The 121,896-nt window shown below is 34.7% G+C and overlaps 3 protein-coding genes and 1 long non-coding RNA gene across 12 annotated transcripts; all 4 read left to right on the top strand.

The window, feature by feature from the left end:
* The first annotated feature begins 1,151 nt into the window (after positions 1–1,151).
* Positions 1,152–81,762, top strand: LOC123549584 (uncharacterized). 8 transcript variants are annotated; one of them, XM_053545193.1, is made up of 15 exons: positions 1,152–1,182; positions 63,503–64,520; positions 65,198–65,380; positions 69,143–69,212; positions 71,485–71,572; positions 72,007–72,214; positions 72,625–72,741; positions 73,324–73,372; positions 74,288–74,417; positions 76,457–76,585; positions 77,089–77,157; positions 77,345–77,426; positions 77,739–77,833; positions 78,254–78,382; positions 78,667–81,762. In XM_053545193.1, the coding sequence occupies exons 2-15, from the start codon at positions 63,503–63,505 to the stop codon at positions 81,154–81,156; spliced, it is 4,857 nt and encodes a 1,618-aa protein (XP_053401168.1). In that variant the 5' UTR covers positions 1,152–1,182; the 3' UTR covers positions 81,157–81,762. The 8 variants fall into 8 exon arrangements, with proteins under 8 accessions (XP_053401168.1, XP_053401164.1, XP_053401162.1 ...); XM_053545189.1 differs by lacking the exon at positions 1,152–1,182 and adding an exon at positions 32,958–33,092; XM_053545187.1 differs by lacking the exon at positions 1,152–1,182 and adding an exon at positions 40,543–40,873.
* Positions 81,763–86,909: 5,147 nt separating this feature from the next.
* On the top strand, positions 86,910–87,560 carry LOC128557966 (uncharacterized). The gene is made up of 2 exons (XR_008371520.1): positions 86,910–87,198; positions 87,472–87,560. It is a non-coding gene; the product is annotated as an uncharacterized LOC128557966 (long non-coding RNA).
* A 1,606-nt stretch (positions 87,561–89,166) lies between these two features.
* On the top strand, positions 89,167–93,911 carry LOC123550655 (uncharacterized). Its single transcript, XM_045339082.2, has 2 exons — positions 89,167–89,582; positions 92,244–93,911. Exons 1-2 carry the CDS (start codon positions 89,167–89,169, stop codon positions 93,184–93,186), a joined length of 1,359 nt encoding a protein of 452 aa, XP_045195017.2. The 3' UTR covers positions 93,187–93,911.
* Positions 93,912–106,882: 12,971 nt separating this feature from the next.
* On the top strand, positions 106,883–118,421 carry LOC123550291 (uncharacterized). Of its 2 annotated transcripts, XM_045338720.2 has the most exons (3): positions 106,883–107,497; positions 109,361–109,667; positions 114,737–118,421. In XM_045338720.2, exons 2-3 carry the CDS (start codon positions 109,366–109,368, stop codon positions 115,419–115,421), a joined length of 987 nt encoding a protein of 328 aa, XP_045194655.2. In that variant the 5' UTR covers positions 106,883–107,497; positions 109,361–109,365; the 3' UTR covers positions 115,422–118,421. The 2 variants fall into 2 exon arrangements, with proteins under 2 accessions (XP_045194655.2, XP_045194656.2); XM_045338721.2 differs by lacking the exon at positions 109,361–109,667 and having other exon boundaries at positions 106,885–107,497.
* Positions 118,422–121,896: the final 3,475 nt, after the last annotated feature.

Genomic DNA, 121,896 nt, shown 5'->3' with positions numbered 1-121,896 from the left:
AGTGACTGATGATAACTCTTATTAAGTTCTCCCGTTACAGATATGGCAAATTGGCCGAGTCTCGTATGTATTTCATTGATGATACTTAAAAATATGATATATCTATAACATGGAAAAATCATCGAAGTAAAGATCTTTTTAAAATGAAAATTAACAAAAACGAAGACCGTTTGAATTTAACATATTTATTCTGAATTAATTAAGCTGTTTTAAAGTTTAAATACACGTGAACTGCTTATGTCCGTTTTGTAATCTGTGACTTTCACCAATAAATAAAAAAAAATGTTCGTTCATCATGTTTCATTCTCCTTCTTGTTGTTCTTCTTCCTGAGTAGTTGCCACACCCTGTCAAGAGTATATTCGCAAGTTAAAATAGTGTACGCACGTGCAGAACAAAGGTCTTACCTACTCCCGGTAGTTCCTTTGTACACCAGCATGTTCTAAACTATCTCTAGTAGTAGTCTGGTTTCATGGACGCTTAAAGTCTGATCTAGTCCTGTTTGAATTAGGAGGAGCGAAAACAGTATTGCCCAGTCCAGACTGCTATAAGACCCATATAGTTATTGATATTTTGATATACACAATTAAAATTTAAGATGTCGCATATCTTCACGGCATCAAAATTTTGTGTCGAATTTATAATCATATACTGTCAAAAGATTACATAGGTTGTCGGCGGATTAATACAAAATTGCCGACATACTTTGATACTCGAGACAAGGCAGATAAATACACAATGGCATATCCTTAACAAAATCTACCTATCTTAATTATTATGTGTTAAGTATAATCCTCTTATCATGAAATAGAGCTATAAGTCTCAAAGCTAATCATTTTCAATCATTTCCAATTCAATGATTACGATGATTTCGTAGATCAAATGCCTCTCTATTTTGTTGTCAGATCAAAACGTGTGTAAATAACGTTATGCTACATCAGACTTATATATTTTAACCTTTCAAAGAGTGCTCGTACCATTGTGTTACAATGTAGCTAATGAAGGTATATTGTTAGTCATCAGGTGTACATATTTTCTAAATTGTTTCATAAAAACCTGTATGAAAATTTCAAGCATTTTTTGTTGATGTTTACTGGAGCGATTAAATGTAAACGATGTGTTATAATTTTTTCCCCATTCAGATATTGCAGATACAGTACAGCGGATAAGATATACCACGATGGGTAAGTGAACAATTCTGTTATTGCATGACATAATGGAGAGCAGTTTCCTCTTTTAGTTTCTAAAATAAGAATGAATATAGCAGTGTCATCTTTAGTTATAGATTTGCTGTTATGTTAGAAAATGCATATAACTTAAGGCAGTTCTGCACGTTTGAATCAGATTTTTTTTCTATAATGCAGAATTTGATTAAACTCTAATTTTTCTAAACTTGTCTAAACTTCCGAATATACATAAAAAAAAAAGATGGGTCGTGCGCTTTTTTTTTGGCTATTTCTATAACGGAAGTCTATGTGAAAATCATAACTTTGTAGTATTTTCGCGAATAGAAATTTTTCAACAATGTAGATTTTGACGAAACTTCTATTAGGCTGTAAATAAACATATGGCCTATAATGCGGTGAAGTAAATGTATATTATTATTATTATTATTTATCTAATATTTGACCATGATTAAAGCGAACCGCACATTTCATGCTAATTTAAGACATTATATCATATTTTAACTTTAGAAAGACAGTATCAGTGCCATTGTAATAGATTTACTCATAGGTTACCATCAATTTATAAAGTGATTTTCATTTCCGTACACCGAAGCCAGGCTTTATTCTACGTTTTCCAGATAAATGACGTTATGAGATCACTTCCGGTTTGTCAAACGTGCAATACCTTATAACAACAAACAACAAATTTAGCATCTTTTACACAAGAAAATGTTATGATATAACAACAAATATCTAGTATATTTGACAGCAGAGAATGTTATTATATTATAACAAATATAGCATATTTGACACCAGAATGTGTTACGATATAACAAGAAATATTGCATATTATGTAGATACCAAAGGATGTTATATTACATCAAATACAAAATTTGTTCTCCTTCCATCGATTTTTGTCATGTACTAATTCTTAAACAATAATTGTTGAAATAAGAATCAGAGATATTGACCGTTCGTCGCCCAAATGTCAGAGTGACGTACGTCCATTTGGCAAAATTGAGGTTTCGGTGTGGTTAGGTATGTCTCTATGACCTCTGTATGAAAGTGAATTTGTGCTCTTGTAGAACTACCCTAAAAAGGCTAAGTTTATTTCAAAAAGGCTGTAAGTAGGGTAAAATCATTGACACTCAAATCTTTAAACGTCGTTTCTCAAAACTTCCTTTTACACTAGAATGTCGATTCCGTTGATTTCACCCAAGCCGGCAAAATCCGTCTGGCAACATCATGTAACATGATTCTCGTGCCGTAAAAGACGATCTAGCGAACTATATTCATGAAGTAGATTCGTGCATATTTTATCTTAAACTTGATACAGACAAGTATCTTCATAGTTTCTCTTTATTCCTTATAGTATACTTTTAAAAAAGTTATTTATGGAAAAAAAATATTAAGGTAGTGGGCCCGTTATGCCTTTTTGCAAATAAGATATGCTTCCTGTGCAATTTAGACAGTTTCCGTTTTCCCACGGAAAGTTTATGCACAAGCTACTTTTAGTCCGAAAATTGCCGAATTCGCTAACGAGAACATGCAATCACCCGGATATTGCCCAGATTTATGTTGTTGCTGAGATCTTTCATAATCTTGTACACGTTCCAAAAGTTTTCGCAGACTTACCAAGTCTGTTGAGTGCTTTACATTTAATGACTCTAACGACTGATGCCAGTCTAAGGTTTTCGTTGTGGTCAAAATCAATATATTATCGAATCCGTAGTCATTTGCTGTTCTCATAAGTGATCGTGATAGTTCATATTTCCATTGGACAGCCAATAAACGATCTATATCATGGCCGCAGGGAATTGTTTTGATATAAAATTTATTAGTATCTTGCTTTAGGAAATCTTTAAATCCAAATGACGTTAGTCACGAAAAATGTACCTTAACTATGTCACCCCATTACCGACCGGCCTAAGTCACAGCTGTCACTGGAGCTTTGTTTGTTACGTTGGTAACTTGGTAGTCCTGGTAACTTCTGCTTTATGTAAAAATGAAGCTATGTTGGTTAAAAATTGTATCTTCTGTCACATGTGTAAATATTAGGCGGTAACTACTGTCACATGTGTGAATATCAGGCACATTTGTAAATATAAGGCGGTAACTTGTCACATGTGCAAATATAAGGCATATGTGTAGCTATTAGGTAACAACTCCTTTCTCGTGTGTAAATATAAGGCGTTAACTTTTGTCACATTTGCAAGTATAGGGTATATGTAAAAGTATCAGGCGGCAACTTCTGTCACGTGTGTAAATATAACACACATATATCAATGTGAGGCACACGTGTAAATTTAAGGCATATAAGTAAAAATTAGGCTGTAACTTCTGTCTCATGTGTAAATATAAGGCGTTAATTTCTTTCACATGTGTCGATAAAAGGCACATATGTAAATATAAGACACATGTGTAAATATTAGGAGGTAACTTCTGTCACAGGTGCAAATATAAGGCACACGTGTAAATATAGTATCCGGAAACTTCTGTCACATGTCACGGTAGGCCTGTAGGTATAAGGCATGCGTGTAAATACATGTATTAGGCGGTAATTTCTGTCACATGTGTTATATAAGGCACATGTGTAAATATAAGACGGTAACTTCTGTCACATGCCAAATTTTAGGCGGTAAGTTTACAGTTTACAAATGTAGAAGTGTTTGTTACATATTTACTTGTGTTGTTTATGTGGTAACTTCTCTATTTGCATATTCGGCTTGTAGAAATTATTCAACGCCTATACTTGCAATACAATAGTATATCTCCCGAAACTGCTGAGCTGTTCGTGTCAATGTCTGAAGTAACTTGTCATGTAAGAGTTCTTTGTAATACATTCATTTACGACCTGTCAAATACAACACTTTTAACAAAGAATGAAGTTTAAACCATGCCTAATTGTCTAGAAATTATTATAATTAGATAAAAAGGTAGAAGTCAAAAAGCATGACTTTTAAAAGTTTTCATTGTTAGACTTCCGTCTGTATTTCAAGGTAATTACGTATTTACACGGGCAATTTGTATTTGATTTCTTCTAATTTAGTTTCAATCGGAAATAAATGTATTAAAACGTTGAATGTTAAAGTACTCGACCAAGGTTTAAATTTTATTTCTCACGATATAAGTACAATCAGTGCACATTAATAAGAGATTTAAGGACCTGTAAGGTAAGAAAAGTAACGAAAACACGCCTTTTAAGCATCATGAATTTCAAAGACGGCAAACAGTTTGATTTTGCAACTAAAGTCCCTTTTGTTAGCACGTATTATTGTTTCAAGCGTACTTACTCAGTTGAGAAATTTCTCTCACTTTATCTTTTTGCGGATACAATCTATTTTAATATAAAGCTATATGCAAAGAAATGTTAAAACATATTGGAATTTGGAGCTGTATGTCCATGCATTGAAATTTGTTAGGTATGTTTCTCTTCCCGTGCATTTCAAATGCAGCAGTGCTTAAATGACTTATGTGCACGCCATGACCATTTGCCCTCGCAGTATTATAGTCTTTGCAGAACTTGCACGAGCAGAAATGTGCGCTGAGAATGTAAAACTGAGCCGTGCATGGAATACTGGGGTTGCACAGTGATCAACACCTGCGCATCCGCAGTTGTCAGGGCTTGTCGCTTAAGCTCTGCATTAGAACTTAGGACGCTGATCTGACAGATGCGCGATGGCAGGTGTTGGATGCTGGTCGAAACCTACTTGTTGTTTTCCAGGGATGGCTCATTCAATTAGTATTCTCAGGTCGGTCACATGGCTTTCTATCTCATTAACTTTTAATTTAAACCATTTGAACCCTAAATCAAAGACTGAATGTAATTTTTGGTTAATATATCCGTTGATAATGAGAGTTTTAACCAAGGTTGTTAATTTTACTGACGCCCGCTAAGTAAAAGACTGGGATAATCGTTCAATTGTGGCTTTAATTGACAGTTTAATTTTGAGAAAGTTTAGAATAAGGGTGACTAAACGGTTCGTTTTGTAAAGTATGATATACAGTGACAATAATCATTCATGGATTGGGACGTCAGATTGTACTATAAACGTAGACTTTGTGAGTATTTGTATGCATTCTAAATATTTTCGGGCAGTCCACTGTTATATTACGTAATGTTGTATAACTATTAGCTTCAAATCATAAATTGTTCTTGGACACAAAAAGAAAAATATACAAAAAAAAAAAATGCCATATCTGACTGAAATGACCGAAAAAAGCTCTCACTTCTCTAACAGTGTATATTTTATTTTACAAAATTCAATCATCTAAATGAAAGCTTTACAAATCACAAATATGTTACAGTATTGTGGGGTATAGTTTTTAAAAGCGATAATGCATGTTTGTACAATACCTTGTATACATTCTATAACACAGTGCATCTGGCAATTACACTGCATTTAAATACATTGATTACAGAACTAGAACATTGTTGTTTGAAACAACTGCTTTCATATGCACATCACAAAACAACAACAAAAACAACAACCACAGTAATAAACAACCCAAATACATACCAACGTCTACCAAGTGTGAAAACAATCGGTATTGTTGATACTGATCTGTTAAATAATTTAAAAAAAGCACCATGATTTCTTCTATTTTACATCATATTCATTGCATGAGTGATGCAGCTTTGTTCAACAATACAGGAGTGTTTTTTTACCAGATGCACAATGATTTGTTTAAATGAACGCGCTTTGGTATTTGTGTTAACATCACCCCTACTATCATTATCATCAATCATATCGATCTTATCACCATCATCTTCATAATCCCCATTGCTGTTTTTATGGGGCTTTTTTGTTTGTTTCCTGATGGCCGAAAATGGCTCATTTTTAAAAAAAAAAATATATAGAAAAATATTACAAGCAGTTACCTTCAGCAATGCTAGTAGATTTTGGAGAAAATAGACATAAGTAAAACCCAAGAAAAGAACTTTTTCTAACCTGACATGATGCATTCAAGCACAATATATATCTTGCGATTTTATTTTAAGGTTAGAAAACTGAGTAAATATAGTGCGTTAGATATAAATTTCGTCGTGGCTTCTGACTCATGCATCATGACCTATTCAACTATTCAGACGTCTGTGGCTTGAATAGAATATACGTGTAATTAAAATTTATGATGTGACAAGATGCACTTTATTTGGATAATATTTTCACTGCGCGACAAAGGTCACGAATGTTGCAACAGATGCAAATTTAATGACGGAAATTGTAGACGTTATACTGATATTAATATAGCTACCACTTTAACAGGTGCATTTCATGATATTGTAATTATGTATCGAGAAATATGCACGAGTTCTGCAGCGGCAATATCGTGCTACTTTTGAAGTTATTCCGCTAGTGAACGAGTGCATATATGCACAATTAATAATCTTTGTATGACCTACTCATATGAACATATTAATATTATATAACTACATTTGTATCAAAACGGTTATGAATTTGTTTAATAGACAAAGAAACTGATAATGCAACTATACACACTAGAATGAGGCAACGTACACGATATGAAAATATTAACGTTTCTGGTTCCATTGTAACTTTACGGAAAGTAATAAAAACGAGTATGTGATTATTTCATTTATTTAATTCTGGTTACTCTAATATCAAGATGGGGAAACACATGTTTACACATAAAATGTAAACTAAATCGCAACGAAACATAACTACATACAAACACATATATACTAGGCATGTACATCGAAATTAAGGGTACGAATTATTGTACATAATTATGTATTTGAAATTAATTCCTATCTTTTCCTTATTACCTATAATCTGTTAGGGTCTTTGTTCACTAGTAAATCAAATTTTAATTAATTTTGTCGGTTATTTTGGTTTGGTATATCGTGCAGTTTATATATACAGTACTTCTTTGATATAAAGCAGATTTCTTTAAGCTATTCCAAAGTTCTGTTGTTTTTTTCTCGCACCGTCTACTTTGCAGGGCTAAACTTAGTGATCCTCTTCGTATGTTTTGTGTCAACATGCAATTTCTTTAGTTTCTGTCTGCAATACTGCTTCTCCAACCTGGTAATGCCGCTTACATCTCCGGAGGGTGTGTTCCAAGCCAGATCCCTTTACGTCGATGATGGTATCAGGCAGATATGAGTTCAGTCTAGTGTGCGATAATCACAGTATCTCTATGATAATTTGTTTTTGTCTAGTAAGCTGATATGCATCTGTCCCTAGCTTGAGCCTTATCATTTTCTTGATACGTGTCTTTTATTCTCCCAGTGACTGAAACTGGTTACGGACTGTTCCGATTCATCTCTCTGTTTTACCGGTCTGTCTGTCATTTGGTTGCAGGGAACTCCACATTAAGGCAGGTATCTTCTAAAGGGCAACTCTGCAAGCTGCAATTTCTTGACTAAATGTGATAATTTGTTGTTGGCCAGGGTTTCCATGTCATTTCTTGTGAACTATTCTGCCTTCTTTAGAAATTATGTGGATTAAAAATCTCTTTTTGCCTTATTTCCTCGTTTGGGCTCTTTTCTTGCCAGATGAAACTAGGCTAGCTTCCAGTTTTGACGGCGAGGTAAGATTAAACCTGCTTTTTAGGTCACACGTATTAAGCAGTCGGTCAGATACTTTCCAAATTGACTTTTTGTTCTCATTTCTACTTGTCTTAAACAGTAGCCAGATTGTGTTGCTCTCTGGCTGGCTGCTTAAGACAAGTATTTAATGGATGATTTGTCCAACACCAGTCTTCCTCTCTGCGGTATTTATGTAATTAAATAAGTATTATTATTGTACATATGTTTTCTCTCATAAGAGCAGATTAAAAGTGCGTTATGTATTTCTTGTTACATACAATCTATTACTGGCTTTTTAATAACATATCAGATGATTATTGTTATACACTAATTGAGTTATTTTGGTTTGATATATCATGCAATTCCACCAAAGAACTTTTTTCTCGGCAGTTTGATATCGTACTTTTCTTAGTAATCCATAGATTCTAGATTTCAGCATACATTTTGACGCATGATGATGATTTATGTCATTGAAGGCTGTGTGTAACAACTGCACGTAACACTTGCAGTGGAACAGGAATAAATCTTCCTTTCGAAAATACCCATTGATCTTTGTTTATGCTTTTGCAATCGAAAATGCATATCGAGGGGCATTTATGGAACAGGGTCTTTAGAAAAGCTTTAATAAAGAAACTATTGAATTTGGATCATAGTACCATATGCTATAGAATTAATATTTTCATAACGCTTGTCTTTTCATTCCGTTTAGAAAGAACTAATATTGAGACAAAGTTCAATTTTGTAAAGGTTTTGTTATGAATATTTACAGAACTAAGCATTTTCTTGTACCAAAACGAATGCATAGACACTGGCTTTTGTTTGTATTTATTTTGTATGAAATACCACTTCATCATGCTTGAATTGGATTCTTGACAAATTGCGTGTCCTACTACATAAATGAGTCAGAAATGAAATTTTAATATCTCGTAAGTTCCAAAGTTAGTTAGAGTTCTCGTGTGAAATGTTTTTTTCCTACCAAATATCACATGTTGAAGTTTCGTAAAACTATTTAGCCACACTTGCTGCAGCTTATAAACGTTTTATGAATGGCAACTGTTGTTGAATGTCTATTCCGAACGTTTAAATGAATGCTGTGAAAATAGTACCTATTTCAGTGTGATTAATAATTCCATGTCAAGAACTGTAATTTAAGCTACAATTGAAAGTTAATTATTGATTTTTTCCTTATCCTCAGTTTGTTGTACGTTTATAGCTTAATATGTTTAAGAAATGAACCCTTGCAGTGCATTACTAGTGTTACCAAACAAGGGCGCAAATACATGTTATGAAGAAATAAAATCACACACACACGAAAAATCTTTGGATTGCGTCAGACAGAATGTCACTAGATTGATTCTATGTTAGATTACCAAGTATCTGATCCTTTCTGGTTCTTCTTTCACTTCTTAGAATCTCATACAAGAATTATGTCACTGGAGACAAACTCTGAAGCAAACTGTGTACCATCTGTGCAGCATGAATACAGTGCTTCTTTTGAAATAAATAAAATGCGATTTTCTATTATCATTCATTATCGACGCTTCGATTTTCCGACATTATTATAACTCAAGACAAATTGCGTTGCCCTGGTAAATGCGATAAGTTTTATTAAATACAATAGGGTTATTATAACAGTAGCTTGATCTGGGATGCAGTATTCGGCTCGAGTGGATTTTGCCAGATCGGATCTCACGAGGCGCGCAAGCGCCGAGTGTGATCCGACCTTGCAAAATCCACGAGAGCCGAATACAAAGTCCCAGATCTAGCTACTGCTATAATGACCATTTTATTATATACCTTACCATTTTGATTCTTGTTTTGTTCTTGAACGAAATCTTCAATGTTTATTGATATTAAATGAAACTTAGTGAAGTTTTTAAGTGCGCTATTTATAGAAATGTGTCGGGTCATGCATATTAATGAAAATAGTCCGACAGCATACAATACGGAAGGTACAATACGGAATTTAAAAGGTACAATACGGAATTTTTGTCTGTCTGTTCATATTTAATTGAGAAATACAAGCCGATTTTTTACAAAATTTATATAGGTATATAATAAAAAGGCATCTTGGCTGTCAGTACACAAAAATATTTACATGTAGTTAAGTCATTGTTGCGTTAAGATATGTTTTCATGTTTTTAAAATGAAATCGACATTAATTTATCGTTAACATGTTTTACCTTTATTTTATGAAATTTATTAATTTATCATAATTGTTAAAACAGTTTTGTTCATTTGAACTCTCCTGGACTACGCTGTAGGCTGTAGATCGAACACTAGGCTTTATATGAGCATATTCTGTGACAACCAGGATACCAGTTGTCGTGATATTTAAGTTCCTTTTCAGAAAATGAAATCCGTAATAAAAATGTCTCAGTCTACAAATTAAGGTAATAATTTAACACAATCATAGGATAATTTGATAGTTTTACAACCGTATTTATGATATAACTTAATTGCGACGCAGTCTACGAATATCTGTAATATTTTAAAGGTTAGGCTAAAGGACGATTCCCGAGCTGTGTTACACGAGTGGTAGACAATGTAAAAAGGTTTTTGTTTAACAGTATACATGTTATTCTTTAAGAAAGTGTTCCTGTTCTTTCGTTAAATTTGAAATGGATAATCTTGTCAAGTGTTTCGAATAGTTTATTAATATTTTATCGATATTTGCCGCCTTCTATATTGTTCAAGTCATAATGGGTTACGTTTCATGCGCGCCATTAAACAGTTTAAACTCCCTAATGGAGTTTGTACCGCGAGCTGTTCCAGGGTTGTGCCTTGCAGTGCTCTACTATTTGTTTGTTTCGTCGCTTCAGCATTGTATACGCACTTTTGTGTAAATACCAATCGTTTGCACAACTGTACATACACTGTCATAAAAATTCGCATCGAGGTGGAGTAGCTTCGTCTTGGAACATGGCACTGTCCTTACTTTTTGTCAGAAATAAATAAAAAGCGTAAGCACAATGAATTTTGTGCATTTACCAAGTAAAAACTACTTTTCAAATTCACGCTTACAGACGTCCTTTTTCTTCTTTCGACAAATGATATTGCAAGCAGCTGAATCCGAGCAAAAAATAAATGCAATCTTTTTGGAAATTAAGGTATTTAGAACAAATTTATTCAGAGATTTTAAATTGAAGTTTTTTACATATCTGTATTTTCGTCTAGTTTACTAGATCGTCCTCTAGTTCAGTACTCATTAATGCTAACGTCCTCTAGTTTAGTACTCTTTCATGTCATCGTTCTCTAGTTCAGTACTTTTTCATGTCATCGTCCTCTAGTTTAGTACTCTTTCATGTCATCGTCCTCTAGTTCAGTACTCTTTCACGTCATCGTCCTCTAGTTCAGTACTCTTTCATGTCATCGTCCTCTAGTTCAGTACTATTTAACGTTATCGTCCTCTAGTTCAGTACTTCTTCATGTCATGTCCCCTAGTTCAGTACTCTTTCATGTCATCGTCCTCTAGTTCATTACTATTTCACGTCATCGTCCTCTAGTTCAGTACTTTTTCATGTCATCGTCCTTTAGTTCAGTACTGTTTCATGTCATCGTCCTCTAGTTCAGTACTGTTTCATGTCATCGTCCTCTAGTTCAGTACTCTTTCATGTCATCGTCCTCTAGCTCAGTACTCTTTCATGTCATCGTCTTCTAGTTCAGTACTATCTCATGCCATCGTTACTCATATGCAAAAAGATGAATTAATGTGTGTCTCTACTCTTTCTGCCAATCAGGTTATAATCATTCCACATAAGCCGGTACAAGGGAGCGTGATTGGTGTTGCACAGTTTATTACCTCTCATCAACAGACTCAAACAAACTGAGACTTTTTACGGACTTTATTGATTTATATCGAGTTTCAGCACTGAGTAATATGTGATATGATCAGTAATCGAATGCTCATTCCCCTTTCCCCTCCACAGACACTACCACTTGCGTTACCACCTCTCTCCATTTTTTTTACTATTCAATAATTGAAACATACCAGTAATATGATGATCTTTTTGAAGACTGGTTAAATAAATGGACCAACGGCACAGTTTAGTACCTGTAGCCTGTGGGGAATCACAATTTAACGAAATGTTCGTAAATAGAAATTCTAGTATGGTAAAATAAAATGTACATATTGCATAGTTTAGAGACGTTGGCCAATACTTAAGAAACTCATTAATTTTTTCTCTAACCCGTTATAATGAGATAATATTGTAATTGTTAAACTTAACATCGACTAACATTTCTACTAGTAACTGTCGGCGTGTTTTCCTGAATCCTACGTCAGCAAATCTAACTCGTACCTGTTACTTTAATATTTATAATACATTAAAATGAAATTCTTAAAGTTCTAAGTTGCACATTATTCATATGATATGACATGATAGATGTCAAATTAGTGTGCATTTTTACTACGTGCAGGACTTCTAAAAGAAACTCATACAGATGGTGAAATAGATGGACATTTAATGACGGAAATGGTAGACAGTACGCTGATATCTATTAAGATATAATTTTAGCATACTGCAGAGATTGCTTTTATCTTAAAATCGAAATATTTCGTGTCATCAGAGTTCATGATAATGAAAACAGAACTTAAGCTTTCTATATCCAGTCATTTTTAAAGACAGGATGGGATATCACACGCATAAGCTTAAAATCACATACATAGAAATTACGGGGAATAGTTTTAATGTATAAAACCAAAAATACGACTGTTTTTTTTACAGTTATTAAATACATAATGCATGCCTTTACATATATAATACACTACTGTCCACCATATTTATTAAAAATCATACATGTCCTTATTTTAATATTACATCATTCAATCAACAACAAAAGCCACCTTTCGTGGAACTAAAAATATATAAGATCTGGAATATATTTGTATATTCTTAGGCATGCTATTTGTTTATCTAAACTAACAATGGACGGCTATATATCAGGAAATAAATTTCTCTCTTTTGGACTAACACAAAAGGACTGCCATTGACTTTTGTTTAATGCTCTTGCAAACAATTAGAACACCGAGGAACATTTGCGAAACTATGTCTTTAGAATATCTACGATAAAGAAACTATTGACTTTAGTTCAAAGTACCATACGTTATAAATTTAATATTTGCATAACACTTGCCTTTTCCTTTCTGTTAAAGAAATAATACTGAGACAAAATTCTTTACAGAAATGTGTCCTCTCTTGTTCGACAATAAATTTAGTGTATTTATTTTGTGTGAAATACCATTTAATCATGTCTGGAAAAAATACGTGTTTTTATTACAAAAGTTAGATTGTTTAGGATTACAGTATGAAATATCACGTTAATGTTTAGGTTTTGTGAAATATTTTAACGTCATTGCTGCAACTTTGAAATCTTACGAATAAGACGAATTTTGTGACAAAGTTATCTATTTTAGTATGTTTAGTGCGATTGGTGGTGGCATATGCTAAAATTGAAGCGTAAGTTACGTTTTATAGTTCTTTTTTCTTACCGTCAGTTTATAGCATGAAGATTCTAAATTCACGGTTGTTTGGGAAAAATGGCCTCAAATAAACGTTGTGTCATTATATTTGCAGTGGCATAAGGTTATATATCCCCTTAACAAGAATTCTTTGACAAGGTTTTCTAAAGCAAGCAGTGAATTAAATGCAGTAAAACTTTAAGATATTGGGATTATCCCTTGTATGCCTCCTTCAAAAACTGATGATTAGTTAGAGATTTTTTCCCGTTCATTTTTACTTCTATCGTTTCTAGATAAGTTTGACATTTAAAAAACTTTTCCACAAATAAACAGGTTTACATAAAAAGAGGAAAATAGAATTTCATAAAGTGGTATACGTGACCTTAAAGTCAGTTTGCATAAGACATGTCGCATGATTTTCTGTTGTTACCAGATCGACTCGGCATTAGATTACCAATTACTCGACCTTTAATCTGATACAAGAATTATGTCATTTGAGACCATTCCTGGAGCGATGAGTAACATCTGTAGTACATGTATACTACATCATGTTTTTCCCCCCAAGAAACATAGCGCTTACATATAGTAGCTTTAGATGAAATGCGAAAGCGCTCCAAATTATTTTGAATTAAACCGATCCTTTATTCGTTCAAGGAATATACTAGAATAGTAACGAAACCGACATAAAAATTTGGAAGTTGTTGTTGCTCTGTGCGGACAAAAAAAAATATCTTCGTTTATTCAGACTCATTAAGGGCAAGATTGCACCTTTATAAATAGAAATTGACGTAATTGCATAGCTAACGTGACTTTTACCATTGTATGTATATTGCAGTTTTTTTTCTTGGGAAAACAGGTTCTGTTGGATTCTGTCATTGAATATATGTCACGTGTAGCGTCACAACTGCCGTGATATTTCAGTTCAGTTTTCAGCAAATGCACACTAATAAAAATGTTTTCAGTTACAAAAACTACAGCTTTTATAATATAATTTGATTGCGACATAATCGATACATAAGTGTAATACAATGTACTTCAGAGTTATATAGACTGACTCTAATTGTGGTATGCAAAAGACCGTCAACTTTTAACAATTTTACTGACCTTAAAGAAGTTGGAAAGAAAATACAAAATTATGAGTTCACATTTTCTTGCCAAGTGTTCCAATTTATATAAGTGGTAAGTTATTTACATGTTCTATCTTCCTCACAGGCTTACATTGTTTCATGAAATGCGGATCATCGCTGTGTTCTTTATAATGTTTGTTTTGTCTTTGTTGTTAGAATTTCTTGTCTTGTGTGTATGTCGGTCGTTTGCATAGGTTGCTGGGGGTTGCTTTTGTATGCAGCGTTCATGGAACGCGGCCCTTCCCCTTAAATCTTTGTAACTGTTTGAATTAAACAAATAACAATGTATACGGTACATTCCTAGTAATTACCAGTTAATACCTAATTTTCTTTATCCGAACTTTACTAAATACTTAACTCTAGACACTGGTCTTCGTTACCTCTATCGCCTTACAAAATATATTGATTGTTGTTGAAACCGAGAAGCATGTTAAATACAGCTTCGTGTGTGTTGTGTAAACTTAAGTTCCCAGGGAAAGTGAATTTTCCAATTTTCTGCAGATTTCTATCTGTAACATGTTTGTTTGTATACCGAATAATCATATACTAGTGAAACCTTACGAATTCTAGTAAGATATACATTATGATAGACTCTTTGCTCATACGATTTTATATCATTAGTTTTTTAGTAAATATAAAAGGTAAGAGTAGATTCATCGGAAGCACTGGACACAGCAAACACACCCGTCCATATCGATATCGTAAGGTAGACCAACTATAATTGGAAACAATGAGTGAAACTTATATGATAAATTGGGATGCGGTAAAAAGTGTGCGTGTAGGGAAGGGAAGGGGTATTAAAATGTTGGAGGATTGGCATATAGAAGGGGTGCGGGGCTGATTTCGCGTGTCACTGCCACCACATCCATATGCTGATATATAATTTGATACGTATCCATTAATTATCTGTCCAATACGCAACTAAAAGAGCCCGGCATTGTGCAATTAACTTTATTTAACGGTGCAGAAAATACAGATTATTCTAAGAAATGATAAAGTTTGATGTATGCATTATGTAACTTGATGCCAACTAATTAATGTGACAAGACGTTTCGTCTTCTTTGATTATTCATGCTTTTATTTAAGTAAACGCTTCATTAATAGATAGCGTTACGTAAATTACATTTTGGGATTTATTGCATTAAGATCAACGGATTAAAGTAATGAGTTCTATCAGAGAGCTTATTTCTACGATATAACGAAACAGCTTCATAACCTTAACCCTTACCCTGCTATGTTTCTTAAATGGACTTGTCCATAATTCAATATGGGCAGTACCATTTATTATTCAAAGGGGTGTTCACTGAAAACTTACTGACTGAATAGCGAACAGTGCAGACCATGATTAGCCTGCACGGATGTGCAGGCTAATCTTGGTCTGCACTGGTCGCAAAGGCAGAATAACCTGCCGCCAGCAGGCTAAGGGTTAAATAGATTTTAAAATATGGTATGGTTTATAGACAGTGAAATCGCTCACGACATATTTGGTCGGGAAAGCGAAAAGTAACAGTAAAGCTGTATACTATCATAGAAATGTTTTGCGAATCAAATGTTTTAGCTCACAAATTAAAGTGATAACTCCTCACAATAACATGTACAACCTTTCGTTTTACATTTTTTTTTCTGATAATGTATGTTTCATTGAATAGTTTAGTGTATCTTATTTTAAAGGCTTATAAAAAAGTGAAATAGTACAATAGATGCATGTTATTGCGTATTTGGTATGTCAGAGTTAGTCCAAATCGGTATCTTATTTAATACTAACGTCTGCAGGAAAATGATCTCCCTTTGGAAAATATTTGTCTTCTCGTTTTTTTTAAAGAAAGAAATAATATTGAAATAAGGTTCACCATTTTTAAGTATTTTATGTGAGTATACATTTCAGCATGTCTCATTTAGTTTCTTGATAAATTACGTGTTCTTTTATATTAACGAGTCAGAATTTCCTCTCATAATGTTTAAGGGTGTGTTGGGAATGCGTATTCACTCCGTGAGAACTACGTTCCAACGCAAGTCATGTCTAAACGATATCACGTGACATATCTCAACGACTTCTGGTTACGGTATCGCTCAATATGACACGGCTTACATAATTTTCATATATATTAATTACTTTGATTATATTTATTTGTGTCTTGACATGAACATGAATTCAGATTCCAAAAGTAATTGCACAGTTTGAACTTTTAGATTTTTAAAACAGGCGTCTGTTATTAAGAAAATAAAAGCATTTTGCTATTTTCAAGAATAAAACAATATACACTTTTTTTAAAAGCAATACTTACAGACAGTCAATGATCGATTAAAGGCAATGCCAGTTTTAATCTTAGAAATATATTTCTGCAACTGCTTTATCATTAACACACAATATTTATTTAATATCATGTTTCTCACTCTAACCGATGATGTTACTAACTCTAAACGCGACACAGGCAAGCGTTACTGACACTCATCGAAGTCTTGTGACTTAACGCATTACTTATATTTGAGTAAAACATACCAGCAAGTCTGTGACTGAAAATTAGATTTGTTCCAAGTGTGTAGGCCTAGTTTTTTCTTATCATTTAATGGTATCTCCGATATCTTTGTCCAGATGAAAGCAATATGTACGGGGTGGCACGAAGTTGAGTTATACTATTATATGCGCACACTTTAATTGTTATAAAGTCTGTAAAAAAATCTTTTGAAGCAGATGACGCAACTAAGCAACATAGCGCGACTTTAGGAAGAATGAATGCATAGTTCTCGATGCAATTCTAAAAATCTTTATTATTGTGTATTATTCATTATAGCAACGATATAAATTTTGTTCTTAGCGAGAGTGGAACTGACAATGTCCCAGTTAAAGAACTTAAAAACGTGATGACATCCATGAAACTGACGTCACAATTGACGACACGAAACTGGAACGTATATATGTATAGGTTATGAACTTTGTATGTGGATATATGCACTTGTTCTGAAGCGGTAATATTGCGCGACTTTAGGAAACTAAATGGAGAATAATTTTAGGTATGTAATAATGAAAAATATTGCACGATCGCGCGGTCCATTGAAACAAAAAGGAAAAAAAATAGGTGTGTAATAAGGAAAACATATTTCTTGCACACCGGACTGGCGTTTCCGTTGGTTTTACCTATGCCTGCAATACCCCTATTGCATTCTCGTGCTGGTTATGACAATTAGCGCTTCATGCAGTTATTATATATGGTATTCTATATATGAAGTAAGACAGTATCAGGTACCTTGAGACCTTCTCTTCGTCCTTTTTACATGTAATATATTTCTCGGTCTAAAATACGTTATTTTACGGAAAGAACATACCGTTACGCTACAAAGGATAAAACTAAAGTGAAACTTTGTTATTGTGCTTCACTGAAATGTTATAAGTTCGGTTTACGGACGTTAATTTCCTGCGCTGGGCGCACATACTGAGAGTACTGCAAATAAAGAATTTCTATTTGCTTTGAATTTATATTATTATATGTAAAATACCATATGCAACAAAGAAAAGATCTGCTAGAAACGCATAATTGTATACAATATGCAAGAAAAATTGCAGTCATGTGTTAAAGAATTGGATAGATATGTCCGTTCTGAGGGCACTTGTGTGCGAGTTAGTACTCAGGCTCCTAATTACATTCGCAGGTAATAACGATTATCCTGTGCGGACGAAATGAGCAATAGGCCTGCACATGACGACGAAAATATTTGTCACGAAATAGCCAATTTATTCGCAAAGTTCTGGAAGTAATGCTTCACGATCCTGATTATAGATACAATATTGATTACCGGCGTACGAATGTACGTACTATTTAATAAGTGTGAATGTAAAAGCTATTTTGAGACCATTTAGTAACAAAGAAGCGTTCTACGTCTCTATCAGATAATTAAAGATATTAAGGTTCGTCCTTGGTGCTTCTCGGACCATTATTCATACAAATCATATTATAAATCTGGCTGAATAGAAATTAACTCTAAAACAAGATCATTTAAAGGAATCTATTGCAACACATATCTTTTCACAAGAAATAAGTGAAAAATGTCAAACTACGCGGATTTTAATATAATCAAAAGATCAAATTAATTGTGAATTTTAAAAAAAGCAAAGGATTAAACAGAAAAGTAGCGAAATGATCACGAATGAATACTTGAATCGCTGCGAACATAATTGAAGGGAAGAAAAGAAAAGTTAATGAGACAGTTATATTCTGCTTTTAGAGGAAGGGCCGCAGTAAAATACAAATCTGTCTGAGATTAAAATAATGCTTATCTCTGCATGGCTTTTAAAGAAAGGAAAAGGGAGATTCAGTAAAACGACAAAGTAAAAGAGATTCGAGTTTCTGCACGACTTTTATTAACTAAGTTTGAAAAAGAAAAGTAAAAAGGTGATGCAATAGCTGCATAAGTTTGGCGTATCTTAGTAAATGCACAAGTTTCGTGAATTTAAAAAGAAAATCGGGGGATGAAAACAACGCGAAATAATGAAATTTTCAGGAAATGCGCCTGTTTAAAAAAACGAGGAAGAAAGACGTGCAGTAAAGTATAAAACAATAAAATTGTAATGTTATTCCAAGTATTAAAACCTTTCAGGTTCTCTGACCGCTTTTAATAAATATAAAATATAAAATGAAAAGCATAACATGTATACACTTTTTCAAAACTGAATGCATGAGTAGTGGTTCAGCAGAACACCACTATTGTGTAGGAACCACCAACAATGCTTACAACATTGCCATGGAATTTGAAATAAATGAAAGTAATTCTATAGCGAACACCTGAAGATACTTGTTTCTATTATAGTGCATAAACTTTACCTTTAAAGTTTCATGCTGAAGTTGTATGTGATTTTATGCATCCATTTCAAAGAATTTTACTCCAGCCTTCGTAAGACTATAACGTGTAAAATGATGACAACAAACACCTTTGTCATACTGATTAAATTTTTGTACCTTTCTCAGACGTACGCGTCATCCAGTCATTTATGAAAGTGTCACAAAAATGTTCTCGACGTAAAGATGAAATGAACATAAGAATTTTCTACAAGTTCAAATGGTAATTATGATATTGAGACTTTGTAACACTGTATGTGAGACGTCGTCACATATTGTCTGTAATCGTTGCGGACTTGCAGCATTTATGTAGCTTACATAAGTTTATTTGTAACTAGTTCGTTGTATCTTCCAAAATGCTGCAAATAGCTAATATATCTTCCACACATCAAACTCGTCTTTTGAATTAGGAAAAAAACGTGAAATCAATTGTTTATTGCACATAATAAATGAATTAACAGGGTCAGTTGGAGCGACACCGTAACTTCATCGTTGAGATATGTCACATTAAATCGATGAGACTTGACTTACGTTGGAACGTAGTTCTCCTGGAGTGGTATTAAGGAATATGATCACGTGATCGTTTTAGTTTTGACGCAATTTGCCATAGATTATAGTTATTAAATTGTTGCTCTTAAAATTGGATCGGGAACAAGAAATTGCAAAAAGTTCCGATTGATTTGATAATCAATTTTATCCTCTTATTCTTTTTAGATTTCTGATACGATATTATGTCATTGGAGTCAAACTCGAACAAATTGTACTGCATGCAAAAAAAGCATTTTTATCAGGAAATAAAATGATCTATATAGCCAGTTTTAATGAAATACGGACGTGTCATGTTATTTGCATTTTCCATCATTACAATAATTAAACCTACTTAAATTGCATATGTAATTTAACTTGGGAGTAATGCATGTTTATAATTAGAAACTGACATAAATAAACTGCTATTCTAGTACTTTTGAAACCCGGGAGGGTACTTATGGTTTGCCCCCCCCCCCCCCCGACTGTCCGTCCGTCCGCGAGTCAGTCACACAAAGTTGGAGTTAGCAATAACTTTGAAAGTACAAGTTATTTTTTTCATGAAACTTAGCTGTTGGATAGATGCTTGCTTGGCCACGTCAAATTTTGATCCTCATGACCAGAAATATAGGTCTAAGATTGAGTTGTTTAACGATGTTAAATTTAAGGATAACATGGTGTAATATGCCTCAATTTCACCAAAAGATAATTTTGGTTTTTCATGAGTTATCTCCCCTGAAAACTAGAAAAAAGAATGATTTTCTCCTTTTCCCTACGGGTAATTTTAGATTTCTTTTTTATATTTGTATCAGAATCATATAATGCAGCTTTCTACCGCAAAATTTTCTCGAAACTCAGGTTCAGATTCTCATAATCAAAGACATTATATATTTCCCATAGGCATCAATGTTAACTTAAATACCGATTATCTCTCTCTCTCTCTCTCTCTCCCCCCCCCCCCCCCACCCCCAATGATAAAATTTGAAAAATCTCTCGGTGAAAAGTTTTTAATTTTGAATGTCTCTAAAGTGACCAAATTTCATTTAAATATTACCATCCAAATACAAGATATGAAATATGGCTATTACAGCATGTTATCCTTAATTTCATTGCACTTTTAAATTGATCACTACATTCAAATACTCATACAGTACTCAAGTTGCCTGCCACACATATTTATACAACTGTCCAAGTTATATATCTTAACCAACTTCCTGTTGTCTGTATGCCTTCCCGTTGTCTGTTATCAACTTATCATGTACACATGTATACACTGCAATGAGGTTACGCCCTGAACAGGTTGCTTTATTACAACTTGGCTTTTATCCCGTCTGTTTCATGACACGTCTGCTATGATGATATAGTTATAAGCATTACAATTTACCGTGACATTTTAGTTCCGTTTCATAAAATGCATTCTGTAATAAAAAAAGTCTCAGTCTACAAATTAAAGTAATAATGCTGCCTAATTCAGACATAATTGTTTACCTTTATATTAGCTTGAATGACATATCTTAATTGCGTCGCAGTCTGTGAATATATCTAATATATGAGCCGTGCCATGTGAAAACCAACATAGTGGGTTTGCGACCAGCATGGATCCAGACCAGCCTGCGCATCCGCGCAGTCTGGTCAGGCTCCATGCTGTTCGCTTTTAAAGCCTATTGGAATTGGAGAAACTATTAGCGAACAGCATGGATCCTGACCAGACTGCGCGGATGCGCAGGCTGGTCTGGATCCATGCTGGTCGCAAAGCCACTATGTTGGTTTTCCCATGGCACGGCTCATCTAATATTTTAGTGTTATAAAACTGTCTTTATCTCTGGAACGTCTTGAACAGGCTGGCGCGTTCCTGTTCTTAGTAAGCACTGGAGTTACAAAATGTCAAGTCATATATTGTCAACATTTGCGGTCGCCTGCTTATGACTTGTTTGTAAATAATAAAAGTACTAAATTTTTAACATTTCTGTCGTCTTTGCTTGCTGCTAAAACCGAGCAGAATGATTAACTAAAATTTCAGCAGTTAGAATTAATTTCTGCTTGTAAAAGTTTCGACTCCTACCTAAAATTAAGTTACTACCTCATATAAGTGAGAGGAAACTGATTCTGTTTTGATATGCTTGGGTAGTGTAATAGTCATTGTTACAACACACTTTATGCTAGATTCTAGATTGTATGTCGTCGGTGTGTCATAATTGAATATTTAATACTTCATTGCAGATTAAAGCCAATGTTTCTCCTTTGTTGAACTGGTTTCGCATGTTCACATTTTTTTTATTTCATCGCACGAGTGATCTCAGGGGAGATTAGCGTCATACTCACCATGCTGATGAATAAATACATGTATTTGCTTCTTCTCTGTCTGCCCATTAGGCAACTAGAGGAATCTGACATTGTCAAACAAACAATTTCCAACGAGTCACTTATTGTCATGTTTATTATTACGACATGCGTTAAGTAATGCGATACCAATCAATGCAGACGACAGTTCAAATCAGTAAAGATGTTTCATCCTTTCTTTGCTTTCTCATGGGAAGCAATCTTAGGTTAACGCTTCATTAACAGAAAACGTTACGTAAATTACATTTTAAGATTTAATGCATTTGGTCAAATGATTAAGAAATTAGATGTTATGCAACAGAGACATTTGGTAATTATGGCCTGGCAACATCACTAATCAAGTAAAGGCGATATTAATGATATTAGAGAAAGAGGCGTTTTTTTCCAAAGAAACGTTAATACAGATTATGTTTTTATCGAATAATAAATAAATACAAAAGCTCTTTACATGTCATGGTAACAAGTAGTTAAAGTTTGCTGTTTTTGTTTTCACTCTATACATTGCGTTTCCATACTGCTGTGTTATTTGGCCAGGAACCAAACATGTTTTTGACTTGAAAAACATCGTGACTACGTTCAAATACCGTCACTATCTATTTTGTCATAGTTATTGAACAAGTACGGAGGAGAGAATGACCTTTCTGCAGAATAATTGGATACGTTATCAGAGATATAACAATTCCAGAAAAAGTTCATAACCAATCATTAATCATTTAAGGTTTCGAGCGAAAGTAAATCGACTGAAACTTGATAGAATATAAACCACAAAGTTATTACTTGACAAGCATGAGTCGCAAAGAACTGGCATTATAAGGAATAACTAACAAACTGCAGAAAAGATTTCATCTAATATGTTCCTTAGAGACTCCAGTAATTAGAAACAATGCAACATATCGCCAACAAGATTACTTTCTCTGAATTGTTAAATATTTATTTTCCACTTTGCTGAGTCATTCTTAAATGAAACGGTTTCAGTTACTTCTATGCATTTCATTTGGGTGAACTGTTTTTGCAAATGATTCTTGACAAAGTCAAAGGGGTTGGATTATGCCATTCGGTTTCTCGGGTTAGGAAAAGAACGCCGCATTATCACGGTAAAGGACTGATTCGATGCTTTCGCCGTTATTATTTAAAATATTAACTTAATTATACTATTTTATAAGATACCTTATCTTATCAGAAAATTTCTCTTTTTTGAATTCTGCCTCTATTACCCACTTGAAACACAAGCTGTAGACAATTTGGGAAAAATCTATTATATAGATAAGTTGCGGAAAAAGATGTCTGTACAACGTGACACAGAGAAATGCATAGTACCTGATATTGATTCTATTCGGCGTCATTTTTTTCACCTATGAGACGAGTATTCCAAACAAAATTCCACTGCGGGATAATTTTATCTACCATCGCTTGTATCACACTGGTCGCGGACTTCTTACTGCGTTGTTATGAAGCTAGTTGTTATGTCAACAGATAGAAATGCAGCTGCAGCAAACCTGCTTGCTCTAGCTCTAAAATTAAAGAACCAAAAGCACATACTCATAATAAAAGAACATTTTATTACGCTGTTGGTTAGTACTGTCAAACCCCATCTAGTGGTTTGCTACATTACGGGAAACAATGCATACTGTCTTCTTGTCATCAATGCTTTTAATATTTGGCAAAGGATACTAGTTAAACAGACTTGAAAATGCATGATATAACAGAATTTAATGTTAGGTAAAACTTGATTTTTGAATGTAAAATAGTTACATCGCGCAAAGGGATTTAAATCGTGTCAGATGTAAGGGTTCTATTTTAGCCTGGTTGGGGTTACAACTTTAGAATAATGCGATCTGAGTAAATGTTAAAAATTCGCAGTTTATAATAAACTATTCTTGGCATTTTAATAGCCAAACCTTTTTGCATAATCAATATTCTCTCTGTATGTATAAACTTATTACAGAACTAATGTATAATATTTCGGGAGACAGACACGTGTCTATTCGTAAGTTCTGTGTTTATAATGTACTTTCTACACCATTAATTTCATTATTGTCTACTAATAGATACATTGAGAGTAACTATGTATATAAGCTAGTTGCTGTATTAAAATCCCGTTGATTAATTATGCTTGCAATTAAACTTTCGTTCACCAGGGCACAAAGTGTCGTCCATCGTCCGTTTGTTTGTACGTTCACTATTTTCTTCGAATGGTAACTGCTCTGAAACTAATTGATGAAAGTTAATGAAACTTAGCATGGATATTCTTTGAGCAGTCCTCTTCCAGAACTGCTCAGACGGTTCAACTAAGTTGCATATAGGGGCCATCAAACTTTAAAACAGAAAATTTTTCAAATGAAGTTTTCTCATAAACTGCTGGTTCTAATTTTGAAATTATTTTATAGAAATGTTCTACTTGTGTGATTCCCAACCAGATGATTTGTCCAAAAAAAAAAAAACAGGAAAAAAAACATGCAAATGACCTTGGGAGATTCTGTGGTTGCATTATATGCTTCCGAATATTTTATGACTCGTAAAATCTTGATTACGCCCACGGAGAGATCTTATTGCCAGAAACTGATGGCCTGAATTTAAAATAACTTTATACAGATGTTGACTCGGAGACTCTTTTCGAACAGTGTTCAAATTATTTCGATTTGTCAGGAACACGACCATTTGAGCTAAAAATGGAAATATCTTCAAACATCACCTCCTCCTAAACTGCCCGTCCGATTTTAAAATAATTTGATAGAAAAGATGCTAAGTTGAGGCAGTACCAAAACTTTTTCAAATTATTCGAATTGTCTACATGTATATGGTAAAAACTTCGAAAATCTTGTTAGAAACAGCAGGCTCGATTTTGAAATAACTTCACAAAAATGACTCTATTGCATTCTATACTTCGGAAAGGATCTTCTTATAGATTTTAATTTCTACCAAGATTGTTCAAATGATTGTGATTCGTCATAACACTCACTTTTCCCTATATATGTGTATAGTGGAAACTGCCTGCCAAATTTGGAAATAATTTGACACATAATGTGTCTTGGGTGCCCATTTACAAGGAGTGCTGACATTATAACGATTCGTTGAAATATGACCACCAGAGCAAACTATAGAAAAAATCTTCTATCTACATCTGCTTCTAAACTACCTGTAAGATTTTAAAATAAGTTCACACGAATGTTTATTTGATTTCCGTCTATCTGAAATTTCCATATTATTTTTCTAAAAAAAAAAAGACCTGCAGGGGGGTCACTTTTCATATGTGTATATAGTAAAAACTTTGGAAATCTTCATGCCAGAAACTGCTGCCCTGATTAAAAAAGGCAAACAAATTCCTCAGGTGATTCTTTGCTAAAACAGTTCAAATTATATTCAAATTCGCCAAACAACACGGTCTTGTGAGCTGAAACTTGAACAATCTTAAAAAAAACATCTCTCAAACTGATGGTCCGAAATACGGAAATGTTTCTTGGGTCATTCCGACTGGTCAGAAAAATGGCCGCTAAAAGGGCGAGATCAATTTTCTTACATCTATATAGTGGAAGCTTTAAAACTATTCATGTTAAAATATGCTGACAACTCTTTAAAAAAATTACACAGAGAAAAAACTAGACAGGACTAACGGAAACAGTCAATGATATCCTAAAGAAGAAACAATTGTAACTAAGTGATTTTTTTGTTCATGCGAGTAAAGAAACGACAACATCCCGCACGCCCCAAAACGGAACTCTATTATACTGATACACAGCAGAAATACTGACCATCAATTCAGAGGACTAGCTTAAAGTATTGTTTTACATGATAAGGAATTAATAAATGAAAGGCGATATCTTTTAATTACTTTTCTAATTTTCTTGACCTACTCTTACCATCACATTAAAAAAAACTAGAATCTGAAATGCTCAATCGGCTACTAATTTGTTCATTATGGTTTTTGTTACATTCAAGAAGTATTATCTTGACACATGCCTCAATTGAAACATTATTTATGGATTATTAAATCATATGACATCTGTCGTTCCCCATACAGAAGAACATTGTTTATGACGTTCGTCGAAATCAGTCAGTTCTTTCTTTCAGTTTACAAGTTTTGAATCGGGTTAAGGTACATGTCATAAATTCTTTACGTGTTTTTTTTACTTTCCATTGCAAACAGGTATATTTTTTCATATTTAAAATATTTTGCATTTTAATTAACAAACTATCAAAAACAATGGTCTGTTATTACATTTTTCCGGTAGAAACAGAAAACAAATCTGTCGGCCAAGAATATTGCTTGAAGCTAAACCTGAGCAAAATGATAAATGCATTCTGTTGCGGAAATTAACCATACACATTGATTTCTGTTGGGAAAACAAAAAAGCTAATATTTCACATTACACAGTTTTGGCGAAAAGAGAATATCCCTTCCAGTACCTTTCTGATATGATCTTGAACTCAACACAAGGTAAACATTTAACTGTCCGTGTTCTTTTGTTTGTCAATATATCGGCCCACGTTTTGAACTCATGACTATTGTACACCAGAGGTAGACATCTGATGCAAACAACACCATATGCTATTGACATTAATATTTGCACTCATCACAAACATTAGGATATTTGAAATGTTATTGAATATGCATATTGTACCATTATCAAATAAACAATATTTAAGGTTATGTTGCATAACTTAATATAGATTTCTAATGGATGTTTTGAATCCATAAAGACAACATGCGTTGTCGGTTATTTTACATGGCAATGAAGATGTTTGGAAAGTTTAGTGTGTCATTTTTTTTTTCAAAAAAAAAAAAAAAAAAAAAAAAAAAAACGAAGAAAAAAAATAAAAACAAAAAACAACATAAACATGAAATAATACTTCTTTGATAAATATCGTGTGGTGATTTTCATTTTCACATACACAGTTAGCTGCTAAAATGATTTTATTACCGTAATTTCTTTTAAGTAAAAGTGAAGTTCTTCATCTATCATATCAAATATTGCAAGATATGACTTTCATAGACAAAATAATATATAAATCAATACAGTCAAAAACATATGTTAACAAGCACAGATGTACCTGTCATAAAGAAATAAAATATTTATAAGGAGTGAATAATAATTAACTTCAGGAAAAAATTCATCTAACATGTTTCCTTAGAGACTAAAATAATTATCCTTAGATAGAGAGCCAATTGACTGGCTGCAGGATACAGCTTAAGAGAGCTTATTGACAAGCCCGCCAATCAGGAATACAGCCAACAATAAGTAGTTTATAACTTGCGGAATTATTTAATATTAATTTTTCTGCAGGGCGTTTTCTGTAACAAAACCTATTCGTTTAAGTGTAGGTAATGCTACGGTAAAGGTCACATATTTGTGCATGTGAGCTATAAGCAGTGTGTTCACCAATGATTCTTGACAAAGTCTTCGAGTTGGATTATGCATTTCGGTTTCTTCGGTTAGGAAAGGGACACTGGATTATCACGGTAAGATAATTGTATCAGTAAGCTGGTCGTTAACTTTAACATCTATCCTATCGCACGCAATATTCTCGGTAAGCTCGCCGTTTACTTCTAATTTGTCAAATCTCATGGAAATGTCTAGTTAAGTTATCTTTAACATTTGTCAAATCTCATGCAAAAGTCTCAGCGAGACATAATTGTAAAATCTATAAATTTAAAGATATATTTGTTATTATACTTGTTACAATAAAACCGAATTGAAATAATATCCATAATAATAACTGTCAAACTGATAAGCCAGGTACCAAGACGTACATACATAACACAATGTAGATAAATACATTTACGTAATACCAGATTTGGCAATTACATTGACATTGTTGACACTTTCATCAAAGAAATATATAAATTGGTAATATGAGTACCATACTTTCAAATTATTATACAATTATATAATTTTATAAATAATTACAGAAAGATTCATCGTTTTATCCTGAAGATGAAAATGATATGGAGCATATTATCATCAAATTGAATAAGTAACACTGAATGAGATTCAATGCCATCAGGTTACCAAGTTCAATGAGATCATAATTATAATCGTATCTGTGTTTTAATCAAATAGATTTTAGACGGAATACATTTTATTCAAAATGAAAGGAATGTCATAGCGTACAAGTTATAGATAAGTTACAGTCACTTATCTTCCAGGTATAGTAATATATTCCTACAAGATGAAAGAAAATTAGGAAAATAAGACTAATCAGGTGCCTTGATCTTCAGGTTCTAAACAGAATATTGTGATATTTAAATTTTGATAATTATTAGTTGTTTTTTCTTTACAAGAACGATTTACTTTGGATGATGTAGAGAATTCCTTACTAAATTTACCTGCAAACTTTCGTTTCGTACAATATCTTCCAACTTTATCTGACTACAAGATTTTATATGTAGGTCATGCTTTAACACAAAGTTCTAAAGATCTTGAACTCTACGGTAGGGGTTTTTTTTTCAACTGACCATTCCAAGGCGGTGCCGCACTGTTTCTTTGTTGGTATTCTTTGTATTTTTTAATGTATTTTCTGTATATTTCCATAATGCACACGTACATACACTGCTACAGGGGTTCTGTATGAGCGTTCTGCGTTCGTTCAGCGTGACTGTTGAGTCTTTATCATTGGTATTTTTACATATGATGCCTTTTGTTAGCAATATGTGTAAGGGACTAGACTGGCGGCGGTGGATTTTGTAAACACTGTTCATGACGGAGATGTCAAACTTGGGTTTATGAACCAGTTAAAAATCTTCAGTGTTGTAATTGCCCCTTTATGTGGTTATTTTGTAGTTCTTGATGTCTATGTGTTTTGCTTTGTCTAATTACATTTGGGTAATTTTATACATGCCTAAAAGCTGTTGACAGTATATGGTTTTGATTTGGTGAGGTTGTGTTCTTGGAGCATGGTTGTTCCTATTTGAGCTTTGTTTAAAAAATAGGAACCGACCTGGGATGTGGGCGCCAAAACGATATAAGAAATAGATAACTTACTTAAGATATAATTTCATATGTAGAAAGATACACTTTTGTGTGTACTGACGATGGTAAGACTATTTTTGAAATTCGAAGGAGTCTGCTTTTAATGTAATTGTGAATTGTCAATATCTGAGACGTAATTATTACTCCAGAATGTTTAAAAAAAGTTTTAATGGAGGCAAAGATATGTAAAGGAGGTAAATATCTGTTAAAGAATGCATTCATTCACAGATGTTTTCAGCTCTTTTTTTGAAAAAGAATTTAGCGATAAGGATTGTTGACAGTTATTGTTTTGGATTAATAGTATTTATCATTTGACAAGTACCGTTTGACAGTCAATATTTGACATTTAACATTTGACAAACAGTTTTTGCATCTAGTATTTATCAATTAGCAGGGCGCACAGGACTTCTTTAGAAAACAGTTCTTTTTTGAAATACTGAAATGTAATAAAAAGGCAATACCTTCTATATCTAGTTCTTAAAATGTGTGTCTCCTGAAGTGAGACATTTCAACGGATTTCACTTGGCTTCAGAATTACTTGAGGAACAATAACACAAAAAAAACCAACATGTCATTCACCACGGTGTATGTTATTCAGTATATTTGTCTAATTAAAAAATGCTTGAATACAAACGTAGTTGGAAAAATCCATATATCCACAGGAAAAACAAAATTATAACACAAGCTGACACCCCATTATGCACAGTTACATACTGCTAGTTACGATCAAATACACATCATTTGGTATTGTTGCTTCCATTTGGAATGCTAACTTGTTAATGCAGACTTCAATTAGACCAGATCTGAAATAATTTTAGCAGTAGCGCAAATGGAAACTGTTCCAGAAATTTAGAACTGATTTCGGGCTGCTTGGGAATTGGAAAGCGCGATATGATTTGAAACACAAAGCCAACATTACCAGGTTCAATGAAATGATTACAATTACTGTTTGATGTTTTAATCCCCCAAAGTGTTCCACAGAGTGTTAGCTTTAAAACTGTATCCGTACTTTAAAATATGACGAATGTGTATGGAAGAGGATAAGTGTCAGGTGTGTGCTGTTTCTTAATTCGAAATTGAGAAAAACTTACTCGAAATCACGACTTAATATCTCGGAATTTTCAGATATGCAACTCGAAATATTGACTTGTTACCTCGGAATTTCGGCTTGCATATCTCAAACTTTATTACGTAACTCGAAATGCCGACATAGTGTCTTGCTTACTTAATTTGAACGGCCGTCCAAATATCAAAGGAAAATTGTTAATGAATAAAACTCTGAAATAATGTGTCAAGTGGAAACATCAACTATATTTCATATATGGTACTTTTATTAGGGACACAGCCTGTTGGGACTTAAGCAAGGGTGAAAACGCAACATAGAATTTACGCATATTTAAAATTACCCTAGCTATCCTACATCCATGTATGACTGCTCTGGAGTTACTCCAGATTGTAAACTGAAGCAAAGTAATATATGTCCATATGTAGTATGGGTATACATGTATATTCCGGCCATAGGGGCTCGACCCAGGTCAAAACTCTGCCAGATATGGTCAGAATAGTTTGAATACTACTCATTAACCTTGTATGACCTCCACTCTCTGCTTAGGTAACCGTTCTTGGTCTCTTACGGTAGCTAACGTTCGTGTATTGTTTGGATACATTTCCTTGTCCTTGCAAAAGAGGCACAAAACAGGTCGAAAATATGGTTAAAATAGTTATAATTTTAAGTGGGAACACTACCTGGTAATCTTCTATAATACTCGAGTTACCCAAGGTACAGAATTTTGGCGAGGACCTATACGTCAACGTCCATATATGACAATTAGTAAACTGAAAATAACATGCACCTCGCATTAAGACTCTACCTTACTATATATTGTATATCAACAGAACATTTGCTACATTTTCCAAAATGAAAAACAACGAAAAGAAGGCGGATCCGTGTTGACTCTTTGAAAATATTGATGCTTTTTATCGCGTGTTTACGTACTATTTTTATTATTTTTTACATCTTAGTATTTAGATATTAAACAGGTATAATTATTAACTTTATTTGCATAATCTTAGTGCAAGCTGACACCGTTACCGGTGGAAAGTAAAGTAAATTGATCAATAGAAGGATTGGATCTCACAATCGGTCTAACTTGTCAAGATACATATGTTCATCTACATTGCCATTTTTATAGCTTTTTATATATTTTGCCTAATCCAGTTATTATGTGTATACATTGAATCAAATACACTTTTTTGATTAAGTTTATATTACTGCTGAGTGTTTATCGACATTAGATTATACCATAGCTAATACATATTCATATTATCCGCCAGCACTCATAAAGTATAAATCGCATGTTAATACAGTAAAATATCTAAATGTGGATTTATTATGACCTGCCTAAGTTAAAAAACATGCCATATGACACATGTCTTATTCTATTCAATTATATATTGTTTGTGACTTTTATTGAAATGAACTGAAATATTAACAATGTTTCCAGTTGCAGTTTAGTTAAACTAAAATCAGGTAGGTTCATAAACTTTTCCCAAGGGAACAATATCCTATGGGATTCCCACAGGAATTCTTTCCCATGGGAAAACTAAACTATCTTTTTTTAAACAAATAAACTAGCCAGTGCCATAAAAGTTTTTTTATGAAACAGCTATGATGTTTTTCAAATAGTTTATATAAAAGTAAAAAAAGTAAGGTTTCCTATTCCCATGGAGTTTAATTTTCCATAGGAAAACGTTCCCAAAAAGTTTCCCATGGGAAATGACCGTTTCCCATAGGAAATCGGCCATTTCCCATGGGAAACAGAATATTATAATTGCAAAATCTATTAAAATAATAAGACTAGAATGATGAAAGTTGTTGGTTGCTATATGGAAGATATGGGCTATCATTCAGTACCATTTTAAAGTTCAAAGCCTTTGTAGAAGTACTTGACGATTTTGCCAATTATTGTCCGTGGCAAATTAAAATTGGCGGCCATTAAAAACTGTCTTACGTTTTGTCTTGTACTTCAGAACGGAACAATGTTGTTCACCTTAAATGTAAAATTTAGAATACCTTATTGTAAATAAAGTCAGATGAATAAAGTTTACTGAATTGCTTTGGTTAAGATAGCAATACCTGTGCATCTATGTAAGCCATGTACCAATGTCAGTTGACAATGTCATGCATGCATTGGACGTTTCAACATTATGACGGTCTTGGATGTCTTTTACCATTCACTGTCCTGTAAGGATAATGTCAAGGCAGTGGATATGTAGAAAACGCAGTTTGTCGTCATTTCCTTATATTTGCAGATGCAATTTCTGCAGTGCTCACCATAATTTCAATAATTTGCATTAAAAAATACTCGCAGGTAGCGGAATGGTAGGTGTGCACGGTGCAGACATTATTTATATCAACTTTATTGTCTAAAGCGCTATTTCTGTTTGCATAAATGACATTTCGCATAAATTTGTTAAAGCTTAAAACACATTTTATTGCAAAACCACGAATTTATTAATATTTTAAAACAATAGACAGGACATGTCTGGTTTTAATTCAAATGCAAAAAAAAAAAATGCATTTTTCAACATTAAAATTATTACATCTGTAGAGTGTGTAATCGATCAATTAGCAATTTTAGTCAGACACGCAATTATATCTGAGATTTCATTAATTTACAGTGTGCTCTTCAGATGACATCTGAAAAGCATTCGTTGGAGCAAAACTTATAGAATTATAGAATAAATTTGTACAAAATCTGGACAATACTTGATAAACAAAAGTAACATTAAGAATTTTGCAGTTAAACGCAAAAGCTAAGGTCTAAATGTTACCAAAATGGTTTTAACCTAATAAGGAAAATTGAACTAATGATATAATACGGTAAAAAGTCATCTATTAGATGTTAAATAGCGCACCGTTGCATTACGAAAGCGTGTTTACCAGTGAGTTGTAATGGATCAATACAGAATAAGAGCAGGTATACATGTTTCTGATGAATGAATTGGAGATTAGTTTGATAAGAATGGTGTGTTAGAATACTACAAGTTGTATAATCCTCAGGAAGTGGTAGGGAAAGGTAACATCTGTGACACTGGAATAAATAAAACTATAGATCCAAGGTAGGTCGTTCTTGTAATTTTTGATGGCTGTATAATTATTATGTCAATGGTGTTTTTCTTTTTTTTTTAATGAAATGCCAAAGCAAAAAGGTATATTAACGATTCCAGTTTGATCAATAGATATGCATACCGTCATTTCTGTCGGAACATGTGTATGCGCCATTGTATAATTAAATTGTTAAAGTTTTCTAAATAGGTTGAAGTCACTGAAAAGGTAGTTCATTAGTTTTAGACATACTGTTAAATGTACAAAGTGTATATAACTTTAATTGTAACTTAAAGAAAATAAAAGGTGCCTCCGTTGCCGAGTGGTTACGGTCGCTGACTTCAAATCACTTGCCTCTCATCGATGTGGGTTCGAGCCTCGCTTGTGGCGTTGAATTCTTCATGTGAGGAAGCTATCCAGCTGGCTTACGAAAGGCTGGTGGTTCTGGAAAGTCGCCATATGACCTAAAATTGTGTCGATGTGACATTTAACCCAACAAAACAAACATAGAAAATAGAACATCACAGATATTTATTCTTCACTAATGACTTGCAAATAAAAGATATAAAGGACATACACATCGATCTTGTACTGTATTAACCTTATACTAAACCTTAGGTGTTACAAGTGCGTTTATATCACAAAATATTGTTTATGAAATATGGAATGTTTTGAGGCTTTGTTGCCAGTGATAAAATGACTTAAAATTGATTACTGCTTCAATATAATGAAAGTTTACTATAAAATACAGTGTAATTATTAATTATCAAATTATCAAAATTGAAGATAAACTAAATTATTATTTCTAATTTTGGAATATTCTCAGTTAAAAATACAACATGTATGTAAAAATGTAAAAAAAAAATAAATACGCACACAAAAGAATATTCAGAAAGTACATTCCGGAGCGTTAAGGATAATTTATCAGTCTTAGAGTGAAGCAGACCGGCCGGATCATTCTTTTCATTTTTGAAATTGGGAATTTTATTTAAGCTATTGGTGATGAAATACTAGTTAATCTTATTTTGTCTTGAACAAATAAGATATACAAATAATAAAAATTATTGGCATAAAGTCTACATTCACGCCCACATTCAAGGTATTAAACGAAAATTTTCCCTTCTTTTGAAAGAATGTCCGTAATTGCAGAAATACGGTATGCTAGAAAAGTGTATGTCCTTTTTGCATTGACTTGAACCTACTTTAAGAGGGCCATTTATCAAAATTAATTAAGCATTTGTTTTCTGAACTTTTATGGAATTATCTACAGAACTTTTTTTTTATATTTATTCAGCATGTAGAGTTATAAAGTGTATGGATACGTATTCACGTACCAAAACAGTTGCAATCAAATCTCAGGTCATAAACAGTACAGATATATTGCAAAATTGTTGCTTAAACGCGGTTGACCAGATGTTGTTAAGTAAATGGAAGCAAATGTTTGTTAAAAGGTAAAAGTCTACGGAAGTGGCAAATTTATTATTCAATTTGACGGATGCTAATGCATTTACTTGCTTGCCTTAAAGTTAAAATGATGTGAACTACACTGTTACCATTACAGGTGTACGTTTTGTGTTTTTGATACTTCGTTAGGTCTCTACCTTTATTTCAACAGAGGGACGTATAATTCTCCACGTCCGTCAGTTCGTTAGTCCGTCACAAAATTAAGAAGAACGTACAAGACATTTTTTTCATGAGACTTTATACAAAGATAAATGGCAATTTAGACAATAGTCTGCGTATGTGCCAGAATATGTAGAGAAACATTTCACGTGGTTCAATAGTGTGCCTGTTGATTTGCCCGTCTCTTTGTCTGCCTGTCTGTTTGATAGCTATGTAAGATGTATTTTGATAACATCAAATTAAATCTGCTGTAACAACAAAAATTGTACATGTATAATATTACAATTGCAAGTTCTGGTATTGGACGTATCATGCTGATTCCTATGGAAAGTGTTTCTCTAAATACTTACTCAAATGTATACTCTTCTTTGAAGAGTGAGTGAGTTGGGTTTTACGGCGAATCGACACAAAATGGTCATATATCGCCGATTTTTGAAGAAGGTAGCAGAAGGTAGCAATTATTCAGCAGTTAGAATTAAGCAACATTTTGTAACTAAAAATACACCTGCACGTTTATTTCACGTAAGAGTCGTAGAGTTCTCCAGGAGGCTCTGATTTTCAAATTAAAATTTGACAAGCTAGATGATAAAGATGTTTCTGTACACTGCTCCGTTGATTGTTAATAGTACTTTCATTATTTCATTGAAAGTGTATTGTGTTTATTAGTTTTTCATACGTTAGAGATAGAAAAATTCTGCCTATCACGGATATCGCTTGCAGCTAAATGTGAGCAAAAATGATAAATGCATTCTGTTGCGATAATTAAGCATACAAAATTGATTTCTAATGGGAAAACATATGGCTTTTAATTCACCTAACACATACCTTTTTTGCGAAGAGAGAATATCTCTTCCAGTAATTTTGCCCAAACGTTAACCTAAATCCTGACAAAATTTGACTTTTCATGGGTTTCCTATGTTAGTATATCGATCTTTTTAATTTAATGAAATCTGTGAGTAGATGCTTTGGAAGAAGCGTAGAACGCAACCAAGAAAAATTATTGCAGAGTCGGTTTGACTGATTCTGTTCTTGAAAGGTAATGAAATGTGCAACGTGTCCAAAGCAGAATTCTATTAAAGCCAATTTGAACATTCTCCATGGTCCCAAAGAACCATAAAAAATAACAACACTGAATTTACTAAGCCACGCTTTCAATATTTAACTGGTTTTCTTGGTTTTTGGCTATTCTGTACAAATCGATTTATTTATTTATTTGGGTTTTACGGCGCACCAACACATTATAGGTTATATGGCGCCAAACAGGACTACAAATTTTGGTTCCACATCTCATTTACATCGAAATAAAAACATGAGGTATGGAATCAAAATTTGTACAAATCGAATATATTGAAATGAATACATCGCCATATGCTAACAAAATAATATTTGTATTCAAACATTCTTCATATTTGGTCAAACAAATGTTAGATTAATTGAAATAATATTGAAAATTCTTATTGAGACATTACAACGTAAACAATATTATAGACATAACATACTATAGATTATATTGTACACGTTTTATACTCATTAAAACAATTTGCGTTATGTTACACGATGTCGTTTTTTTTTCATGACGATTATTAAGCTGGGGAATGTTTGTGCCCAGGCTAAATCAAAGTTAATGCTTTACTGACGATTCTAACGCGGCTCGATTTTTATGTCAGTTAAGCAAGGAAGCAGGACATGCATTGTATATTTAAGAAATAATATATAGAAAAACCGTGTTTTAATGTTATTAATACACGAAAAGAGGTTATACGTCCGCGGAATAATTTCACGAGGGCGTAGCCAGAGTGAGTTATTCAGGCGAAGTATAATCGATTTTGAGTGTATCAATTTAAGTTTTAATGTTTAATGATCAGATTAACAATGCCTTCATCTGATTAACCATAGTTTTTAATGTAACTGGACATGAAACATAAACAGTACCAGGAGATGCTGCTTGATTACCTATAAACAGTACCTCTAAACACAGCACATGTTGAATAACAAGTTTTTATATTTTAGGTTTAATGTCTATTTTCTCTAGATCCTTTAGCTTAAAGAATAAGGTTTTATTTTGTGGAATTTATTACTTAGGACCAAATACTGTACAGGCAATCTTGTAATCTTATCAGTTCCGTATTTAGAAATCATAGATAAACGAAACCGATTTCAACTAAACCATTCCATACAGATCAATGAAATAAAGTTGTGAATACCGATATCTATACTTACTTTTAAAAAGATTGAACGGATCATTCTTTCAATAGACCTGACATCAGTAAACAAACTTGCTACATGTTTGTTTGTTTTTTATAAAATGAACAAGTTCCTGACATCTGTCACACATAGCCAGATTTCAAGGTTTTATGGCATTTTCAGAAAGGGCGTCACTGCGGCAATTTCATCTGAAATAGCTTTTAACCAGTTCTCCTAGTTAGAGCTAGAGCTTATTTTTGTCCTGTACTATCATTTTGTGGTCAAATCTGAAAGCAAATAACATATTGACACTGTTAAATGTACGTAGCTATAAATGGGCAAAATTTAGGCTATAAAGATGAATTAAAAATACTTCCGAAACAATGGAAATGCGATTGTTTTAAACATTTCTTTTGCAGCAAAATTGCAACGAAATACTCATTTTCTATCAAAATATGCTCAAAATGGCCCATTTAGACCAATATGCACAAATCTCAAATTTTACTAATGTTGTTATAAGAAAAACTGCTTTTCTTTAATAGTGTCACTTCATTTATATAGTAATGGTCAGTACATAGACTTACCAAGTCTGTTGAGATCAAATAATCTGTAATAATGTTAATTTCTTTCTTCATACTGACACTGATATTTTCTCAAAAAAAATATTTTCTTTCTAAGCTCATCTCAACACGATAGAGTCAGAGGTAAGAGATATTGTAAAATTTTCAAGAAAGTGCTATTAAAGAGGATTTTATAGTAAAGATATTTGTTTTGAAGGACTCTAACGACTGATGCCAATCTAGTCAGTACCTTAACTGCATGAAACCAGGTTTCAGCTTGATAAAATGAGTTTTCAAGGTTTCATGGCATGTCACTGCGACAGATTCTATCATTTTATACTCGAACTTATAAGCAAATAACACATATAAACTGATAAATGTACATGGTCTCAATTCTGACAGCTATAAATGGGCAAAATTCATGTTTTGAAAAACAAATACATTCAAAACAGTGAAAATATGATTTGTTTTGTTTTTGCTTTTTATTTTATTTTTTTTTGCTGCAATCTGGCAGTGAAAAAAAAAAAAAAAAAAAAAAAAAAAAAAAAAATATATATATATATATATATATATAAATCCCAGTTTTTGCCAATAAATACAGTAGAAAATAAATTTGAAAAATAAAATCATTAAAAGAATGAACTGGCCCTATGTTTATAAATGTCCTTTGAACCACAAAAAATCACCAAGAAATGTAGGGGTCATGTATCTTTTAAGAGAGTTTTTTGTATGACAGGTCAACGCTGTGGAACATTTTTCAGACTGACAACTAAAATGTGGGTATGAACATAAGTTTAATAAGGTTTGTTTACATTTCTAAAAATGCAAAAGTCTCTTTAAAATGCTACCAGAATGGCAAGTATAGGCCCAATATGAAATTAAGACATAAGACATGAAAATGCCATTTAAACTGATTTTTTCCTTTCGCCATTATCTAATAACCCGGAGGTGCTGCTTGATTACCTATTTGATAGTTGTATACCTTAATTAGAAAAAGTCAAGAATATTAAGGATTTATTGGTCAGAAATCCTGCATCCAGTATAAATAATTTCATATTGGGCCTTTAATGTCTTCAAATTGCATAAATATGAACTTGCACTCTTCAGGTTCATTTTTAGGCTTTACAATATTCATTGATTGCACATAGCAAAACAAATGTATTAAGTTTGATACTTTATAAATAATTGTGCCGTGCCATGGGAAAACCAACATAGTAGGTGTGCGACCAGCATGGATCTAGACCAGCCTGCGCATCCGCGCAGTCTGGTCAGGCTCCATGCTGTTCGCTTTTAAAGCCTATTGGAATTGGAGAAACTGCTAGCGGACAGCATGGATCCTGACCAGACTGCGCGGATGCGCAGGCTGGTCTGGATCCATGCTGGTCGCACACCCACTATGTTGGTTTTCCCATGGCACGGCTCAACTGTGCTTTATAACATTTGTCTCGTTCAGTACAATTACTATATTGTTTATGACTTTTATTGAAATACACCGCTTCGAGCTTAACAATGTCAGGAGACACATAAAGTATGTCCTCCTTTTTGTCATATACGGTACATTTTTTTGTAAAAATAAAAATTAACGTTTTAATTTTGTACTTAAATCAAACTACATTTCGTATTTGTAACAGGTGCATTTTGCATCCTAAATAGATGGATAGGGTAAAAATGTGCCTGAGCATTCATGTCAACTTCTATCAAAGGCAGTTAATACATCACAGGCCGCCATGAAAAACTGATTGTTTCACTAATAGTTTTCAAATGAAATATATTTCTTGTTTTATCGGAGTTTAAATCTATGCGTATATACTCTAATTTTCGATGCATTATATATTAGAGTAAAAAGAAATATAACGCACGTGAAAGTATGAACATATAATTTTTAATCTCTTGCTTTACGAAATTCTTTTTTTTTCTCTTATTCATTTGGTTTAAATATTACACATAAATTACGAATATGAACTGAACATTTTATTACTGAACTTTGTTAAGGAAGGGCCGTCATTAATGTTGGTAAAACTTGTTGTCCGACCCATTTGCTTTAAACAAATTACATGTTCCTGATCCCATATTTATTCTACCGTGTCCTTATTATGTTTTCAAAAGCAATAACATATGATTAAATCAAAGTATGAAACTTGGTAAATCAATTAATTTAAGTGTCTGCGAGGTCTCTTTTCGAATCAGTTATTTTGTGTCAATTGCTTCCAGCTATTTGTCCACATCATCTGTTCACGTAGAATCGATTTCTGTTAATATCTCAGTAGTGGTGAATGGTCCTGCAATTCCTTTGCATGACTACATACAATATTATATAACAATTTTATTGGAAATTCTATTGGACGGTAGTAAACAAAATAAAAGGCTATTGTACAGTAAGTATTTTCTGCATTGTGGTAAGGAACAGACACTAGGAATTTAAATAAAAATGATTACACATGTTAAAATACGAAAGAAAGTAAATAATTTATAACGTTTTGGCGTATGGAATTGTCTAGGTAAGACTTGATCTCTAGCATATCTTACCAGTCACCGCTTATTGAACTGACTTGTCTGCGAGATATAGCGAGGAAGTGGTACGCAAAGATACTGTAGAAAATGCAGTTCCTGGTCATGTCCTAACATGAGCAAATTAAATGCGGTCCTCGCCACATTTGCAATTTGTTCCAAAGAATGTTAAGGTTGCAGTGTGCAGACAATATTTATATCAATTTAATGGTCTTAACCACACTTTCCGTTTGCATAAAGGCTTTTCACATACATTTGTTCAGTCTTAAAGCACATTATATTGAAAAACCACGAATTTATTCATTTCAGTATTTTTAAAACAATCACCAAGACGTGTCCAAGTTTATTTCGGATGTGAATAATGCATTTTTTCAGATTCAAAACTATTACATCTTAAACCATTAAATAACAATGAGTAATCGATCAATTAGCAATTTACTTTAAGTCAGACGCGCAATTATATCTGAAGATTTCATTAATTTACAGTGCGCTCCACAGATCATATCGCAAAGAGCATTCTATGAAGAAATGCCCGATAGAGATCCAAAATAAATTTGCACACAACGAGACACTACTAGACAAACAAACTAACGTTAACAATTTTGCGGTTAAAAGCAAAAACTAAGGGAATGAGTGTTATCTACGGGGTTTTAACCTAAGAAGGAAAATTGAATTTAATGGTATGACATGGTGAATAGTCGTCTATAAGACGTTGTTTGTGTTGGTGAACAACACTGCATTGCATTACGAAAGCATGTTTACGACTGAGTTGTAATGGATCAATACAGATACATGTTTTTGATGAATGAATTGGAGATTAGTTTGATAAGAATGGTGTGTTAGAAAAGTACAAGTTGTAATATCCCCAGGAAGGGCAAGGTAACATCTGTGACACTGGAGTTAAAAAACATAAATCCAAGGTAGGTTGCTCTAGTAGTTGTTATGACTTTGTACATATAATGATAATATATTTGCTGTGATAAAATCCATGATTCCGGTTTTACATAGTGTTATTTATTTCGTCACACGTACGGACGCTAGCACGCACGCACTGTTCTAAATTGTTCATACTCATTTTAAGAAGGTAAAAGTCACAGACTGATTGCTTGGCTATGTTCAGGTATTTTATGTATGCTTACTGCATACAATATAAAGAATTGGAGGAACGATTCTGATAGAATATGTAAATGCTTCTTTCAAATAGAACACTTGGAGATAATACATAACCATACACATTGGCCGTGTATTGAATGACATGCTTTACTTGTCTTTAGTGTGTTTCTTTTAAAATCTTGATCGAACAACATGCGCTCAGCCAGCACAAGGACCGAAAGCGTAGTTATTGCAAAGAAAACAATTAATGACCATTGTGGAAAGTTTCGAAACCTCACTATAGTAAGAGGAATGAAAACTGATCTTAATATCTTACAAAGTTATTGATTTTACAAAACAAAAGTATGACATAATACATACGAATTATCTAATTCATAAATATTTTCAATAGAGTAGACATGCAAAAATGTAACAAAATACATATAAAAATTCCTACATTCCGGAGTATTGACGGATAACTTGTCATTCTTTAAGTTAAACAAACATGATCAATGTTTTTTTCAATGCGCAGTTTTATTGAAGCTACTGGTGATAAAGTACTAGTTAATCAAACAAATACTGCATATTTTTTGCGAAGAACAAATAAGATATGCAAGCAATAAAGTTTATTGGTATAAAGTCTACATTCTCTCCCACGTTCCAGATAAAGAGTAGAAACATGCTAAATTTTTTGAAGTTCACACTTTTAAATAAATGAGTTTATTTGTTGACTATAGATTAATTAAAATAATATTTTCAGATATCTAAGAACATTTTTTTGATCATTTGTCCCATTTTCCGTAAAAGTTACATTGTTCTCAGAATTTATTGCGCGTTAGGTTATGTCCATTTTGCATAAGACTAGTACCAAAATATTGAACTGCTAATAACCAAGTGTTTTGGGAAGAAACTTTTTCATACAATCAAAAGATCTCATGAGATTCTTAAGACAGTTTATGATGTATTTAGGTGATTTTAATATGATCTATATGAAACATACTTGTCTGGTAGGAACCAGTCGGCTTTTGTAGATGAATAAGTATCAAGTAAAATCTTTGCAACAATGCTGTTTAAATGCGATTGACCTTATTTTACGGTGAAAATGGAAAGGTAAGTGTTATACCTGTCACCTGGAAGTAAGGTGAACGGAAGTGAAGGTCATTGATAAGCTCCGCATGACAAATTTATCATTCTATTTGACGGATGCTAATGCCCTAGCTTGATTTCCTGTTTACATACAAGTGGTTACAACGTTCATTGATACCGTTATACACAGGTGTGACTTTAAATGAATTATATACTAGTAATTGATATTATTAACATTAAACTGGTAAAATGCCTGTACTAAATAATTGTACGATGCGACATGCAAATACAAGAATATTATAAAACAAAGCTGTTAGAATTAATGTCATAATAAAGGGCCAGCCATATTTCTTGAAATAATGTCGGAACCTGAATCTAATTCCAAAATTAAGTTTGTTATATAATATTACAGGCAACTTCCTTTAGATTTTAGACCAACAAAGTTTCACTGCCTTATTTAAATGAAATAACTAAAATGAATCTTTATTCACATGCATGTATGACAATATTGATATAAAACTGTTAGAATGAAGTTTATAAAATAGTTCCATTAGTATTAAAAATATTTAATGCAAATATTGGCATTATCGAATACGTCGCTTATTTGCAGTAACATTTAGAATACAAGTCCCGATAGTTCTTATTTCTGAATTTGAGACAGACATGTTTTGTATTAAGACCTTTGCTCTTTCCGCCTTTACTGCGCTAACGGGACAGGTGGTGGATGTTTGAAATGATATGCAGTTCTTAGTTAGGTTTTCTGTTTTGTTGGGCCCTAACGATAATACTCTTTTAGCTCTCTTTCTGCAGAGGCATTGAGTACTCACTTGCATCCTGTCTTTTATATTTCGAACAAGCATGCATGCGTTAGAAATTCCCCTTGCATTTACACTGCCCTGTGAGTTCGGAACGCGGTCATGATTAAGAAGTAGGACTCCTGTGCAAGGAAGAAGAAAGAAGATTAGTTTAAATTCCGATGTGTTTTTTTTTTTTGTCTACTTTAAACTTAAAGAGTTTTCTTGTGTGCATATTTCACAAAAATACAGAATCTCGATTTATATTCAAAATTATTTCTCGAAATGTTATTTCTGGAATTTGCTTATATTATGTTGACATATTCTTTGCGGACTTTTTTCGTGCAGACTACCAATTCACACTTTTGAAGTTAAAATGAAAACCTCAACTTCTAATAAGAATATATAAAACTTTTTTTGTATCTCCACAACTCCTTAATCTGGGTAGATTTTCAGGGAGACACAGTAAAGTCTTGTCTACAGTCGATATTAAACGACAAAAACAAAACAAACAGAAATAACATAAACAAGTGTTTTGATTTCGTTTGGCGAAATTGAAAGTAGACATCGTCTTGTTCAAAGAATATAATCTCCGCGTTTTACTCATAAAAGGAGTAGGTAAAAGTGATGTATTATGAAATTAATGATTCAGTCGGCCTGAAATGGTATAACATTAGACTTGAAGGTACATTTTACAGGTATTTCATATCATCCGTCCAGTATGTACACAGGAACCTGAAATTCTATCCATAAGCCAACACATGTCTATATAGTTTCGTGATAGTATTGTTCAAAGAATATAATCTCCACATTTGACTCATAAAAAAAGAGTCGGAAAAAGTGATGTGTATATGTGTCATATAATTTTGCTGGTGCTTTGAGGCTTCTGTGTTTTGATTTACTTGCCAGCTGTATTCAGTCAAGTTAATAATTAAATGCATTTTGCTCATTCTGTCATATTGAACCTATTTTCACCAGCGGCAGGTGCTCCATTTTTGTGTAATAATACGTATGTCATTTTCAGAACATTAGCGGCTTGGTTCAAGTCCTATGTACAGTGTCATACAGACATGTTCAATCTTTTGCAAAGTTTATCTAATATATTTCCAAAATATTTTGAGGCAAAAATGAAAAAAAAAAGAAGATATTTGCACATACCAATGATATTAGTCTTGCATTTCCATATAATAATTTGCTAATATTACTTTTAAGCGCTAATAAAACACAATGAGTCATGCATAAAAAGATACGTGCACGGAGTTAAATTATTCATCTTCATACGAAACTAAAGTGAAAACTGATGTATCTCAGGAAATGAGATATTATCAAAGAAGTACAAAACTGACAAAAAATCCTGAAAACCTACATTTTGTCATACCCTTGAGTGATTAAAAGGGAACAAGATAAACTCGTACTTTTTTTCGATCATAAAATAATGAATGAAATACCATTAAAATACCGTTACGCTTGTGACTATTGACATCTTCAAATATTTACATCCTTACCGATTAAACAGTGTTACACCGATAAAACACATAATATCATACATGAAAACCTACTAAATAGTACCCAGGATCTATTTTCTACTGAAGTGAATTTATGTTTTACTTTATGTTACTATACACGCGTGAAAAATGATTTTGGGATATAAAATATAAGCATGAAATGTTTTTGTGACAGGATTATGACAAAAATATGTTCTCATTAATCATTGACTTTACACAGACCTCAAATGAATGTGTTTAATTTTTATTTTCCTGGTATAACAATCACCATAGTATGTGTATGGTTTCTATACGTGGATTTCTTTGAGTATTACAATTTGGGATTATTGTAGTGCTGGTGTGCCTGTCGGCGATATATACTTCTATTCAGCTCTGAAGACTGCAGCGTGGTATTAAGGTAATTGGTTTGTTAACAGAATTTGCGAGTATCATAATAAATGTTTCTTTTCATACGATGCGATAAAACGACAGTACAAGGTCTCCCCAGTATTCTGATAAGGTCTTGCACTTACAAGTGATGAAGTGAAGAGCTCTTGAGTTGTTCATTATCGTAAAATATTCATTATTTAGGTCTTCTTTTAAAGCAAATTTATGTAAAAAAATGCAGATACAATTCATTTCGTGTGTCATATACATTTTCAACGGTAAATAAATACCTTCTCAACTGATATCTTTACTATGTTTCCAACATACATGACTTGTCTGTTACCTGAAAACTTCTTACCAACAGTTAATTCATGGATCAATCACATGTGAGTGTAGCCACATCTGAAGTAAAAATTGAGCCGCATCATGAGAAAACCAACATAGTGCATTTGCGACTAGCATGGATCCTGACCAGACTGCGCGCATCCGCGCAGTCTGGTCAGGATCCATGCTGTTCGCTTTCAAAGCCTATTGCAATTAAAGAAACCGTTAGCGAACAGCATGGATCCAGACCAGACTGCGCGGATGCGCAGACTTGTCTTGATCCATGCTGGTCGCAAATGCACTATGTCGGTTTTCCCATTGTGCGGCTCATATGTTAATGAGAGACGAATAAAGACGAAGTACGAGTCTCCAGCCCACGACTTTCGACAAACGTGGCATGTAATTGCGAACAAGTACATTATGTAATGTGTGGGTTAGATTGAACTTTGTGAATAACACGCGGGCATGTCAGCAGATAACATTCCAGACTTATCTTTTTTCATTCCTTTAAAGTAGTTTATTTCCATGTTTACCATGACCTACTGTCATCTTACTATCAAATGTTTCGCATAACATTTTCTTTTAAGTGGACATGCATTTTATTACATAAGACGTTTAACTTTGTACGAGCTATGGTGAACAGTGGTGAGACGTGTTCACATTTCGACAGTCGAGGTAATCTGTGCTTTTTAAAGAAGTATTTCTTAACATTTAACATATTTTAAAGATCTTGACAGAAAACAGGGACACATGTGTATAATCCATTTTGATTTACTCATAAGTTAATACTGAAATTTTGCTGGTAACTGACCACGGCTTTAGCATGCAGTCATTGTGAAAACACTGAAAGGAGCTCTTTTTACGAGTTATCACAAGAAAGTAACCATTTACATCGACATGTACATTTTGAAATTTCTCGAATTTCTAGATTTTTTGCTCGAAGCTTCTTTCTTCGTCGTTATGTGATACATTTCCAATCCATATCACTTTCGTTCCTGTACTTTTGTCGTAAGTTATTTTATATCGCAGCTGCCATTAATTCAGTATACCGAGGAGATATCAAGTTCATTCTTATGAATGTTATCATAATGTCATGCATCTAACCAATGGGTGCATTCTACGTTACAACCCTTTCATTATCCTTTATGCATCTTATATCATCAGCTTATACTGAAGAGAGTTTTAAGGCGGGATAATAATATAGACCATCTTGTTTTCATTTTTTTTTTGAGAACGTAACAAATGATTTGCAGGCTAACGTTAGTTCTCCTGCAGCTGTGATGTGTGTTGATGCAATCGTTATGTAGCATGCAATATCACATGCATAATCTATCTCTCAAAATTGTTCAATTTTATTTGGTATCTCTCGACCAACTTTGTATATTTTCTACTACAGTTGTCTGCAAGCAATTCCCCTGCATACCTAATGAATAATAAACGTCTCCAAAGAGTTTACTTGTCAATGTACTGGCATGTAGGACCAATTAGTATTGTTTCGCTGCTATAAGGTGCAAACATCAAACATTAAATGCATCAATAATTGATGACTGTTTCATTGACGGCCATCGTCGTGTGGTACGTTTCATTCATCGTTAATAATCTAAAGTAAATATTTGGAACCTTTGGGTAATCATGACGATATTCCTTATGACTGAATTATGTCGTTCTTTTATGACTGGTCTATAAAACTATTAGTTCAGGGTCACCCAAGAAACATTGTTGAGCATTTTCTTTTTTTGAAATCAGGCTAGCGATTTTAGAATAATTTCGGAGCAACGTTTCTCTGCCAAAATTGTTCCGTTAAGTCGAAAACTTAGACGAGCGATATAAGGCTCGTTTCGTTGTTGATAAGGATAAGTTTTATAATATGAAACTGGTTAAATTCGGCATTGAAACGGTCAAACACTAATTAAAAAGAAATCCATGTCAAATCACGGTCCAGTAATTGTCGTAGAATTCTGCAGGTGCTTTGATTTTTCAGGCCGATAGCCTTTTGTCGTGTCGGTCTTTCAATTACCTTTCGTGCTATATTCAATTCAGTCAATATTGAAACATACCTTTGTAACAGAGGAAGGTGCTCCATTTTTTTCCGATATTTATACAAAGATTATTTTCAAAAAAACATTTTAGCACAGGCGTTATAGAAATATTCAATCATTTTGAAATGTTGATTTAATATATTGACGACACTTCCTGAAACAAAAAAGAGATTTCTTATTTGCACATACCAGTGACATCAGACTTTGGAATTTCCTTATATTTGCTAAGTGATGACCTGATATTCGTTTCTATCACTGAAATAACAAAAAACTTACAGTGAGCCATGCACGTACTTCGGAAAGAATACCTGCACGAAGTTGAATTATTCATCTTCACGAAAATTAACAAAGCAAAAATGTATATCAGACAATGTTATAATGTCAGTAAAGTAAAAATCTAAAATGAAATCTTACAAACTTACATTTTGTCATACCCTTGAGTTGTTGAAAGAAACAAGATAAATTTATTCGTTTGTCAATCATGAAATGGTGAATGAAATGCTACAAAGAGATCGTGTCGGTGGTGACTAGTGTCATCTTCAAGTATTTATATCCCTTCTGATTAAACAGTGTAACTTCGATAATATAAAGGAATGAATATTTCTAAAAAAACTCAGTAAAATCTTTTAACCCTTATCATGCCCGGCATGATTGATTCTGCCCTTGCGACCAGTGTCAGATCAAGATCTGCATTGTTGACCATTCAGTCAGTACATTTTTGGTAAGCTCCCCTGTTAACTTTCAAGTAGATGGACAATTTCATAGTATAAGATTAGCAGCGTAAGGGTTAAGTACCCACGATCTAGTTTCTTTTGAAGTGAATTTGTATTCTATTTTATTTTGTTTTAATATACGCGCTTGAAAAATGAAATCAATGTATTTGAATATGAAAAATAAGCATAAATGTGCCAGATTTATAAGAGGCCTCCGAGGCCGAGTGGTTAAGGTCGCTGGTTTCGAATTACTTACCCCTCGCTGCTGTGACTTGAGGTGTACAATTCTCTCATGTAAGGAAGCCATTCATCTGGTTTGTGGAAGGTCGCTTGTTCTATCCAGGTATCCGCCCATTCTTGAAATAATTTTCGGAAGCATCTGGGCACTTCCTCAATCACTAAAAGCCAATAAAAAGGCTGGATTGTGACAAAAGAAAATGTGTAATGTTAAAACACTGATTTTCACGAAACTCAAATGTTTAGTTCCCTGGCAGAAAATTTCAATTCATATAGTTTCTATACGTTTTTAAACCGCAAGGATTTAGATAAAAATTGAGATTTCATTTCATCTTTAGTGGTAGTTCTAATGCTCGTGCAACTGTCTAAACAGAATTTTCTGCCATGCAGACTGTAATTAGCCCGTTACCATTGTAATTAATTACCAACGTATACTATTGTAACGTTTGTTCATGTCTAACATTTTGAACATTAGACACGGCGTATTGAAACGTGAATGTCACTATTATATTGATAAATCTTATAGCGAGTTTTTTTTTTTAAAATTACACTCAGTTATGGCGAATCATTATCCAAAATCATGCAAGTTCAATGTACATGGCGAGTTTCATTTAACTCGTACATCCGTGACATGTTACAAACAAATACATTATGTAATGCGGTGGTTAAAATGAATTTTCACAACAACATACGAGCATGTCACCAGATAACATTCCAGACTTATCTAGTTTGCTTTCATGTCAAACATACCTTCAGAGTTTATTTCCATGTTTACTCTCCAATGTCGTCTTCACATCACATATTTACATAACATTTTCTTTGATGTGGACATGTTTTTTATTACATAAGACGTTAAACTTTGTTTCTACGAGCTGTCACAAAACGTGTTCTTATTTCTCGGCCGCATGCTTGACATAGACAAGATGAGGTCATCTGAGAGGCGGCTGCAAAAGTTGAATCCAGTGTTATTACATTTATAACAGACGTTGCCAGGGGCGTTTGTGGTGATGCAATTTTCAGTACATCTCATGCTACAAGTTTGGTTTATTTTGTATATTCATAATGTTGTCTGTATTCATAATGTTGTCTGTATCATGAAGGTTCAGCAATTTTCGTTACATTTGGTGAACATAATTATTCAATTAAACCAATTCTGCCATTATTTTATTTGGTTACCATCGTTGTTCACAAAGCATCTTCTTTTAGTTCTGTCCATTGTTTTCTCGTTTAGGGCAAACCCATTATTTTAACTGGGGACCATGCACCGCTTTTCATGGAATTACACAATAATGTATCATTGAAGGTTTCATGTGCACCGCCGTATGAACATGATGTCTCTGAATTGTTTTTGGTACTTGTTACATGTGTAAATGCTGAGTTCTACTCAACCCGGGGCTAGAGGGCGTAGACGGTAGCATGCATTTCCACTGGCTCAATCAAACCGAGCCTGCAGCATTTTCATTTTTATCGTGTTGAGCGACCTGTGAAGTTTCCCCTTTTTCTATTTTCTTATACAAATATACATCAGCCTATTAGCTATATCTATACGAGGGTGTTGATTATGATATTGTATACTGGTAATGTTATTACATGTGTCCTCTTTTACTCTTTTCATGATAATTTAAAATATGTGGTCAGCTTTGACAATGCATGCTCGTCGTTATATGCTAAAACAAGGAGGATTCGTAGTTGACCTAATTGTATGCGAGAACGAGGCAGTCACCAATGTTGTGCGACCAGTTACTGTATGGTAGTATCGCCGTACTTGATTAGGAATGCGACAGACTTTTAAACATGATTTCATTCTGTATAAGTAGTTCGTATGTGGCCGAGATTCTGTAAATAGTATAAGGAATCCAGTGTCAGGTTCACAATCATATTGTCTATGACATACTGTTACGTATAATCTGTTGTGCTTGTTTGTGACCTATATATACAGACTTTGCTTTTCCTGACAGTTTCTGCTTACTTCACATTTCATTTATTCCAAATAGGTAACAATTTGCATTGACACAAACAGCCTCGCCCATATCTTGCAAATACATGTACTTCTTAACAAATTTTCTACATCGCTATTGGATACACTGTATTCCGTATCACTTTCGTCTGTGTCAATGCCATTTGAGCCACACCACGAGAAAACCAACATAGTGCATTTGTGACCAGCATGGATCCAGACCAGCCTGCGCATCCGCGTAGTCTGGTCAGGATCCATGCTGTTCGCTTTCAAAGCCTATTGCAATTAGAGTAACCGTTAGCAAACAGCATGAATCTAGACCAGACTGAGCGGATGCGCAGGCTGGTCTGGATCCATGCTGGTCGCAAATGCATTATGTTGGTTTTCTCGTGTTGCGACTCATTTCATCCTGCATTTACTCCGTCAGGTGCATTGAAATCTCAGCTGCCATTAGTTCAATATATCGGAGAGATATTAGGTTCTCCAATATCAATGTTATCTTTGGATCTTGCACCTAGTCAATGGGTGCATGTTGCAAACCTTTCATTATCATTTATGCCACCGTGTATCTTCAATTTGTAACGTAGAGCATGTTAGGAGAAATGGTAATATGGTACAACTTGTTTACGTTTTGAAGAGATTTGCCATATGACATATAATTGTGTCGAAGCGACGTTATACCCAACAAAAGAAAAAAAAGAAGATTTACAGCCAGTAAGTTCTGAAACAGATGTGATGTCTGCAGCGTTTTGATTCAAATGTAATATAGCATGCAATATCACATGCATTCCCATACTTAACTGACAGTTCCATTGACACAGATACCCTCGTCATATTATTTTCTGTTCCCCTGCATTATTATGTATGGCATTCTACTCGATCTTTTATCCGTTTTGCAATATCATCCGGCCATGGTTGCATTACTTGTTTCGAGCGCACATTCCTTTCGGGACGGGAGTGTTTACGTAAATATTTCTTGAAGCATGTGACTGCATACTGTCTTAAGTAGGTTGTGAGAAAAACATTTTAAAGCTACATTTCAGCATTATTTTATTAAAAAAGTTCTATGTACATGTTCCCATGTTAAATTTAAGGTAGACTACCCGTAATAGGCCTCAATTTCACCAAAAGCGTACATACAACTTGATAATGTAAGCTTTGAAAATGTCAAACGATAGAAATAAGGTGCATATTGACAAGTTATATAGTGACAGAAGTTCTCAAAAATTTCCTTTAGATTACCTCCCCTGATAATTTTGGTTTTTCATGAGTTATCTCGCCTGAAAACTAGAAAAAAAATAATTTTCTCCTTTTCCCTACGGGGAATTTTAGATTTCTTATGATATTTGTATCAGAATCATATAATGCAGCTTTCTACCTCGATATTTTCTCGAAACTCAAGTTCAGATTCTTATAATCAAAGAAATTATATATTTCCCATAGGCATCAATGTTAACTTCAATACCGATTATCTCCCCAAAAAATGATAAAATTTTGAATGTCTTTAAAGTGACCAAATTTCATTTAAATATTACCCGATCTAGTTACAAGATATGAATTATGGCTATTACACCATGTTATCCTTATCTGAAACAATATGTGTTCTTATGGTCCTCAGAGATACGAACATTCAAGTCATCTCTTCCCTTTGGTCAGTTCTGTTGCATTTGCATTTTTCTATTAAACATGGCTTTATTGTGACAGAAGTGTCTCAAGAGTTATCTGCTTGCAGTTATGTCTCGGGAACGCCTTTTTGTGTCAAGTGACTTGAGTAATAATATTTTATCTATATGATAATGATTACATACACAGTACTTCAACAGTCTGTACTAAGTTTATCTCTCAGAGAGTATATATCAAGTTGTTGACATGTTTTGACTTGATTTTTAAAATTTTATTCAGTTCTAATGAATAATAAAAGTCTCCAAAGAATTCCATCGTCAGTTAACTGGCATATCGATGAAATTAGAATCTCTTTGTTGCTGTAAGGTGCCAACATCAAACATATATTGTATCCATAATTAATGACTATTCCATTGTCGGCTGTCGTTGGGTAATATGTTTCATTTATCGTTGATGATCTAAAGTAAATACTTGGAACCTCTGGGTAATAAAGTAGCATTGAAATATCCCAGAAGACTGTGTAATACCGTTAAGTTATGAATTGCTCCAGGGCCTCCGTGGCCGAGTGGTAAAAGAAGAACAGGTTTGTACTGGTACAGAATCCAGGAACACTGGTTAGGTTGACTGCCCGCCGTTACATGACTGAAATACTGTTGAAAAACGGCGTTAAACCCAAAACAAACAAACCGAAGTGTTTTGCTACTGACCTTACCATGGATATGTTTGTTTCATCCTCGTTGGTTTTATTTTGTCTATGTAATGTGTGTATGTATCCGTTATGTGCACAAACATATACATCGATGTAGGGTTTTATTTTAAGATCCCAGCATCCTGGGAGGACGCCTATTCCTGTCAGATCTGTGTCGTTGTTTTTGTCAGTTTTGTTTTTAAGTTAATACATTTGGTTTAAATGCATTCTCACTACGTTGAGGCTCAGTCAGACCGAGCCTGCATCATTTTCATTTTTGTCGTGTTTGTCGACCTGCCGAGCTCCTGCTTTTCTATTTCAGTTTGTCGAAGAAAGGTATTGCTTGGTCCAATTAAAGAAAAACATCTCGATTTTATGTGTTAAAACTTTAGAAGCAAGTCATCTTTTTTTGTTTTGTTTTAATAGCAACAGTATCCTGATGCCTCTTTGCAGCATGTCTGTCTCTCTAGGAACAAGAGAACTTTAATCTTCACACTTAGATTGTTCTGTTTGGTTTATCACATTTTTTGACATTTCCCTGTCCTAAAGTTACCTTAATAGTAGATAAATGAAATGTTTAAACATAATGCCAATTTTGTCTAACATTGCAAAAATTTATTTCCGGACAGGTGTGCTAAATTTTATAAACTTTGATAACACAATTTCCTTCTACAAAAATACTTACATGGAGAACTATATCTCCCCTCTACCTGAGTATGTGTGCGTGTATGTACATCTGTCTGTCTGAGTTTTTGTTTACGTCTGTACCTCTCAGTGTAGTTTATAAAGCGGGTATAACATTTGTTTAAATTTCTTTTAATACTCAACTATGTCTATAATTTTAAAAATCGGTTACGTGAAGGACAAAAAAAACATGATTCTATGGACCATTTAAAGAGAATTCCTATAGTTTTTTTCCTTTCATAGAATTTTTTTAAATTCACATATATGATAGGAAAATTTGTGCTGAAAACAATGAACAAATAAAAACAATAGGTCACCAGGCTTGTTTTTGTGAAAAATTGTTTTGAACACACCCACTGTTGCTGAAACTGCCAGCGATTTTTCAACATTTTCATAATTTTCTGCTTTTTTATAAATACCAACCAAAATATACATCCAGGCAGCACAATACGGTTTTTTCTTTTTACAGATTTTATTATATACTTATTTTATATCATAGTCATATTTGTAATATTCTATCCTTACAATAATGGGTACAAATGAAAAAAAATATTGTTTCATATTTACTTTTGTGAACTTTTTTCAATGAAAAATACCCATAGTAAAGAATATTTTTTTTACATTTTGAAAAAACTCTTTCATAGAATTTTTTCTTTTTCTTTTTGTGTATAGATAATTGTATTGTGAGCATAAAAATGGCTAAAAATGTATGGGTCACCAGGCTAAATTTTTTGTTAAGACCGATAGAATACAACACCTGTTCGGACGGAAATGGCGCGAACCTGGCCAAATTGATTACATGTATGTCTGCTAAATGTTAAAAAAAAGTTTTAAAAATTCTTAATTCTTTTTATAATTGAATACTAAATAATCTGAAAGGTGATATTGTCTTATCAGTACTAAGTCAATTATCTGACATTATATGAACAACACTGTCTTTGTACTAAAATGCGATGTGAAAACACAACCACAAAAATAGCAAGACACCTGTCAGGCATGATACTTGTCAATACAACATAAATCAGTATCAACATTTGATTACTGATATAACTTATCAAAAATGTTATTACATTCAAAATTCCTCATATTTAAGATTGTCTGTAACATGTTTCAACAAATGTTGACTTCAGTTCAGTTTTCCATAGAAAGTGTCGGCTGCGCAGAAAGATGCGCATAAAAAACTATAGGAATTCCCTTTAAATAAAATAAATTTAATGGCGTCTGAAAAAACATCATTTTTCATAATTTTTACAGTATCTAGTTACCTAAATATATTTATATGACATGAGAACACGGACCTGTCTGTCTTTTTCAACTGAAGAATCTTGTGAAAAAGCGAAGGATCAAATTTTTGTGTTTTGTCTAAAGTTGATAAAGATCTGGTTGAGACTATTAATGTTTTGGAAGTTTTGTCATCAGAGAATAATGATATGTTTGTTAAGATATGACATAAGACCTTAACCGGGATCATGTGTCCTTTTAAAACCATTAAAACTGCGATAATACGAGTTAATCTGTACATTTAGATAACAATTTATGTTAGTGATAATAAGTAAATAAAGGTTTGTTATATACACAAACATCTTTTAATTTATATCAAAATTGTTGTCATCTTTTCTCAATGTCAAAAATGGATGTTGATTTGCTCTTGGTAAGTCTATATAATTCTTTGCTTATAACAATTTGAGCCGCACCATGAGAAAACCAACATAGCGCATCCGCGCAGTCTGGTCAGGATTCATGCTGTTCGCTAATGGTTTCTCTCATTGCAGTAGGCTTTGAAAGCGAATAGCATGGATCCTGACCAGACTGCGCGGATGCGCAGGCTGGTCTGGATCCATGCTGGTCGCAAATGCACTATGTTGGTTTTCTCGTGGTGCGGCTGTTTTATATTATGATTTAGCTATATTCTTAGCCTGTTACAAATCATGATTTGCTTTTCGTGGTAAGTTGGTTCAGTTTTTATATACTTAACGATGTCTGTTATTATTAATAGGTTCAGCAATACGCCTGATTTTTTTATCTAATAGATAATAACACCTGTTTAAACTTGATATTTCGCTCCTTTCTTAACTTGGTACGCTTGATCGTTGTATATAATAGGTGTTCACTCCTCTTACTCTTCATTAAACTTTCAACACTTGATCGCTGTATGTAACAGATGTTTGCTCCTCTTTTAACTTGGTTCGCTTGGTCGCTATAGTCTAAAAGATGTTGGCTCCTCTTTTGACTTGGTTCGCTTGATCCCTGTATGTAATAGATGTTCGCTCCTCTTTTAACTCGGAACGCTTGATCCCTGTATGTAATAGATGTTCGCTCCTCTTTTAACTCGGTACGCTTGATCCCTGTATGTAATAGATGTTCGCTCCTCTTTTAACTCGGTACGCTTGATCCCTGTATGTAATAGATGTTCGCTCCTCTTTTAACTCGGTTCGTTTGATCCCGGTATGTAATAGATGTTCGCTTCTCTTTTAACTCGGTTCGCTTGATCCCTGAATGTAATAGATGTCCGCTCCTCTTTTAACTGGGTTCGCTTGATCCCTGTATTTAATAGATGTTCGCTCCTCTTTTAACTTGGTTCGCTTGATCCCTGTATGTAATAAACGTTCGCTTCTTTTTTAACTCGGTACACTTGGTCGTTATATCTTATAGATGTTCTCGGTACGCTTGGTCGTTATATCTAATAGATGTCCGCTCCTCTTTTAACTCGGTACGCTTATTCGCCATGTCTAAAAGATGTTCGCTTCTCTTTTAACTTCGTACGCTTGGACGTCGCTATATCTAATAAATGTTAACTCCTGATGAAACTTGGTACGCTTGGTGTTTATGTTACAGTTGCCATTTAAAAAGCTATTCTTTGATATGGCTGTATATTGATCGGCTGCTTGGTTTATTTTTATCTTGATCTTTTTTCAGTCTGGTTAAACTTGTATTTATATCTAGCAGAGGTTTAATATTGTTTGAAATGCTCTTATCTTCGAACAGAAGTGAAATTACAGTTACATAGTTCACATTTGTATTCAATAAGTATTTAGTCTATTTTGACAACACATCTATCACAAGTTAATCTGGAATCAATCCTGTAAGTTATTTTACTTTGTTTTACTAGAATCGCTCATTTGTTCTGCATTATGCTTATATTTCATTCATATCTTATTTAGCTGGTAGAAGCACCGATGTAAATCACTTGCCTCTCACCGTTGTAGGTTCGATCCTCGCTTAAGGAGTTGAATTAAGCCATCTAGCTGGCTTGCGAAAGGTTAGTGGTTCTACCCAGGTGCCCGCTCGTGAAGAAATAAAGCTAGGAGGGGCACCCTGGGTCTTCCTCCTCCATAGAAAGCTAGAAAATCGCCATATGACCTATAACTGTGTCGGTGTGACGTTAATCCAACAAAAACAAAAAAGAATACTGTAGTTTAAACGGTGTAAGGTTATTAGTACTTTACCAATATATTATATCGTCATCAACTGTCCCGATTAATGTATATTTTTCCATAATCAGACAACCCCCAAACATACTAGTGATACTTTACCTACTTTACAATAAGGCCTTTCTTCTTATTTATCAAGTATGGGGTTTAGAAACAGCAATAAAAAGTTGAAAATTAAAACTCGTTAATAAGGAAATCTTCATTTCGTTGATCAGAGAAAAAATACCGTTTGAAACCACTCAAATCTATATCACACCAAGACGTCTAATTCAATTTAACTTCTTCCTTTTATTTTTATCGCTTATATCATTTTATTTTTAGACATGAGATAAGCATTGCATAGGTAAACATATCGACCACATAACCTGTCATATCGCTTTAATATAATTACGATAGAATGATTTATGATTTACTGTTCCAGTTTACGTGACTTATCCAGCGGTCATGACAGATGTCAAAATGTTCGATGTTAAACCAGTCAATCGCTTTTCAGTCATTAAGATATTAAATACATTCAAGCTATAATATTATTAAATACCCGAGTTGATCCAATAAATACCGTGATATCTTAATTTTTAAGGAAAAATACGCGCAGCATATGCTGAAGTTCCAATACAGTTTTAACCAGTTCACATATGATCAAAAGCTTTTGCAAGATCGACGAACACGACAAAAACCGTCTCAGTAATACACAGTGTTGTAATAATATTTATACTTTTAATCCTGTTATCGGAACGTCATAAAGACATTTGTCCAGCGTTTCAAAACAATTTCCTGTAGCACGAGATCTAAGATTTGGTTCCTCCATCAGAAAATCATTATGCGCAGGAAGTAACGGGACAATTTCATCCCTGACAACTGCATGTTTATTATATTTTGATTGTATTTGATGGGCATTTTAATGTCAGTTAAAGCGAATAGAAATGGGCTGACCTTAATAATTTTAGGAAGCGCTGTAAAAGGCAACTTTAATTGATTTTCGTATTTAGCACTCATTCTCTTTGTAACCGGTTATTGCAGTAATGGGTCTAAAATGCTTGAAAACGCCTTTATCTTTTTATCTTTTTCTGTGAAAGCATAAAAGTTTAAGTATATCAATAACGGCAAAATGTTTCAAAACCTTTCAAATACAAAAATACTCCAAATTAATTATTGAAATAAACATATCGATTGAAATAGGATCCCTCCATGTCAACCAAACTCGCTACAAAATACCCAGTCTCCAAATCGGTTAGATGTTTTATTACAAATTCAATAACTTTGCACCAGCTGTAATAAGAAACCCAGGTCGTTCGTGGTTTTGTATAAAAAGAGATTATTATTTGAACATCGGAATGTTACACGGTTTATAGCTTCAAGGGGGCACTCGACCGAAGTTGTACGGTGTTCGCATTTTCTATTGTAAATCGTCCTGTATTTGTGGCGATGTGGTGTAAATATTTTTATATGACACTTTTTATATCGCGGTAGGGTGACTAATACCCTATTATGCCTATGTTTGCATACTAAAAATGTTGTTTTGAAGTGTGCCTGTTGCGCGGATTTGTGTGTTAAGGACAGATTTTAATCGTTTTCGTACTTAAAAATTTCTGGATTTACAAAGTGCAGTTGTCATTGATCAAAACATAATAAAAACACGAAGAAAAAGCTATGCAAATAAAGATGTTAACACCTAAGGCGCATTCCGAACGAAGTCGGTAAAATATGATTAATAATTAATCTTCCGTGTTCGTTTAATATATAGATCAATATAGTAAAAAAAATGCATACCTGTGATAAGTACCTGGGACACGTGCTTAATCATCTATGTCTCTTCTATACATATAATATAAAATATCACATAATACAAGACTCCACGGTAACTTAAAGACATACCGACCATTGATTTTTTTTGATACCGTCTTCCTTAAAATGTTTAAATTGGATTTTACCTTAAACGCGTTTAACAATAACTGACAGTGTCCTGACACGGGGAATGTAGTTGTATGTATTTAATGTGGATAAATTAGCGAGCGATGTTTTATAAATTGACTTGTGTTTGTATTTGATATTTCGCATACTTGTGTGGTGACATTTTGCATGCTACTGTTAGATGGTAGCAATGGTACGTAAAGTCGTCAGAGGGATAACTTCGTAAAACTTTCTCCGGCGGAGGAATTAACTCGCGTTTTAATTAAAGGGAATTTTGGAATACTATAGGCTTAAATGCGCAAGTATTTGCCTTAGTTTAATCCTTATCAGCACATTGACAGTAATTTTTTGAAGCAGCAACAAGAAAAAGTGTACCCCTGTTAGCAAATCGGCTTGACATTATGTTGCCGTGACTGTCGGAATTATAAAAAAGAAACTATTTTCGGAGAATAAGTTTGACAAAGACGTCATCTCTTGGATTATGTGGAAAATGGGTAAGACGGTTTTACGTCAGTAGACGCTTGTTGAACATAGAAATGCTCAAATAGTAATACCTTTGTTTTTATTACACGATTTTGTCGTCCTAAATAGGCAGATTATGGATAAATTATGCAAATAATACAACTTTATGGTAGCAGAAGATGGTGATGATTTATGTATTCTAGTTGAGGATCATTTAACATGACATGAGACGAGATATGAGAAAATTATTAATAACGTGGACACAACTAACGATTGATTAACAATAAAATCTCATTTTTCACTATTTTCAGGGTTTCTGTATTGTTTTCTAAACAGTTTATGAATATATTACCATAAAAATACAGACAAAAAATGACTACGTATACGTATATTGTAATTGTTAGTGTGAATAGTGTCTCCCTAATGAATAATAATAATAATTTTAGCCGAATATTTCTCTGTATGTGCAGCATAATGATGTCGTCTGAATATTACACTGTTTTAAATAGAATATAATCAATTTAGCCTGCATAAGAGACTAGACAACAAAATGTTCTGTCTGCGCCTATATTATTCGTTGAGAAAGTAGAAACTTGCACCATAAATCAATTAAGATTCACCTTATTGATAAGCATATTTCATGAAGCATATTAAATCAATAGTAGAAAAGGCATTGCAAAATTAAAGTACTTATAAACTGACTCGTTTTATATAAGACTCATCCTTCATAACAATATGAAAAAGTATGTTTCGGGAAAAATTATTTCATTCAAACATGTTAACTCTTTACGTTATTTGTTCAAAATCACAAGACAATATTCATACGTATATATTTATATTGTATGACAAAACAAAAGTCTGTACAGTTTACGTCTTTGTAACGAAACGTATATTATCTAACGGCACATATTCTGCAAACTTTTATGTAACTACGTGTTTTGGCCAGACGTGCATTCGTAAAATACCCACAAGGCGCATGTTACTTGTAACATTTTACATGTACATAATTGTTTCAAGTTATTATTCCCATACTTATGTCATTAAAAAGTAACCTGTTCTTTATCTGAAACTATTTTCCCACATTATTATTTCAGTTCTTTTCTTACATTGAAACTGAAATTTTATAGATCGGAATTAAACGATAAAGACCATTATCCCATATAGTTTTACGGGCAATTTAATATTTATAACAAAGTCGCGGAGTCAGCTCTCAAAGCCCTATGGATTTTTTTCTTTGTTAGTTGAAGCATTGAAACTTGACATCAGTCTTTTTAGATAACCAGTCTCTCAGCGGATGTCATTTCACTTCTTTCATTTCATTTCAGCACAAAGGTCACATTGAACCAAACGGCCGTATTCCGTTGGGCACCATATCAGATTCGTATTTTTATTAGATGATATTTATTGTATTTCGTTCATGTCCTTTTTTTGACTTTCAAAGTAATTTTACACTCAAAGTAAAAAGGTCTGTTACCATCTTTTTAGTCACTGTTTTTATTTTAAAACGGTCAAGAGTATTTGAAATGCGAATTATCACTATAGCATTTTGTTATTTGTGTTCAGTATTAAAATTTAAATGTGATATTATGCAAGTTTAAAGATAAATTAATAAAAAATGTTGCACTCGCATTTTAGCTGTCTATAATTGCATTAGGTATAAAATTTAATGTTGCATAATAGTTTAAATATTTTTATTGTCGATTTCTTTGTTAATTTTCAGGCTTTGAGAAAGTCAATCCCTTTGCAATTTTTTTGAAAAGAAAAATTTCTTATTCTGATTGACATTTCTTTCCGATAACTATCAGCTTCTATAATTTCACTGAAAAATTATAATTCACAATTGAATATTCAAATATTTTAATGGCATTTTAAACGATGATTTATGCGATAAATGTCAATAATAGCTTTTAAATGTGAACAGTTTATTGACATAAATTGATAATAATTGTATGCAAAAAAGGTATTAAAATGGTAAAAGTTAACATTGAATTTGAAATGGGTAATCAATAAACATTTGATAACGTGCTTGTTCACGCAATTTTATTATCTTTCGGCCCTATATCTATGCTCTCCAGATTCTTTACTTATGTATTATCGTCTATTCAAGTGCTCTTCTTTTAAATTTAATTTATAGGAGTTCAAATTTAGATAGCAACGACTTCTAAATACAAAGGACCCATGCAAAGTCGTTTTTTTATTATGTATGACAGCAAAAATAGAGGCCTGGAATGTTATAAGCATGCAGTTCTAAAAAGTGATTCAATACTTGAAGGCTTTTAAAAGGAATAGGCGTTTGGTTACGTAACTCTTTTTTATACTTCTCTTTTCAGTTTAAATGTATTTAATTCTTTTTAGATGTTTGCAAGCTTTAAAGTGTTTATTTTACATTTCCTGTCGGATTAAGTAAGCATTATAATGTTTTGTTATTGAAGTGAGAAAAAAAACCTATGTTGTTAAAAGTCGGTCAGAAAAGAACGAATATGAAATACCAGTATGACTTTTTTGTTTTGACTACCACGTACATGTCTACCTTTTTAGAATAACTTTCTCATGACCCGTTTTAGAATCTAGACTGAGAAGTTAATGTTTTCGAAAGTAAAAAATGTATTCAAATGTATATTGCAGAAGCGTATCTTAATTACTGTTTGTTACCAAATTACTTAGTCAACTATCTTTATCAGTTCTAGGGCATAACTTTCAGTTTGCATCTGTGTGTAAATACGTGATATATTATGCTACGTACAAGGTGGCAAACACCGGGTTCTAACGGAGCCCAAATATACCCGAAACTGTTTACAGAGCTAGTCATATTGTTACATTATGTGTGACCTAATCCTTTAATCCAAAAAATAACCCACAGGATTTGTCGTATTTCGAACTCTTGCTGACAAAAACTTGCAGCAGTATAAAACATTGTGAATACGACGGGTTCATGTTTTGTCTGCACATATGAAGAAAGTTGCAATGTATTTGCATGACAAAGTATTTTCAACCTTTTAAAGGAGGCGCGTGATCGGATCATGTGATTTGATAATACGTTAAGATAAAAAGTAATTTATTGCTAACCAGCACGAAAACAAAATATCTCATGATTGCATTTTTTTCGCATTTTGCAGCGAGTGTGATCAGATAAAAATGCAAAGGTATTATCATGCTGAGGTTTACAATAAATCAGAACGCTAAATATTAAAGTCATTTGCATTTTACGAGAAGGCCCTTTTGCTAAAATTATACACACAATTATGAAGAATACGTGGAAGAACGATATACGAAAAGAAAGTCATAACGTTGTAAAGTCATTTCTACAGGTTGATACAGAACCCTTTATTACTTGTAAAGAAATAAAGGAGTCACGGATCTATAAGAACCGTTTTGGTATTCTGTAGAAAAGCAAATCGTTTGCCCTAACTCTCGCCAAACACCGATTTTTTCTCGGCATGCACACAGAAGCATGCAACGGTGCTGTGGAGTATTAATTACACATAAAATTGTTATTGAAACTTTTCACACAAGGTCATGATTGCACATCGTTACTTGGTAACATGCAATTAAACTGTGACCATAGTATGGCTTCTTTTCACCACAGTGTTTGCTGGCAGATTAACTCATCAAATATACACGGTACAGGTGTTGAGGCATTTTCGAGTGTGGTGTGTGGACGGCTTTTGTCCTTTCTTGTGTGCTTATTTACGTTTGGAATGAGTTACATAATGTCCGTGACTTATTGCGCGCTCAAATCATTTATAAAATATAATGATAAGATGAAGTTCTGATAGCATAACTATGAAAAACATCTATATACAGTTCATGAAAACATGACTGACTTTCTAAACATCATCTCCTGGAATATATATTTTCTTTCAATCAGAATGAAACTGTACTCGAAGTTCTGTCCCAGAATATAAAGCACGAACATATGGTCAATCCTTTAGTCTTTTTCATATTTCCCCAAGCTGTACACTTTTGAGCTTAAAAGAACTTATTCATGTAAACATTTCTTTTACAATTTATGGTCATTCAGCATAATATTTTCCGGCAGGTAGCTTTCATACAGGATTTCCACAGAGTACTTTAAAATCTCTTGACCTCTTCCGCTTAACTTGCTTTTGACATTTATATAGAATGTCAAGAAAACAAAATACTAACAGCAAATAAGTAAAATGCATTTATATTGTATGCTTTGAAAGTACCCTACGGGCAGACCGCCGACATATGGATTATCGTTGTTCAGGTTTTCCAAACCATAATTATGTATAAAGCATTTCGTGGCCTTAAAGCAAAATGTCCACTTATTTATCGTTTGATCTGAGATAAGGCCGTATATTAATGTAAATGTTTATTTAAGAAGTGCCTCGTAAGGATCACTTTCCTTATCTAACCATACGATTTTGCTTTGGATTAAGGCGAAAATGTTCGAAAGTTAAACTTTTAGTATGACAGACTGGAAGTGGGTGTTTGGCCAATCATCAGGTGAATATTCAGTTATCGGTTGGAATCGGCTGGTTGACAGCTTTGACTTGCTGTTTTAGTAATTCATTTAAAACAAGACTGACTGAAACAAATATCTTTCTCAACGTTTTTACAGGTAGGAGTATTACGTTTCATAAGGTAGTTAAAATGTTTGAATCTCTTTTCAGATGAACTGGAGTCGACTGCGAGGTAGCGGAAACGAAAATGTTTTCAAAGGATCACAGTTGGTAACCAGTATTTTAGAACGTCATCCGAAACATTTCAGAAGCCGGGCAACAACTTTGAAATTTTGCCGACAACTCTTCAACGACGGAGTTATAAAAGGCGTATTTGGTGCTGATACTTTCGAAGACTCTGTTCAATTGTACACGTGGAAAGACCAGAATGGTTCCAGTATGACGTCATATCCTGTAAACCAAGGCAAAAAGAACTACGGATATTCCAGTGCAGATATTACCCTTACCAAACGAGAATTATATAAACAAAAGGAAACTATAAAACCGGTTGGTAGTACAAGAGAAAAACATCAAACAAATGTTAATTACACTCATGATGTAAATGACTACTTCAGAGACATTCAGAATGGAATGGGTCCAGACGACAACCACCTTGTAACAAAACATATACATCATCCTCATATGTCTAGTTACCAGACGACTTGGAACCTTCAGAGAGCTAGCACGGCTTCTAGTGAAAGTTCCGTTGATATTCTGTCTCATTCATACGGTAAACACAAGGACAAATCACTTAAATCATCCTTTAACATGCCCACTATGTCACATTCACGTGATCATGACGTCATACCGGAAGAAGTCCAAGAAGAACATGTGCCAGTAATGGAACGGACCGGAACTAGTACGGAATACGATGGTTCCTCAAGTATTCCGCGAAGTGTGACTACAGATGCTTCAGGTTACAATGAAATGGAGGGAGCTCCGCATCAGAGACGCTGGCAACAGGATTATCAAAACTCTTACTCAGACAATGAGAAACAGTTGATAGAACAAATGAAAAGAATGAAAAAGGAACATTCACATATACTAAGGACATACGAAGACAGGATAAACAAACTCATGGCTAAAATGCACGAGTTACGGAGTATAGCAGAAATGCTGGAAAATTCGAGTACCAAATCATCGCCGTATGGAATGATGGCCAACAAAACAGGTGTTCTGAATTTTCTAAGTAAGTGACATTACATTTATCTTTCGATATATTTGCGCAAGAACTATACTTAAAACGATAACGTTTACGCTTTAATGTGGTCAGTAAAATTCCAGTTTTGAGTTTAATGCAAATCTGGTGTATTGCTTGCAGTGGTTATTGTTCGCAAGCGTTCTGCCAGACGATAGCACCGGAAACACAGTTATTGACAGATTTTCTGACTAATAGAGGGATTTCATGCTAATTTTCTGTGAATCAACGAAAATATTAATTTTGTTTCCTCCAATCTGCAGCCGTATGATTGTAAATCAATTAGTGGACCATGATATGAATCAAATGTCCAGTTTTAATTGATTTCTTTTGCAATCAAAACCCTCGGTATAATTGGCGTAGATTCTGTTTGTCCATCTTGTTTAATTGATGCTGGCTGCGAATACAGAGTTACCGTATGGCTGGTGGATTAGTGTCTTAAAATCGATAATTTGATTTTGACAAACTTCTAATGAATGATTCTATCATTTTAATTATTAGCTTAGATGTTGAAAGACGGTGGATTTTGGCATCACGTGCATTTCATCCTTTGATTTATTCATCTTGCTTTGTTACTTGAGCGGTTTGCAACATTTGTAACTGAAACGTACAAATTTAGATGTGCATTTCAATAAAAAACGCTTTCAAGAGATGTTTATTTCCCGCAGATGCAAAAGCAGAAAACGATCGAAAATTGTCGTCTGCAGTTACCGGAAATGACGTGGATAACCCACCACCACTTCCTCCAAGGCCAGGTAGGGGAAATAGACTGAACCCGAATAAGCCTTTCATACAGACGGACGCGAAAATGAAGCCTTTCCCGTGGGCGAGAATCATTCTAAGAGATGACAGTAAGTACTGTTTTCTGTATAATTATATAGTCTGTGCTTATAGACACTTTGTATAAAGGGCGTTTCCTTTATAGGCAAAGTATCTCAAAATATCTTTAGAAATAACGAGATAAAATTGATCCGAGCAGAATCTGCATTTATAGGCGTAATGGTTTTATTTTATAAACGATCTATTAGCCAAATTTGAACACGGCAGAAATTTGAAATGCCATTGTTTGAAAAACTACTTGGACGACATTTGAAATATCAGATTACGACAAGAAAGCTTATAGCTTATCCAAAATAGATAAAAGAAACAAGATATGCTTATATTTGACAGTTAAAACAAATAAAGTTATTTGTTAAATATGTTTTCGTTTCGTTTTGGTTTTAACGCCGTTTTTCAACAGTATTTCAGTCATGTAACGGCGGCAGTTAACCTAACATGTTTCTGGATTCTGTACCAGTACAAACCTGTTCTACGCAAGTAACTGCAACTTCCCACATAGAATTATCGAGGTGGAGGACTAATGATTTCAGACACAGTCGTTTAGTCAAATAGTACGGAGAACATAGCCCCGCCGGAGGATCGAACTCGCGACCCCGCGATCCGTAGACCAACGCTCTTACCTACTGAGCTAAGCGGGCGGGCTTGTAAAATATGTAACGTAAATTACGACTATCGCGTGAGTAAGGAGTAATACATTACCTGACAGTCGTCATTGTTTGACAATCAGGTAATAATTTACGAGGCCAAAAGCACAGGATTTTAGATATTTTAACAACAGAACAGAACAGAATTGTATTAATTTAAGCATACAAGCTCATCATCAATACATCAGTATGACAGTCACAATAAATCATGTATAACTCATAAATACAGGTAAAATAAAAATCTCATTCAAAATAACATTAAATGATATATTTCGAAAGTGATCATACATGCGTTCATATGTTTTCAATGTATCATTTCTGAGTTTGAAACCTTTATTACAATGTGATGCCACATTTGTTTTCTTACTGTGATAAAGATACAAGTTTGTACATACTAGGCCGAATCATATAAAAACTTGGACTATAAATATTTCTAATGTGAGTATACAATGGACATTTAATATGAAGTGAAACTCATCTTCCAAAGCATTGAAGTTGCATAAAGAACATTTTTTTATATTTCTAGGGCGACCAGTTTCAATATTTAAGTTATGAGAATTTAATCTTACTTTATTTTGTCTAACAAAATGCTGAAATATTTTTATTTTAGTCAGAATTTTGATTAGTGTAAATTATATTTTAGTATTGATTTTAATACACAGTTATATTGAGTATTTTTTGGTAGTGGTGGAAATTAACGTGCAAGGGCTTGAACATAGATATGTAACACAATAACACACGAGGTGTTGAAATGATCAGAATATTTTTGTTGACGCCTTTCCGCATAAGGCCGCGTCAATGTGAAAACCGTGACAAAGTACACAAATTTGGATTATTGAAGAAAAAAAAAAGAATGCATTAAAGTCTTAAGATTGTCTTAATATTAAAGCACGTACATTTTACGAAACTTCTGAAAGAAAAATATCATTCCTTATAAAGTAGGTCTAAAATTCGTCAAGTAGCACCTGATAAAGAGTTCGATTTATTTTTTATGAATCATTAAAGTCGCATAAACGTGTCTTTAATACCGTCATTTTATACCACCAACAGTGTATTGGAGTGCATATCCATAAAATAAAAACAGGCAATTAATATGCAATTATACTGCGTCTCTAATATGCCTTTCATCGCCATTAAACTACCGTTAATTTTGCCTTCCGGAGATAATAGGCCATTTGTTTCTAGATTGTTAATTAAGATAGGCCAATAATGATAAAATATTTCCGCAATGTTCATTACTAATGCTACTATATGACAAAAATTATCGATACCAGTAGAACGAGTAATTTAAAGTAATTTAAATATTGTAAAAATGATATTACATATTTGAAACGGCTTATTAAGTTTGCATTCATTAAACTGGTTATATGAATATTTTTGATGCTAATGTGTCATCGTTTTTGCATATAATTGAAATTAATACATCATTTGATAGCAAATGAATAGATCAAATTTACGTATTATGTTGTCAGTTATATTTTTGTAGAACATTTCTTTTATATCTTTTGAGAAAATACAGGTGTTCTACCTTGCTCATTGAAAAATGAGGAGTTAAAATTATCAAAACATAATACCTAGGAATGTTTAAAAGCATCTGTACAATTACTGTCGGCTTTTTGTATTAATGACGTATAAAAAAGAAACTTAATTTTACTTTGAATTCCGTTTACTTGTATATCTATGACTAAGTTTTGTTCCGAAGTTCTTGCACACACTTCATAGTCTGTCTGACTTTTTTCTGTTTGTTCTATTTTGTTTAATGAAGCTTGACATTACCAAAACATGTACATCTCACTAGCATATCTACCTTGTTTCGTTGCTAAGCAATTTATTTTCTCAGTACATCGGGTTCAGTTTCACTAATAAACTTTGTTTGATGTGAGGATAAAACCAAACTGAATTTATAGACTTTTAAAACATGTGTCCATATTTCAGACGATTTCATTAGATTGTCCTGAGCGGTAGTTATTGTGCATTATGCTATTTTACTAATGTCATCTTCACAGTTTTTAATACAAATATCAACATTTGTATTAAATTTTCATTTTGTTTGAACATGCTCATCAATATGCAAAATAAATAAAATCATTGACACCTGAGCTGTACTTAGTTTAAAAATACAGACAAAACGCTAACAGTGTTTTTTTACCGCCGTGAAATATATTTAACTACTATCATATTTCATAGCTTACAATTTATGTTTAAAAGTGCTGAATTTGAAGTTTTATTCCAAATAATATAGCGGTTTTACTCCGTTTCGCACGACTAATATCTTTGCTTAAATTGAATGAAGTTATGGTGACCCAGTTATTTGTCTGAAATATCATCTTTTTGATAAAACAGCTGTTGAAGGAAATGCAATTTACATGTTTGGAATTGATGTTATAGAGGTATTTCTTGTTTCACTTTTGAATTAAGTCTTTAAATTGTTTAAAAACATTTAAAATAATGATATTTGGCAATTGACTTATAGAAAAGAGGCTTTTGTATTTTTGTTTACAGTTTCTGATAGATATTTATACATCATTCACAAATGTAAACAAGCAGAATAAAGCTGCATTACAGAATTAAAAGAAAATGATAATTGATAATTTTAACTTGATAATTCAAACCACTGTTCAGACAGAGTGTAGCGAATGCATTAAAATAAGTGTCACGTTTATAGGAATAGTTTTTTTTTATCCTGAAGAATTTCAACTTAATTGTTCTAGATAATAATTTGAGATGAATATTTTGTTTGTGTCTGTGGTTCCTATTTATCAGACGTCACATTAAATGCATTTAACGCTGTAAGGAAGGCAAAAGTGTTGTACGATCTGCTGGCCGAATCCATCTTGATTACCAATAGTCGCACAGTTGATTGGGATCTCCCTATTGGACGGTATCTTGTAAAAGATGGAACCCAATTCTTGTAATGCAGCTGTTTTATGCTAAGTGCCCGTCCAATCGGCAAGCAAGTTGAAACATCTGATTTAAGTCTCTTATTTTGCGCATGCAAAACGAGAGCTATCAAAACGACGTTTTTTTTCGATCATGTATTTCGCACATGAAGACACGGCATTTTCAAGTTGTACTCTTAGAAACTGGACTTCCTACCTGCACTGGTAACTATTCAGATTATTTTTATAGGTACAGATGAGCAGACGACAATATGGCATACGATGATGGAACCAAAGATTGACTCTGAGGAAATTGAAAGGTATGAATGCAGATGTCAGAATATTACAAGTTCCAGAGATAATAAAGGTTTTTGACTGCAATATCGTAACTTTATTAAAGATAATATTTCGGGATGAAATGTTTCTTTTTTGTGGACTTGTAGAAACGCAGTATATATACTTTTTTCTTTAACAATTTTTACAGTACTTTATTCAAACGCAGCTGTCTTTGTTAGTCCCCTACTGGTTGAAAACCAGTTTCGGGGACTATAGGAATGCGCTTTTCCGTCATTCCGTCCGTCCGTCTGTCCGTCCGTCCGTCCGTCCGTCTGTCTGTCTGTCCGTCCGTCCGTCCGTCTGTCCGTCCGTCCGTCCGCAATTTCGTGTCCGGTCCATAACTCTGTCATCCAGGAAGGGATTTTAATATTACTTGGCACAAATGTTCCCCATGATGAGACGACGTGTCATGCGCAAAACCCGGACCCCTAGCTCAAAGGTCAAGGTCACAATTTGAGGTCAAAGGTCAACAGGGCTTTTTTCCTGTCCGGTCCATAACTCTCCCATCCATGAAGGGATTTTAATATTACTTGGCATACATGTTCCCCATGATGAGACGACGTGTCATGCGCAAAACCCGGACCCCTAGCTCAAAGGTCAAGGTGACAGTTGGAGGTCAAAGGTCAACAGGGCTTTTTTCCTGTCCGGTCCATAACTCTCCCATCCATGAAGAGATTTTAATATTACTTGGCACAAATGTTCCCCATGAGAAGACGACGTGTCATGCGCAAAACATAGACACCTAGCTTAAAGGTCAAGGTCACAATTTGAGGTCAAAGGTCAACAAGGATTTTTTCCTGTCCGGTCCATAACTCTCCCATCTATGAAGGGATTTTAATATTACTTGGCACAAATGTACCTCATAATAAGACGATGTGTCATGCACAACTTTCAAACCCCTAGCTCAAAGGTCAAGGTCACACTTAGCAGTCAAATGTTAACATAGCATGAACAGGGTCTGTTTCGTGTCCGGTCCATAACTCTGACATTCATTAAGGAATTTTAATATCACTTAGCACAAGTGTTCCCCATGATGAGATGACGTGTCGTGCGCAAATCCCAGACCCCTAGCTCAAAGGTCAAGGTCACAATTGGGGGTCAAAGGTCAATAAGGTTTTTTCCCTGTCCGATCCAGAACTCTGTCATCCATCAAGGGATTACAATATTACTTGGCATAAATGTTTCCCATGATGAGACGACGTGTCATGCGCAACACCCAGTACCCTAGCTTAAAGGTCAAGGTCACACTTTGAGATCAAAGGTCAAGAGGATTTTTTTCCTGTCCGGTCTATAACTTTGTCATGCAAAGCAGGATTTAGATATCAGTTGGCACAAATATTTCCCTGGATGAGACAACATGTCATGTGCAAGAACCAGGTCCCTAGGTCTAAGGTCAAGGTCATATTTAGAGGTCAAAGGTCAAATTCAAGAATGACTTTGTACGGAACATTTCTTCTTCATGCATGGAGGGATTTTGATGTAACTTGGACCAAATGTTCACCACCATGAGGCACCCTCGTTTTTAGAATTACGTCCCTTTGTTGTTACTATAAATAGATTTTATTGTAACTTTTTTATTACTGGCGGTAGAGAAAAATCGAGACCACTTTTCTGTGGTACAGCATGCATGTTACATCCAATTTTTAGGTGTATTTTGACCTATCTCTACCTGGTTAAGAGTTTCTTGTGGACTTATATTATATAGATTTTTTTTTTTTTTTTTTTTTTAAAGATTAATTTCCCTTTGTTGTTACTATAAATAACTTACATGATAACATTTTTATAATCAGCCAAAAAAATTCAATATGAAAACAACTATAGGTTTTTATATATATAAATTTTAATCCAAGTGTTTTGTTATAGCATATTGTATATATAGTACAATATTGTTTATACAACATTGACAGATATCAGTTCATTATGTTATACTGTAGTAGAGAAAATTAGGTGCCTTCCAGTAGGGGACTTTGTATTGCATGGCAATACTTCATTCACTTGTTATTTTAGCTCTATTATAAATATCTATTCGTTTGCTATAGTCTAAGGAGGATTTATCATGTTCAGTAGTGTCAAAATCAAGTATTAACAAAACATTTTATTGTTGTAAGCGACAAGAACCCGGCTTATTCGAGGATCAGTTTCATTTTTATATGAACCATGTCAAATTAGCCGATCGGATGAAGCGATATGTTATTGTTATTATGAAATAAATTATGTTATTCTACACATTGTGTTATATGATAAAAACAATTACAGGTTGTTTAGTACTCAAGTGGTGTCACAGACGGACGGTGCTACGCTTTACGACGATCTAATTATCCGACGGGGACGCTCACGTCAACAGGTAGGGCTAATTGTTACTGTCGTGAAAGCTTACGCATATGCAGCATAACACACAACTAAGTGGCTCTTCGTTTTAGAGATAAGAATAAGGCTCTTCCTTTTTGAGATAAAAATAAGCTGAACCAATAAGAAATTTGGTTCACAAAATTCATTTAGTTAAAGTTTTTCCCTTTCATAGTGGTCCTGGCACCTGTTACATACAAAAATATGATAGTTCTGTCTTAAAACTGGCCATAGGTAAAGCATTGTAGGAAATTTAATGTTATAATCTCAGATCTGACAAAATCTGTTTCGAAAAACAGAACTTGTGAGCTGGGGACGTTAATATTCGATCATGCGGTATAAACTTCATATGTTTGAGTTTCGATTTTTGTCCAAATCACAATGATTGAATTTTGTATTCCATGTAAGGATACTAGATTTGTATTTTTGCAGTTGGTCAGCGTTTACGACTCGGAGAGGTCCAAACGTATAGTCGTGTGTATGAAGTGCCTCCGAGCCACTCTGAATGACGTCGTGGCCTCAGTATCAAGCCTAGATACCTCGCAGATTCACCACGAGGGTCTGGCTGAGCTGATGGAACTTCTGTCACCAACTGCAGACATTGATAAAATATTGTACCACGTCAGAAAGAAAGGGGCTGGTATGTGTAATATCTTGCCTTTGTATAAATACATATGAAAACAAAAAGAATGATATTAAGTCAATGTTTTGCAAAATATATGTAAAAACAATCCAGTAGAGGTATTGAAATTCATCTGTAGTTTTTTTTTATTCTCATTTAAAGTATTATAATGCTTCTTTAGTTTTCTAAAGAAAAATAACGAAGGACGCTTTTAATATGATAAATTCTAAAAATTGATTTTTGTATAAACAGTAATAAATTTGTACATTTTCAAATCGTTGCATATTAAAGAGTAGATCTATATACATGTATTATTCCAAACTGGGAGTTAATGAAGTTTGAAAATGAAGTATATCCGATTTTAAAAGCGAGCGATTCAGACATGCATTTACCTTACCCAAACAGTCTGCATATTTTATCTATTACAGGTCATCTTGACCATCCGGAGTATCTAGTGTTCGAGTTATCCAAGGTGGATCATTTCAAAGACAGGCTAGAGTTCATTCGATTTCGCTTTAAACTACTCTGGCATCTATTTGAAATTGGTATGAGTTACCTTTAAATTATTTATTGTCACTTTGTTGAATTTTCAAAAAAATATATATTTGTTGCAATTTTTACCCAGGTACATTATTTTAAGGATTTAAAAGAACTTGTCTGCATGACCAGACGCATATTTTCAGCAGATTGATAGATACATGTAAGTAGGTATATAAATCAGTTAATGCAATTTGAAAAATGGAAAGAATAAGATGGATGAGGATGTATGACGATATATTATGAACAGATAATTTAGCAACTATTATAAATTACATAAATTTTGAAATTTATATTGTTTGATACAAAAGTACTAACGTTTAACCCTTACCCTGCTAAATTTCTGTAATGGACTGGTCCATCTTTCAATTTGGATAGTACCATAAACTGTAAAAGGGGGTGCTAACCAAATAGATACTGGCTGGATGGCGAACAGTGCACGGATGTGCAGGCTGATCATGATCTACACTGGTCGCAAAGGCAGAACCAGTCGTGTCCAGCATGTTAAGGGTTAACATTTAAACATATATAACTTAATTTTTTTTTATAAACAACTGACACGTGTTTCACGCGGTTATTATGTATTACAGATCAACAGCTCAGGGAACTCCACACTGCATGTGATGAAATTTCTAACAGGTAAAATTAACAGAAGCAGTTTCAATACTGTCATATTTAATAGTTCACTTTATGTCTACTTACTTTATTAAATATAAAATCAAATTATACGGTTAGTATACACTGTATAGCAATTTAATTCCTGTTTCTGAACTTATTCAACACAGCTTTAATAATACATGTATATTACATTAGAAATCACTACCTAGTATTGAAATCTACGGATCGCGGTGTCGTGAGTTCGATCCTCGGGCGAGGGGTATGTTCTCCGTGACGATTTGATGACAGACATTGTGTATGAAATCATTCGTCCTCCACCTCTGATGCATGTTGGGAAGTTGACAGTTACTTGCGGAGAACAGGGTTTATTGGTACAGAATCCAGGAACACTGGTTAGGTTAACTGCCCGCCATTATATAACTGAAATACTGTTGAAAAACGGCGTTAAACCAAAAAAAAAACCACACACACACAAAATACCTAGTATCGCACTATTAAGTGAACCAGAGGCTTGCATCAATAACTTCCAATGCAAATAACATTTTGTTCACTGTATTTCTGATTGTAAAACTGGGTGTGGTTGGGAGTGGGGGAGGGTATGTGTGTGTGGGGGGATGGGGGGGGGGGGTCTCCGATCATTGTTAACTTTGAAAGGTAGAGGTTTTCCGAAAGGATTCATTTGATTAATATCATTATGGAGTGGTTGTGAGACTTTGGAGAAGTTAAGCGTTTTGTCCATGCTTCGATGAATACTCAAATTAATATCAGTATAATATTTATGCTTTTGTTTTGATGTCATTTTTAACCATTTCAGTATAGAAGTTCATGATATATTTAAGGTACGAGTGTATGCCCATTAAACTGATAGTACCGTGTAAATAATTGTTACGGTGTATCTAACACATGACTAATACTTATCTTTTTTCTATGTTTAAGTACTTCCTTAAAAAACCTGCTCGAGACTCTGTTAGCGGTGGGCAACTACCTTAACGGAGCCACAGAAATGGGACAAGCAGATGGATTCGGAATTGAAGTACTCAACAAAATGAAAGAAATACAAGACAGGGTATGCGTTTGATTTTAGTTGACAATCGTAGTTTCTCTGGTAATGGCTACCTTGAATGTAACGTGAAATTGTATCTTACTATTGATAGATATAGACTTACATCTGTTTCTTGAAATAGTTATTGATTCAGTCCCTACAGATGTTGTGTTTTTATTTATCCATATCGGCTTACAAGCACAGGTGGCAGTAACGTACCTAGGATACAGTATGGATCCATGAGCCATATACACTTAAATTTACTACAATTATAATGTTTTCTTAAGAAAAAAATGACAAAAAGCCATTTTGAAAAAAATTTTGCTCCTGTGACAATGAGCCATGAGAAAGGTGATCAAGAACAGTTTGACATGTGCATTGCTTCCAGGTCCGTATTTTTTTTCAAAACAATATTTCCTTATCAATGGCTGGCCGCCTTTTCGGCAAAAGATTAATCTTTCAGAAAAACCTTACTTCAAAACCCAGTTCCAAACCGTTTACGCATCACGAGCGAGCAACGGCATACGAAACGATAGTGATTTCTCCACCCGAATAAATCCCACACATTTTTCGCACCGAAGTCTCCCCCGTAAAACAAATCAAGTACACCATATCAGTTAAAAATAGCACTGCAAGCAGTCAGAATAGGCTAAATGTAAACTAACAAGACTAAAAATAAGGCTCAATTCTACTTAATTACTTACCAGTTGTTATTTATTTGAATTTGGTAAATAATCCTCGTGAGCCATCGCTGCTTGTTTATATTCGGGTACTCTTTGGATTTTATCGCTACGTTTGAAATACGTAAACTGTCTCCACCAATGAAAACGTTCCTTGCAACCACCGTCTTGTCAACGGTAATCATGGCAGGCGAAGATAATTTCCGAAAGCGAAAATGTTAAATAGCGAATTTGTAAGTAACAAAGTAGGATTGAACCTAGTTTTCGGTCTTGTTACTTTGTGCTTAGTCTGTTATGAACGGTTATTACGTTATTTTAAGCTCGCACTGTGAGCTTGATGTGTTTTAGGGGGGAGACTTCGATGCGAAAAATGTGTGGGATTTATTCGGGTGGAGAAATCACTATCGTTTCGTATGCCGTTGCTCGCTCGTGATGCGTAAACGGTTTGGAACTGGGTTTTGAAGTAAGATTTTTCTGAAAGATTAATCTTTTGCCGAAAAGGCGGCCAACCATTGATAAGGAAATATTGTTTTGGAAAAAAAATACGGACCTGGAAGCAATGCACATGTCAAACTGTTCTTGATCACCTTTCTCATGGCTCATTGTCACAGGAGCAAAACATTTTTCAAAATGGCTTTTTGTCATTTTTTTCCTAAGAAAACATTATAATTGTAGTAAATTTAAGGGCATATGGCTCATGGACCCATACTGTATCCTAGGTACGTTACTGCCACCTGTGCTTACAAGTGGGTATTTTAATAATTGTAATATGATACAAGTGAAATATGTACAGTAATATCATATCACTCTTATAATGGTACGTTTATTACAAATAATTCTAAGTTAGTAAATGGTAAATATCAAAATGTTTTATAATGACATTTATTTGTTATACAATATATATTCTTATCTATCGACTACCCATAGTTTATTACTTTGTGCTGTATAGCCGATCTATTTTCAATAATTGTTTGTTGGGCCAAAATCCGAACTTTAAAAGATCTGTGCACATTTATGTTTGGTGTCATGTAATAAGACATATAAATGAGTTGCCTGTCAGTAGACAAAACTGTTTGCTATAAACTCCTCAAATCTGAAAATCATACAATTTATGCATATTTTCAAACAATGATCTGTCAATATTAAGTCAACATTAGACACATGTCAATCAATGATTTAAAGAGGGTTAATTAAGTAATGTCGGGACCGTCCTAAATTCTATACAGTATTTAGTGGTATTTGACCTAATATCAAATATGTTGCATCGTTCTGACCTGTTGCTTTTGTAGATAGCATTGTTTTAGTAACAAATTAGGTAGGATCTAATCCTGTCATTGATTTGATGGAAAATGAGACAACAAGTTAATATCTAAGAATTTTCAGGATTGCAAAGGGACGTTACTCGAGTTTGTTTTGAAGACCTACTGCCAGGTATATGAGAATGAAGTGGATATAGGGTGTCCTACTAGATTTCGTCTTCCTGAGCCTTCTAATATGAGACACGCTTCTCAGGTAATATATTCTATATCTTTATTGACTAGAAGACAAAATGATAATACATAAAACATTCATCGGTCAGCATCAAAGACGCGCAGCATGTACGGAAAACTAAACAAATGGATACCACCTGGAACTAGTACAAAACTCCAGGAGAAAATAAATTTTGATAACAAATACATTTTGTACCGTACAATCTTTTAATAGTATTTGACCATATAATAAGATCTATAAAAAAGATCATTCGGAAGCATAGAATGCAACCAAGCAAAATGATAGCAGACTCGGTTTGATTGAGACTGTACATGAGAGGAATTGGAATGTGCAACACCCCTCACCACTGATGCCCCGTAGCACCGGCTTAAGCTGATTTCTATATCATAGCTATGGAATGTACTCTATGATCTCAAAGGGCAAGAAAATATAACAACACTGATGAAAACGGATTTTTAAGCTTTAATTGAAACAAAAGCAGCTGTTTGTGATAACATTTTAAGCCGATGTGTTGAATATTTCAGGTATCGTTTGAAGGTATACAGGACGCCCTATCAAACTTACATTCAGATCTCAGACATATACGAGAAAAGGTATCATTTCATTACATTTATATTTGACACGTAGATTGTGTAATAAATATGGGTAATATTTCAACCAAGTTTTAATTAATACATCTGGAAATAAAATTGTCTAACTATAGATAAAAAAAATGAACTATTAAGATAAAAAGTAGCGAGGTGGTGTGGTTTTTTAAATCCTAGTTTTTGTTTCATATAGCTGTTGGACCCCAGACTGAACAAGGATGTGATGCGACCAATGGACAGTTTCCGTGTCAGTGCCGAGAATTTCTTCGCTTCAGGTATACAAAGTTTTCTTGTTATCTTCGTGATTTATTCAAGCATGCTGCAAAGTTTGTTGTTTTTGAAGAAATGATTTTCACCTAAATAGCTTTAAAAACATGAGAAACAGATCATAAAAGGCATTAGAAACAGTTTTGGTAAATTTGCTAAAATACAAGTAAGTCTTCGCAAAAGTTACCGTTTAGTTTAGCCTAGTTTGTGTTTTTTATCAGTTTAATGTCCTAGAACGTTGATAGCTAATTCTATGGAAGTTCATAACATAAGAATGTTGGTATTTACGTTAATCATGTCATTTTACCATGCTATTTCAGCACTAGAGGTCATAGGTGAACAAGAAAAAGTTTTACAGGACACACGAGATGTTTTTGACAGAACTACAACATTCTTCTTTGTGGATAATAAACAGGTACGTGTCAGGTAGAATCCTAAATATATACAGCTACAAGAATGTTCTTGATTAAGTCACATTTTGTTAAATTTCTCACCCACTCTCCTTCTCAACAAGAACAATACAGTGGAGAATTCTATGTAGTATATTCATCTATTCTTGGTCCAAGACAGGGTGCTTTGTTCTAAACGTTGCCTTGGTATAAAGTGTGATATAACTAAAGATATTTCCAAAATTATTTAAAGACTGCTACTAGTAGAACTAGTATACATCATTTCTGACTTTGTAAGTATGTACTTCATAAAACGGAAAGTGCAATGCTTTACGACTAGAAACAAACCAGTCAAAGAAAACATTTACCTTGTGTGAGTTTACAAAAGCTGTTAAAACGCACCAGTCTGTGCTTACTTTGACAACGTCTGCTTTTTGTATTTTTAGATCACTCCTCAGCAGTTCTTTCAAATCTGGGCAGTGTTTCTTCATGACTGCAAGTACTTCTGGAAACTAGCACATAGACGACTGGCAAAGGAAAGGTTCGAACTGGAATTCAAATACAAAGGACAAGTAGTATGTCATATTCATTCATTTAATTATTTATTTACATATTCTTTTTTATGTATATTTATCTATTTATTTATCAAAGAGACTCACATTAGCCATGTACTACAACTTTGAAACGATTTGTATACACTGTGGCATAATAAGCCCATCTATCTTTAAATTAATACTTTGAATTAATTTTTTTATTTATCTAAAGTGGCAGAAATTACCTTTTTTTATTGATAGGCAGATAACTCTAATACCAATGAAAGAGGTTTCGATTTTAAAATGTGGTATATATTTTATTCCAGTCGGCATGTTCATTACAAGGCTATGGAAGTTTCCGGGCAGGTGTAATGAAAGGTGTAGACTCCTTAAACACTGCGGACCCTAAAACATCCACAGCTCAAAGAAGGAACAATCGCTCAAATGAAATACAAGACCCAACTAAACCAAGTGTACCCCCTAAACCTAGTCGATCAAGAAATGCAGACAGTAATTACAACACTGACCAGAGTGACAGGTCTGCATCACCAAAACCTCTCACTTCAAGTCCGCCTTCTTCTGTGGATGTTTACAAGCCCCTGCCCAAAGCACCTGTACAGAACAATCACGCAACCCCTAACGGTCCTCTTTCTCAAGCACCAAATTACGAAAATCAGTCTGAATTAGATCGGTTACAACAACAGCAGCATCACCAACACAAGCATCATCATCATCACCAACTGCAGCAGAAGCAGGATGCATATACAAATAATACGTCAGTTCCGGTTCCCGAAACTTCACCCGGAAGTACATATTATCGTAGTCCAGATTCTAGTAACGTTAACGATAAAAAATCATCGCAACAGTTTTCTTTAAAAACTTGGTTAAAACGAGAGAGGGAACAAGTACGTAAGGAAGTTGAAAGTGACCATGTAGATGTAGTGTCTTCTCCAGAGTCAAAATCACACAGTTCATCAAAATCATTTTCAAGATTCAAAAACTCAATGATTCAAAAGTTTTCAGGCAGTTCATCTAACAAAAAACAAGACAATTCTTCCAAAAGATCGAAAGATAGCAAAGGGGGTCAAGTTACATCCCCTGTCACAAATAAACACACTACCCATCACAGTGCTGTGCCATATGACGTCATCAGAAATAATTACAACGCCGCAGACGAGGGTAAATACAACCAAAATAGAGAAAGTGGAGCTTTAAATCTTGACAGTCTTGAAGAGTACAACAGACCACTGCCAGATACTGTTATATCACCAATAGATGACCCAGAATGCGAAGAACCTGTTATATCAAAACAAACCGACTATGGTCACCAAAGTACCTATCCGCCGAAAATACGTATAACAAGTGAGGAAAATGTTGTTCATAATGGCGATGTTAATAATAATGACAAATATGACGATAATAAATTCCACGTCGGTTCTGCATGGGCTCAATCAAAATGTAGTGACAGTCCATATGGGCGTGTTCATAAAGACAATGCTGGTGCAAATTATAATAGAGACAACGCATTTACAAATAGTCCGGTAGAACATGGTGTAGAATCAAAAAGAGTTGTAGCTCAAACTGTTCCATTATACAAAGCAAGGATTATCAATAATTACGAGAATCAAGGAAAATTTGAGAACCCGCATGCTGTTAGGCAACAGGCAGAACCGGTAAAGCCTTTGACATTTAACAGTCCACAAGACAATTATAATGGGAGAAGTGCATTTGAAAACAGGGTTGAAGATCACAAAAATCCGTATGCTCGATATGATGTAGAACATAATAGAAATAAAAGTTTGGATAATACCCTTGCTGATAATTCAAATGGAAATAGACCAGTAAATCATCAACAATCGTACAGTGATAATAACCCGTATGGTCACCACGGTAGGGTAAATAAAGGTCATGATAGCGTAAGGACTCCCAACGAAACTCCGAGAAAAAGAACTGTTCTTGAAAACAAGAACTATTTTACTCCAGGTAATAGAGCGCCAATGAATGTACAATCAATCGGATCTCTTATAGACAAGTTTGACAAGTATAACAATAATTCAACAGAGGGACAATCACAGCAGTCGGCAAGTCAAAATGCTTTATCAGCATCAAAACCTGCTGCAATGACATCGACCCCAGTAGCATCGAGGAAAGTAGCCACAAATGGAGATGCTGGTGAAATGTCGCCTCCGTTACCGCCACGTTTAAGCCTTTCACCATCTAAATCAAAACCGCCTCATGCTGAATCTACGAGCGATTATAGAAACTCGAGTCATTTAACTCCTGACAGACAGGCATACAGTTCTCCCCACTCGAGACTTGATCATCTAACTTCGAGTAATTTTTCCCCACCAAGTGTGTATTCAACTCCGCAAGGAGAACCTTTACAGAGCACTTCAAACTGGTCTCAAAATAACAACAACAATAACTTCTATACCCCAGCAGCCACTAACGCAAGCCGATCTCGTAGCTTTTACACTTCGCCACAAAGTCGAAGCAGCATGGATCAGGAAAAACGCGGTACGGGCAATACACGCGGGACTCTGACAAATGGAGACCATGTTGCAAACGGTTATCACCACATTCACGCGACCGGAGCCGACCAATCAGATGACAGAGACGACGGATATAGAGCAATGTTACGAAAAGCAGCAACCCAGTCAACGTATGATAGACATTCCAAAACCACGCCCCAGTACACGGGCAGGTCCAATTTTGGGTCTCCATACTCTAACGCTAATACTACACCATACAGCTCCAGTGCAGCAATGAAATCTACTGTCCATGACCACGACGAAGTTGCCTATATGGCATTCTAGTTCACACACTTTTTAGGAAAGTCTGAAAGAACATTTTATAGATATTCTACACACATTCAGGCCATTCTATTCTGTTAACGTTTTCAGTAGTATCTTCGAAATGGAACACTTGACAAATATCCTAACAAAGTATACCTGAAATAGATTGTCGACAAGAAAATGTTTAGATACTCCATTATTTCTAACCTAATTAACCAGTTCTTAAAAAATAAGTTTGTATGTTTTATATCATAATAAAGCTTAAGAAAAAACATTACATGTGCAAGAATGGCGTGCTTAGAGATGTTCATATTTGATGCGGATGCAATGTCACCGGCTCACACAGTATAATTATGTGATTGGCGGTTTTGCATTTATGTCCCAGTTTGACATTTGTTTTCTATTGATATTCAATCAGACTGACTGTAGTCAGCAGATTTATTGTGAATTCATATTTTTGTTCAGTTATATATAAAGATATTGTGGTATATTTTATATATTATAATACTTTTAAGACTATGTTTACATTGGAACGGAAATTTTTTTTATGGTTTGTTTTCATTATGTTGAAAACGACCTTACATTTGTTTTTACAGAGAAACAGTGATAATAAAATGGAAAAAAATACCTTGATTTGATCAATATTTACTTCTATACTTCATATCTCCAATATTATACTTAACAAAATGATTGACTGCGTTAGAAAGTGGCATTCTACCTGTATTGATCAGAAGAAGAACTACCCGCCAGTAGTTACTTTGACCGATTATGTAATAACACTGAGAATGAAATTGTATCTATTGTCATGATTTGTAATGCATATTTTGTTGGTGCTTTCAAAAATATCCTTTCTACATACAACATAAACTTCATTTGATAAAGATTTGACATTTTTGGGTTTAATACGCAAATTAGTACCTCGTATCATTTGCACGGTCATTGCTGTTAGCAAATATAAAAATGTCGGGTTACTTGTTTCAGTCAGTACATACATCAAACTTTAAAAGACAAGGTGTCGAGCCGGGGCGTAAGCTGTCTGATAATGACATTGAGTTGCACCCAAGGGATGCCATTTTCAGCGTCAGGTGGTATTTCTTCATTGCTCAGTAACATTAAAGAAAGCCGATAAAACTACGTAACGTATTCTCATGTTTCTTGGTCACAGTTCGTATCTATTCTAACTCGTGGTGTACATGTTCTAGATGACCACGCTGGTGAATTATTTTGTACCGCGGTAAAGCGACTAAAGGTGTTGATAAGGTAAATAATCCAAACGGAATTCCAAATAAAAAAGTACATGTAGTCCCGTACAATGGCACTGATATCTTGACCACCGATCTATCGACTCCCAAAACAATAGGAGTTATCTACTGGCCGCAAGCAATTATCCTATGAAATTTGATGACTGTAAGCCAAAGCGTTCCTCAGTTATCGTGCTGAAAGCAGGATCCACTTTACACCAAAAGGTGTAGTTCCGATGAATATGCAATATATGGTCAATCGCAACCTCCGCGCAGGAATATTGTCTACTGTACCGATAAGGGGAAGTAACACTTTATCGGAGTTTGGGTCAATCGGAGACAAGTTGGACCTTCCCTGAGCAATCTTTATGGCTCTACAAATAATTATTTACAGTGAAAATATATCTTGCACTAGGCAAAAAATACAACATTGTTAATTGTCTGACTGTCTCGTGATTAGAGAACTGTAACGAGTTGTTGAGTTATTCCTACGACTATACTGAATAAACAGTAATAAACTGTACCCTATCCAGAAAACAACAGCATGCATCATAGGTAGGACGTCCGGTCTCAGTCCTATTACCATTGGCCACCCGTTAAATATAGTCATTACAAAATTGTAACCCACACCTTTAAGATTCTATGTGATACTCCCGCAGCCAATAAAAACTAAGGGAATAGAAGTACACAGGCCGGATTTAAGACACTCTTTTACGAGTTGTACCAAAGACTTGAACCGTAAGACATGGCTGCCAGAGCATTGTATACATCCTCCAAGAGCATGGAACCCTATTCATCAAGATTAGAGTTGACAATACACTGCAATATTTGGAAAACTGATTTCATTTCTATATCTGTTTGTCATTATATCGCAAAAACAATAGGGAGTATCGATTTTCTATAGACAACCATCCTAAGAAGTTTGAAAGTCATATAAATAAATGAACGGTGACCGTCATAAGTCCTCAGGTCACTGTGACCTTGACATTTGACGAACTGGCTCCATAAACAATAACGGTAATCTATTGATCATAGGCAGGCATTCTTTAAAGAACACAGGAGTGCTGCAGACATTGATCGGAAACCATTTTCAGTTATAAGGTCACTGATGCATTGACCTTAGACACACTGGCGTCAAAGTAATAGTGGTCATAAATCGTCCCATTAAATCTGACCGAATGGTGATTCAGATATTTTTAATTTCAAGGTCACTGTGACTTTGACCTTGGACACACTGGTTATGAATTCAGTAGAAGTCACTTACAAGCAAAGGCAGTGGTCGCATAAAGTTTAGACATGAAACTAAGAGTTATCTAGTAAAACTATAATAACATTTTCAGTCTCGATATTTTTGTGACACTGACCTTTGGCATACTGACCCCAACACAAAGTTGGTCATCTGTTAAATCCATGCAATCTTAAACATTAAACCAGACGGTCCAAACATTTTGGTTTAGCGGTCATCGTGATCTTGTCTTTTGCACTTACTGGCACACGAAACGATACGGAACATCTACTGACCACATGCAAGCGTCTTTTGAAATTTAACGATTGTAGGGCAGATCATTTTTACATTCATTGAGCGGAAACGATTTTCAGGCTGCAGGTCACTGTAACCTTGACCTTTTATCTACAGACTTCGAAAGCAGCATGGGCCATTTACTGCTAGCAAACAATCGTTCTAATAAGTTTGATATCCTTAGGCCGAAGCATTTTTAGTAAGTCAGCGGAAACCATTTACAGTCCCGAGGTCACTATAGTCTTGGTGCTTGATCTCCTGTCCCTTGTAGTAGTTAAAGTCGTCTGCCGTTCTATGAAGCTGAACTGTTGTAGGCTCGGGTAAATGCTAGTTACTGATAACTAAATGGTTTAACAACCTAGAGCCCGACCAACCCACAGGATCAAATCACATATACATCTCCCTCTTCGGAGAGAGGAGCGTTTGAGGGCATATAATAGTAGTGATAATAATAATAATAATAATAATAATGATAATAACTAATCTTTAAAGCAAGCCTATCTTGCTTGTTCTGGAAAAACATGATGTACGAACTTTTAAGAACAATGGTCATGGAAGTATGAACACATAAAAAGGTGAGTTTTATTACAACACCTTAATAGAGCCTTAAGGCTTTTATCCTCTGATTCTAGGAGCCCTTGCAGGAATTGTCGGATCATGACATAACCAGGCTCGTATTTACCACCGATTGTATGTTATACACAACAAAAGTGAAGCTACAATTTGATCTCAACATACCAAGCAGCTTTTTACCCATACAGATCAAGCGCAGTGAACAACGTCAGCTAAACCTTTTTTAACATAATATATGAGCTGTGCCATGAGAAAACCAACATAGTAGCTTTGCGACCAACATGGATCCAGACCAGCCTGCTTATCCGCGCAGTCTGGTCAGGCTCCATGCTGTTCGCTTTTAAAGCCTAATAGAATTGGAGAAATTGTTAGCGAACAGCATGGATCTTTACCAGACTGCGCGGATGCGCAGGCTGGTCTGGATCCATGCTGGTCGCAAACCCACTATGTTGGTTTTCTCATGGCACGGCTCATATATTGTCTATATAGAAACACTGATCATTCAGCTGTATTATGATATATACAATTAAATCTGTAAAAACCTGTACAAGATATTCATATATTATCCGTCGACAGTTGCGTTTTTGCTCGCAACTACAACTGTTTGCATAGTGTTTGCTATTAAAAATACATTGTACATACTGTAACAGTTTTATAGCAAATATCTTTGCGAATCTTAAGATTTATGTAATGTTACAAATAATCATAACACTTTCCTGACTGTCATCAGTTTTTGGGATACTCGTTCTTTTCTGATGTCAGTTCCAATGCAATTCAGAAGTAATCTCCCTTGGGAATATTGTTATGCTCTCAACAGTAACTTCCCTTTGCAAAACGTTATTTTACTCCAATTAGTTATTAATAAAAGATTCCGTGATTTTCAACAAGAAGTAGGTGGAATGTATTATACATACGTCAGTCTTACCAAGTCGCCTCTTCTGTTTTTCAGTGTGTCCGCAATCTTTTTTTTCATACAAAAACAGCACATTGTCTGTTTCAATGCAGAAATAGCATTCGAAACTATTGTCCATAAGTATTGCCCTGGTACATATGAATATATTTCCGTACATTTTCCGTAAATTATTTTTTGATGCCCGAACCTAAATAGCGATATAACTATTGCACGGCTACTAAACCCTAGCGCAACCACCAAAAAAAAGTGGTGATAATGAAGTCTGTTTTACTGCGGAATTAAAACTTCCATACTGTCAAAACATGACATTGTTTCTCATGTAATATAAAATATCGTCCACTCATGAACTTCATATCTTACAGTTTCACTCGTGACTAAGCCGTTCGAGAAAATATTGTATCTCTTTTATTCAATCGTCAAAGATGTTTTATTCTTTCACTGAAACAAACTAATATCCGCTAGGTATTCAAGTTAACTGTTGTAGAAATATGTAGAAAAAGTCAAAATACTTGCCACCTGCCTTTCAAGAAGATAAATATTTACAGAGAAAACAACTAAAATGATGTGTGAAATATCGTAAGAATAAAAACGATATCGATATAGTGCGTTTTATTTGACCTGGCGGGCCGAGTTAATCTCTGGCTTATGCAGAAAATGGAAATCTCAAAAAAAAATATAAATAAATAAATAAAGAAAGTAAGAAATAAAATAAAAACTAGCAAAATAGGTAGAGCTACAGTGGTTACAGTATATATTACATATCCTGCACAATAATATAATGTTATTAATCAAGCAATTTCATATTGGCCTTGTTATTTGTCCAAGGGTTGACGTACGGCCTCGGGCCAATACGACTGCCCGAGGACAAATAACGAGGCCAATATGAAATCGCTTGATTAATGATAATATTATTATTCAACTTTCAACTGTTGGCGGTCACAGTATAAGAACTCTGTGAGTTACCTTATGACAGCTATGCACGTTCAGGTGAAAAATCTTGACAAGTTGTTTAGACGTATTTTGGAAATCATGATCATTTTCGCCAGTAAAACAGAATGAGTTGTATGTAGGTACTTGAGAAAAATTTTGAGAGATATTTTAATGCGACAAAATCAAGAGTAACTAGAACTTACCTTATTTTTTGGAATTCCTATTTATTTTCTTTAGGGAGTATCTCATCATTTGAACTGTGATAAAAACTGCTTTAAAAGTCATTTCCTTTTAGGTTGCAAGCAACGAGACACAAAATTATACACATATGTGTTGATCAAGATAATACAACCAACCAAGCACATATTATATAGTCCCATGCCTCATTTAATTCTTATCCGAAATTGTTTGCAGTTCACAACTGACACTCTTGTTCGCCAATTTATTTATCCACTTTCCAGCACTTGAATTGCTATTTATCATTGCACAAATAGTCCACACTATCAAAATGTCTGTTAAAGATAAGTCTCATCCTTTTAATTAATCTGAGTTTCCATATTTTTTATTATTTTCCTTGACAGTTAGGAGGCAGTAAACAGTTTTGAGCTGTTAGTGTCGAATTGGCCGGGTTGAAATTTACAAATAAGAGGCAATTTACGGAATGAAGTGCAGATTTGAACTTCTAAATAATAATAATTGCTAGAATTGAAGTTTCAGCGGCTAGAATTGAGTTTCACTTATTTAAAAAAAAATCAGTTGAGTAGCCTTGATCTTGATAGTATGACGTAATGACTTGCAGGAGCGTATACATGCTTCCTCTGAGCTAGCTTAAAGTGGGGTTGTCATTTTAGCAGGGGCCTCAGGAAAACTGGAACAGTGAAAAAACGGTACGGATGGCACATATATTTGAGCTTATTTTCAGATTTTACAGTGTTACTGGAGTATGGAACAGTGTAGCAATTGGGGCTATCGTTTTCAGGGAATTTTCTGCAGCGATTTAAAAATCGGCAAATTTAGCTTTTTTCGTCACCAGTTTCCGCAACCGGGAGAGCACAAAATTCAGGTCTTGTAAACAGAAAACTAGATATTAGAGACGTATTGTAGATGGTTTGTAACGATAGACATACAGTGGTGTTAATGTTGCAATATCTTTATTTCAGGTGTGTGGTTACAGACTTTTGTGTGAGGTTTTGAAAGTTAGGTAGGCGACTCTAAGCCGAGAAGCTCAGAAAACTGTTTACTGCCTCCTTACTGCCAGAATTTCTGACAGGAAACCCTTGCATTTTACACAGTACCGAATAAGCGAAAGTACCGTTGTAATCTCTGAAGACGTACATCCCGCTCAGTCATACTTGGTTATCAAATGAACAAGTTGGATGATTTTTTTTTGTCAAAATGTGAAAAAAATGTAATCTATAACTCTGATGTAAAACAATATGGCGTCATTGAAAAATCTAACGGAAGTGGCTTCTCCGTATTGGCCCTCTCTTTTGAACCAATCAAAATGCTTGAATTCCGTATTGGCCCTGTTTTTCTCGTATTGGCCCTGTTTTTCTCATATTGGCTCAGTTATGTTTTGTATTAGCTCCGTCTGTTTCATATGATGTTTGCAATTGATCTAATACAGTGTGTAATATTGTAAAGTTGAATAATAATGCAGTGGACCATTGCGAAACCACGCCCCGCAAGGTCGATTAAAGTGGACTATTACATTACAATGAATGCCGTGATTTCGAACTCGTGGTAAAGTGCATGGAAGTCAGACACCTTACTACAACGCCACCGTGTCATACACTACAACGGTTAACTATTTAGATTGTTTTAGTAGTATTAATAATTTCTGGATACTAATATTTTCAAAGCTTATTTCATATATTCTCAGTTTGTAAAAAATATGCAAAAACATGAGACAAATACACTCATATGTACCGTGATTATATACATTCAAACACCCAAAAGAGGCAATAATATGAACTATTTTATCAAAATAAGGTAATATAGCGTAAAATAACGAGAACGCCCCAAGGTTAATGTGTGTCATCAATGCTTACGGACAAATAACAGCAAACTTTTGTCAATAAGCAACTTTATTTATGTAGAATGATACTAGATTCACACTGCGGCAACGAAAAACATGTAGTTGAGAAAATGAGACATTTTGGTAAAAAAAAGTATGTAAAAAGATCCCTTGGAAGCATAGAATGCAACCAATGATTGGTCGCGTGATAATTTCATGAAAGAAGGCGGGGAAGTTGACGGAAGTTGCCCAAAACATTGCTCTGATCAAACTGATGTTATTTTATCGAACTGATGTTTTATTGAAACATACCTAGTTATTACTGAATAGAAGACTTTCAAAGTTATCATTGTAGTCATACATTGTCTTATTGCGGTCATATTTTCTGTTCTCATTGGAAATAAAGAAATGTAACTCCTTTCAATTTGAGGTTGGACACTGATAAACTAAGGTAAATAATCGAACCATCTCCTATGAGATTCTATAGATACCGAACACCGGCGGCAAAAGTACTTTTCTACTATCTTGCACAGACATGCCAACGCGAAAATATCTATAAATAGTAAAATATTGGCGAATTACAAATGTCCATTGTTGCACAATCCAAACTGACCGTAACTTGAATAGATATTTGCATTCAATGTTAAACCAAATAATCCTGTGATAGCCGCTTGACCAAAGTTTTAAAGGTACAATTTAGCAGTTTTACCAGGATATTTACAGTTTATTTAGCCATTCAATAAGTTATGCAGTCAGTGTAATAAATATGAAACGCTTGCTAAAATATTTAATTATTATACTCATAGTGTTGCAAGGATTTATTTTTGTTGCATATAAGATGTATTTTAAGAATGGTTACAATTTACAAAGCTTTATTAAAAGTGAATATCTGATTAATCATACAGTAACCGTTCATAAAAACAATCGTGAACATTTTCTTGGCAAAGATTCAAAGAAAGCAGACGACAAGGAAGATGAAATTACTGTAGAAAGTGGGGAATGTAAAGGAATAAAGTTTGCGCCTCAACTTATTGATGAGACTTCTTGGTTTCCTGTTGACGAGAGAAAAACTATGTTTGTATTTTCCGCTTTCTATATCAAAGGAAGAAAAAAAGTTTTCATTATTGGAGCAAAACAAATGGTCTCTGCTATCACTATATGCCAGTATTGGTACCAGAATGAAAGCTCGGGAGAAATGTTCGTGAAGGAAAAACCGAGCACGGTCAGCATGCCGAGGGAAGGTCAAAATAAAAAGTAAGTAAACACCGAATATCGCAATCCATAACAATATAAAATAATGACGATTGTAACAGTTCTATATTTACAGCTTCATGCAAAATAAAAATGTCAGTTTTCGTTATTTTGCGCGTTGTGTTAAATTTTGCTTTGAAGAAACAACATCTGTGAAGTGATACTTAATTTGTTTGTATAGACCCTGTTGTGTATTTATTTATTTATCTTGTAAAATGTAACTTTTGTGTGAAAGTCAGTTACATGTACACTAATACATATACGGCCATAGGGTTTCATTTTAGTGATGCCGCGCTGATTTATACCGGTGACGAAGTTCAGACTATCATTTGCTCACGCCTGACATTATTTGTAGAAGATAGCATCTGGCAAATGACATGATCTGACTACTTATGATTTTTTTCATCGGGAATAAGTATTTGCATTTATATTTTATTTACTATCCTTTACTCTGTGAAACAGATTATCCGTGCCGGTATATTAATCATCACTTTTGAGTGTGTTCAGTCTCCTTTCTCGTCCTTCTACCTTCATCACATGTAAAGGTAACACACGAGACGCATGTGATAAAGCGAGCTACTTTGACCTCAATGTGCGCCAAGTTGGTCATCCATATAGATCTACTGGCTAATCAGTCTGGCTAGTATGACCTCATCGTACATTAAGCTGGCCATCCGTGCACACTAGCTAATTAGTCTGGCCAGTATGACCTCTCCGTGTACCCTTGCTAATATGACCTAAGTGTGCTTTAAGCTGTCAGTTTTGAAAAAAAAATCATAACTTTGGCCTGTTAGGCAAAAATCTGTCACAGGATATTAATTCTTGACCCCTAATTTTATTGGTATTTTTGTGGTGTACTGCAGTATATGTTATTTAAGGCAAGTGATCCTTTTTATAATGGACCTGGATATGTGTTACAGCTCTCAGAAGATTTTTTGATTCATAAAGAACATAAAGCAAATTTATTTACTACTGTATACCCTAGTATGACCTCAGTGTACTTTAAGCTGGACACCCTTACACACTGACTAATCAGTCAGGCTAGTGTGACCTTAGTATGCTTTAAATTGGCCATCCATGTACACTGACTAATCAGTCAGGTAGTGTGACCTCCATGTGCTTTAAGCTGGCCATATGTGCACACTGGCTAATCAGTCACGCTAGAATGCCCTTAGTCTTGTTATCTAGTTTGACCTCATTGTGCTTAAAACTGGCCATCCATGTATAATGGATAATCGGTCAAGCTAGTGTGATCTCGGTGTGCTTTTAGCTTGCCATCTGTGTATACTAGCTAGGGCCTAACCAGTCAGACCGGTGTGACCTCAGTGTTCATTAAGCTTGCCATCCGTTTGCTGGTTAATCATTCAACAGAGATCCATGTACACTTGTTAGTCAGACAATGGGGTAGTTTTGATTAAAATTAATTCCTAGTCTTTGGATTTCATATGTGACCTTTATCGCTTATATTGTAGTCGTTGAATTAAGGTTACTTTCATACAAATGTTTTTAATTTGGATATAGTCTTCAAGGAAAACAGTCTTCCTAAATTCTTTGTCATTTGCAATCTTGCCAAGATATGGTGTTATTGTTGACATAGCGTACTTTAGTCTTCTATATGAAAAGGTAATAGCACATGTGCCATGTTGGCATGTTTAACTTGCTAGTTTCCCAGTTTCCTTTATATTGGCTACTGACCGTTCCAAGGCGGTGCCCGTACTTCAACCAGTTTTCTGTCTGTCTTGTATTTTTTGTTGCGTTTGTTGTCTTGTTTGTTGTTAGTGTTTCGTTCTTCTTGCTTCTCACTCCGCCTATCACCCCTATCCTTTCTCCCTGCATTTGCACTCCCTTGTTTTGGCATCCCTCCCCTTTACTCTGAGCAAGTTATCGTGCTCACCTTAATTTTGGCTGCTGGAATCCTGAGGCGGTGCCCGATTGTTGTTTTTTCCTGCTTATATATGTGCTTGTGCGTGTGCTTGTAACAGTGTTGTTATATCTAACTTATCTGTTAGTTATGTGTGTGTGTGTGTGTGTGTGTGTGCGCGCGCGCGTGCGTGCGCGCGTGTGTGTGTGTGCCGGTACTGCTGTGTTTTACTTTCAAGGGTAACTGTGGTTAATGAACGTAGCATTCCCTTTTGAATGTTCATCCTTGTTCCTCCACTTTCCCCCTTCAACCCCCTAACCACACCCCGCTTTCTACCTTTCACCCGTTCCTCCACCCTCTTTCTATATTTTGCATGAAATTAAAATGTACTTGTTGGATTTTTAAAGCAACCCGTCTGTAATATTTTCCGATACAGCTTCTTTTGGTTATGGGCCTTCTTTTCAAATGCGTGGCTCTGGGCTGCGTTTATGTTGCTCTGTGCGTTCGAGAAATCTGCCCCTACCTATTATCTTTTGCTAAAATGATACGATGTAAGTAACGCAATACACAGAAGCGGACTCGACAGTGGTTCAACTAAGCTAGAAGCTTTCATCAAAATCGAGCAAAACAAATTAGTATAAACTAAACTAAATATATACTTTAAAATGGTGAGGAACAAAATATGTTGCAGAACGGAAATGCCAGCTTTCCGAAAAATAAGCTTATCTGAAATAAATAACACTAGGTTAATCCTTTAAAGTTGGTTATTTCAAAGTTTAACGAGATATGGATTATTTTTTCAGATATACGTCTACAATATTTGAGTGCGGCCTGGGAACATCTCGGATGCCATCGTACATTTCTGTAGTAACGAAATCTTGTGAAACTCCATTAAATATACTCCGAGTGAAGAATGTATCAAAACCGGAACGATACAAAAACCGATTTGCTGTCTGTCTTTCGCCATTATACTTTAATTACAGTCGTGCATATGAACTCGTGGAATGGATTGAACTCAACAGGATACTTGGAGCTGAGAAGTTCGTGATTTACAACATCTCTACTTCCATCAATGTAAATCAAGTGCTTGCATATTATTCAAAACGAGGCTTAGTGGAAGTTGTGCAATGGCGGTTACCAATGAGAGTCGCTACATATCCAAGGTCAAAGGAACCAATAGAAATTCATTACTTTGGCCAGACAGCTGCTTTGAATGATTGTTTATTTCGAAGTAAGGGTGACTCTGAATATCTAGTTAATGTTGATCTGGATGAATTCATTATCCCTCATGGAAATAATCTATTTAACTGGACCGACACTATCAAGCCGTTTGCAGAAAAATCCAATGTATTTCTTTTTAAAAGTACATATTTTAGAAAAGAATGGGAAAATAATATAACTGGTCTTCCAGACAAAGATCTGATTGAAAAATTAAAATTAGTAACACTTCAAATATATGAACACGAAGGTAGAATTTTTCCTGCAAGACATCGATCAAAATATATAGCACATACAGCTTCTGTTGATAGAATCCTAATACATGAAGTTCAAGCTGCCAGGACAGAAGTAATACCAGATTATATCGGACTTGTACACCATTATAGAAACTGGTTTAATCAGAAGGATAGACGTGGCGAGGTCAAGGATTATACCGTTCAGCAAAAGTTTGGGACAAATCTGATAAAACGGGTGCAAAATGTGTGGAATGATCTCGTTGGAGTGAAAATGGAAATAACCAGCCAGTAAAAATTTCTCGTCGTAGTTAGTACTGATGTCAAAACAAGTCAGTCTGAACAAGGCTCAGTAAAATAACAGCAAAATCTTAATTGCTAAACGTCAACAGTCAAAATGAATTTCATATAAATTAGCGTAACATTTTATTAAATATGAACATTCCATATGAGCCGCGCTATGCCAACATAAAAACAACACAGTGCGTTTGCGACCAGCATGGATACAGAACAACCTGCGCGTCTGCGCAGTCTGGTCAGGATCCATGTTGTTCGCGTTCAAGCCCTAGAATTAGAGAAACTGTTAGCGAACAGTATGGATCTTGACCAGACTGCTATGTTAGTTTTCTCATGGCACGGCTCATATATCCTCGTTTATGCAGTTCCCACCTGCACAAAGTCATGTTGTTACGTTTTGTACTTTAAAAAGAGTATTTCCATCGTCTATGTTACTATTTGACTTGATTATCATAAATAAACTGAACACTAATTTCTAATCAGATCTTAGGAAAGGTGATCACTTGCTGTAATGTAAATGACTGTCGGGTTATTGAAATACAGCCAAATATGTATATTATGCTATGCAATTAAGAAAGGAAAAACTCACATATATTGCTGCTTCTTAATGATTAATATATATATTTAGAACCTTTAGTTATATTTACTGTATATTTTGTGATATCTTGGCCATCCTTTTTATTTCTGTAAATGGCCAAAGGTATATTGTATATGCCTATATGCCAATACATCTGAAACTGATATTGATTTTACCCTATTCTGTTTTAAGATTATCGTACGTGTATTTCCTGAGAAATTAGTGGTAGCAATGGTTTAATTGATATAAATAAGCTGAGAAAACTGTTTATCTAGCTTTATGTAGGTAAACGAGACGGTTTCCGTGTTTATGCACTCACATGGCAAGTTGGTAAGTTTTGCAGATCGAAACCGGAAGTAGGTGTTTAGTGTGCGGACAAGAGCAAATATGCGCCATTGTTTGGGTAGCAGAACACAATGTGGCAGGGGAGTGCAAATTTGCGAATTCCACAGTGACGTGTGGGTACCAGTGTTGAAATATCCATAGAAATCTCGTTTTTGCTTATTTTTCTTTGAAACTACTATGGACCATTGCAGATACTATAGACTACATAAAGACGCCTCTCCGGTCCTATGCACCTGTCGCTTTCCACGCCAGATGTAGTGAAAATCGGCCACAGCACCCAAATTTTATAGACCAAAAATAGCCTAACCGGGCCTCACTTTGAACTATGCCATTCATCCATTTCTATTTTTAAATCCAATTTCGTAGCATATATGTATAGTACGAATATAGATGCATACCCAGGTGGTGTGGAATGTGTCTCCCAACCACCACTTTATTTCCCTAATTTTCACTTGAAAAAAGTGGATGGATGACAGCCGCGCGTCTGGCCGACTTTTTGTTCTGATATTTATGTTTTAGCCTCAACCGGAAGTACGGAGCTAGGAATTTTAAAACACCCGTCATGCAGAATCATTAACCGTTTCACATTCCCCAGATATATTAAAGAATTAATAATGATAAATAACCAGTAAGATAGATATGCCTTTATATCTACCCTGTCCTGTTTATACAGAAAATCGACAGGGGCCAAACTACGAAACCGCTCCCCTGCCACCCGATTGACTGGCATTTCACTAGGAAAAATTCAACCCCCTATTTTCATTTTTTCCTTAATTTATGATAGAACTTAAGTGAAAAATAGGTGTAGGAAAAAGTGATGTTATATAAAGATACGTAAAGACGATCTGAAGTTGTCGTTTTTTTTTAATATGAAACTGTCGTTTTTTATATGAAACAAAGAAGGATTTGAATTACTGACCTTCAACCTGATAGACCACTGTCTGATCTAACCCGGTTCAGCTGATGGAGCACAGAACAGTTGTGAACACTTTTTCGGGTTCAGCTGACAGAATACTAAACAACTGTGAATACTTTACGGAGTTCAACTGACAAAATACGGAGCTGTATACACTTCCAGTGAATTACTAAATGATCAATGTAGATTCTAAAACTTGCAATGTACTTGAGTTGAACATGCGCTAAAGATCACATGTCAATATTTTTTCTTGTTTCCTTTTCAATTTGAACTGATTATCTTTTTTATTTTAACCGCCTACAAATGATGATCATTTTTGGTTCCACCAAACAAAAATTGTTTTGCAAGATACAGATGTAGGCCTAGATTTTTTTTGACATTGCAGTATGCCGTAAGCATTAGCTTATTGATTCTAATATTCTTGTGTCTGTTAAGGATGTACGAGCGTTTTTTTCAGGATATCCGCCATTTTGAAAAATGTTTCTTCGAATATTGCTTTCTAACAAAAGTTTTGCCAAAAATTAATGCTAAATAATTAGAATATGGCTAATAATGTACCATTTAACCAAATATATTCCACTTTTTGCGAAAAAAAATTTTCACCCTTATTTTTGGCGGGCATTTGCCTAAAATTGACGTAAGATTTACAATAGGGTAGGGGTAGGTAGTTTCAAATATCTATTAAAGTAGATCAGGTTTGGTTCTGATATTTTCCTGACTGATACATATAATGATAAGCTATAATTGAAATAAAAGTTTTCAAGATAGTACTTTATATTATCTAGAAAATATAAATTAAAACAAAAAGAACAAAAAATATCAAATTTCACCAGTTTTTAAGTTTTTTCTTAATAATTCTCTTAGATGCACCATGTGACCCCAACTTTTTTCCTTTCCATTTTGAAGCATTTTTGTTTTGTGTCATTAAAGCTGCAAAATATTTTGAAAATCTTAACGTCAGATTTTTTTGTAGATCTAAATACGTTTATTACGTTGAAAATAAAGTGGGTGGGGTAATTATGTCAACATGTAAAAATAAAAGAGATTTGTTAGTGACATTTAAGCTTATATAATACTGACATCATCTTATATTCATATCGACCTGTAAGACCTGAAATCCCTATAACATTAATTGGGATATTATATGTTTTATAAAGTACCACCATTTTTCAATTTTACAAAATTTCAGAAATGCGTAAACAGTGGGAGAAGATAATGCCCTATAAAATTAAAACGAGTTCGGTGACCTGTGTTTTTTCTTCTCTTGTCTGTCTTGGAAACTAATGTTCTTCAAGCTCACAGAGTATGAAAAAATCCTTAACGTTAGAAAAAATTCGCCACTACATCCTTAAATCTCGCAAACGCTAAAATGACGTCACGTTAACATGCGATGACATCAATATTTTTGTTGCGACCAAGAAAGAGCGCTGGTATACTTTATATACTGTTTTATATTAAGAGCATATTGGAATCGAAATTGTGTATAGCAAATCGTGTTTTACACTCAAATCGGTTATAAATACGTCCCCAGAATAATTCACTCGGGCTACGCCTTCGTGAAATTATTCCGCGGTCGTATTACCTCCGTTCGTGCATTAATAACGTAAAAACACTGTTTTTCTATACATTATTTAAGAAATAATTTATAGCAAAAGAGTGCTTTAGCACTATTCATGCACGTCGGGCGGTTATACTTCGGGTATAGTAATTGTACGAGAGCGCAACCCGAGTGAAATTATTTGTACGACGTATTATCACCTGAGTGTAAACACTATTTTGCTATAAATTATTTCGATTCTGATACGCCCTTAATCTAAAATAGTTGTCTTTCTTGGTCGCAACAAAAACTTTCACGTCACCGCACGTAACGTGACGTCATTCTAGCGTAAGAGTGTTTTAACAAAGACAAGCATATTAGATTTCCATATCAACCCGCCAATATCGGGTTGGTGTGCACAAAACAAGTCATTTTATCATGTGAAATATATTTTATAAGCATGTTTTGGCAAAAATTGTTTTCTACCAGATTAAAGATTAAACTTCTTGACTTCAATTCAAGGGAAAATTTTACGGAAATGTGTCTGTATAGCTTTAAAAGTTATCGTTATTTCCAATTTGGCTCCATGTTGTTTATGATCCGGGATGAATAATTGATTAATCGTCAACAAAATTAAAATATCCATTCATTGTGCTAACATTCTGAGAGAGGAGATTTTGAGATCAATATCCGTGGATTTGCTGTCTGTTGGTTTCAATGATATATTACATATGTATACAGTCTATAAGAATCTTCACAAATATCACTGTGTGATAACAGCATGTTATATTATTCATGAATACTATATAATGTTTCATATTGACTTTCATGTTTGGTCGAGGGGTGCTATATTGACCAAGTATTTCTTGCATACCAGATGGGGATTTCATGTATTTTCATCGGTGCAGGAAAAATCCATATTACTGTAAAATGATTCTCGTTCTGTAAATGACGCATTACTAATTACTTATATGTAGAAGATTTATGTAGTAATTTGTATTTATTTTATAAAACGGAATAAACATCCATCTACCTTGAGAGTTCTTCTTTGTTCCTGATAGTATATTTCTCGATTCATAAAACATTTAATTTATCTTATCAAAAAATCATAACGTTACGATGCAACTGATAAAACAATATCGGAATTAAACATTGTTATTTGTCTTTGAAACGTCATGACGTCTTTCATGTTACGGACGTTGGTTTTCCGCGCTTTGTTTAAATACGCTGCTATAAGGAATAGTACTAAAAAGAAAGACATTTGATTGATTTTATTTTTATTATCAGTTCTTGAATATGGTATGCACGGAAAAGATTCTATCACTGGCTGTAGGTGCACATGGAAATATCCGGCTCTCGGGTAACAGTTTACGCGGTAACTCGGACGAGCCTCTTTACCGCCTTAACAATTACCGTCAAGGCTGGATATTCCCATCTGCACCTACAATCAGTGAAAGAATCATATATTCCATTTGGTTTGGATGGGCTAAAATAGCACTGAGATCCCGTCTCAGCTAAGTCAACATTTACAAGATTTAAGTAGAATACATGTAATCATGCTTCAACATAGTCCATGCAAGTGCTTATATCATATACAACATTTACTACGGGTTTCTTCTTAATTATAATTTGATAAAACCGCGAAGTGTTTTTTAAGTTGTTGAAAAGGCTTTAAAATCAAGATGGGGTCTTTTTCCTGATACTGCTGAGTTTGCTGAATCGGTCAGAGGTTTTTCGCTTTGACCGAGTTAACCGATAAAATTAAAAGAATCTGAGGCTGACTCAGACAGTCCTGTATTTTTTCTCTTCTTGCATAAAAGCTACTTTTTTCACTGGATCCGCCCATGTATTAACGGAATTAAAATCGTGTACAAACAAGGCAATTCACGTGCTGTTAATACATGATTTTTAGCTCGACTGTACGAAGTACTGAGAGCTGTCCTACTCGACCAGGCGTCGGCGTCGGCGTCTTCCGCGTTCGCACTTTGGTTAAAATTGTGATGCAGTTTCTCCTGATCTCTGTAATTACGTGATAGATTTGTTTCAAACTTAAAACAGTTATTCATCAACAGCACCCACATCATATGGCGCAAGGGCCATAACTCACACACCAATATTTCATGAATTATCCCCCCTTTTTACTTAGACTTTCAGGTTAAAGTTTTGATGCACTTTCACTCTGCCTCAGTTATTACTGAATGGATTTGATTCAAGCATAAAATAGTTATTCAACATCATCACTAACATCATATGACACAAGGGCCATAACTCTTGCACCAATAATTCATGTATTATCCCCACTTTTTACTTAGAATTTCAGGTATAAATTTTATGTACTTTCACGCTATCTCAGTTATTACTTAATGGATTTGATTCAAACTTAAAATAATTGTTCCACCATATCACCCACATCATATGACACAAGATCCATAACTCTGGTACCAATATTTCATGAATTATATCCCCTTTTACTTAGAATTTCAGACTAATTTTGATGCATTTTACTATATCTCAGTTCTTACTAAATGAATTTGATTCAAACTTGAAATTATATGCCACATCAAACCAATTAGTTTTCATATTACTTAAAACTTTGGTAAACAGGAGCACATTTTCAAGAATAATAACTTTACATTCGAGTTATTTCGAGTACGAACACATTTAGAGTACGGATAAATACGAACATAATGACAAACTTTCAAACATTTTATATAAATTCTTCGGGTAATTAAATAAAAGCATACCGACTGATACTCACCAAAATCATTAATATGATTCCTAAACACAAACACTCGCACAAGCTACACGCGTTCTTAAACATTCACGGTTATTTTCATCTAGAATGTGTCTGTAGGACACAGGGTGTGCCTCCACTGGTATATTTGCCACAGATAAGGGACAATTATTCAAATGTTTAACTGAAGTGGGTATAGCCTCAACAAATATTTTATAAAAAGGATTCATTATTCTAGGTCATATACGTTTTGAACTATGAGCTTCATAAACAAAATATCCACTATTTTGACTATTTCAAGGGCCATGACTCTGTAATAAGTGAAATATTCAAATGTGCAAGGTTACATCATGATAAAGATCGCGTACGAGAAGAAGAAGAAGATGAATTTACATCAGATACTTTTTAGAATAACTTACTTAATCAGGGGCCTCCATGCCCGAGTGGTTTTGGTACCTGTCTGCAAATCACTTGCTTCTCACCAATGTTGGTTCGAGCCTCGCTCAGTGTGTTGAATTGAAGACAGGAAGCCATCCACCTGGTTTACGAAGGTTCTACCCAAGTGCCCGCCTGTGTCAGATGAAACAATGCACGGCGGGGCCGATCTGGAGTCTTCCTCTGTCATGACAAGCTGGAATGTCGCCATATGGCCTACAATGTTAAACACAACTAAAACATAGCAAACTTAATAAAATATGAGCTTTTTGATACAGCTGACAAATGAATCGAATAATTCAAACTTTTATAACCGGACGATAGATACTGAATCAGTTATTTAAATATCATAGACATATTTTCTGTGCAAATCAAGCACATTCAATTGCTGAGTAGACTGTTCCTGAACGAGGGAACTATATCTTTAAAGATATAACATTTAAAGTGTAATAAATCTGAGATCCTGACGAAAGTTGTGCGTGCATCACCTCTCTATACAAATCTGTATTGACATTTGCACGCACACACGTATGCACGCACGGACGGACAGTCGGATGAACAACACCAAATATATATCCAGGGGTTATATGTTTACTAAGTCTGCATTGTATTTGATGTTCCAGAGATTTATACCCAGGTGCATGTATTAGATTCTTATTGCAATTAGGTGCATGGCACGTTCAGTAACAAAGGCAGATGAAGTAATTGTCAGTAAATTTTAGTCCGCTGAACGGACGGGCTCATTACTCTTGATCTAGCACTTAATTGCTGAGTACCGGAGACCGGTGATTGAGGTGAGAAAATTGCACAATTAGTTGGAGTAGATGGTCTTATCGCTTCATCGCAGGCAAAGTATATATGTTCGTGCAGAACACTGGACCGGCAGACAAGCGTGTCTAACCACTATAGCAATAACTCTAATGCATTTTCTAAAGTGTTTGAATAATCATTATTATTCATAATATTTATCTGTTGTAAAAATGGAATTAATTCTACTGTTTTGCGTGATTTCATTCACGACTGCAGCTGAGGATATACTGCGACCCAACGTGGAGTGGCATATACCAAAGTGGCAAAGGTATATTATTTTTGTTTGCTAGATTTTCTATTATTCTATTGTGTGCATTCGTCATTTTATTATTTATTACATACTTTTAATATTTATTATTGAATTTATCTATTTACTGGAGTTAAGACAGCCACGTAAAACAACACAGTCATTCATTGTGAGTGCTAGTTATCAAAGGATGCTGAGAGTGTCTGCTTGCTGTAGTTCATTCACTCACTCAGTCACACAGTCAGTCGTTCATCACTCAAACACTCAATCGTTCAATTATTCAATCATTATTTAAAGTACCAGAAAGCTTACGACAGGGTTGCTGCAACAAGCAGGCAGTCTCTAAATCCTGGAGGTGTATATATATATATACACAAACATGTGTCACTCACTCACTCACTCACTCACTCACTCACTCAATCAATCAATCAATCAATCAATCAATCAGTCAAGCGTTCAATCAAGCGTTCAATCATTCAGTCATTATTTAAAGTACCACAAACCTTACGACAGGGTGTCTCAGCATCGTGGAGGCGGTATCTGCCTATGATGAGTTTCTCTCATCTGTGCGCGGCTACAGCAACTGGCAGGCAGTCGCAGCATCCTGGGGGAATGAACTGTGCTCACTTGTAGTAATACCTTGTTAGTCTTTGTTTCTTATGTATGCCCTCTCTGTAAGTTGATTGATGGCACTACAAGCATCTACCTGTGAGTAGAACGCGAATCCCTGATCGCCTAAATCGGCACACTCAGTCATGTCTTTTCCTCGAACAATATCCGACAATATGGCAAAACAGGCAAAGTCTTCTACCAGAACTAGCGTATGTGCGTCACTTGGTTCAGCACCAATACTTCTGCCCATCATTCAATCATTCATCAGTAACAGTTGTGCGCGCCGGCGGGACAAAATGAAACTGCAGTCGGTAAATGCACGTGGCCCAAAATACTCGCCGACGCGTAGTATATATTTTTTTTTGTGTTCATCTAAATGTCTTAGAAGGGCTTAGAATCCCCTTCTTTTAACGCGTAGGGATACTCCCTTGCTTCGCATTTACAACTGTAGTCACATATATACTACACAGGAACTGTTATTACATTAACTTACATGCTAAAATAAAAATGCGCGTCGGCGGGACAAAACCGAGCTTCGGTCAGTAATTGCACGTGGCCGAAAATATGCTTAGTGTTCATTTAAATGTCTTAGAATGTCTTCTCTCCTTCCTTTAATTTAAGTCACATCTATGCTGCCCAGAGACTGTACTTTAGAAGGTCGTATCTACCCCAGCGCTGTTACAGGACTAGGATGTATGCAAGTACATATTCTTTCCAAGTGTCGATTTTGATACCTTAGAGTTGTTTCCTTTGTTCCCCTAAGATGTACAGACAAACTTTAGCATTGCATATACTATTATATCAAATTGTATGCTGAAAATAAAAGTGCGTGTCGGCGAGACAAGATCGAGCTGCGGTCAGTAATTGCACGTGGCTTCAATCTTAATTTAAATGTCTTAGAAGGGCTTCTCCGCTTCCTTTAACACACATATACTATTTTAGTCACATATATGCTACCTAGAAACTGTACCTTAGACGGTCGTATAAACACCAGTGCTGTTATAGGATTAGGTATCAGTTTTAATACCGTAGAGGTTTTTCTCTTGTTACCATAAGAATTACAGACAAACGTAAGCATTGCATATACTATTACAGTAACTAACATGCTATAACTAAAAGTGCGCGTCGGCGGGACAAAATCGAGCTGTGGTCAGTAATTGCACGTGGCCTAAATAAATGCTCGCCGACGCGCAGTTTATTGTTTTCTAAGCGTTGATTTAAATGTCTTTAAAGGGCTCCTTCCTTTCCTTTAAGGCGTAGGGACCCTCCCTTGCCTATATACAATTGTAGTCCCGATATCATTATGCTACCCAGGACCTGTACCTTTCAAGGTCATAATTACCCCAACGTTGTTATGCATAATTATTGTTATAATAATATTCTTATCTATAATTGTTTACCTGCTGTTTATTGTCGTCGCATTGCTCGTTCTGAGCGCTTCGCACATTGGTCTTGTGTTCCTTGTCCTCTGGAAAAGCCTTTTCTCGCTTGATTTGAATCTTACACATCCGGTACAAATACCAAGCGATGCCTGCATATTCAACGACCAGCGCACCGCCGTCAACAGAGTACAAAATATAATTAACACTGCTTGATGCATTGAGCTACTGCATATCCATCAGCACATCTTGCATTTTCGCTTACTTTGTCCTGAGCGCCTCCGTATCATTGCGGATAAAGGCCAAACTCAGTCCGTCTTGGCGATCTAGCTGCCAACTGCGCTGGGACTTTGTTTCCAGCTTGTCTATTTTCTTCTGAGCCACGTTCATCTCCTTCTCGTAGATTTGGTCTGCGCTGACAGACATGCTTGCTAAGCCTTCTGCTATCAAGAATGAATTTAACACTGCCATATTTATGAGATGTCTGCTTGTCGTAATACCTGCCGAGCTGCCGTTGCATTTGCGGGTCTTTGAGGTCGAAGGAATGTTATCGCCCACAATGATTTGCAGGTGCAAAGTAACTTGAGCAAGCAGGACGTGCAGTGTGGCAGGTACTTGTTGGATTGTCTACCGCAATTCAACGTAATTCTCTCGCCGCCTGTCCGCTTCACAGCAAACGTGTCTTCCGTGATAGCCTTTATTCGTGGCATGGACTGATCAAACATCATCAGTTTGAAGTCGCAGTGGGCATGAATTCCTTTTGCACTGTTTGTTACGATACTGGAAAGGCACGTCTTCGTTTTGACTGACATATCCAGGCTCACAAGGTTGAAAAGACAGGAACGGATAGTCCGTACAGACAATAGTGTACAAAATATAATTAACACAGCTCGATGCATTGAGACATTGCATACCCATCAGCACATCTTGCATTTTCGCTTACTTTGTCCTGAGCGCGTCCGTATCATTGCGGATAAAGGCCAAACTCAGTCCGTCCTGGCGATCTAGCTGCCAACTGCGCTGGGACTTTGTTTCCAGCTTGTCCATTTTCTTCTGAGCCACGTTCATCTCCTCGTAGATTTGGTCTGCGTTGACAGACAGGTTTGCTAAGTCTTCTGCTAGCAAGAATACATTTAACACTGCCATATTTATGAGATGTCTGCTTGTCGCAATACCTGCCGAGCTGCCGTTGCATTTGCGGGTCTTTGAGGTCGAAGGAATGTTATCGCCCACATTGATTTGCAGGTGCAAAGTAACTTGAGCAAGGAGGACGTGCAGTGTGGCAGGTACTTCAGGTAATTCTCTCGCCGCCTGTCCGCTTCACAGCAAACGTGTCTTCCGTGATAGCCTTTATTCGTTACATGGACTGATCAAACATCATCAGTTTAAGTCGCAATGGGCATGAATTCCTTTTGCACTGTTTGTTACGATACTGGAAAGGCACGTCTTCGTTTTGACTGACATATCCAGGCTCACAAGGTTGAAAGGACAGGAACGGGTAGTCCGCACAGACAATTACACTGATTGTTGCATTGCGCCATTGCATATCCATCAGCACATCTGGCATTTTCGCTAACTTCGTCCTGAGCGCCTCCGTATTATTGCGGATAAAGGCCAAACTCAGTCGGTTCTGGCGTTCTAGCTGCCAGCTGCGCTGAAACTTGGTTTCCAGCTTGTCCATTTTCTTCTGAGCCACGTTTATCTCGTGGTTGACTTGATCTGCGCTGACAGACAGGTTTGCTAAGTCTTCTGCTAGCAAGAATTACTTTAACACTGCTATATTTATGAGAAAGAAATGTTTTGTTTTTTTGCCTTTATTTTTAGCTCTATTTTTTCGACTTCTGGTTTGTCAAATAGTAGAAAGTATTTATCATTTTGGCGAAAAAAAAAAAAACACTTGAGAAATAAAATTACCGAAAACCATTCATTTCTGATTATTATTATTAATTACAAATAAGTCCATAGTCAAGAGGCATACACTCGTAAAAGACACTTTTTTCATTAAAAGTCTGATGCTTTTTACGTATGCGCAAATGCTTTATTTGCCAGTGGAAAAATGACTGAAAGTAGCACAGAAATAACCGAAAATAACACCTAAAAATGGCAACTTTCCAGGAGCTTCCGTGGGCTACACCCCAGGGTCAGTAAAGTGCCCATAGAGCTCAGCAGAGACATTCTTTGTCATCCCGTCGGCTTCGTGACCAAGCCCTACTTATCTTTCATGGGGTCCCGGCACATTCCCGTATTCGTTCGTGCCTCGCTTCAACAAATAGAAAAGTCCCTGGTTAGAAAACTGCCCATAAAGCTCCGTACAGACATTATTTGTCACTCCATCGGTGCCGGGACCATGCCAATTACATCTCTCACGGGGTCCAAGTATAACTCCATAGACGTAATTTGTACGTTCATCTTCGTAACTCGCTTCATTAGCTATAAAACTGTTATTAAATGAATGTATAGTCCCGTCAATTTGCGGACCTGACACGCCGTCGGCGGGGTAACGAGAGACTGGCAACATAACAGAATCATCTCATACGGGGTCCCAGAATAACCCTCTAGACAATATGCATACGTATATATTCGTGTCTTGCTTTACTAAGCGAAAAAATCATAGAATGCACTCAACGTGCAAAATCTGCACGTAGAGTTTTTCTTCCGAGTAAAGTATCCGCACCCAGGGAACAATATCCGCACGCCTCTTCTCTAGGTCTGACAATCCTTCAAGATCTTTTGTCTCCAAACAGGTAAGGATTGGCTAGAAACTGTTCCTCCTTCATTTTCTTAAGTCGCCTTGTCCTCCTGAGCTGCTCAGACACTGGGACAGACGGAGCAAAATATTTGCGACCTTATTCTCGCATAACTTCCGCAATTAGTGTAGTATTACAGCAGATATCATATAGTGATTAATAACTACACATTTCTTGTATACTTTGCATGGCCATAGTTTGTGCTACTAACCGGTTAGTCAGACAAGACTAAATTTTGCTGGGTTGAAGTCGAAACTGTTTAGAAAAAACTAGAACGGTGTATGATAAAATACATGAAATTAAATGGCTCGACGGCTAGTTGTCAACACTGTTGCTCCATATCCTTCCAACGTCGGTCAATACTTTTGGTTATTGATTGTAAAGCCATTCAATTAGTGTGTACTTGATCATTTTAATCACTTTCATCAACACTATTGATGTTTCAAATAAAATACAGATGGATAATTACTTTTGGTCAGTCTAATATCGTTTTTTTTAGTTTTACTGGTCAATATGAACAATTAGTAAGGTTTCAAGACTTACATCAAAAAGTCGCAGGACACGTAGTATGGCTAAAAATGAATTGTATGGATATACATTACTGTCACAGAAAATGTTACGCACTAAAGAATTTTGACTGTACTAGACTAAGATCAATAAGTATCACGATATGTAGCTTTGTCAAGAATTACTTACTTGATCAGGGGCCTCCATAACCAAGTGGTTTATGTCGCTGTCTCGGAATAATGTGCTGCTCATTGATATGGGTTCGAGCCCAACTTGGGGTGTTGAATTCTTCATCTGAGGAAGGCTTCGAACAATGTTGGTGGTTCAACCCAGGTACCAGCACGTGATGAAATAATGCACGAAGGGGAAGCTTGTGCTTGCCCTATAGTGATCTATATTTGTATCAAAATTTACGAAGATCCTTCAATGGATTACTTTCTTTTGTGGGAACTTATGGATTTTTAAACAATTAATAGGCAAAAAATAAGAAGTTTCTGAAGTGAGCTTGATGAAAATTGTGCGTGCACCAATGACCTTTATTGCTCTACATTTATGTAAAATTCCATGACGATTGATCCATCAATAAGTTACTAGATACAATTAAAATTCCAATGTTTCACCAAATCAAGGCGAAAATCTCTGCTTTTACTGAGTCAAGGGAAATAATACTAATTTTCAGCAAAGATTAATTCCTCATTATTAATCATAAGATCTTTAATAAATCCTTTTCGATGCATAAGTACTTTCAATTTTGAACGAACTGTCGGGCCTCTGTACCCTTCACCCTAAGCGGAAGTAATTTAGAAAATGTTTACTAAGACTGCATTTTAAAGTTTGTATTAATGTAATTTGACACTACTCGTCAAAACAGATAATTGAACATAATTCCGTAAGTCATTCGATGTTTTGATGATTAGATATTTTAACTCGGGTAGAGAAGTGTTTATGCATTTTACAATTGGACTCGTAATAAGTTACAATGCGGCTAAATTGGAATAAATCTTTTAAATTTATGACAAGATTTACAGTGATTTTAATTATATTGAATACACTACGTAACACCTATGTGAAACAGTTGACAAAATTTGATTCTGTAGAACATTCAACCCTACTTGCTGACATCAGTATTCGCGAAAGAGTTTTATTTAACAGACTGAATGTAAAGACAGGATTACTTTGAACTATAAGTTTCTAATTATTACGAGTAGTTGCAAAGCGACAGTTTTTCCTTCTCATCTTGCACGAAAACCATCTTGGCGTGCTGCTGACATACATAATCAATCATACGTATTTTCTGCGTACGTTTTACGTAACAAACGTCAAATAGTGATTGTTGGAATAACAGATAGAGGACCATCAAATTACTGTTGTCAGATTTGGAATAAGAATTTTGGAAGACAAAACGTGAAGATGGAAGAGGAACCAGCAAAAGTTGTAACACTTCCGGAAGGGCGTTCACTCAGGTATGTAACTGCGCAAGTTGTTACACTGTCTACACGGGAATATAAATGCAAAACGTATGGCATTTACTCAAAAATGTCGCACGTTTGTCAGGGCATCTCCTCTAGTAAATGATAGAATTAATAAAGGGACCTACTGTGGCATATACAGAATGGCTCATATCATTATCAAGTAAATTCTATAGAAAAAATGTCGCCGTAGGAAAGACCAGGGCCAAGTTGTTCGAAGCTTTAACAGGCTGTTAAACTAACCGGTGGTTAAATTTTGATTCAAAATATTTGTCTTTCAGGGAAACACTAGTATCATGTTTAGATTTTACTGTAAAGACATTTAAGCGCTCAAAATCCTTAACTCATAACTTTGTTTTTCTAAGTCTTCTAAAATGTTGAAATATAAACCTAAAAGTGAAGCGACTGTTAGCTTAATCGCCTGTTAAATTTTCGAACAGCTGGGTCAAGTAGAATAGCTAGAAATTACGCAACCAGACGAAAGCATGTTGACGGAATTTGTCTAAAACATTGCCCTGATCAGACTGATGTTATTTGATCGAACTGATGTTTTATTTAAATATACCCGGTTATTACTGAATAGAAGAATTTTAAAGTTATCATTGTAGCCATACATTGTCTTATTGCGGTCATATTTTCTGTTCTCATCGGAAATAAAGAAATGTAACTCCTTTCAATTTGAGGTTGGACACTGATAAACTAAGATAAATAATTAAACCATCTCCTATGAGATTCTATAGATACCGAACACCGGCGGCAAAAAGTACTTTTCTGCTGCCTTGCACAGCCATGTTAACGCGACAATATCTATAAATAGTATAATATCGGCGAATTACAGATATCCATTGTCACAGAATCTAAACTAACCGTAATTTGAACATATATTTGCATTCAATGTTAAACCAAATAATCCTGTAATAGCGGTTCGGCCAACGTTTTTAATACAAGGTACAATTTGGCAGTTTTACAGGGATAGTTACAATTTATTAAGGTAGCAGGGTACACTTTCGAATTTTGGCCCCCGTCAATATTTGTTATAAAGAGAATATCGTGATTTTGGATGTCTGTAAATTAAAGTGAGAGATAATGATTCTTAATTCTTTAGAAAATTTATACAGCCGATAAATGTAAAATTCTGATGTCAGTTGGAAAACTAACTGCTGGTAGCTTTGTATGATCAATGAGACACCATTTCGCGGAAAAATTCAATTCACGGAAGTGTTCTGTGCTTGTTGTTTGATACTCAGGAACATTTTCGTTATTTTCCGAATAAACGAGCTGGATGGGCCCCCATTCCGTTTATGTCCTGACGTTCAGTAAGGACTATTAAATTAAGAAATGGAATAAAATTGGACAGTGTTCTTGCAGCGGGATCATTGTAGACTGTTCAAAAGGTGCAAAATTGATGATTTTGGCACGCTATTTTTCATGGATGATGTAAACCTTTCGCTTTGATAACATTCTTTATTCTTGTATGAGAATCCTGATCTTGCCATTAATTAAAAGCACAAAACATGCACGCAATTTATAAAATAGCCACCCAAATTTTGCTCATAGGGGAAGTGCAATATTGCCACTCGCTACATGTAAGACCGTCCGTGCCCAAAATTTTCGCATCTAAGTGTACCTTGCTACCTTTTAGCCATTCAATAAGTTATGCAGTCAGTGTAACAAATATGAAACGTCTGCTAAAATATTTAATTATTAGACTCATAGTGTTACAAGGATTTATTTTTGTTGCGTATAATATGTATTTTAAGAATGGTTACAATTTACAAAGCTTTATTAAAAGTGAATATCTGATTAATCATACAGTAACCGTTTATAGAAACAATCATGAACATTTTATTAACAAAGAGTCAATGAAAGCAGACGACAATGAAGATGAAATTACTGTAGAAAGTGGAGAATGTAAAGGAATAACGTTTGCGCCTCAAATGATTGATGAAAAATCTTGGTTTCCTGTGGACGAGAGAAAGACTATGTTTGTATTTTCCGCCTTCTATATCAAAGGAAGGAAAAAAGTTTTCATTATTGGAGCAAAACAAATTGTCTCTACTATTACTATATGCCAGTACTGGTACCAGTATGAAAGATCAAGAGAAATGTTCGTGAAGGAAAAACAGAGCTTGGTAAGGATGCCGAGGGAAGGTCAAAATAAAAAGTTAGTAAACACCAAATATCACAATCCTGTTCCGTAATAAGTAAAATTGGTCCACAATTTTCAGTTCGCATTTTGAAGTGCAACTGCAAACTGTTTAACCTTTTGCAATTCAAATTGCAATCACTGAAAACTGTCTTACATTTTGCAATTTGATCTTAAGGCCTATGCTATTTTGACAATGCAAAATTCCTATGTAAAACTGAGATTGTCGTAACAACGCGAAAAATGCATGGGGATCAAAAAGAAACTAATAATAATAAAAAATGTATCTCCGAATAAATTATAAAGTATCAATGACACTCAAAAACATGTCCCAACACTGCCAACAGTGCACTAGAAGAAAATGCATAGAAATTTTCGGGGTAAGTATTTGGTACCGTAAGTCTCTCATATATATACAATATATATATTCTTCAATCAAGGATATGTCAGTGTAAATGAGCTGAGCGTTAGTTTTCTAAGAAAACGTCGTTAAATTGTGTTACACGAATCACACGTGCACCGCTCTTTTACGAAATTTGTCCGCCATGTTTTCTTCAGTGAACGAAATAAAAGGAGTATTTTACCTGAGATTTCCTTATTGCAGAGTACGATTGACTTTCTAATCTAAATAAAGCATCACTTTTTTATAACATCCCACTGTGCGATCTTTCTGATCACTTAACGATCACTCACACTTACAAAATAAAACCAACGTGCCATCAAAATTATCACTTTACACGGCTTCATGGACATCACGGCCTACTAACATTAAATTTATAATCATACGCCAACCAAACAAATGATGAAAGATCGGGACTTTTTCAAAGATATGTTTTATTTCCTGTAATTTTCTGATATTCTAACCTTTAAACAACCGAATTGTATGCACAGAAATAATGAAAAATTTATGCAATATAGCTTTTAGTTTAAATTTTGGACCTATCTTTTTCCACTCCAACAACAGACATGTATATGTCACAAACCCGGCCTGTCCTCGAAATCAGTGGCAAAGATTACTAGAACATAAATACAATAAATAAACAACCGCTTACTATGTTCTTGTAAGTCCTGTAAGATGAAACGGCTCGTGTTTATACATTCATATATATTCCGTATCGGGAACATTGACAATCACAAGTCGATCCTTACCACGAACATGAAAACAGTTACTTTTATGCCTTTGTTTACATTTCAAACATGACGATTCACATATACATTCAAGAACGTAAATTTCGTGCTTTCCGACCCACATGGTGTGTAAACTGTTGTAATTAAAAGTATGGTGTATTCGGCAAACCATTTGTAATTTCCGACGTGGTAAATGTCATTGAGCGTATCAGTTATGTTCACGAAATTTAATTGAATATTTATGTTTTATACTTGCAAAAGAAAAACTTGATGGTCATGGTCGCTGTCTTCGAATTCCTCGCCCATCACCGACGTGTGATCAAAAACTCACTTGAGGTATAAACCTTTTCACGTAAGGATGCCATCCAACTGAGGTTAGTGTCTCGATCTAGGTACTAGTCTGAGCCCCCAAAAATGTATGGAGGAGCACCTGGAGCCTTTCCCCACCAACAAAACCTGGGAAAAGTTCATTGTGTCCTTTCGGTGTTACTCTCAATCAAACAAAATAAACATTGTTCCCGTTTTTGTTTGTTTGTTTGTTTATATTTTTATATAAATGAATATGTAAAAAGGGTTTGTTTGTTTCAGTGTAACGTCAAAATATAATATTATAATTATATATCAACAGTGAACGCCGCATGCATTATATTTTCACGAGGGGTTAATGCTTTAATCTTACATGTAAAACAAACATATTCCTAATGTATAAAAGGTAAAGGTAAATATATATATGTATAATTATGTGTGTGTACTCGTGGAATTAAATGTTAAGTGTAAAAAGTATATATTCACAGTGCAAATCATCCTTGCTAAATAATACGTACGATATGTTTGCTTTCTCAATGTCTAACATGTCCGAAATGATCTATTCGATTTTTATCATAGAGTTCTAGTTTATTTTTCACCTTAAATTAAAGCAAACGTGTTCAATGTAATTTTAAACTTTGAAGTTTAGTAGGTTGTAGCATTCTCTAGGTCAAAGGTATTTTTATTACCTTCTGTAGTCAGTCATTATCTATTGTAAAACATTCTTTTTTGACCAAGGTGGAAAATTTCAGGTACTTGAAAATGCAGCTTTCGAAAAGGTCAGTTAGAATTCTCGATGTCATTTGTCAGACATACCTTGTAAATAAATAATATTATTACAAAATTAATACTGCTATTTCTTTTGTTGCACTTTGCGGACTTATGATAAAGTTGTATATATATTTATCTGAGCAGTACAGTCCCTGTAAATGAGCACTATGTAAGCGCTCAGGCCCTTCTCGCACACCATACCTATAGTTCGGACTTCTTTCATGTGTAAAGGCATGTGCACCAATCTGACTAAAGTACTTGATCTTCTAAACGAAGATCTGAGAACTACCCATTCACATACGTCTTCTATGTATTTTGGATTTCCAATATTGCTATTTTTATTTTCGCAAATCTTTTTTTATTTGAACCAATCAGACGACTTGTAAGAATGTCAAAGAGTAAGAAAAATTTGCAGTCAGTCCAAGCCCGAACCCGGGACCCCTCGCTAACAGCAAGTGCCCTACCGACTGAGCTAACCGGCTATCTGACTTCATACGACATTAGAATTGTAGATATCAAAAACCAAGGCTTTTTTAAGCTTGCAGAATGTTGTAAGTTAGCTTTGGATTCGCTAGTGGAAGGGTCGTCAGAACGAGGCTATCAATAGTTCGTGTTCAGATCCTAAGCGTAGCGTAATAGGATATGTACTTTAGTCAGATTGCATGTGCACAAAAATGACAAATTTTGCCAACACCTGGTAAATTGTAATGTGTTTTTTTTAGAAAAGTAATAAACGGAAATAGAAAAATAGCTCTCAGCTCATTTACACGGATAGTTTAGCTTTATTATGTATGTTATAGTTTCTCGCAGTTATGCACGATGACATAGAATACTTACCCCGAAAATTTTGACACGAACATACTGTTAACTTTTCCCACTTTACTTTTTTAATTAAAGTAAGAGTTCAGCACTTCACGGTTTTGATGTATTGTCACATTGGAATAACGTTTGTTTTACAGTAACTTCGAAATTCCTCAGAAATAATATCATGTACCCACCCACCTAATTCATAATTTCAAAATAGCATAGGTCTTAAGGAATAGTATGTAGTATAGTGTATATAATTCTGTTGTTTTGCGTGTTGTGTTGAATAACCAGCTTCAGCGAGGTGAGCTTTAATTTGTATATATTGACCCTGATGTCCAGTTGTTTACTTTGTAAAATGTAACTTTTGTGTAAAAGACAATTACATATACACTATTAAATATGTACACGGTCTAAGGTTTCGTTTTAGTGATGCCGCGCTTGTATTGACCAAGTATTTACATATCATCTGCTCACGCTTGAGGGTGTTTTCGTCAAATTGTATTGGTACACAGATGACCATCTGGCAAGTGTCATGATCTGACATCCTTTTTTCATTGGGAATAAATGTTTGCATTTATATTTTCTGTAGTATCCTTTACTCTGGAAAATAGATTATCCATAACGGCATATTGATCACTTTTGACAGTGTTAGAAAACAACATTGATTTTATAGCTACAGATTTCATTTTACAGCTGTAAATCGACTGTAAAACTGTTAGAATTATGTAAATTAGAACATGTCGCGTCTCTCTGAATTTCAGCTATATGATGGCACGCCAAAATGCATTAAATATGGCTGACATTACTCACGTTTCCCTCCAAAATATTTACAGCTGTAATTTGGAGACAAGCGGAAACTTTAAGCTGTAAAACTTTTACATCTGTATTTTTGAGACTTTAATCTTTTACACCTGTAACTTGCATTTGGTCATTTTCCACTTACAGGTCTTTTACAGCTGTAATTTTAATATACATGTCTTTTACACACGTTTTAAAGCTGCGAAACTGGTCATAATTTCGTCATCTAAAGGTCACTCGAGAGACATTTGAGATAGTGCGACCTCAATGAGCTTTAAGTTTGCCGTCCGTATACTGACTAATCAGTCAGGTTAACATGACCTCATTGTGCTTGAAGCTTGCCATCCGTGCACACTGGCTAATCAGTCAGGTTAGTCAAACTGTCTGATGAGGCTGTCTGCATGGGGCTGGAGTAGGGCGATGGGGGCACAGTGGAAGAATAACCCACCGTACGTTGGACGGGCATATGTCTTGTAGGCTGTTGCTTTGGCACTGGGTGGACTTGAGCGAATGTTCCTGTGGAAGAATGCCATGAAGAAGTTGGCTTTTTGGGGGTTTTCCAAGAGAGATCGATTGAGATGGTGACTCCAAAATATTTAGTGCCTTCTGTAGGCTTCAGAATAATCAGTCAAAGTAAATAGACCTCAGTGGTCCGTGTTCACTTGTTAATCAGACAATGGGGTAGCTTTTTAAAAAAATAATCCGTAGTCTTTGGATTATATAATATGTGGCCTTTATCGTTTGAAATAAGAATACGTTCATGTTAATGTTTATTATATGGATTTAGTCTTAAATGAAAACATGTCTTCTTAAATTCTTTGGCATTTGCAATCATGCGGATACGTTGCCAAGATATGGTATGATTGTTCATACAGCATACTTAAGATTTTAATAAATATAATCATTGTTTATAAAACGGTTATAGTACGGATACCATGTTGGCATGTTTAACTTGCTTAAATGACAGGATGTAAGATATGAAATATATAGAAGCAGACTCGACAGTGGTTCAAAAAGTTCGAAGCTTTTATCATAATTGAACAAAACAAATTAGTATAATTCAAAGTAAATGTATACTTTAAAATGATAAGAAACATTAAAAAAAAAAAAAGAAAAAGAAGGAAGAAAAGATTGGTCAATGCAAAACAGAAATGTCAGCTTTTCGAAGAATAAGCTTAACTGGAATAAATAACTGTAGCCTACATTAATCTTTTAAAGTTGATGAGTCGATTATTTCAAAGTTTAATGATATATGGATTTTAATGTCTTTTTTTCAGATACACGTCTACAATATTTGAGTGTGGCCTGGGAACATCTCGGATGCCATCCTACATTTCTGTAGTAACGAAATCTTGTGAAACTCCATTAAATATACTCCGAGTGAAGAATGTATCAAAACCGGAAGGATACAAAAACCGATTTGCTGTCTGTCTTTCGCCATTATACTTTAATTACAGTCGTGCATATGAACTCGTGGAATGGATTGAACTCAACAGGATACTTGGAGCTGAGAAGTTCGTGATTTACAACATCTCTACTTCCATCAATGTAAATCAAGTGCTTGCATATTATTCAAAACGAGGCTTAGTGCAAGTTATGCAATGGCGGTTACCAATGAGAGTCGCTACATATCCAAGGTCAAAGGAACCAACAGAAATTCATTACTTTGGCCAGACAGCTGCTTTGAATGATTGTTTGTTTCGAAGTAAGGGTGACTCTGAATATCTAGTTAATGTTGATTTGGTTGAATTTATTATCCCTCATGGAAATAATCAATTTAACTGGACAGACGCTATCAAACCCTTTGCAGAAAAATCCAATGTATTTCTTTTAAAAAGTACATATTTTAGAAAAGAATGGGAAAATAATACAACTGATTTTCCAGACAAATATCTAATTCAAAAATTGAAATTAGTAACTCTTCAAATATATGAACACGAAGGTAGAATTTTTCCTGCATGACAACGATCAAAATATATAGCACATACAGCTTCTGTTGATAGAATCCTAATACATGAAGTTCCAGCTGCCAGGACAGCAGTAATACCAGATAATATCGGACTTGTACATCATTATAGAAACTGGTTTAATCAGAAGGATAGACGTGGCCAGGTCAAGGATTATACCGTTCAACAAAAGTTTGGGACAAATCTGATAAAACGGGTACAAAATGTGTGGAATGATCTCGCTGGAGTGAAAATGGAAATACCAAGCAAGTGAAGATTTCTCGTCGGAGTACTGATGTCGAATAAAGTCAGTCTGAGCAAGCTCAGTAAAATAAGAGCAAGGTCTAATTACTGAACATCAACAGTTAGAATTAATTTCATATGAGTCGTACCATGAGAAAACCAACATAGTGGCTTTGCGACCAGCATGGATCCAGACCAGCCTGCGCATCCGCGCAGTCTGGTCAGGATCCATGCTGTTCGCTAACAGTTTCTCTAATTGCAATAGGCTATGAAAGCGAACAGCATGGATCCTGACCAGACTGCGCGGATGCGCAGGCTGGTCTGGATCCATGCTGGTCGCAAAGCTACTATGTTGGTTTTCTCATGGCGCGGCTCGTATAAATTAGCGTAACATGTTAGTAAATATAAACATTCCATATTTCCTTTTGCACGCGTATAATTTTATGCAGTTCCCAACTGCGCATACGGTTATATCTAGTACTTTGAAAAGAGTATTCAATCGTCTATGTTGTTACCTGCGGCCTGTTATATTGGAATACAACAAGTAGTATAGCACATGGGGACTGGGTGACATCACGGGACTTTTTACCGATATGCGATTGGCTTATCGCATTTATGGAGCGCCGTTTTTGCTGGCACTCTATATGATATATAGAGAAATGTTTGTGACCTGAATTCCTCATTTATTATTTCATATAATCTATTCAAACTTTCAGCAATGATCAATATTGATACCTAGTTGTGCATAAGGGTTTTTTTGTTAATTGCTCTTCAATTTCCTGGAGTATGGTCCTGTGTTGTCAACGAAGTGCAGGTTAAGGCATGAATCACATTTGAGAAAGCTATCGTGAAGTATTTCAATATATATAGTCAAGGAATGTGACCATATGTTATACATGAAAGGGAAATATATTTATTTTTGCTTAAAACAATAACTTTCAGAATTAAGAAATACATATTTCATAGATCTACTTGTAAATCATGTAGAATGGAGTAATATTTCCTACATTAAAGCGTAATGGTATAATAAAAAGAACAAGTACGTTATTCACCCATAAGTTACTTTTTAGGCTGAGTGGTCACACATACATCCATAACAATTTCTGGTCTGTCTAACTTCTGGCCGCAGGAAATCTTTCGACTTGTTACTTGAATTGATTGTCACAAATAAACGGAACGCTATGCTATCATATTACATTCTAATCAAGTCGTCTTAGGACAAGTGATCACTTGCTTTAATATAAATGACTGTCAGTTTATTGATATTAATTTTATAATCTTATTTTTTGTTAAGATTATCGCACATGTATTTCCTGAGAAATTAGTCGTAGCATAATGGTTTAATTGTTTTAAATTAGCTAGGAAAATTATGTTTACCTTTATAGCAAGAATACCAGTTGTAGAAATAATGAAATTTTACAACCCAATAAAAGTTGTCTGAATTATTGTAATTGGTCTAAGACATGTTTTAAACGGCTTATTTTTTCTATTTTTTTTTAATTTTCTTATTACGAGTAAAAAATACTGCGATTTAAACGCCATTTTGACACCATGGTTATTCTGTTCTCCACAATGCTGACTACGATATTACGAAATGATTGTCCATATTGATTTTTTTCCTAAACTGAACTGTTTCCATGGAAACAGAGAAATCATATGTAGTTCAAAAGATTGCATTTATCATGGGAAACGTTTTACTCTCACTCAGTTTGTCCCGCTAAACAATTTTATGTCTAATGTTGGGATGCATGACAGACCACTGTCTTAACTAACCTGGTTCAGCTGATCGTGTACAGAACAGTTTTGAACACTTTACAGGGTTCAGCTGACAGAATACTGAACAACTTTAACACTTTTTCGGGTTAAGCAGGCAGGATATTGAACAACTGTGAACACTTTACAGTGTTCAACTGACAAAATACAGAGCTGCTGTATACACTTTAAATTAAAGCAAATGATTTATAGTAAATCGTGTTTTACACTAAAATCGGTAATAATACGTCCCGAGAATAATTCGGGCTACGCTCTCGTGAAATTATTCCAGGTTCGTATTACCTCTTTTCATGCATTAATACAGTTAAAACATTGTTATTCTATACATTATTTCCTAATTCACTCGGCAATATTGGGTTGGTGTGCACAAAATAACTCGTATTGTCATGTACAAATTATTGTATAAGCATGTTTTGTCACATTTGTTTTCTACCAGATTAAAGATTAAACTTCTTGACTTCAATTCAGGGGAAAATTTTACGGAAATGTGTCTGTATAGATTAAAAACTTATCGTTATTTCCAATTTGGCTCAATGTTGTTTGTCATCCGGGATGAATAATTGATTAATCGTCAACAACATTAAATTATCCATTTATCGTGCTAACATCTGAGAAGGGAGATTTTGAGATCAATATCCGTGTATTTGCTATCTGGTGATTTCAGTGATATATTACATATGTATACAGTCTATTAGAATCTTCACAAATATCACAGTATGATAGCAGCATGATATATTATTCATGAATACTATATAAAGTTTCATATTGACTTTGATGTTTGGTCGAGAGGTGCCATATTGACCAAGTATTTCTTGCATACCATGGGGATCTCCGGTATTTTCATCGGTGCTGGAAAAATCCATCTTACACCCCACGGGGTGTAAAATGACTCTCGTGCTGTAATTGACGTATCACGGACTACATACCGGTATATGTAGAAGATTTATGTGGTAATTTATATTTATATTATAAAGCGGAATAAAAATCCATTACCTTGTGAGTTCCTCTTTGTTTCTGATAGTGCATTTCTCGATTAAAAAAACATTATTCTATCAAAAAATCATAACGTTACGATGCAACTGATAAAACAAAACCGGAACTAAACATTGTTATTTGTCTTTGAAACGTCATGACGTCTTTCATGTTACGGACGTTGGTTTTCCGCGCTTTGTTTAAATACGCTGCTATAAGGAATAGTACTAAAAAGAAAGTCATTTGATTGATTATATTTTTATTACTATTTCTTGAATATGGTAAGCAAGGAAAAGATTCTATCACTGACTGTAGGTGCAGATGGAAATATACTTCTCTCGGGTAACTGTTCACGCGGTAACTCGGCGGTCCCTCTTTACCGCCTAAACATTTACCCTCAATGCCGGATATTCCCATCAGCACCTACAACCAGTGAAAGAATATTTATGATGTTACACTGGTTGTGAAGTCCAAATTGAATTATACCGCCTGTTCATCATTTAAGTACTTCCAAGTTACTGCTGATATATGTGTATAAATTTAAGGATCGCAGCAAAACGTTGTTCTAATCACAAGCTATTATAGATGAAACTGTTTTATATAATGAGATATTGATAAAAAATGACTTGCGGAAACTCTTCATAATGATCTTTGCAAGATTTATTTACACAATCTAACTGTCATTTCGGCTGTCAATTTTGCAAACTGGGGCAACACAGAGCCTGAAACATGTTCTTCTGGTGTTTTAATGGACAATTATGATAAAAAGTATTAAATTTTATGAATTACTGTCTCTTCACAGTGACAATAAGGCCCCTAAACAGTGAAAAAACACCCGCTCTGAAATTTTGAAATCGGTCTGCAAAAATTGAAGCGAGCGGAAGCTGATTTTCAAAAAAAATAATTTTGTTTTTGATTCTGGAAAAAAAAATGGAGCGGGAAATCCGTTGACCAAGTAATCAATTTGGTGTGGCCTTAATTATAATTTGATCAAACTACGAAGTGTTCTTTAGAGTGTTGAAATGGAGTCTTTTTTTCCTGATACTGGCTGAATTGGCTAATTCAGTCAGAAGTTTTTTGACCGAGTTGGTTAGCCGATCAAATTAAAGGAATCTGAGATTGGCTCAGACAGTCCTGTATTTTTTATCCTTCTTGCATAAATTCTACTTTTTCACTGGATCCGCCCGTGTATTAACGAAAGAAAATTCGTGTACAAACAAGGCAATTCACTTGCTGTTACTCGACTAAACGAAGTATGGGGAGCTGTCCTACTCGACCAGGCGTTGGCGTCTTCCGCGTCCGCACTTTGGTTAAGTTGTGATGCAGTTTCTCCTGATCTCTGTAATTACGTGATGGATTTGTTTCAAACTTGAAATAGTTATTCATCAACATCGCCCGCATCATATGGCGCAAGGGCCACACCCATGGTCAGCTTTTAACGAGAAATTCAAGAATTCTCTCACTTAATTATTGACTGTGTTAAAGCAATTCCATTCAAATTGGATTGCCTCCCTTACATTAGCTAAGGTCGCGTCATTCATATTCTTTGTCATGGATTTTGCATTGGTCTAAATTTTTGTTTTAGGTAATACACGGAAATTAAGCTCGCAAGTTACTCCATAGAAAGCAACAAGTAGCCAGTTTTTGGTGGCTGCTGCCACCAGTGTTAAAAAGAATACTCTGTTTGAGAAATCTTGTCAGTTCTTAAGACCATCCTAACAACACAACCAAAAATAGTTCCAGGCTTTCCAGGGAAATAATTATCTACACAACGTGCAGAATATGCAGTGCTACAATATATGCCTTAATACCATTTTTAATGTAAATTCGGCAACTAAAATCAATACAAACTGAAGTCAACGTTTTAATTAAAACAACCACGTGTATGAATACAAATATGCAAATTTATGATCACGTGAATAAACGTTGACCTCATGTCACCTGAACTGAGCGATGATATTGATTAGCTATTGCATAGTACTGCCCTAGAGGTCACGTAGCTTATAACGTAGAAAAGGTAGAAACCTAGCCGGGAATCCAGACTGACAATTCAAACATGTTTCCTAACCGCATTGTCACATGTATAACTCCCGAAATATAAGAGTGTATTTGATAAAGAACGATGACTTCTAACAGCAATAATCTACAGATTAAATACATCTACAGATAATCCACGGCTAAAAATAGAAACGGAATTTCAACGGAAAAGTTTCCGAACATTTCCGGTCCATAGACAATACCAGTTTGTACCTACCACAGCTTTTCCAGCAAGTTGTAACAATTTTCAAGTATGTCAGAATAAACTTAAATGTTCGTCAATCATAGCTATCAAATTATAAGATATTATATTAATGCAACCCTAGTGATCTAAAAATGTTACCGAATTTTAGACAGTATTGTCTCGTTTTTTCAAACACTCGAAAATATGACCACATGTTAATTAGGCTATTTATAGAAAATCGATAATCAGCAGTGATACGGATTTACTCAGGCGTTGCTACTGCCATTTAACACTAATTAGCGCACTAATTTAGTAAGATGATTTATGAACAGAACAGAACAGGATAGTAATTTATTGATATAACATGAACATGTACAATTCATTATTATATTAAAACAAAATATAATTCAACATGCTTTGCAATACGAGAGTGAACAAAACAGAAGAATATTCAGTTAAAATTCATTCATTATTGTTTGCAATGCGACCTGCCATGAGAATCAAAGACATGTATGTTTTCTAAATAATACTAGAGAGTTTGAGATTTCAACCTTCGCCTTCACCTTCAACGTCTCTCATATATATTTGGGGTAAAACGTCACCGATATGCGTGTATTTAATTTATATTAGACGTTGCTTCTAAAGTTTTCCATGTAATATCAAGTAAGCCTAAGACTTCGCTTCATTACTATGTGAAATAAAAAGCTTAGTTTCAGGATTTCTGCTTATTAAGTTATCCGATTATCCATACGTATAACTGGACTAAATTTGATGCGAAACACTATCAATAAGTATAAGAATCACTGGCGCCAGATCAGAAAGAAATGCCTCTGTACATGTTATACCCTACCCCTAGGTATTCTATAAGAACCATGGTCATGAACGGGAAAATATACTAACCCATTTCAATCGCGTATTTCATACCTAAAACACGCAGGTCAGTAAATGTGTACTACTGATATTAAACAAGCGATAATTTATCTTCAATCGTGCACCAGTCACCTTGTCTCAATATTCCATATTGCAGAGATGCTCCGTATATTTTATGCTTTAGTCAACGTTACAGAAAAAACTTGCGTGAACTTCCCTAATGAACATCCGGTCTAGAGGTCACGACAGTGTGCACATGTTAAGCGAAATGTAAACAAACAAAAACAGAATGCAATATATTCACAGTTTTACGATAAGACTCGAAATGATGAATGAAATTCATCTTGTATATGGTTTTGAATTTGAAATCATGCATAGTTATACATCTATTCTGTTTATTTAATTCATTTTG

This window comes from Mercenaria mercenaria, chromosome 6, assembly GCF_021730395.1.
Source record: "Mercenaria mercenaria strain notata chromosome 6, MADL_Memer_1, whole genome shotgun sequence".
Taxonomy (NCBI): Eukaryota; Metazoa; Mollusca; class Bivalvia; order Venerida; family Veneridae; genus Mercenaria; species Mercenaria mercenaria.
Note: the sequence above shows the minus strand (reverse complement) of the source record. Positions and strands in the feature narration are given on the sequence as shown.

What these genes read in the sequence shown, in the direction of transcription:
- LOC123549584 (XM_045337777.2), top strand. Translation starts at nt 54,683, where the DNA reads ATGTCAAAAATGGATGTTGATTTGCTCTTG. An exon ending in CGTCAGAAAGAAAGGGGCTG is followed by an intron (nt 72,215 to 72,624) that starts GTATGTGTAATA and finishes TATCTATTACAG; the next exon opens with GTCATCTTGACCATCCGGAG. An exon ending in CTGGCATCTATTTGAAATTG is followed by an intron (nt 72,742 to 73,323) that starts GTATGAGTTACC and finishes TATGTATTACAG; the next exon opens with ATCAACAGCTCAGGGAACTC.
- LOC123550655 (XM_045339082.2), top strand. Translation starts at nt 89,167, where the DNA reads ATGTATTTTAAGAATGGTTACAATTTACAAAGCTTTATTAAAAGTGAA. An exon ending in AGGGAAGGTCAAAATAAAAA is followed by an intron (nt 89,583 to 92,243) that starts GTAAGTAAACAC and finishes TTATTTTTTCAG; the next exon opens with ATATACGTCTACAATATTTG.
- LOC123550291 (XM_045338720.2), top strand. Translation starts at nt 109,366, where the DNA reads ATGAAAGCAGACGACAATGAAGATGAAATTACTGTAGAAAGTGGAGAA. An exon ending in AGGGAAGGTCAAAATAAAAA is followed by an intron (nt 109,668 to 114,736) that starts GTTAGTAAACAC and finishes TCTTTTTTTCAG; the next exon opens with ATACACGTCTACAATATTTG.